Source organism: Oncorhynchus kisutch, linkage group LG1 (assembly GCF_002021735.2).
Source record: "Oncorhynchus kisutch isolate 150728-3 linkage group LG1, Okis_V2, whole genome shotgun sequence".
Classification (NCBI taxonomy): domain Eukaryota; kingdom Metazoa; phylum Chordata; class Actinopteri; order Salmoniformes; family Salmonidae; genus Oncorhynchus; species Oncorhynchus kisutch.
The window spans coordinates 63,543,286-63,655,026 of NC_034174.2; the positions used below are offsets into that span (position 1 = coordinate 63,543,286).

At 43.4% G+C, this 111,741-nt stretch overlaps 4 protein-coding genes across 11 annotated transcripts; all 4 read left to right on the top strand.

Annotated features, from left to right (window-relative positions):
- Positions 1-11,928: 11,928 nt before the first annotated feature.
- On the top strand, positions 11,929-12,843 carry LOC109889534 (myeloid-associated differentiation marker-like). The gene has a single exon (XM_031835627.1). The coding sequence runs from the start codon at positions 11,929-11,931 to the stop codon at positions 12,841-12,843; it is 915 nt and encodes a 304-aa protein (XP_031691487.1).
- Positions 12,844-16,456: 3,613 nt separating this feature from the next.
- On the top strand, positions 16,457-75,141 carry LOC109889527 (testis-expressed protein 2). Of its 6 annotated transcripts, none has more exons than XM_031829442.1 (13): positions 16,457-16,657; positions 17,433-17,525; positions 49,426-50,989; positions 55,066-55,266; positions 55,546-55,888; positions 56,147-56,385; positions 56,591-56,755; positions 57,490-57,589; positions 64,929-65,055; positions 69,707-69,820; positions 69,997-70,206; positions 71,640-71,760; positions 72,033-75,141. In XM_031829442.1, exons 3-13 carry the CDS (start codon positions 49,451-49,453, stop codon positions 72,192-72,194), a joined length of 3,321 nt encoding a protein of 1,106 aa, XP_031685302.1. In that variant the 5' UTR covers positions 16,457-16,657; positions 17,433-17,525; positions 49,426-49,450; the 3' UTR covers positions 72,195-75,141. The 6 variants fall into 6 exon arrangements, with proteins under 6 accessions (XP_031685302.1, XP_031685307.1, XP_031685322.1 ...); XM_031829447.1 differs by having other exon boundaries at positions 69,713-69,820; XM_031829462.1 differs by having other exon boundaries at positions 55,546-55,870; positions 69,713-69,820.
- Positions 75,142-75,794: 653 nt separating this feature from the next.
- On the top strand, positions 75,795-81,489 carry LOC109894717 (coiled-coil domain-containing protein 40-like). 2 transcript variants are annotated; one of them, XM_031829465.1, is made up of 9 exons: positions 75,795-76,284; positions 76,536-76,635; positions 76,787-76,927; positions 77,045-77,128; positions 77,503-77,612; positions 77,869-79,368; positions 79,629-79,824; positions 80,137-80,589; positions 80,892-81,489. In XM_031829465.1, exons 6-8 carry the CDS (start codon positions 79,228-79,230, stop codon positions 80,388-80,390), a joined length of 591 nt encoding a protein of 196 aa, XP_031685325.1. In that variant the 5' UTR covers positions 75,795-76,284; positions 76,536-76,635; positions 76,787-76,927; positions 77,045-77,128; positions 77,503-77,612; positions 77,869-79,227; the 3' UTR covers positions 80,391-80,589; positions 80,892-81,489. The 2 variants fall into 2 exon arrangements, with proteins under 2 accessions (XP_031685325.1, XP_031685327.1); XM_031829467.1 differs by lacking the exons at positions 75,795-76,284; positions 76,536-76,635; positions 76,787-76,927; positions 77,045-77,128; positions 77,503-77,612 and having other exon boundaries at positions 79,059-79,368; positions 80,137-80,306; positions 80,433-80,589.
- A 7,617-nt stretch (positions 81,490-89,106) lies between these two features.
- On the top strand, positions 89,107-100,863 carry LOC109888647 (caspase recruitment domain-containing protein 14-like). Of its 2 annotated transcripts, none has more exons than XM_031829472.1 (20): positions 89,107-89,427; positions 90,665-90,802; positions 91,155-91,438; positions 92,021-92,179; positions 92,366-92,485; positions 92,580-92,705; positions 93,555-93,635; positions 93,752-93,886; positions 94,001-94,104; positions 94,807-94,865; positions 95,210-95,273; positions 95,649-95,865; positions 96,022-96,148; positions 96,864-97,098; positions 97,397-97,460; positions 97,704-97,809; positions 98,223-98,387; positions 98,639-98,757; positions 98,987-99,105; positions 99,327-100,863. In XM_031829472.1, exons 1-20 carry the CDS (start codon positions 89,214-89,216, stop codon positions 99,532-99,534), a joined length of 2,844 nt encoding a protein of 947 aa, XP_031685332.1. In that variant the 5' UTR covers positions 89,107-89,213; the 3' UTR covers positions 99,535-100,863. The 2 variants fall into 2 exon arrangements, with proteins under 2 accessions (XP_031685332.1, XP_020335429.2); XM_020479840.2 differs by having other exon boundaries at positions 89,108-89,427; positions 91,113-91,438.
- The last annotated feature ends 10,878 nt before the right edge of the window (positions 100,864-111,741 follow it).

Below are 111,741 nucleotides of genomic sequence, written 5' to 3' on the forward strand. Positions count from 1 at the left end.
ACGCCGCCTTCTACTAATTGCTGATTGCTTAGGAGAGGAGAAACCACTCCCCTTCCAAAACTGTCACTGGTTATCAAAACAAGTTACAAAATGACCTTCCCCTTAATTCTGGTTGATATGTCAACAACCATCTGCAAATGACGAGCAGTCAACAGTTCACATACCAAGTAGGCTGAAGGGAAGACAGGCAACACTTAAAGCAGATGGCCCCATCGAGCAAAAAGACAGTACCAGACAACAGATAAAGACAAAAATGATACTGGAGATACCAGGAGTCCTCTAGCTATAGAATGAAGCACACGTTCTCCATCTCCTCGTCCACGTGGAGCTCAATACATTGCTGGTGATGACTTCACTAGTCAATGTGTCGGTCCCAAATGGCATCCCCTACATAGTTTTGACCAGTGCCCTGTGGGCCCTAGTTTGCCCTATAGTGATTAAATATCTAGTTTGTACAATAGTCACTCACGTCCCCTTACTTTTAATCCTGTCTGATATGACAGTTTCCTGTCTTTAGATGGGTTTAAAAAAACACACACACACACAGAGCTGTACATCAGTGCAGAGAAACACACTGTAACACACATGGCAGTGTTTGTCAGTGCAGGAGATTCTGAAATCCATGAGATTGAAACAAATCTTTCTGGGGAATGCATGTCAATATGAAGTCCAACACGAAAAAAAATATATACATTGTGGTCTAAAAATCTGGTAAGAGAGAAGATTGTACTGTCAACATTTCTGTATGTTAAGATTAAATATCCAATACACTGGTGTTGTGTTTTTTGTTGTTGTGAAGCACTCAGGTTAATCTGTATCCGGGAAACCAGGCAGTTTTTGAAGTCATTAACTGCAATCCAGCCATGTTCAGTGGTGCTGGGGCTGTGCCGCAAATGCCACACTATTCCTTATGTACTGCACTTCTTTTGACCAGAGCCCCAGGGAATCGGGTGACATTTGAGGCACAGGAGAGTAATGTGTAATGTGTGTGTGGTTCCTCAGGTCCTAGAGGTAGAAGACTCTACAGACTGGTGGCTCTCAGCTTTGGACTGCTGTGTGTTCTACAAGTCACTCTCGACACCTCCCTGCGAGTCTGACTTCTATGTGCAGTGTGGTTTTTGAATTATACATACTGTATCGCTAGGCAGCAAAATGAAGACAAATCTCTGGCACAATGAAGAAAAATGGTTAGTTAAAAGGGAAATAAACAAAGCAGAACGGCATTTGAACCTTGCCTTTTGGAGGTTGTTAAATGATAAGCATGTTCTTCTTTCTAGTGGTGAGATAACCGGCAAGGCTTTAGCCCCATTGGATAGCAGCACCAGGCCTATTGCAGTCGACAGGACAGTTTGCGAGTTTTTAAAATAGGTTTTCATCACCTTTCTCTCATTTCAGTCTTGCCACATTTCACCCAACGTAGGCAGCATTTGATCGTCATCGTTTAGGTATCGTCATGAGAAATCAGGTCATCGATGACAACTTTCTTCACAGTTGTTGTTGACGAACTTTCTCAACTGATCCACAGCTTCCTATCTTCTTCTGGGCTACATTTTTGACGTTCTCTACTGTTGTTTGTCTGTCTATCACTCCTCCGATATCAATGCAGTCAACGTCAGCTATTGCTGAATAATCAATGGCGTCAGCTTGTGCAAGTACCATTACTTTAGAAGCTTTGATACTTTGTGTTGCCCGGATTGAATTCAAATCCAATCAAATTGTATTTGTCACGTGCTCCGAGAACAACAGGTGTAGACCTTAGAGCTTACAAGCTCTTTCCCAACGATGCAGAGTTAAACAAGAAGATAAAATACAAGACAAATAAAACACACAAGAATGAAGCTGTATACAGGGATTACCAATACCATGTCAAATGAATTGAATATCTCAACCCAGGTAGTCTGGTCTCTTATAAGGCACTGACGAGAAGTGAGGTGAGCGAAGCCTCATAACCAGGTTTGTGTGGGTAACTCTATTGATGTCATAACCCAGGGTTGAGTGTGATGTTTGGGCCGTCTGATACAGCTACAGTGTCCTGTGTGTGTTGACCCCTGGAGCTCCTTCCATCTGGTCAGACAACCTAACAGCTGCTGACCCCTACAGTACCTGTGTGTGTGTGTGTGTGTGTGTGTGTGTGTGTGTGTGTGTGTGTGTGTGTGTGTGTGTGTGTGTGTGTGTGTGTGTGTGTGTGTGTGTGTGTGTGTGTGTGTGTGTGTGTGTGTGTGCTTGCCCCGTCCCAGAGCAAGGTGCTGATCTGGTGTGTCATCTGATCCCTGTAACACTGTAACAGAACTCTTCTGCGGAGCTTCACCATCCACCTTCACTGATCTCAGTCCAGTTGTTCTATGGAGTTGATCCATCCTGTTTTAAAATGCAGGGGAGATACAGATCTGTTCTGGTGTCAATCAATCAAACTTACTAATTTGGCCCTACCTATTATTCACCTTGGGCTACCTTGAGAACAGTGCCATTCAACCATTCCATAACCGCAACATGATGCCACATCACTGATACAGAACCAAAGACTTAACCTTTACAGTATGTTTCTATTACATAGAAACAGTATTCCCGCAACACGGCTATAGGAGCCTGCGGCCTAACTGACGATTGCTCAAATATCCCCTTTCAATCTTAAGCGAAAAAGGGGATGTCCCCTTTAAAGTCACAAAGGGTTATTTTAAGAAGATTTAAGTAACGTCTCAAGCAGATCAACTGCCATTATATCATCCTGAGGTGGTTACATGAAGCACACCTAGTATTGATTGTGGTTATTGTGTTGCCTTATTGTGTGAATATAACTATTTTTGTATTCCAACTGGCTAAACATATTATATCTAATGAGAGACAGAATAGTTGTATGTGTTTTTGGAATCATTACATAGTACCAGCAGCAAGAGCTGAATTACTTTATAAATTAACCATTTTCTGATTTAAAATACCATGTTAGTTGCTCTCTTCAGTTAGAGAGCGCCCTCTATAGACTGGAAGACTGTATGTGGAAGAATGCCCAATCCCATATCAACCCATCCCCTACCCCTCAGCATGTGTAGGTCATGATGGAGCATTTACCATATTCCTTATCCAATGCTCTCAGGTCTCCACAAGTGGATGAGAGTAGGGGTTAGGGATAGAAGCTAGTGGCTGTTTTGGGATGAGCACCACATCAATGTTCAGTTACAAGGACATCCCCCTATTATATTGTACTCCCAGCTATCCCTGTGTCTTAAAGCACTGTTTGTGTTGCAGTCCTTTCAGTCTGAAAGAGTATGACTATGAAATGCAAATGGGAACAGTGGAGCTTTTCATTAAGATACACTACTGGAAGCAAGGTGACATCAGACAGAACGAGGGCTTTACTGCTTACTCCATTACTCCATTACTCCATTACTCCATTACTATACCATGAACACATGCAAACACACACATACATTCACACACAACAAACACACACACCTACTGAAGACTTTGATTTGATGAAATGAAAGGTTCCTCACAAGACTAAAGGGGACGGCGTGTTTGTGTGTGTGTCACAGGAGGCTGCTGAGGGAGGACGGCTCATAATAATGGCCCCGAACGGAGTAAATGGAAAAGCATCAAATCATGTGTTTTATGTATTTGATACCATTCCACCTATTCCACTCCATCTATTACCATGAGCCCGTCCTCCCCAATTAAGGTGCCACTGACCTCCTGTGGTGTGTGTGTGTGTATGCGTGTGTGCGTGCCTGCCTGCACTCGTGTGTGTACGTGTGCATGTGTGTGTGTACGGGTGTTTGGGTTCATGTGTGCGTATGCATATGTGTGTCGTGTGTGCATGCGTGTGTGTGTGTGTGTATGTGCGCACCCGTGTGTGTGTGTGTGCGTTTACGTGTGTGCTTGCGTGCGAGTGTGTGTGTGTGTGGGAGGTTCTGACCAAACCTGATGCTACCCTGTGTTCTTATAAGGCAACTTCAATAGTGTTCTTCATGTCCGTATCGATCGAGGTAGACAGTGTGTTTGCGAGCCTGCCTGACACGCTCACTGTACACTGTGACAAAGCTTTGATGTCCCCTTCCAAAAACACATACACACACACACACGTGCCTGCTCCCAGCCCCAGCATGCAATACAATGTTGTTTGGTTTAAAGCGGAGAACAGAGGCGATTCTCTGCTTTTGAATGATTAGCTTCCTAAGTCGGCCGTAATGATATAGTTCGACTGAAGTGTGCTGTTTATTAACTGCATAAATACGATGATATTAGTGCTGGGGAGAAGGCAATCGGCGGGCTTCGCCTTTCAGCTTAGCAGCGGGAGTCTGTGGCTCTTTGATCTGAATCATTGCTAAATGTCTTTGTACGATAGTGTGAGCTGCTGGAACCAGCACCGGGACCGGGGCCACATCAATTATTCACTCTCCTCTGCTTTTCCTTCCCTTTCTTTCCCTCTCCCTCCCTTCTTTCCTTCCTTATTCTCTCTTTCCCCCTCTCTCTCTCCAAAATGAAAGAGTTGCTCATCTCTTTTTTGTGTGTTAGTTAGGCTAGTGGGCGACAACTCCTCCTCTTTCTGTGAGGCGGCTGTGTCCTTGTGGGTAGTCAGTGATGCCCTTGGTCGTTTCTGTGTTATATCATCCACGGCCAAAGATATAAACACTCAATAATAAGGGCCCCGAGTTCTTTTCCTGGTCAGATCACATAGTCCTGGCAATAGCAGATAGTTCATGATATAGATCAGTCAGTGTCTTTGACTCCTTATAATGCACAGCGGTAAAGGACACAGTGCACTGTAAACTGCAGTGCAGGGACTTGCACAGCATGAGAAAATAATTCTACCTGACTCATGTGAAAGCCACATAAAGGATACGGTCTACTCTCAGTCCTCTGGTTGCGTCTTACATTCGGTTGCAGAAAGCCGCAGTTCATCTTCACACATTTGTAAACCCAGTTTCTTCACTGTTGTCTAATGCCTATAGTCACTGTCTGCATTCATTGGTTACCTATTCCAATCGGTATTTTTTAATCGTAATTTTAAAACAGTTCCGTGATGCTATTCATATGATGTGTATGAAATATTGATTCAAATAGACTGAATAACAATGTTAAGTTGTACACAGAAACTATGGTTGGTTGTAATGAGTAAACTTGTATAGAGATTGTAAGGAGTGGGAGAGTTCACCTCATAGTGATTACATTGGGGGTCCCCTCCAGGCCTGCATTAGTACGAAGTCTGGCTGCGCTCGAGAGTCCATGTAATTCATCTATCTACCACATAGTGGCACTGTTACCCAAATTATCACCTTATACACAGATTGCAGGTAATATAGACCACTTTTAGCATTGTAGATATTGAAGACCAGTCATACAACAGATGCACCTTCTTTACAAAGCTGCCTTGACTGGCAGCTTTGGAAGAATGAATCCAAGCAGCCACCCAATTAAAACCAACTCACTCTGAGATATTTGACATCATCCTTTATTTAACTAGGCAAGTCAGTTAAGAACAAATTCTTATTTTCAGTGACATATCAATTATAAATTGAACTCATTGAAATCAATGGACAATTTCTACTTTAAAATTATATTCCAGTTCATCTGATTCATCAAATGTAATAAATTCATCCCCAACCTTGAAGTTCTAAAGTCTCATACATTACTTCCATACAGCGAACTACAATGCCAATCTACCTTGCATTGGCATTGGTTGGTGGTTCTGTTGTTTATCTGCTATTGTGTGGCTTTGTGGAATGTGTCTTCTCTTCTCACAAGGCCGTTTTTGAACTTGAGCAGTGTGACACATGGGAATTGAAGTATCCCGCGTCTATATATAACACAGAAAGCAGGTTCACAACTGAAGTGACTGTGTGGGATCATGACAAGACAAAGACACACACACACGCACATGAAAAAACAGACACACACGCGCACACACACACACACACATCATAAACAGAACACACCAGAGGTGGGACCAATTCACTATTATTCGAGTCACAAGAAAATCTCAAGTCACAAGGTCTCGACTCAAGTCCAAGTCACGCATTCTAAGAGCAAGTCAAGTCAAGTCAAGTCACAAGTTTTTCCAAGTCAAGTCAAGTTAAAAAAATAAATCTATACATGCAACGACTTGTTCAACTACAAATCGAGAGCTTGGGACTATACGGTTCCGTTTGATATGTCTGTCTGAAATGAGTTAGTCACATTTCATAGATCTTTAGAAGGTTCTTCATGTGTCAGTGAAGTTAGATTTTAAGTGGGGGAAAAAATGAAAAACTACAAAGATCTGCATATAGCTACTTAAACTTGGCACTATAAGGTTCTATCTGCAGTCCAATCACAAGCCTGAACCATTAGAGATCGCCCAATCAGGACACGTCTTTACCATCTCCCTCAAAGTATGGTTTAGGCTAGTCTAGACAGCAATAATGGCACCCAAGCAAAAAAAAGTCAATGATATCACGTCTTTGTTCAGTGATAACAGTAATTCGTCTGATGATCATAATACATTTCTTAATGTATTTGATGATGTGTTCTGTCTCTATTTTGGTAAAATGCTGTTGTTCTATCATTTATGTCATCAAATAGCTACTCTTCTTAAAAACTGAACGTGTCTAATACGCACGCATACATCATGAACAGAATTCACGGACGCATACACGCACACACAGACAGACAAATAAACCAATGTATACACACACTAACAAACGCATACACATAAACTTACAAACACACTCAGACCCACTTACTCACAAACACCCAAATAAACACATGCATATGCAGAAAAACACATTGTATACCGTTTGTACACACACACACACACCAACACACACACACACACACACATTTATCTGCACACCTCAAGCACACATACAAGTGTTGTCAAATGAAAGAGCAACTGAGAAATTCTTCTCCACCTCCGGTACTACTCCCCCGAGGACTGTGTAGAATCAAATGTTCCACATATAGCTCCTCTGAAAAGCACTTCAGTCAAAATGATCTACGACACCCTCCAATTGTCAATGGGCCTTGGCTTGCATTAGGAGTACCCAGCTGTAAATCCAGACCTGATATGTAATACATAGACTCAAACACCATGTAAACAACATTCAGTCCACACTGACCACATGTATGCCTCCATAAACGGGACCAAAGGGATTGTGTGTGTGTGTGTGTGTTTGCGTGCATGTGTGCATATGTGTGTATTAGTAACACATTATTTACAGTAACCAGAAATGAATTGTTCGGAATAATACTTGAAAAGGGAACAGCATGTCATGCGAACTGTGTCAGGGAAAACGATAGTGATGTTTGCGACTGTGTTATTGCGGTCACCTGCAGCCACCTACACCATGAGACAGAGAGTGCTGCAACCATAACAGGAAGTGGAGCCAGTGGAGTGAAGAAGTGGGTGGATTTAGCAGGGTAGGGTGGAGGAGAGAGGTGTGGGTATTCAGCCTGGTCTCAGAGAATTTCGTATTATTCTCTATGTAAATCCAAGAACCTCCATTTAAAATCAAATTTTATTTGTCACATTTGCCCGAATACAACAAGTGTAGACCTTACAGCGAAATGCTCACATTCAAGCCCTAACCAACAATGCAGTTTTGAGAAAAATACGTGTTAAGTAAAAAATAGGTAAATAAATACAGTGGGGAGAACAAGTATTTGATACACTGCCGATTTTGCAGGTTTTCCTACTTACAAAGCATGTAGAGGTCTGTAATTTTTATCATAGGTACACTTCAACTGTGAGAGACGGAATCTAAAACAAAAATCCAGAAAATTACATTGTATGATTTTTAAGTAATTAATTTGCATTTTATTGCAGGATATAAGTATTTTATACATCAGAAAAGCAGAACTTAATATTTGGTACAGAAACCTTTGTTTGCAATTACAGAGATCATACGTTTCCTGTAGTTCTTGACCAGGTTTGCACACACTGCAGCACACACTGCACACTCCTCCATACAGACCTTCTCCAGATCCTTCAGGTTTCAGGGCTGTCGCTGGGCAATACGAACTTTCAGCTCCCACCAAAGATTTTCTATTGGGTTCAGGTCTGGAGACTGGCTAGGCCACTCCAGGACCTTGAGATGCTTCTTACGGAGCCACTCCTTAGTTGCCCTGGCTGTGTGTTTTAGGTCGTTGTTATGCTGGAAGACCCAGCCACAACCCATCTTCAATGCTCTTCCTGAGGGAAGGAGGTTGTTGACCAAGATCTCGCGATACATGGCCCCATCCATCCTCCCCTCAATACGGTGCAGTCATCCTGTCCCCTTTGCAGAAAAGCATCCCCAAAGAATTATGTTTTCACCTCCATGCTTCACGGTTGGGATGGTGTTCTTGGGGTTGTAGTCATCCTTCTTCATCCTCCAAACAGAGTGAGTGGAGTTTAGACCAAAAAGCTCTATTTCTGTCTCATCAGACCACATGACCTTCTCCCATTCCTCCTCTGGATCATCCAGATGGTCATTGGCAAACTTCAGGCGGGCCTGGACATGTGCTGGCTTGAGCAGGGGGACCTTGCGTGTGCTGCAGGATTTTAATCCATGACGGCGTAGTGTGTTACTAATGGTTTTCTTTGAGACTGTGGTCCCAGCTCTCTTCAGGTCATCGACCAGGTCCTGCCGTGTAGTTCTGGGCTGATCCCTCACCTTCCTCATGATCATTGATGCCCCACGAGGTGAGATCTTGTATGGAGCCCCAGACCGAGGGTGATTGACCGTCATCTTGAACTTCTTCCATTTTCTAATAATTGTGCCAACAGTTGTTGCCTTCTCACCAAGCTGCTTTCCTATTGTCCTGTAGCCCATCCCAGACTTGTGCAGGTCTCCAATTTTATCCCTGATGTCCTTACACAGCTCTCTGGTCTTGGCCATTGTGGAGAGGTTGGAGTCTGTTTGATTGAGTGTGTGGACAGGTGTCTTTTATACAGGTAACAAGTTCAAACAGGTGCAGTTAATACAGGTAATGAGTGGAGAACAGGAGGGCTTCTTAAAGAAAAACTAACAGGTCTGTGAGAGCCGGAATTCTTACTGGTTGGTAGGTGATCAAATACTTATGTCATGCAATAAAATGCAAATTAATTACTTAAAAATCATACAATGTAATTTTCTGGATTTTTGTTTTAGATTCCGTCTCTCACAGTTGAAGTGTACCTATGATAAAAATTACAGACCTCTACATGCTTTGTAAGTAGGAAAACCTGCAAAATCGGCAGTGTATATATTTTTAACATTTAAGAGCAGCAGTAAAATAACAATAGTGAGGCCATATACAGGTGGTACTGGTACAGAGACAATGTGCGGCGGCACCGGTTAGTCGGGGTAATTGAGGTAATATGTAGGTAGAGTTAAAGTGACTATGCTTAGATAATAAACAGAGAGTAGCAGCAGCGTAAAAGGGGGGAGGGGACCGACAATGCAAATAGTCTGGGTAGCCATATGATTAGCTGTTCTGGAGTCTTATATGGCTTGGGGGTAGAAGCTGTTAAGAAGCCTTTTGGGCCGAGACTTGGCATTCTGGTACCGCTTGTCGTGCGGTAGCAGAGAGAACAGTTTATGACAAGGGTGGCTGGAGTCTTTGACAATTTCTTTCGGCATTCCTCTGACACCGCCTGGTATAGAGGTCCTGGATGGCAGGAAGCTTGGCCCCAGTGATGTACTGGGCCGTACACACTACCCTGTGTAGTGCCTTGTGGTCAGAGGCCGAGCAGTTGCCATACCAGACAGTGATGCAGCCAGTCAGGATGCTCTCGATAGTGCAGCTGTATAACTTTTTGAGGATCTGAGAACCCATGCCACATTTTTCAGTCTCCTGAGGGGGAATAGGTTTTGTCGTTCCCTCTCCACTACTGTCTTGTTGTGCTTGGACCATGATAGTTTGTTGATGATGTGGACACCAAGGATCTTGAAGCTCTCAACCTGCTCCACTACAGCCCTGTCGATGAGAATGGGGGCGTGCTCGGTCCTCCTTTTCCTGTAGTTCATAATCATCTCCTTTGTCATGGCATGATGACTCCTTGCTGTCCCCAGTCCACCTGGCCGTGCTGCTGCTCCATTTTCAACTGTTCTGCCTGAGGCTATGGAATCCTGACCTGTTCACCGGACGTGCTACCTGTCCCAGACCTGCTGTTTTCAACTCTCTAGAGACAGCAGGAGTGGTAGAGATACTCTTAATGATCGGCTATGAAAAGCCAACTGACATTTACTCCTGAGGTGCTGACTTGCTGCACCCTCGACAACTACTGTGATTATTATTATTTGACCATGCGGGTCATTTATGAACATTTGAACATCTTGGCCATGTTCTGTTATAATCTCCACCCGGCAAAGCCAGAAGAGGACTGGCCACCCCTCATAGCCTGGTTCCTCTCTATGTTTCTTCCTAGGTTTTGGCCTTTCTAGGGAGTTTTTCCAAGCCACCGTGCTTCTACACCTGCACTGCTTGCTTTTTGGGGTTTTATGCTGGGTTTCTGTACAGCACTTTGAGACATCAGCTGATGAACAAAGGGCTATATAAATACATTTTATTTGATTTGTCTTGATCACATTGAGGGAGAGGTTGTTGTCCTGGCACCACACGGCCAGGTCTCTGACCTCCTCCCTATAGGCTGTCTCATCGTTGTCAGTGATCAGGTCTACCCTTATTGTGTCATCAGCAAACTTAATGATGATGTTGGAGTCGTGCCCGGCCATGCAGTCATGAGTGAACAGGGAGTACAGGAGGGGACATAGCACGCACCCCTGAGGGGCCCCCTTGTTGAGGATCAGTGTGGCGTATGTGGCGTTACCTACCCTTACCACCTTGTGGCGGCCCATCAGGAAGTCCAGGGTTTAGTATGATATGTTATGTTTCGTATGGTATGTATTAATTTGTGGATGTCCTTCAACCATTTCGTATGATATGTCACGAATTTCAATTTGTATTATAAGTTACTCATTTGCAAAACGTACAATATGTTACGAATTTGCAAAACTTATGATATGTTACGAATTCTAGTTATGTGGCTAGTTGCTCGGCTAGGGGTTAGGGTTAGGGATTAGGGTTAAGTATAGGAGTTAGGTTAAAAGGTTAGGGAAAGGGTTAGCTAAAAGGGTTAAGGTTAGGGTTAGGCTTAGGGGAAGGGTTAGCTAACACGATAAGTAGTTGCAAAGTAGCTAAAAAAGTAATAAGTAGTTGAAAAGTTGCTAATTAGCTGACATGCTAAAACAGTCCATGATGAGATTTGAACTCAATAACCTTTTGGTTGCTTGACGTTCGCATTATATGCCCACCCACCCTACTTTTGTTTTTTTGCCTTATGTAACCTTACAAAACGTAATATATTATAATAATTTGAGTGTCCCTGCTTTATGTATACTATATTACGTCTAGTCTATGAGACCAGGCTGGGGTATAGGAAGCAAGGGATAGAAAAGTGGGGGTTTTAATCAGGTTTGCATTGTCAAAGTAATTGGTGGTATGGAACAGAGTGGAGATGACCGCTGGCTCATGCGCTAAACTGTCGGTTTATTAGATTTTTGGGGCCTTTCATTTTGGGCTTACCATATTCTAGTTCTGGAGGGTTCTTTCCTGGATTTGGAGTTAGCAGAAATGAGAAATGTACAAAGGGGTTTGTCATCTGACTAAAAGAGCTCAACACGACAGCGTTCTTAGATTTTTTTCTCAGTTGGTGCGAAATCTTTTTGTGAGTTGACTCTATCCTGGTGTAGTACATTGTCCTGGTTAAGGTTGTTGACACCCTTTTCGGAAGGTGGAAGCAAATTTCTGTTTTAACCTAAATAGACGTTACAACTAGAATTTGAGCTTGTCCAAACTGAGGTTTGGATATTTATTAAAGGAAGCAAGACACCTCTTTGTTGCTCTACAGACAAGCCCGTTACAACATTATAAACCTCTGTCTACAGCCTTTTTGGACTTTCTGGTTTTGGACTTTGTTTGGGAACCACCACCATGCCTGTAATTGTACTGGAGGCCAGTGATCTGACCAGCCCTCTGTCTCTGGTGCGCATGTGGGCTCTCCTGTCCGGTTGCCTTACCTTCAGCCTGGTAGCCTCCCTGGTTCCCTCGGACCTGACCTCTGACACCCACCAGCCCTCCTTCAGGATCCTCTGCATGTTCACCTGGTGCCTCTTCTTCATCCTCACCCTCCTAATCCACGTGGTCAACATCATCCAGTTCCACAGCCTGGTCCCCATCTCCTGGAAGAACCTGACCGTGACTGTGGCGGCTCTCGCCACCCTCATGACCCTCAGCGCCACAGTCACCTTCCCCTGGGCGGTCATGTGTCATGAAGGTGCCTGGCCCCGTCCTATTGCCGCCTCCTTGGCGTCGTGTCTTACCTTCCTGGCCTATGCAACCGAGGCCTATCTCATCCGCAACCAGACCCAGGACCAGAAGGGCTACATGGCCAGCGTGCCCGGCCTGCTCAAGGTGCTCCAGCTCTGGGGAGGATGTGAGATGATCGTCCTGGTGGTGGAGCAGGTCCGTGGAGCTTTGGTAAAAGTAGGGTTGGCAGCTGTGGGTTGGCAGCTATGGGTGTCTGGGGCGTGGTATGCCCTCTGTCTCCTAATGTCCCTGGGTACAGTGATGGTGGTTCTAGGGGACTGTGCTGGGCGATGCCCCCTGCCCTTTGACCGCCTGCTGGCTGGCTTCAGTCTGACAGGGGTGCTTCTCTATGTGGTCGCCACCATACTGTGTTTTACCAGAGTCCTGGAGCTACGGAAACGCGACCAAGACCTCACCGACAGGAAAACTGGGCCCACCCTTGTTGTCATGGAAGCGGTGATGGCCAGCATTACTCTGCTAGCTTACACAGTGGACCTGGCCTTCTCTATCAAACTGCTGCGGGATAGAAGTCATGCCTGAAGAAGACACACCTGGATAGTTGACCTTCAGAACACATAGCATGTACATTATGGATATTAACTTAGTCATAGTGTATTATAGGAGAAGGGGACACATTGCCAAAGTCCATGAAATATTAACTTCTGTTGATGTCAATTTTATATTGATTCTAATCAGGGGTACTGGAGCCCTGAAAAATGAAAAACAAATGTCATAGATATTTTCATGTACATTATCATGTGCACAGTGTTGGGAAGTAGTTTCCGGACATATAATTCCACTAGCAATCCAACTACATTTTCAGTAGCATGGTGGTAGTTGAACTAAATTCTTTGTCGTGTTTTCAGTAGTCAGTGACCTGTTTGCCATGTAGTGGTGTAGCTATTAGTACAACTTGGTGGTTCCACCTATTCGGTGCCTTTTGAGATGGTTTAACTTGGTGGAAAAAAAACATGTTTGATTTCAACTAATTTGAACATTCTGTTATAAAGGGCACATGTTCAACTTAATAAAAAACAAGTTTTCCTATGTGAAAAGGTTAAATAAATAAGAATGATTATAGTAAGTGCCTATTAAGTACCAAATGAAGTAACAGGGTTCACAGTAACGATTTCATCTTAAATCAGCCATGAATCCCCTTGTGACAGGTGGAATAGAAGCTTGTTGTGTGCAACAAGTAGGGGCAATTGAACGCAAGCGTCACTCAAACAATGTAAGTGTTTAAACATTTCTAGCCTATCTATGAGTAACTGGGTTGACGTGTTATGCTCGACCCACTCAGTTTTCCACCACAAAAAAACAGAAATTACTAAAAAAGAGTAGAGCCAGCCCACCTACGTTCACAGAGGATTGAATAGGTTACTTTCTAAATGTAATCCGTTAGTTACTAGTTACCTGTCCAAAACTCTAATCAGTAACGTAACTTTTGGATTACTTTAACTCAGTAACATAATTGTATTACTTTCCGTTACTTTTGGATTACTTTCCCCTTAAGAGGCATTAGAAGAAGACAAAATGAATCCATCAAATGTATTTTGTGTGTCATCATAGTGGTCTCAGACTTGTGGTCAGACTCAGGTGGAACGAAGATATGCTGCATTTGCAAACAAGTGGGAAGTGCGAATTTACCACATACGACTGGGAAAACCCCCACTTTAACGACCCCCAAACTGGTCGTTACTAGTGGGAAACTCGTCCATCATCCTGAGCTGCAACTTCTTTCACATGCTGACTTCTGACGACACCTACTAAAGACATTACCTTGATAGCAGCATTTCCTGCAGTTAAATGCAACAAAACATTATTCATAAAAAGCAATCTATTGATATGATTTTGAACACTATAATTACTAGCTGTACTTTTAGTGTATTCGTATACGCAGCTTGTTGACCTTTGGTCAATCAGCCATTCTCAACGAGTTCAGAGTACATGAATGCATCCAACTGGTAGTTATGACTTCACAACTGGTAAATTCATACCTCCCATTTGGTTAGAAAACAAGCATGAAACTTGCACCTTTTATCAATGCTGAATTGAATGTCATTGAAAAAACATAAAGGTGTCATAATGTATTTTTTTCTGTAAACACCCAAAAATGTGTCGTTCTGCCCCTGAACAGGCAGTTAACCCACTGTTCCTAGGCCGTCATTGTAAATAAGAATTTGTTCTTAACTGACTTGCCTAGTTAAATAAAGGTAAAAAAATATATTTAAAAAATTTAAAAAATGTAACAGGGTTGACCTTAAAATGAGGCACAGATTTCTTAAAACGAATCACTACTAACATGAAACAAATAATCATCTTTAGAAATAACAAAATAACTAAGGCTTTACAATGATGGTGAATAAATACTTGGATATATTTTGGGGTTAAGTGGGTTACAATCACCCACAGTGGGTGCATGGAGTGTTATTTGAAAATGCTGGATTTTGGCACTTTAGCAAATCTTTATTCAAATAAAAATATCGGATTTACTGAATTCTTCATGTGGCCTATATTAAAGGGCACTTTATTGAAAATACGTTTTCTTTCAAATATAATATTGGTGCACAATTTCTTCTTAAAATATCAAAAGGGATTCATTTCGTGGAACAACCTAACTACCAACTGCATTTCCTACATTCAAAAAATGTTCTTAGATTTGTAAAATGAAGTTGAAATAATCAATCATTTTCATCTATTGAAACAGACATAATACAAATACATTTGACTGATCCTGAGACATACACATATACATAAGAAGACTTCAGTCGAAGAGTAAAGTCATATTTCACTAACAGTGAGTGGGGCTTGACGGACTTGAGAGGCAGCGAGGACTTATTAAGGGAATAAATAAAAACAAGACAAACATTACATTTATTCTGTGTCACAACTCATTACCATAACCCCACCGGGGGAGTTGGTAGGCAGACGAACATCATCACACTGCAGATTTCAGATACTGTGCCAACTGCAAGGCTTCTTTCTGGGCAGAATGCTCTTTCAGCTTGTCTGCATGCAAGGGGCTTAGTGATTTAATTTAGAATACTTTGAGTTTGTAACGTATCTTGCTTGTGGTTCTGTATTTGAGAGATGAAAGATACAGAGTTAGGAAGGGAGTGATTGAATTGATTAAAGACATTAAGTACAAGCAAGGTATGGTGCGGAGTTCTTTCTTAATTCTCTTTGTTTATTTTTGGTATTGCCTAGGATTCTATAAGAGTTCGACTAGAGTCTGTGACTAATCCAAACATAGTCTAAATGTCATTTGTATAGAGTAAAAATGTGCATTAAATGTAATGTAGTAGTAATGTAATGTAGCTGTAATGTAGATTCCTGAGATGATTTTCTGTGGTGGATACAAAACATGTCCCAAATGTATTGGGAGAGTAGCAACAGTTATAAGTTATTAACACTAGATGGCGATGCCTTCATTACCATTCAAGCCTTTAATCCAATCAGTGAAGTCCATTTAAATTGCACTTTTCTCAACCAAGGACAATCTCAAGCTGTGTGAAAGTCATAAAATGGGCACAGCTTTCAGGAGGTGATGAAAAAACAACAACTGTGATTTAAATTACGTCATGATCTTGATTGTATTCAATACCGCATCAATGTCATGGTCATCAACAAGTAAAAAAAATATATATATATATCAAGATAGAATCCCATTATATTATATGAGAACAAGCAATTCCCACAAAAGTTATGTTTATTTTTCCAATGGATTCAATGACACAATAATATTCTACTCTTTGAAATCAAGAGACGGACTGATGCATCATTTCAAGTGAATGCTGTGCATTTAGTGTGCGTGTTAGTGTATTTGATGGCTAGATAGTCAAGTACAATTATTTCTTATTTTTGGTAGTATTATGAGACAATCCACAGTGGAAAGATCTAGAGACCAAAGTTACAAAGTGTATCTGTGTGCTCTAACTGTGCTCCATTTATAACCTACAAAGGTCAATATCATTTTCATGTAAAAAAATTCGTAACCTTTTTATCTGTGACATGTTTTTCAAGTCCATTTTATAGTCCTAAAATAAAAAATAATGGGAAACAATCCCAAAACTTCTGTATAATCAATCCCTGAACGGGTTCGGGTTGATGATCCTTCTTATCGACTTTGATTACTCTAGCCTTGGGAGACGTTAATGGGGTTTTTTCACTCAGGAACTCTGTGCTTCCAGCAGTTAGCTGTCAACAGGCTGGGCATGAAATGAGGCTCAGACAACGACGCAGTACTTGGAAGTGATAACAATACAACGTTTTGTTATTGTCCGGTAAACTGTTCATATTCATTCAGTGAATTTTGTAATCCTGCTCGCTCGAGAGATGATGAACTCGGGACACGGTAAGCTCGCGCTTGGTTAGGCAAAACACACCTCTTTATCGCAGTTTCAGTTTTGACACATTTGGCTTTGTTGTCGTGAAATGTCACGTAGACAGCGGTTTACATAGATTGTTTTTCACAAACGACTTAGTTGTTATTTCGTAAAACAAACCATTTCAATCAGGGGTTTCACAAGAGTGAATGTTGAAATGTAAAAGCGAGAGTTGTTTTGAGATTGACGTTTGCTAGCTACTAGTAACTAGCTAAGTTAGCTAGTCATTAGGTTTAGCTGCATTCAAAACTAAACTAGGGAGTTTGCTAGGGCTTTGTTTCACCCATGGCTAAACGCTAGCGAGCTGCTGTCAAAGCTAGCAGTGTATGCATAGTTTATTGAACATAAGCTTACTAACCGATTAAACATTGCCCGTGTTTCCTTATAGTTAATAACATAAGCAGGAAGTTGCTTTCATATGTTTTAAACTGTGCTTTGAAGCAACTGAAAAGCCAGATGGGTAACGTTAGTCATTTCATACGTACAGTAGCTAGTTATACTGTTGTGGCCAACATTTTCTCTCAAATGCAGACTATGGGCAAATTGGATTACATCTTTGGAAACATTTCTCACCTGAGCAAATGTTTGAGTGATGCCATGATGAAAACCACATAGTTACACAAATTTTGACGAAAGTATTTGTGTGGCAAGTCCAACGTGAAATTGAGTGTGTGTGTGTTGTGCAATTTTACACGTTTTGATGTACAAATATCTATATGACCATTGTTGAATTGTTCTCTTTAGCAGGTCATTGAACACTATGGACATGTGAGAGTCGACTCTACATGAATGCAGACGCCGAGACAATGCTGGATTGAATGGCACTGAGGATACGAGGTAAGCACTTTGCCAGTAAATTTCAACTGATCAGTGATCCATTCTCTGTGACACAACTGACCTTTGAGAGAGAGAGAGGAAAGAAAAGAAAACAGAAGGAGAAAGAGAGACACTGATTTATGTAACACACATCCTTTATTCTATTGGAAACGATGGAGATTGCAGCATCAGTCAAGGACAGGTTCTAGGTGAACCATAGTAAGACACACAGGGTGTGTGGTAATGGCTGGAGCAGAGTGAGTGCAATGGTATCAAATATGTGTTTTGATGCCATTCCATTCGCTCCTTTCCAGCCATTACTATGAGCCGTTCTCCCCTCAGCAGCCTCCGCAGATCAGCATGTCTCTTTTCAGCCCAAACAAATGCAAGGAAATAAACGTCATCACTGACATTCTCTGCTGCTGAGGCGAGGGCCAAATGCCCTCTGCTGTTTATTCTTTTTGAGCAGACCTGAGGTATTTGTCAGGTACCTTGAAATGGATTTGACCAATTGGCCAAGTGAAAAGTAAATGGCTGTCTGTGGCTGCCATTCAGCACTGTGATAAAATAAACACGTCAAATAAACAAGTCCTGTGAAATGATTATTCAACCGTTTTCCTTAAACAAATGTATCCCAAGAAAGACTCAACAGTTTGGGTTTTGCAACCTTTTGCACTTGTTGTTGGCCTAGGCTTGTTTATTTCATATTCAACAAGTTTTTTCCCCCCAGGGTGTTTCCCATTGGCCTATATATAAGGGCTTATCTGTTTGTGCTATTGACAATTATGCGATGTCCTGATAGTGTGTGCGAAACCTGCTTAATGATCCACTGTTGGTTGCACCCTTTTTACACTGCCCTCTAGCATGAGTCATTTCAAGGGGCCTCCTCGTGTGTACTCAATACGATATTGTATGTGCTAGGCAAGCTACCGTTAGGCAAATTCTGAAATCAAATTCTACTAATTCCGACTCTACATCCTTTACTTCACTCTCGCAACACATCACCTAGCCTAACACTAAGGCTATTAATAGAATTGCTGTGTGTTTTAGTCAAAAACACTTTTCCCACATCTGAAAACGTCATCCACACAAGAGACATGGCCTTGAGCAGTGTGAAATCCTCTGGATTTGTGTGTCGGGTTAGAGTTAGAACGTGTGAAAGCGAGAGAATGGATAGGGTGCCTTTAGCACCTGTTTTAAGACTCACTAAGCTTAGCCTAATTTGTGTAGCAGGTGCATCAGAAAGAGAAGTCACACCTGTCCATCAACAGCAAAACCGGAGGCATCGTGAAATAGATGTCTGTTATACAGTAGAAAGGGAAATCAAAGCAAGCCTTCAGTTCCTGTCAAGCAAAAGCTGCCGTGAAACAAATCTGTTTGATTTTCCTTTGGTAGTCATGGCGACTGTTCATTTTGACCACATTGGCACATATGGTCGTGAGGTCGAAGTCTTAGAAGGTCTCATGTTACTTTTAGGCCAGATAGTGAGCCCCTACATAAGAAGTTAGCAGAACGCTAACTGATTTGAGTACAGGCTGAAATGTTATGTGTTTTTTTTTTCAAGCCGAACACCCCATGCTTGTTGTTTAACTTTGGCAAATGATGACGGATCTCCATCTATCCTGTTTTGCAATGTCATAGAACAGGTGTGTGTAGGCTGTTCTCTTCACAGTGCAGAGGCCTCCCTGTAGATTGCTGGTAATACCACACTGCGTTATTGTGCGCGAGAGTGTCGTTAGACTGGGAAAATGTGCTGCTTATCACAGTTTTATGCTGGGCCTACGGATTACACTGTTGACTCGGCACCTGTTCATGGCTTTGCCCCTGACTCACTACTTGGCCATCTGGCCGCCTAAATATTTCCAAGATGTTGGTCTATTTTTATACTCAGGCTCATTTCTCCTCCATCAGTCATCAAATTCACACTATTTTGTAATGGCTCTTTATAGAGCAGAGCACTGAGTTGTTGACTCAACTGTACTGTTGTCTTGTTGCGTCATGGTCCACGTCACACGTTAGCCGTTCAGAGGCTGTAACAGGTGTGGCAGAAAGCTGAGCAATTGTGGAGGAACTTTCCCTTTACGCTAAGGCACAGAGGAGAAACTCAACACATTGCCCTGCCACAGCTGATCAAGTCCAACAGGCTCTTCCTATCAACCCGAGCATGTCTATGCAAATACAGGTCAACGCTGGTGACGTTTAACTCCATGGAATGGCATTGTTGTTGGTTCTGATCTCAACAGGTTTGACTGGGATTAAGGCAGGAGGGCACAATGGTTCAATAAACAGGCATTTCTTTTGGCCTTGTTACCCATTTCCCTAGTAGTCATGAAATGCACTCTCTTATCAGATCAGACAGACATTTGTAGCATTAGGTGCTTAGGCTAACTGAACCTTCATCTGAAGTGCAACCCAAAACAAATTATGCAAACCAATCCCCCTTATCAGTTTGTCTCTTAAAATACTTATCGATGTTTCTCAATGACTCATCGTTGTTGTGATTTGTGCTCTATGGAATGTGCTCATATGGAATGTGCTCTATGCAGAGCCTCATGTGAGAAATAGAGGAAGAAGTGCCAGTGCTTGAGTAATCTGTTTTGAAATATGCTTGATGTTAGTTGTCGGCCGTTTATATCACCATTATTCTCCTCTTGGCAACACCGACATTCTTTCCGGAAGGTGTTGAGAGCAATGCGGCGGAGGCAGCAGCAAAGTTAGGAGACGAGCAAACAGCCCTTGCCTTATTTGTCTAAGAAAAGTGAGGAGAGAGGAAAATGTTCTCCCATCTAGTGGAACGCCTTCCCAGAAGAGTGGAAGCTGTTATAGCAGCAAAGTGGGACCAACTCCATATTAATGTCCATGATTTTGTTTGATGAGCAGGTATCACCTACTTTTATCATGTAGTGCATGTCTAGCTACAGAAATAGAACCGATCCTGCTTGTGTTGCCTGTGAGTTTTTGTTTAATAGCCTACTGATTCCGTGAGCACCAAGCCTCACGCAACCACATGTCAGATAAACAATTTCACAAATGTGGCTGTTTTTAATATTTGCTGTAATAAAAAGGCTTTACACTTGTTTTCCGTTAGAACAGCCTCTGTGGTGTTTACACTGTTCGAAATTGTCAGAGAAATTATATTTATTATAATAATAATTGCCTAATAACCCTCCTTTTTCTTGATCTCCTTTGTATTGTTATTATTGCTATTATGATCATTATAGTAAGTAGGCTAATGTCATTATCATTAGTATAGCAGCCTTGTATAGCCACCAACCATTGAACTTTAGTTCTTTATTTCAATACTTACAGTGCATTTGGAAAGTAATTCAGAGCCCTTGGCTTTTCCCACGGTTTGTTACGTTACAGCCTTATTCTAAAATTGATTCATTTGTTTTTCCCCCTCATCAATCTACACAATAATCCATAATGAAAAATTAAGAACTGTTTTTTTAAAAGACATTTTTCCAAATGTATTAAACATTTTAAAAGGATCACGTTTGCATAAGTATTCAGACCCTTTTCTTTGAGATGCAAAATTGAGCTCAGGTGCATCCTGTTTCCATTGATCATCCTTGATGTTGCCACAACTTGATTGGAGTCCACCTGTGGTAAATTCAATTGATTGGACATGATTTGGAAAGACACACACTCTTTCGTCTATGTAAGGTCCCACAGTTTGTTATAACGAATTTATTCATGTGATTGTGATACACTATATGTCAGGCCCTATTGGTCACGTGCATGCGATGCATTCATGTGTCATAAAGAGAGCAAGGGTTGAGTGAATAGGGAATGTTTTTACTAAACAAATGACGTATTTCAGTAACAGTCAAAAATGTCTGTAATTATGTTGCAGCTTTAGCATCATGGACAGCGAGATTAACACTGATGTTCTGCGGTGGTCGCTGCAGCAGTGAGGAGAGAGAGAGACAATGGGTGTTAGTCACTTGCTTTCATTTTTATTTTTATTACACAACGCAGCAAGTCTGAGCCTGACCTAGCACAATCAAATCAATTGCGATCGGACTCCCTTTGGCCTTCTGTGTGTCTTCATTTTTAAAATCAAACCGTGTGCTTAAAGCATCAGACAATCTCAGTGGATATAGTTGATTTGATTAAAACACGTCTATATACATCAACTGAAGACACCTGGCTGAGACTTCCAATCACAGCGGATCACATTGTCCATTCTGTTAACAGGCCCCTCCAACACCAATGAAGATTATTTCAATATGGCAGCTATTCATTTTGTCTTCATAGCTCAGTGATTCCTTGTACTCCTGAGAGCGCTCTTGTCTTTTCCCCAGGTCTCTGAAGACAGTTGTTTGTGCAGATGGGGTCAATGCCCTCTGAGTTCCCTCAGAAATAATGACCATTACAGAAACATGTCAACCTGTTAGCTATGAGCGATAACAGAGGTGGGTCAGGCATAGTCTCTGTACCTAGCAACAGGCCGTCCATCATCTCCTACCCCTAGGATACAATTACTTGTTTACCAGGAGAAACAGCGCTGATACAAGGAGGGTGGGAGGGAAATAAATATAGACAGAGTATAAATGCTACTTCCCAAGCCAATGTCTGTCGCTTTTTAAAAAATGGAGATGGCGAGGCAAGCCGTGATTAGTTGCTTTCGTTCCGAGACGAAAGCAGACAGAAATAGAGATGTCTCATCCCAGAAAGCCGAACACAGACAGATGAACTGTCATTTTGGACCCGAGCTGTGTCATTCCAGATCCTTCAGTACACGAGGCCACTACCTAAGTGATTAGTCATGGATATTTCTTGGCAGCTCAGTCCATTTCAGAACACATTAGTCACTTTCACTATTGATCAAAGTACCAGAGTTCATCATTAACAGTCAGCTTAGAAATGCCTAGCCCCTTTGGTTTCTGCTATATACAGTGTTATTAGCAGTGCAGTATCACAAACTATTGATTGTTCTTCCATGTTGGTTTGTTCCTCATTTCCTAGTCTGTCTAGCTAGGTATCAATTCTTCAGCACTGTTTTGTGCTGTAGCGTACGGTTGCCTTGGAAGTTGGCTGTTGTGGAACTGTGTCGATGTGTCAGGAAAACCAAATGACTCCAGACAGATAGGCTTTCACTCTCTTAGGTGTGTGTCCGTGTTTGCACACTTTCACTTGTATGCGACTGTGCGTTCATGTGCTTGTGTATCTGGATGACTGAGTGTGTCGATTAGCCAAGGGGGAGACAAAGTTGGAAGGATTAGAGTCAGTGTTGGTGAACACTGCAGCAGTAGACGGCTGGACAGAAAGGCCAAGAAGATCAAGGCCTGCAGCCTCCCGAGCCACGGCATGTTCACTCCGCTACCATCTAGAAGGCGGAGATGGTACAGGTGCATCAAAGCTGGGACTGAGAGACTGATAGAAGCTGTTTATCTCCAGGCCATCAGACTGTTAAACAGTCAACACTAGCCCGGCATCTGCCCAGTACCCTAACCTGAACCTTTTTCTGTCACTAGTCGGCTACTACAAGGTACTTTACCCTGCACCTTAGAGACAGCTGCCCTAATACATAATCATTGAACACTGGTCACTTTAATAATGTTTACATACTGTTTTACCCTCTTCATATGTATATATACTGTATTCTAGTCAAAGCTCATTATATATAACTACTGCTGTATACATATTTTCTATACAGATAATGTCCATACTCGGAGGATCCATGCTGACTTAAAAAAAAAAAAAAAAAAAAATCACAAATCACGTATGCCTCTAAGTTTAATAACTTAGGAGCGCAATTCAAAATATTTGCGCTAACAAGTCGTTTTCTTTGTAGTAATGGTGCAAGCATGACAGTCATGAATCTGCTCTGTGTATTCTCCATGGTACTCGGGCTGGGGTTACAGTTAAGTAATCATTGTAACAATTATCATCTGGTGTTTTTTTGGTCACACTGGTGCTCCTAAATTAAAATATTTTGCACAGCAAAATATTTTTAGGTGCAAAAGTGAGTAAAATTGTTGCACTTTAGAGCCCTGATACTGTGTATACACAAAATTTGGTAAAAGACCAAGTCCATATTGTGGCAAGAACAGCTCAAATAAGCAAAAAGAAACGACAGTCCTTCATTACTTTAAAACATGAAGGTCAGTCAATGCGGAAAATTTCAAGAACTTTTGCAGTCGCAAAAACCATCAAGCGCTATGATGAAACTGTCTCTCATGAGGACCGCCACAGGAAAGGAAGACCCAGAGTTAGCTCTGCTGCAGAGGATAAGTTCATTAGAGTTAACCGCACCTCAGATTGCAACCCAAATAAATCCTACACAGAGTTAAAGTAACAAACATCTTAACATCAACTGTTCAGAGGAGACTGCGTGAATCAGACCTTCACGCTTGAATTGCTGCAAAGAGACACCTACTGAAGGACAACAATAAGAAGAGACTTGCTTGAGCCAAGAAGCACGCGCAATGGACATTAGACCAGTGAACATCTGTCCTTTGGTCTGATGAGTCCAAATTTGAGATTTTTGGTTTCAACTGCTGTGTTTGTGAGACGCAGAGTAGGTGAATGGATGATATCTGCATGTGTGGTTCCCACCGTGAAGCATGGAGGTGTGATGGTGTGGGGGTGCTTTGCTGGTGACACAGTCTGGGATTGATTTAGAATTCAAGGCACACTTAACCAGCATGGCTACCACAGCATTCTGCAGCAATACACCATCCCATCTGGTTTGGGCTTAATGGGACTATCATTTGTTTTTGAACAGGACAAGGACCCAAAACACACATCCAGGCTTTGTAAGGGCTATTTGACCAAGGAGAGTGATGGAGTGCTGCATCAAATGACCAACTGGTTTGGGTTGAGTTGGACCGCAGAGTGAAGGAAGAGTAGCCAACAAGTGCTCAGCATATGTGGGAACTCTTTCAAGACTGTTGGAAAGTTATACTTCATGAAGCTGGTTGAGAGAATGCCAAGAGTGTGCAAAGCTGTCATCAAGGCAAGGGGTGGCTACTTTGAGGAATCTAAAATATATTTTGATTTGTTTAACACTTGTTTGGTTACTACATGATTCCATATGTGTTATTTAATAGTTTTGATGTCTTCACTATTATTCTACAATGTAGAAAGTTTGGGTGTGTCCACAATTTTGACTGGTACGGTATATATATTTATATTTCGGACTCTGGTCCAGAAGCTAATTTCCTGCAATTCTATCCATTTTGCAATGGGCTTTTGTACTGTGCAATTAAATACTGTAATGATATTTATGACTGTTCATTGCATTTTAGTTACACTGTTTATATGTACTGAGTTTTTATCTATATACTGGATTCTTGACATAGCTCACTCTAATATATCTACAACTGTACATATCATTCTTAGCACATCTTGTGTGTTTGCATACAGTTGAAGTCGAAGTTTACATACAACTTAGTTGTTCACTATTCTTGACATTTAATCCTAGTAAAAATTCCCTGTCTTAGGTCAGTTATTATCACCACTTTATTTTAAGAATGTGAAATGTCAGAATAATAGTGTAGAATTATTTATTTCAGCTTTAATTTCTTTCATCACATTCCCAGTGGGTCAGAAGTTTATACACACCCAATTAGTATTTAGTAGCATTGCCTTTAAATTGTTTAACTTGGGTCAAATGTTTTGGGTAGCCTTCCGCAAGCTTCCCACAATAAGCTGGGTGAATTTTGGCCCCTTCCTCCTGACAGAGCTGGTGTAACTGAGTCAGGTTTGTAGGCCTCCTTGCTCGCACATGCTTTTTCAGTTCTGCCCACAAATTTTCTATAGGTTTGAGGTCAGGGCTTTGTGATGGCCACTCCAATACCTTGACTTTGTTGCCCTTAAGCCATTTTGCCAGAACTTTGGAAGTGTGCTTGGGGTCATTGGTCGCAAATGGGTCTTCCAAATGGACAATCTTTAACTTCCTGACTGATGTCTTGAGATGTTGCTTCAATATATCCACATATTTTTCCTGCCTCATGATGCCATTTATTTTGTCAAGTGCACCAGCCCCTCCTGCAGCAAAGCACCCCCCCATTATGACCAAACAGTTCTATTTTTGTTTCATCAGACCAGAGGACATTTCTCCAAAAAGTACAATCTTTGTTCCCATGTGCAGTTGCAAACTCCTGCACCCGCTATAGCATCTGCTAAACTGTTTACATGACCAATGAACTTTGGTTTGATTTGAGATGGATACCCACAAATCTTAGACAGGAGGACTACTGCCGGAGCTGCTCATTTAACTCCCCTAAACATAACAAGGCTTCTTATCACAGCCAGAAAGCTAGAAAACTCCTAGGTTTGCTTGAAGTAGACTAGTTGATAATGATCAACTTGAGTAGTTTTTTCTATGTAATACCTGGTGTGACATCTGGTGTCTGCATCCACAGCCAATTAGACACCTCATCAGAATCGAGTTGTTTTGGAATCAATTTCAATTAGTATTTGAATAACAGACGTATCAATATGTGTTTTATAACACCCGGAGTGAGTCATCCAAGAGTTGTAAAATACATTGTTTTAGCGTGCCAAAACTAGTAAATCCAGTCAGTTTTTTTTATAAGAATGTCTGATGAAGTTCATATTGTTCCACTTGGTTTTTATATAGTTGGATATGAAACATGTCCAACTTAATTTATTGCCTTTGTCAACAGTGTCAGAAAAACGTTGTACCCCATAAACTGTTGTACAGTACCACTTTTCAGTGCGTAGTTTCCACCCTGGTACAGCAATTAAAACTAGAGGCCGACCGATTGTGATTTTTCAACGCCGACACCGGTTATTGGAGGACCAAAAAAGCCGATACAGATTAATCGGCCGATAAAATAAAATATTTTTTTAAATTTGTTTTATTATTTTTTATCGGCCGATTTAATCTGTATCGGCTTTTTTGGTCCTCCAATAACCGGTATCGGCGTTGAAAAATCACAATCGGTCGGCCTCTAGTTTTAATTGCTGTGTGACAGCAATTAATATATATATATATATATATATATATATATATATATATATATATATATATATATATATATATATATATATATATATATATATATATATATATATATTTTATTTATTTATTTATTTATATTTATTTATTTATTGCAACCTTCCGGTTACTAGTCCAACGCTCTAACCACTAGGCTACCCTGCGGGGCGGCAGGGTAGCCTAGTGGTTAGAGCTTCTTACCTGGGAATATTGAAGACTCATTAAAAGGAACCACCAGCTTTTCAAATTTTCTTTTACCTTTATTTAACTAGGCAAGTCAGTTAAGAACAAATTCTTATTTTCAATGACGGCCTAGGAACAGTGGGTTAACTGCCTGTTCAGGGGCAGAACGACAGATTTGTACCCTGTCAGCTCGGGGGTTTGAACTTGCAACCTTCCGGTTACTAGTCCAACGCTCTATATGGGGTGGCAGGGTAGCCTAGTGGTTAGAGCTACCAGAAATACCGATTGTTATGAAAACTTGAAATCGGCCCTAATTAATCGGCCATTCTGAAAATTCGGTCGACCTCTAATTAAAACTGCTCCAAGTTTCTAAGTGGAAACGAAGCTCCCATATCACAATAATTAGCCTAGACTATGTAGACCATGCCCCCTCAAACGAGAACTGCAATTGTTATGTCTGGCTTTAGTATAGCTTTAGTTCAAAGGAGCTCACCTGTGAGTAGCCTTTGTTTTAATAACAACAGCGTGAACTCTTGAACCCTTGGTTCAACTTGGTAGTCAGTTGCAGACCCAAATGGCTCTGGGTGTCGTCTCAGCCATAGGGAGAAGAAAATAACATTGTAGCCTACCTGTAGCCGTAATGGTTGACTGTGCCAACAGCCAAGGTTGTCTAGGTGCGTCGCCCATGTAACCAGAGCAGTGGAACAAGATCCCTGTGTGTCGGCAGCGTAGCAGTTCTGTCGCTGTCAAGGCCGTGTAGCTCATTCAAAGATAATGAGGGCCTGTTTAGGAAGTTGAGTGGTGGTTAAGTGAGGAGTGCATTATTTAACATGGATGACATGAGGGGTCAATGAACCAATATAGCTCACATTGATTCAGCCTAAAGTGTGCATGTTAAATCCTTTCCACTGGAGCCATGAAATTCTGTAAGTGACTTTGACAATCAGGGTTCCCATTCTTTCTCTTTAATCAAATACATTTTTATTTGTCACATAATCACTCCAACCTAAGTGTATGTAAACTTCTGACTTCAACTGTAGGTATTACAGACTCTGTCAGGGAGAGGTTGAAAATGTCAGTGAAGACACTTGCCAGTTGGTCCGCGCATGCTCTGAGTACACGTCCTGGTAATTCGTCTGGCCCCGGGGCCTTGTGAATGTTGACCTGTTTCAAGGTCTTGCTCACATTGGCTATGGAGAGCGTGATCACACTGTCATCCGGAACAGCTGGTGCTCTCATGCATGCTTCAGAATTGCTTGCCTCGAAGCGAGCATAAAAGGCATTTAGGCCGTCTGGTAGGCTTTGTTACTTACATATTGAAACCAATACCCTTGGCTTGCTATAGAAATGTAGTGCCCTATAAAATCTGTTTTTATGCCCTATAAAATGCCCTATAAAATCCTCATTCCGTTTTGTTTTTCCAGGTTTAAGTTTTTCACTTTCAAAATAGAACAACTATTTTATTTTATTTTATGGTTTTGGTACAAAACAGTACTTAAACCACATCATTAGACCAGTTTTGAGTTCTGGGAAAAAATCTATGAAAGTGATATCATTCTGCTAGGTAGGCATAGGCTTCTTCGTAGTTAGCATTTCTTTGAATTTTTTTGGGGGAAAGCCTTTCCATCTACCAGCAGATGGTTTTAGTTATTTTACTAAAAAGAAAAATTTACACCAAAGAAAACAAGTGAAAGACAAAACAGTACAGATAAAAAAAACAGGTTATCATTAGCATTATCTCTAACGGCTACACAAAGTGTAGGCTAGACACCCACAACACACACTAACGGGCATTCCTGTGCCGTTGCTGGAAAATACGAAGCTTATGCATTTTGTTCAAGTCCTGTGATTAACTTAGGCAAATTCAATGAATTGTCTAATAAGTTCAATACATTTAAGGCTCTGTTCAATCAGATCCACTTCAGGCAATGTCTGCATAGCGGATGTTTTGGCAGTGTCGAGGTGGAACTGCATCAGAGCTGTCAAATCTACAAGCGGCTCCTGTCATTAGAGGACATTTGTCTTTGGCTGCACGTAGTTGCATTATGTGAAATCCCATGCAGCCTTATTTACACGTTAGAACACAATTTTTTTCAATTAGAGCGTAATTATTTCTATATAGGCTACATTTTCGCGATTGGGTGATCACTGATTTTGACAGCTACCATACAGTTCCGACACCGCCAAAACATCTGCTATGTGGGTTGGTCTCTGCTATCGCCATGTAATGCTTGCCTACTAAGTTCAATAAAAAATATTAAATTGTTGAATTCCCTTTTAATGTCTGGATTCTGTGAATCAGTCTGCGTTTTCCACAATGTGGATTTTTATAGGGCCCTAAAAATGGTCTGATGAATTCACCTGCAATCTATATCTTTAGCTTGAGACTCAGACTTCAGATCTATGTTGTGTTCGTACATATCCAACATTACTAGATGCACTGTGGACTTGGGATGTCAGCGATATGGATGTTTTGGAAAATACATGTGGAGGGACAAGCCAAGAGCATGTTTTTGGGGTTGTTAACCTCGAGTGACAGCTTGTTTTATATTGGCATATGGTCACCCTCCAGCTCTCTCTCTCTGTCGCTCTGCCTCTGTGTCTCTCTCTCTCTCTCTGTGTCTCTGTCTCGCTGATGGGCACGTCATGAGCACTCTCTCTTTGCCTCTCATAACTTCTCACATCTAGCGTCCTGCACTAAGTGTCCCTTGTCTTAGTGGGCACTGGGCATGGCGTCACATACTGTACCCATGCCAGCCAGCCCCTTTCTCACTGAAAAGAACAACTGAACCACAACAATACCAGAAATGTTTTTTGGAATGTATTGGGCATCTATTGAACCTTTTTATCTGTGTAATAATGTAGCCATTTGGAAAGAAATAGGCTACTGTTATGTAATTAGCTGCTCAAACATGCGATAGGTTACCGTTAGGCCTGCAGCATGTTTGTTAATGCTGTTGGGCTTTTGTATAGACCAGTGGGTAGTGTGCACAGTAGTGAATGTACGGTACAGTATCAGGCCTGGGGGAGAAGTATCAGGCCCTCACCCGGACCTTTCCTGTTTAAAGAGAGCAAGAGAGAACTTCTCTAAACATCAGGTCCGTTTACGTAATTTTTTCTACAGACTTCTAACTATTCTGGGTAACTGAGCACGCTCCCCATTCAAGCCCTGGCCCAGAGCATTGCCCCTGGCAGCAGTGACGCTTTTCCCTGGAAGATGCCTCAGGAAAACAGTTGGCTCCTTGTTTACAAGTGTCTCTTTGAATTGGTAGTTAGTGAGGCTTGAATAAACGTCCTGCACGACTGCTATACCCTCACCCCACCACCACTACTACATCCTCATTCCAAAAATACTGTTTAAAGCCTGTGCACATTCACTCTTGAAGTGGTATTTTCAGATGAGGGAGTTCTGACTGCATTGACAGGCTGCCCTGTGGTCATCCTGTCTCATTGACTGGGGTATTTTTACCCAGCCTGTTAGCACTGGCCGGTGCATCAGAAAACATGCACACTGGTTTTAAACTGGCTTGTGTGTCAACACGCTTTCTCTCTCACACACACACACAGACACACACACACACACACACACACACACACACACACACACACACACACACACTCTCTCTCTTTCTCGCTTTCACTGTCTCCCAAACATGTTTATTCATGCACACTAGTACACACTTACTGGTAAATACAACATATGTGGACAGTCAGGCCTCCAGCTCTCTGATCCTCTCATCTAGTGTTTTCTGTGGAGAGACACACACACACACACACACACACACAGGCAGGCCTAAAGCAGGCAGCCAATGGCAGGTGTTTTAGCATCTGTGTGGGAGTGTGTGTGGGAACTGTCAGGTGGTCTCCAAGTTTTCTAAAAGTGTCAAACAACAATGTCCTTAGCATGTGGGTGGTAGAGCAGCTTGTCTTCTGTCCCCTGTATTTACTGGCCGACGCTGTCATCAGTTTTTTTTTTTAGCTAGCTGTGCTCAAGCATTAGTCAATGAAGCGTTCACTTTTAGAGAAGTGCAATCCAGAGAAATGGAGTTGGAACACCTCTCTGAGTGTCTTCTTCCCTTGCCAATTAACACTGGCACACAGGTTGTACTCTCACAATCAAACACTTCGTATAAGGCAATGAATGTCAAATCAAATTGTATTTGTCACATGCCCCGAATACAACTTACAGTGAAATGCTTACTTATACAAGCCCTTAACCAACAATGCAGTTTTAAGAAAATCCCTAGAAAAGTAAGAGATAATAATAACATAATTAAAGAGCAGCAGTAAATAACAATAGCGGGGCTATAAACAGGGGGTACCGGTACAATGTGTCAATGTGCGGGGGGGGCGGCATCGGTGTCAAGGTTAATTATGTTAATGTAGGTAGAGTTATTAAAGTGACTATGCTTTTACAATTTCTTTGGGCCTTCCTCTGACGCCTGGTATAGAGGTCCTGGATGGCAGGAAGCTTGGCCCCAGTGATGTACTGGGCCGTACACACTACCTTCTGTAGTGCCTTGTGGTTGGAGGCCGAGCAGTTGCCATACCAGGCAGTGATGCAACCCGTCAAGGTGCTCTCGATGGTGCAGCTGTAAAACCTTTTGAGGACCCATGCCTAATCTTTTCAGTCTCCTGAGGGGGAATAGGTTTTGTCGTGCCCTCTTCACGACTTGGTGTGCTTGGACCATGTTAGTTTGTTGGTGATGAGGACGCCAAGGAACTTGAAGCTCTCGACATTCTCCACTACAGCCTCGTCGATTAGAATGGGGGCATAAACGGTCCTCCTTTTCCTGTAGTCCACAATCATCTCCTTTGTCTTGATTCCATTGAGGGAGAAGTTGTTGTCCTTGCACCACAGGTCAGGTCTCTGACCTCCTCCCTATAGGCTGTCTCATCGTTGTCGGTGATCAGACCTACCCCTGTTGTGTCATCAACTAACTTAATGATGGTGTTGGAGTCATGCCTGGCCGTGCAGTACAGTAGAACAAAAGAAAACGAAAAGTCTATATACAGTGAGTGCTAATGAGGTAAGTTAAGGAAATAAATAGGCCATGGTGGCGAAGTAATTACAATATAGCAATTAAACACGGGAATGGTAGATCGGCAGAAGATGAATGTGCAAGTAGAGATACTGTGGTGCAAAGGAGCAAGATAAATAAATAAATACATTATGGGGATGAGGTAGATGGATGGGCTGTTTTACAGATGGGCTATGTACAGGTGCAGTGATCTGTGAGCTGCTCTGACAGCTGGTGCTTAAAGCTAGTGAGGGAGATGTGAGTCTCCAGCTTCAGAGATTTTTGCAGTTCGTTCCAGTCATTGGCAGCAGAGAACTGGAAGGAAATATGACCAAAGGAGGAATTGGCTTTGGGGGTGACCAGTGAGATATACCTGCTGGAGCTCGTGCTATGAGTGGGTGCTGCTACGGTGACCAGTGAGCTGAGATAAGGCGGGGCTTTACCTAGCAGAGACTTGAAGATAACCTGTAGTCAGGGGGTTTGACAACGAGTATGAAGCGAGGGCCAACCAACGAGAGCGTACAGGTCGCAATGGTGGGTAGTGTATGGGGCTTTGGTGACAAAACAGATGGCACTGTGATAGACTACATCCAGTTTGTTGAGTAGAGTGTTGGAGGCTATTTTATAGATGACATCACCGAAGTCCAGGATCGGTAGGATGGTCAGTTTTACGAGGGTATGTTTGGCAGCATGAGTGAAGGAGGCTTTGTTGCGATATAGGAAGCCGATTCTAGATATAATTTTGGATTGGTTGGTTGGTGCGATATGCAAATTGAGTGGGTCTAGGGTTTCTGGGATAATGGTGTTGATGTGAGCCATGACCAGGCTTTCAAAGCATTTCATGGCTACATTTAGGCAGGTTATTTTGGGCACAGGGACTATGGTGGTCTGCTTGAAACATGTTGGTATTACAGACTCGGACAGGGAGACGTTGAAAATGTTACTTTTAGCACTAAAGAAGTAGCCTATCAGGAGTAGGGTGAAGGGGAGTGTAAGTTGATCCTATATCTGTGCCAACTGCCAACTTCTAACCAGAGCATAGAACGTTTCTATACTCCCCTTACTATATTAAAAGACACAATTGATAGCCATGATCTCATTTCACTGCCCGGCATTTCTCTCTATCCTTGCCCCGCTAGTTTGACCACAGGAAGTCTGTTGGGTGAGGGAGGCTTGCTCGACTAAGATTGTCCTGACTCCAGACAGTGGTCAGGTGTAAGCACACTCACAGGCCTTTCTATCTTCCTTTACCTCACCTGTCTAGTCCCCCTCTTCTTTCTCTCCTCTCTCTCCCTTTAACACCCTCCTTCACTATGCGTTCTTTCTCTCTTCGTTTCCCTACCTCCAATCCCGTCCTCCCTCTCTCTCTCCCAGGTCCTGACCTTGTACTTCAAGAAGACACACGCAATGCTATCATCTCAGTCAGTGTTAGCTAAGCTCCAGCATACTGTGCTGCTTACACCTATTCAGCCGACCGCCCCTCTCTCCCATAATCCCCTCTTTCTTATCCCCTGCCTGTGCTCTGTGTCAATGGCATTAGCACAAAGGCATTTTCATACCCAGCAGACTCGCACCCACCATTTCAATATAATTGGAAAAATTATTACGCCGTATGCTTTTATTCTACATTCTATCTCCACCCTGGTTGTAGAGGCCCGTCTTGCAGTTTATTGCGAATTTTCTGTGTATTACATCATGTAAGAGCACAAAAGCATCACTGAGAGAGAGCAACAAACATGTTTTTACTTCCCATTTCCTCCTTTCAACACCTTTCGGTAGTGTTATCTTAAATACCCTGGTAAATTGCCTTTTCAAAGGCGGCAGCAACAGGAATTGTTCACGACACATGGGGAGAGGATGCTTTCACCAATAACCAGAGGCTTTGGCTTTGTGTTGGGTTGTGTGGGTTGTCATTGCTTTGGGGGTTTCAGTAAGTGACTCAGCAGGTAGTTGCTGTATTAGCAAAGAGAGGTTGAATAAGTAAAGAGGGATAGTAGTGTGGGGGGATTATTGCTAAACCCTGCCTAGGAAACATGGGCTGGGATTACACAATCTCTCCAACAGGCCCTGGAAGGAATGAAAGTTAACATATGTAGGCTTTATCGTTTTATGTTTGTCTCAAGCAAGTTTGCTTGGTGAGCTACGGTATCCGTCGGTCCCTTTGGGATTGGTAATGGAAGGTAGGTTTTACTCAAAGAACACTGAAACGCTTTGCTTTGGCCAATAGTGTTTTTCTCTGAGTTGCATATAGATTTAGATTCATTTTAATACATTTCTCAACATATCCTTGAGCCCTAGGATCTTGAGGACAACCACCAAGCTCCTGTCAAGCCTCTGCAAAACAATGGCGGTGCTGCACATTCTGACTTCATCTTGACTCATCCCCCCCACCCCCTTCAGACTTTTTCTCTCACCACTTTTTCCTAATGTCCCCTGAATGCTAGCTGCCAGAATTATCATGTTTATTCTGGATTGCCATTTGGAAAAACAGCGTTTGACATTTGAGAAGGCCTCAGAGGGGGCTGGTGACGTGAGGCTATTGTGCCATCCCTCCCTCTAGCAGCCTGTTATTTCTGTCACATGGCAGACATAAGATGACTTGCACAAATACCCCTCTCCTGAGGGTAAGACAAGCTACCATGGAAACAACATTATTTCAGAAGTTTATGGCTGTCAGACCCAAGGCAACATGCTATTAACGCTCAGAAAGGATGAGACTAACTCCTTGTCCATTGCCAGGGCGAATGTTCTATATTTACCCAAAGAGCAGTATCAATAGCCCTGGGCTGTTTTTTAACCCAGGATAATACTACTATCAACATGCAGCGTGAGCCTATAATGCTGTCCCTAGTGGTTGAACCACAGGAAAGAACATCAAAATAATGGTGGTATTCCCTGCTCAGTCCCTCCTATGCCATCAAACCAAGTGAACCTTTTTTCCCACTAGATACCAGCTCAGAATGGTTTGATGTGGTTCAGTTTCAAGTGTGAACTGAGAGCAGGGCTGTTGAAAGAATGTCTGGTATTGGATATCCTTACTGACATGAAATCATGTCTTTTTTTCTTTCTTTTTTTGCATGGTGAATTTTTAGCACCAGCTCCCACACGTTGACAGTCTTGTCTTATTGTCTAGCCCTATTTCTTTCTGACTGCAGCTAGCATGACCAGCGAAGACCTCAAACTCAGCAGGGCCCATTTATCTTGCTGCTGGGCGAGCTAGCCACTAAATTGATGTGAAAGCTAAGCAGATGCTAACATGCTAATTGGATTAAGGTTAACAAATGAGATATGATGGTTTTCCTAATTTTCAAGTTAAAGCAAAGACATGTTTTTTTTCTCTCCTCTGAATCCTAGTGTTGTCGTGTTAGAAAACAACAACGTGTCACCTTACCAACAAGGTAATTCATTCCAGGAAAGATTTGTTGGTAGTGGGAGTTGTTAGTTGGCATGACGACTAGATATGTGGTTTTTTTTTTTTTTAAGTAGCTTGATGCTTAAACTGCTGGTTGCGCATTTCTGCATTAAGGAATATAGGATTATCCGTTGTTCTTGCTCCTTCGACACAGCCTTTCCTGTTGTGCATTATTTTAAGAAAGCATACGAAAGTTGCTATTGTACAGGTTATCACCTATGCTGGCGAGAGGATGAATAATATTGATACTATGGACATTACCTTGTATAATTCTGATGGTTTGAAGAGATGGGTCGTTTTGTTGTGTCAAGGCCAGAGAGAGACTGGATAGAGGTCAGAGGTCACTGGTCCTGGAAAGCTTACCAAGGAGGAAATTAGCTGCAGCAGGAGAGGTCGGTGCACCAGGCAGCTCATTGCCAAGCCTGTTCTGTGAAGTCGGACTAAATCCTCTTGTTTTCTCTCCCTATTGTTGTTTTTCTTAACAGGGGCAAGTTTACATTGTTAGGAAATGTTTTTTTAGTACTGTTATCTTGAAAAGAATTGTCTTTACCTAGGCCTATTTATGTTTTCCTAGTTTGTGCGTGTGTCTGTGCATGTGGTCCATTCTTAGTAGTGCGTGCGCCCCTGTTAGCAATTCGCTGAGCTTACAGCCTCTTCAGAGAATTATAGTAGGTTGTATAGTTTGTCACTTGTTTGCATTACATTTAATAAGACCATATGGCCCCAACTTGTTATAACAATGAACACCATCCTAGGTCGACCGATTATGATTTTTCAACACCGAGACGATTAATCGTCCGATTTAAAAAAAAAAAAATAAACATTAAATCAAATAAACTTTTTTTATTTTTTATATCTATTTGTAATAATGAAAATTACAAGAATACTGAATGAACACTTATTTTAACTTAATATAATACATCAATATAATCAATTTAGCCTCAAATAAATAATGCAAAAACAAAGTGTTGGAGAAGAAAGTGAAAGTGCAATATGTGCCATGTAAGAAAGCTAACGATTAAGTTCCTTGCTCAGAACATGAGAACATATGAAAGCTGGTGGTTCCTTTTAACATGAGTCTTCAATATTCCCAGGTAAGAAGTTTTAGGTTGAAGTTATTATAGGAATTATAGGACAATTTCTCTCTCTGATTTCTATTTCATATACCTTTGACTATTGGATGTTCTTATAGGCACTTTAGTATTGCCAGTGTAACAGTATAGCTTCCATCCCTCTCCTCGCTCCTCCCTGGGCTCGAACCAGGAACACAACGACAACAGCCACCCTTGAAGCAGCGTTACCCATGCAGAGCAAGGGGAACAACCACTCCAAGTCTCAGAGCGAGTGACGTTTGAAACGCTATTAGCGCGCACCTCGCTAACTAGCTAGCCATTTCACATCGGTTACACAAGCCTAATCTCGGGAGTTGATAGCCTTGAAGTAATAAACGGCATGCTTGAAGCATTGCGAAGAGCTGCTGGCAAAACGCACGAAAGTGCTGTTTGAATAAATGCTTACGAGCCTGTTAGTGCCTCCATCGCTCAGTCAGACTGCTCAATCAAATCATAGACTTAATTATAACATAATAACACACAGAAATACGAGCCTTAGGTCATTAATATGGTAGAATCCGGAAACTATCATCTCGAAAACAAAACGTTTATTCTTTCAGTGAAATACGGAACTGTTCCGTATTTTATCAAACGGGTGGCATCCATGAATCTAAATATTCCTGTGACATTTTGCACAACCTTCAATGTTATGTCATAATTACGTAAAATTCTGGCAAATTAGTTCGCAATGATCCAGGCGGCCCAAACTGTTGCATATACCATGACTCTGCGTGCAATGAACGCAAGAGAAGTGACACAATTTCACCTGGTTAATATTGCATGCTAACCTGGATTTCTTTTAGCTAAATATGCAGGTTTAAAAATATACACTTCTGTGTATTGATTTTAAGAAAGGCATTGATGTTCGTGGTTAGGTACACATTGGAGCAACGACAGTCCTTTTTCGCGAATGCGCAACGCATCGATTATATGCAACGCAGGACACGCTAGATAAACTAGTAGTATCATCAACCATGTGTAGTTAACTAGTAATTATGATTGTTTTTTATAAGATAAGTTTAATTCTAGCTAGCAACTTACCTTGGCTTCTTACTGCATTCTCGTAACAGGCGAGCTCCTCGTGAGGCAGGTGGTCAGAGCGTTGGACTAGTTAACCATAAGGTTGCAAGATTGATTCCCTGAGTTGACAAGGTAAAAATCTGTCGTTTTGCCCCTGAACAAGGCAGTTAACCCACCGTTCCTAGGCCGTCATTAAAAATAAGAATGTGTTCTTAACTGACTTGCCTAGTTAAATAAAGGCATCCAAAAATACAGATTTCCGATTGTTTTAACTTGAAATCGGCCCTAATTTATCGGCGATCTCTAATTTGGATAGAATTTCAAGTGTCCTTTGATTCTGAGAACTCAACTGACATGACTCGGCATCACCCCACTATGGTCATGCTATCCCATGAAGTCAATCACATTGATGTTATCATTACTCACCCATACACCTTCCTCACTCATTGTAGCGGTATGATAACTCTGTATTAGGGTCTGTCATTACTAGTGTGTGTGTGTTTATCTGGTGAGACTATGAACACCTAAGCCATTCATCCCACTCATCACCTTTCCAGATGTCTCTTTAGGCCTGTATGACATATATGATGAGTCTCCTGTCATTCCCACTAGTGTTGTCACGATACCAGACTTATGCCTTCGATACCAGGTTTAGTATCACAATACTCGATACCAAAACGATACTCGATTACCAAAACTATACCACAGCAAAAGAAAACTGGGAAGACTCTGTATTCTCAGGTTTTTCGGGCCTTTAAATCACACTCTTTACTAGAAATACAACATTATTGGATGTTCAATATCTACAAAAAATGCTTAAAACACATCAGGGGATCACCTGTCTTGGAAAAATTATAGAAATGTAGATTATTTTGTGTTGTCACCCTTTAATTCAAGTGTGCATGCGCTCAGCACTGCAGTTTGGTTAGCTGTCTTTCTGTAGCGCACATTTTAGGGAGTTTGTAAAACAAATGGCTATTGGATTGATGCAAATATGTATGATTCCTCTAGGTAGGCATAGGCTTCTTAGTTTGTTTTTTGGAAAGCCTTTCCATCATTTATTTATGTTATTTATCCTTTTATTTAACTAGGCAAGTCCGTTAAGAATTCTTATTTACAATGACGGCCTACACCGGCGGCATACCCCTACGCTGGTGCCAATTGTGCGCCGCCCCTGTGGGACTCCAAATCACATCCGGTTGTGATACAGCCTAGATTCGAACCAGGGTGTCTATAGTGACGCCTCTAGCACTGAGATGCAGTGCTTTAGACTGCTGCGCTACTCGGGAGCCCGAAGGCGGGTATTCATTAGCATCGTTAACGGCTAGACAAAGTGGTAGATGTATGCGCACTGTACACACCAAACGGGCCGTATCCTCTTCAGGAAGTTACAGGGAATACGAATCACTGATGCCTTCTGTTCATGTCTTATCATTGGGCAAATGTAATACATTTAGAATAATTTGCAAACATTTCATTGATTTCCAAACGTGAGCCACATTTGATAGAAGAACCGAAAGTAACACAATTCTAGTACCAAACCATTTTTCATGTTATAGTTTTCAGTGTAGCGTACAAACACTACTGCACTGCGTGACTCATCTGGTGGGAGTGAACCTGCGTGAACAGCTGTCTGAGCTCAGAGCCCAGTATCTATTGAGGTCCTGTCACTGCAGTAATTAGCTTCTCCCATTGCCTTGCATCTGATGACTCCATTTCAGTCCTACAGGCCTCCACTGGAACATCAGGGGAGGAGGGATTACTTCAGTGCTTGTATACATATTCACATTAGCACGTGTACAGTACACACACTTGTCACATGTAACCACACAACTATAGGAGGGACTACTTCAGTTCACACACACACACCAACACACTACACACACACAGCCACTTGTTGTTTTATGTTGTCTAGTCATGATGATTTATGTCAGTAATATGGAACAAAGTAGTGCAGTTCTGTATTCGGTGAGAGAGAAATGGGGACAATTGAGGAAGAGACTGAGGACAAGTAACCCGTACAAGTGTGTGTGGTGTGAAATGGAAATGTTTTTTGTTTGTTGTATATGCCACTCCCCCTGAGACACCCCTGTGATTTCAAGAGAATAAGAGCTAGTGGTGGAGAAGGAGAAAGGAAAGTGGATTAAGGGCAGGTATTTAATCCGGCGTAAGTCTGATTTCTATGTCCCTATTCTTTATTTTTTTTAAATATATATATTTGAACCTTTTTTATTTAACTAGGCAAGTCAGTTATGAACAAAGTCTTATTTTCAATGACAGCCGTCACTGCCTTGTTCAGTGGCAGAATGACAGATTTTTACCCTGTCAGCTCGGGGATTCGATCTAGCAACCTTTTGGTTACTGGCCCAACTCTATAACCACTAGGCTAACTGCCGCCCCATATATAGTGCACTAGTGTTGACCAGAGCCATGTGGACACTATATAGGGATTAGGGTGCCTTTGGGATGCAACCCATGTGTTATAATTAAGCAATAAAGCAGAGGTGTGGTATATGGCCAATATACCACGGCTTAGGGCTGTTCTTAAGCACGACGCAATGCAGAATACCACGATATAGCCATTAGCCGTAGTATATTGGCCATATATCACACAACTCAGAGGTGCCGTATTGCTATTATAAACTGGTTACCAACATAATTGCAACAGCAAAAAGTATTTTTTTTTGTCATACCCGTGGTATACTTTCTGATATACTATGTCTTTTAGCCAATAAGCATTCATGGCTCGAACCATGCGATTTATAATGAGAGCTATTACTTTGGTTTACAGCACACGGCTGTTGAATGGCCTCATTGTGCTGCTGCCTGCTGCTGACCCCGAGACCAGGCAGGGACAGGGGTGGTAAATGACTTGGCTTGGCTGGCTCACCCCTAACATGTGACTGTTGTCCAGTCTGAGTCCGCCCTGCTATGTCTAGGTGAACCGGCTGGGGACTGACATCACTTCATTGTCCCCATGTCAAAGAAAGTATTTTTGGCATCTCTTATTATTAGCAATTTTTTATGAATTGGTTATTATTTATCACGCTAACAAAAGTCAGTGGTCCACTTTAGATTGCAAATATTTTTGGGGTGGTTTGATTTTGACCAACTTTTTCTATAGAAAACATCCACATTTTACATGTTGGTCATTTAGCAGACACTCATATCCAGAGCCACTTACAGTAGTGAGTACATACATTTTTTCTTTCAACTTTTTTCCTACATTCCCCCTGTGGACATCGAACCCAGCACCCTGGCGCTTGTGCCATGCTCTACCAACTGAGCTACATCTCCATGAAATAAAATGCAGTAGCCTCCATGGACAGACACGACACTGATTTACCACTGTGCACTGACATAATGCAGCTGTTTCCTGATAAATGCAATGGCTTGGAAAAACTGTTTAAAAAAAAAAAAAAAGATAACCCCTTTTGAAATGTCACAGCAGTAGGTGCCACACATTGTCATTACCTAGGCTAGGGGACAACTTGGGGTCAGTACGGAGTCGAGGAATAGAAGTAGTCGGACATTCCTCCATTCTTTTCCATCATTAAACCACATTCTCCTGTAGAGGCACAGAGAGCAGCTTTTAGCAGCCGAGACCAATCCATAGCAATCTGGCAGTCTGCTGAAATCATGCATTATTTATTGAGGGAAGGAAGCTGATCTCAGATCAGCAGCTCTCTGTCTGTAACTGTGAGCTGGGGAACAACAGGGTAGAAATGATACTGACCAAAGAGCAGCACTTTGACCACACCTTGTGTGTAACCGTCAGGTATGTGTATGTTTGCCTGTGTCTGTACTTGTATGTGTATTGTTAACTTGTGGGCATACAGTTGAAGTGAGAAGTTTGCATACACTTAGGATGTAGTCATTAAAACTCGTTTATCAACCACTCCACAAATTTCTTGTTAACAAACTGTAGTTTTGGCAAGTCGGTTAGGACATCTACTTTTTGCATGACAAGTCTTTTTTCCAGTAATTGTTTACAGACAGATTATTTCACTTATATTTCATTGTATCACATTTCCAGTGGGTCAGAAGTTTACATACACAAAGTTGACTGTGCCTTTTAAACAGCTTGGAAAATTCCAGTAAATTGTGTAATGGCTTTAGGAGCTTCTGATAATTGGCTAATTGACATAATTTTAGTCAATTGGGTGTGTACCTGTGGATGTATTTCAAGGCCTACCTTCAAAAATCTAGCCGAAGAACATCATCCCAACCATGAAGCACGGGGGTGACAGCATCATGTCGTGGCGGGACTTTGCTGCAGGAGGAACTGGTACACTTCACACAATAGATGGCATCATAAGGAGGGAACAATATGTGGATATATTGAAGCAACATCTCAAGACATCAGTTAGGAAGTTAAAGCTTGGTCGCAAATGGATCTTCCAAATGGACAATGACCCAAGCATCCTTCCAAATTTGTGGCAAAATGGCTTAAGGACAACAAAGTCAAGGTATTGGAGTGGCCGTCACAAAGCCCTGACCTCAATCCTATAGAAATTGTGTGGGCAGAACTGAAAAAGCGTGTGCGAGCAAGGAGGCCTTACAAACCTGACTCAGTTACACCAGCTCTGTCAGGAGGAATGGGCCAAAATTCACCCAACTTATTGTGGGAAGCTTGTGGAAGACTACCCAAAACGTTTGACCCAAGTTAAAGAATGTAAAGGCAATGCTACCAAATACTAATTGAGTGTATGTAAACTTCTGACCCACTGGGAATCTGATGAAAGAAATAAAACCTGAAATAAATCATTCTCTCTACTATTATTCTGACATTTCACATTCTTAAAATAAAGTGGTGATTCTAACTGGTCTCAGACAGGGCATTTTTACTAGGAGAAATGTCAGGAATTGTGAAGCTGAGTTTAAATGCATTTGGCTATGGTGTATGTCAACTTCTGACTTCAACTGTATATGTGCATGGTAGTGCTGCACAATATGGGAAAATAATCCAAATGCAATGTTTTTGTTATCCAAATATTGAGATTTGTGATTTTAGTGAACTGTTGGAATCATAGAAATAAAAATAGTTTTCTGGTTCTATGGTTGGTGTTTGGCATGACAACTAATGAAAATAAAACAAGTATGGTAAAAGTTGTGACAGGGTAGTAACCAAAGTGTTTATCAGTTTCTCAGAGGACCCTTACTACATTTGAATGTTTAAATTAATGGCGTAATAAAATATTGTCAATATTGCAATTTTTTAAATGATTAGATGAATTGTGCAGCCGTAGTGCACGGTATGCATGCAAAGGTTAAACTGTGCTTGTGTGTGCACACTGGAGGGTCAAGGTGTAGGTGTCCATTTCAACTGCGGAAGACTTGCTGTCTCAAATCATTGCTCGATGTCTGGAGGTGTCTAAATATGGCGCTTGCTCTGCACTCAACACTCTATCATCATATCACTTCTCTACTTCTCTATTTCTGAAACATTCATTTTTAAATGTAAATCCAAATTTGCATTGATCCTAATGTCATGGCTTTCCACCATCGTTGAAAAATGTTAATCAAGCGTTACACGAGAACAGATCCTTTATGTAGCCTAGGCTACTGTCAGACAACCCCTTTTGTAGTCAATTACAGTCTTAATGTAATAACCGTCACACGGGTTGGAAGTGGTAATGGCTTTCACTGTCATGTTGTAAAGGTCATGTCTCAATCGTGTCACTGTCTTAAATGGGTGAGGGGGTTAGGGTTGGTTGCAGTTCTAGACTATCTCTTATACAGAATAAGTTCAACTGTGTTTTTGTCCTAGGCTCTGAGATAGGCCTATATCTTTAGCCTAATACCCTTCTTCCCATACTTTAGGCCTACTACATCATCATTGTGCGACGTGTGGTTGAGCTGCCCCTGCTCATCGACCCACTGGCTTCGTTGGAGTAGGACCATTTGCCCCGAGGCCTACAATATATGCTGACATGACGTCCGTTTTGCTTTCTCCCTCCTAAATGGTTAAGGCAATGAATAGAGGAGGGTAGACTGATTTTTAGATCTGTGTTTACATGTGACTTCTACTTTATTTATTTTTTAATTTTTTTCACCTTTATTTAACCAGGTAGGCTAGTTGAGAACAAGTTCTCATATGCAACTGCGACCTGGCCAAGATAAGGCATAGCAATTCGACACATACAACAACACAGAGGTACACATGGAATAAACAAAACATGCAGTCAATAATACAGTAGGAAAAAAAAGTATATTTACAGTGAGTGCAAATGAGGTAAGATAAGGGAGTTAAGGCAATATTTTTTTAACTAGGCAAGTCAGTTAAGAACAAATTCTTATTTTCAATGACGGCCGAGGAACAGTGGGTTAACTGAAGCTATACTGTTACACTGGCAATACTAAAGTGCCTATAAGAACATCCAATAGTCAAAAGTTAATGAAATACAAATGGTATAGAGGGAAATAGTCCTATAATAACTACAACCTAAAACTTCTTACCTGGGAATATTGAAGACTCATGTTAAAAGGAACCACCAGCTTTCATATGTTCTCATTTATTTATTTGTAATTTTTTTAACCTTTTATTTAACTAGACAAGTCAGTTAAGAACAAATTCTTATTTTCAATGACAGCCTAGGAACAGTGGGTTAACTGCCTGTTCAGGGGCAGAACGACAGATTTTTACCTTGTCAGCTCGGGGGTTTGAACTTGCAACCTTCCGGTTACTAGTCGAACACTCTAACCACTAGGCTACCCTGCCGCCCCTGATAGGCCATGGTGGCGAAGTAATTACAATATAGCAATTAAACACTGGAATGTTAGATGTGCAGAAGATGAATGTGCAAGTAGAGATACTGTGGTGCAAAGGACCAAGATAAATAAATAAATAAATACAGTATGGGGATGAGGTAGATGGATGGGCTGTTTTACAGATGGGCTATGTACAGGTGCAGTGATCTGTGAGCTGCTCTGACAGAAGGTGCTTAAAGCTAGTGAGGGAGATATGAGTCTCCAGCTTCAGTGATAAAAAAAAAAAAATGTGCCGTTCGTTCCAGTCATTGGCAGCAGAGAACTGGAAGGAGAGGCGACCAAAGTAGGAATTGGCTTTGGGGGTGACCAGTGAGATATATCTGCAGGAGCGCGTGCTACAAGTGGGTGCTGCCATGGTGACCAGTGAGCTGAGATAAGGCGGGGCTTTACCTAGCAGAGACTTGTAGATAACCTGTAGCCAGTGGGTTTTGGCGACGAGTATGAAGCGAGGGCCAACCAACGAGAGCGTACAGGTGGTGGGTAGTGTATGGGGCTTTGGTGACAAAACGGATGGCACTGTGATAGACTGCATCCAATTTGTTGAGTAGAGTGTTGGAGGCTATTTTATAGATGACATTGCCGAAGTCGAGGATCGGTAGGATGGTCAGTTTTTACGAGGGTAGCATGAGTGAAGGATGCTTTGTAGCGATATAGGAAGCCTATTCTAGATTTAATTTTGGATTGGAGATGCTTAATGTGAGTCTGGAAGGAGAGTTTACAGTCTAACCAGACACCTAGGTATTTGTAGTTGTCCACGTATTCTAAGTCAGAGCCATCCAGAGAAGTGATGCTGGGCAGGTGTGGGCAGTGATCGATTGAATAGCATGCATTTAGTTTTACTTGCATTTAAGAGCAGTTGAAGGAGAGTTGTATGGCATTGAAGCTCGTCTGGAGGTTAGTTAACACAGTTTCCAAAGAGGGGCCAGAAGTATACAGAATGGTGTCGTCTGCGTATAGGTGGATCAGAGAATCACCAGCAGCAAGAGCGACATCATTGATGTTCCGTTGGTCACTTCCAGTCTCTCTAGTGAAACCAGAGATATCACCTGACAACTAGGGCAAATAAGTGCAAGTGTCTCGAAATGATACCTTGTTAATTAATATCTCAATCCGTTTACTTTTTACCATAGACAAAACCCAGTCTCGTCTTATTAATTGGGATGAGCAGTCTCTCTGACTTCTCTTCCACGCAGTCTTAGCCCAGTGCAAACATCACCATTCGCCTTGTTGCATCACTCGGAGACCATTGCCTAGGGTCTATTGCTATAATAATGGTTAAATGATCATTGAACCACAAAGGTATACAGTTAAATGATAAAGCCTAGGAAGATATGAGATAAGGACGGACTATATTTGTTAAAGGATGGCATAAACAGCAGTTATGTTTGTATGCCAAAGGTATGGTTCTCATTCCAGTATGGCTATCCTACCTGTAGGCAAAAGTATCCTGTGTTTGGTCCATTCTACACAGTTGAGTACCCAGTATGCCTACCCCATCCATTGCTTGCCATTATTTCCTGAACAAAGTCTCTTGTTTATGGTCAATGACACAAGCAGTCATAAGACAAGCCTGTATTGTGCGTTGTCATGTGTGGGCTGGATGATGACCTCACTGTTTGCTCTCTATCGCCATCCAGACCAAGGGTCATATGATGAAACCAACAAGACATCAGTCCCAAATGTCATTCTGTCCCACACTGTTCAATCCATTCCTAGAATTACAGCTAGGGAATTAGGCCTAGATGGGACAATCTCATTATGTGGATATTTTGGTCCCTCATAGCTTGTTGTGAAGGTGTTTGTTCCCATTCTATGGCAATCACAGAGAGTACAATCCATCCCACTTTGTTTCTATTTCCGTCCCCACGTCAACAAGCTTCAAACAAGCTCCACTTTCTCCTTTTATAAAGGATTTATCTTCAAATAATTAGTCTGGCATTTTATGTATTGCTCTGAGGGGTGTGTGAGTGCATGTGAGAGAAAGACACAGAAAAGGAGGGAGAATGTCAGACACACAGTTTTAATGCTTGAATATGATGTGTGTACGTGTACGTATGTGTGTGCGTGCGCTCCTGCGTGTGTGCTAGTTGGGTGTTTGTCTGTATCTCACCTGGTGGTGTCACAGTGGGGTTATAATCACTAGGTGTGGGTGGGGTGATCGGCCTGCTGGGAAGGCTGACGCAGAACAAGCACTGAGACTCAGCATGGCATTCTGTCAGCCTCTACCCACTCAACCCTTTCTCTCCTTCTCACTCTGTCTGGGAATGGGAAACAGTGGTTCATATTCAGATAACCATGCAGTCATCTATTCATCCATATAACCGTGCATTCATGTGTACTTGGTAACTTCCAGGAAAGCCTGCATTGATTTTGACGAATCTACCATTCCCCGTCTTTGTTCATTAGGCTACCTTCTAACCTCAAATGTTATTAGTCACGTGCCAAATGCAAATAGTCTGGGTAGCCATTTGATTAGATGTTCAGGAGTCTTATGGCTTGGGGGTAGAAGCTGTTTAGAAGCCTCTTGGACCTAGACTTGACGGTCTGGTACCGCTTGCCGTGCGGTAGCAGAGAGAACAGTCTATGACAAGGGTGGCTGGAGTCTGACAATTTTTTGTGCCTTCCTCTGACACCGCCTGGTATAGAGATCCTGGATGGCAGGAAGCTTTGCCCCAGTGATGTACTGAGCCATACGCACTACCCTCTGGTGCCTTGCGTTCGGAGGCCAAGCAGTTGCCATACCAGGCAGTGATGCAACCAGTCAAGATGCTCTCAACCTGCTCCACTACAGCCACGTTGATGAGAATGGGGGCGTGCTCAGTCCTCTTCCTGTAGTCCACAATCATCTCCTTTTTGTCTTGCTCATGTTGAGGGAGAGGTTGCTATCCTGGCACCACTCGGCTGTCTCATTGTTGTCAGTGATCAGCCCTACCACTGTTGTCATCGGCAAACTTAATGACGGTGTTGGAGTCGTGCCTGGCCGTGCAGTCATGAGTGAACAGGGAGTATAGGTATAGTAGGGGACTGAGCACGCACCCAATGGGCCCCTGTGTTGAGGATCAGCGTGGCGGATGTGTTGTTACCTACCCTTACCACATGGGGGCTGCCCGTCAGGAAGTCCAGTATCCAGTTGTAGAGGGAGGTGTTTAGTCCCAGGGTCCTTAGCTTAGTGATGAGCATCGAGGGCAATATGTTATTGAACGCTGAGCTGTAGTCAATGAATAGCATTCTCACATAGGTGTTCCTTTTGTCGAGGTGGGAAAGGGCAGTGTGGAGTGCAATAGAGATGGCATCATCTGTGGATCCGCTATACACATTGGAATGGGTCTAGGGCACAGGCAGTATGGTGGTCTGCTTGAAACATGTTGGTATTACAGACACAGACAGGGAGCGGTTGAAAATGTCAGTGAAGACACTTGCCAGTTGGTCAGCGCATACTCGGAGTACACGTCCTGGTAATCCGTCTGGCCTGCGGCTCACCTGTTTAAAGGGCTTACTCACATTGGCTGCGGAGAGCGTGATCACACAGTCATCTGGAACAGCTGTTGCTCTCATGGATGTTTCAGTGTTATTTGCCTCAAAGCGAGCATAGAAGTAGTTTAGCTCGTCTGGAAGGCTCGTGTCACTGGGCAGCTCTCGGCTGTGCTTCCCTTTTGTAGTCTAATGGTTTGCAAATCCGACGAGCGTCAGAGCCGGTGTAGTACGGTTCGATCTTAGTCCTGTATTGAAGCTTTGCCTGTTTGTTGGTTCGTCTGAGTGCATAGCGGGATTTCTTCTAAGCTTCCGGGTTAGAGTCCCGCTCCTTGAAATGAGCAGCTGGCTTCTGGTTGGGGTATGTACGTACGGTTACTGTGGGGAAGACGTCATCGATGCACTTATTGATGAAACCAGTCACTGATGTGGTGTACTCCTCAATGCTGTCTGAGGAATCCCGGAACATATTCCAGTCTCTGCTGGCAAAACAATCCTGTAGCTTAGAATCTGCTTCATCTGACCACTTTTTTATTGATCGAGTCACTAGTGCTTCCTGCTTTAGTTTTTGCTTGTAAGCAGGAATCAGGAGGATAGAAATATGGTGAAATTTGCCAAATGGGGGGTGAGGGAGAGCTTTGTATGCGTCTCTGTATGGAGTAAAGGTGGTGTTTTTTTTCCATCTGGTTGCACATTTAACATGCTGATAGAAATTAGGTCAAACATATTTAAGTTTTCCTGCATTAAAGTCCCCGACCACTAGGAGCGCCGCCTCTGGCTGAGCGTTTTCCTGTTTGCTTATGGCGGAATAGTTCATTGAGTGCAGTCTTAGTGCCGGCCTCAGTCTGTGGTGGTGTCTAGACAGCTACAAAAAATACAGATGAAAATTCTCTAGGTAGATAGTGTGGTCTACAGCTTATCATGAGATACTATACCTCAGGCGAGCAAAACCTTGAGACTTCCTTAGATATCGTGCACCAGCTGTTATTTACAAAAAATATTCGCAGTTCTGATGTCCAGAAGTTATTTTCGGTTAGAAGAGACGGTAGCCGCAACATTAGGTACTAAATAAATGACAAAATAAGTTACAAACAACGCAAAGAAACGAATGAAAAAACAATTGGATAGGAACACGTAAAACGTCCGCCGCCTTCTCCGGCCCCATCTTAGGACCATCAACCTTCCTTGTTGCTTTAGCTTCTTGCTTTCTTGTGATATCGTAGACTGTCTCTCTTACGATCGATTCAGTGCTATTTACAGGGATTGCCTTTGTGATTGCTCCCATTAATCATTGCTATAGTAGCTGTGATTTCAGTGTCAGCCACTCACAAACTAGGAAATAGTATTGGCCTCCAGGGTGGTATTTTAGGTTTCTTTCACCAGCCCTGCAAGCCAGCTGGTCCCTCAGTGTGGTGGCCATGCTTGTCAGAAGACTGTGGGTTTCCTGTAAGAGCTGTGTTGGACTCCATCCCCTATCAAAGGAAAGGGCTCAGCCAGGGGAAGTCTTTAAGGGCTTAATTACATTTCCCCTCATTGATTTGGCCCTGCTTTCAAGAAGGATATTATAGGGGCATCTCATAGGATATGGCTACTGTAACTCGGCTTGATTAACTTTTGTTAATTGCTAAGAAATACGCCTTCTAGCCCTGCTATTAGAGTAGGTTCCTCCCCCAAACCTCGATTTAACAGTCTAATGCCCGTTGTTGAAACCGTTCTTTGTTCTGGCTGAGTTGAGGTTGTTTGATAATGACACATGGGGACGTCATGTACTATATAGCCTACATGCCTGACATTGCCCTCCTGTTTATGTAGGTTCATGTGTGTATTTGCATAGGTGTGTGTGGTCAATATTAATACCCATTTAACACCATATACTTTGTAGTATGAGTTTGTTTGGTAATGATACAGTATGGGGACATGTGTGTAACCTTTGCCCTCTCCCTGTCTATCTCCCTAGACTGTGACCCAGCAGGAGCACTGCGATGGCCAGCTGCCACAGTAGCCATGCAGACAACGCCAAAGCTCCTCCTCCCTCAGCCTCACGGCCGCCACCTGTGCCCAAGCTCCACGTCCAGGGCTCGCTGTCCCGGAAGTCCATCACCATCCACTTCTCGCCCCTGGGCGAGGAGGAGGAGGAAGAGGAGCTCTATGGGGCAGTTGCGTCCTCTCCTCATCCCCCTGCTGCACCCAAGGAGGACCCAGGCATTGTGAAGGCCCTGGAGGCCAGCGCGGATCTGATCCTTGAAGGAGCCGGGTTGAACTCTGAGGCTCAGGCTGCAGTTCTGCCTATGTCATCCTCAACTGGTCCTCAAAGCTCCATTACCTCCACATTACCCTCTGAACCGAAGAGCTCCTCTCCTTCCCCTGCCTCCAACTGTAAATCCACTTCCTCTCCCTCCAAGTCTAGCGGCAAACTTTTCTTCAGCCTGGTCAAGTCTCTATCCTCTGACATCGTCGAGCCTTCTGAGATTGTCTCCATCTCCCCCGCTGCCCCCACTTCCGTGCGCCACCGCCACCCGATGAAAACCCTGGTCAAGTCGCTCTCCTCTGACACCTCCCAGGAATCCTCCTCCTCCTCCTCCTCGCCCTACCGCCTCTCGGACTCCCGCCTCCACCTGCAACTCTTCAAGCAGTTCACCCAATCCCGTGCCCCGGTGGGTGTTGTTGCCGGGGGTGACTCCAAGACTGCACCCTCCTCGACGCTCACCTCCCCAGACAGCCGCAACTTCTTTAAGGCGTCTGTGGAGGCGAGCATCGAGGACACTAAGCGCCGTTTCTCAGAGGCCATCTACGAGCCTCTCCAGATGTTAAATAAGATCATGGAGGACAAGAGCGGAGGCATTGGCAGCAGTGCCTTCCGGTCCAAAGCGCTCTCGTCCAGTGCTTCGGAGCTCACCTGCCTGGCCTCCCTCAACAACGGCCAACCGGAGAGCAACAACAACTACAGCATCAAGGAGGAGGAAACCGGGGATGACTGGGAGTCCGAGGGAACCGGAAACAGAGCCAGCTTGCCAAATCCCACCGCTGAAACCAGTCACACCAGAAGTCCTAAGATGTCCTCCTCCGTTTCCGCCTCTCTCGGCCTGGACAAGTGCTCCATGTCGGCCCTGGCCAAGCTGGAGGATGAGGACTTCTGTGTCCTGTCTAGTGAGGACTTTGAGGATACCGACGGGGATTATGTTGACAGAACGAACAATACATGCAGCCAAGTGAGACTTCCCCCTAGTGGCAGTCCGGAACTATGCAGTGACGACAAGTCAGAGGGAGAAGATCCACCACCCAGCATTCCACACTACACCCTGATCATCATCACAGCGCTGGTCTACGGGTACTTCGTGTTGCCCCTGCCCACCTACGTTGGGGGTATGCTGCTCGGAGTGGGACTAGGGTTCATGCTAGCTATCGCTGTGGTGTGGTTGGCCGGACCCAAGCCTTCTGGCAATCGCTCCAGACATCCCAGACACCAGGGGAGGCTGTGGAACATGGCCCAGATGGGCATCAAAGAGCCAAACATCTTCAAGGTGAGGAACTCCATGGTCTTCTAACCTATTGGTTTTCTAACCCCTCCTCAGGGACCCCCAGATGTTTCACAATTGAGTTGTACCCCGGAACTACCACTCCGGATTCACTAAGCAAGGGCTTAATGATTAGTCGCGAAGTGGGATCAGTAGTGCTAGCTCTGGAATAGAGCAAATTCATTGGGCAGTCTGGGGATCCCAGAGGAGAGGTTTGAAATCACTGTAAAAACCAATTAACTGAAGATATGCCGAAATCCATGGTCACACGAATAGGCAGTGGTGCTGAACACAGCCCCAGAAATGAAAGATTCATAACACCATATTATTATTACCTAGCTAATGGCCGGATTTCTATTTGTTAACAATGAGAGACCTGCTGTGGTAAGGTATCACGTTGATCTTTCCCAATACTTGTGTTCTATCAGAGCAAGGTTGACCTGTAATTCACTAGCCTTGATCTCATTAGTGTTCATTGTAAATTTAAGAAGAAGCTGGATGACCGTCTTGTAGCCTGGTCTTAATAGCTGCAAATTATTATTTTAGCTCCTGCTGTTGTCAATGTAATACTGTTTTTATAAAATAACCTTTAAAATACTTTCACATGAATCTTCTAATGTTCCCAGATTTTTCAGAAATCCTAGTTGGAGGATTTCCTCCCTGCTTATTCTCTCCTAATTCCAGGAATCCTCCAACTGGTGACTTCTTAAAGAACCTGGGAATTTGGGAATTGTGCAAACCTTGTAAAGAATTAATTGTAAGAGCACTGTGAAGTAGGTCTAGATCAGGTCTCTTTTTAGACTGACTGATCACCTACATGTAACTGACAAAATAAAGGCAACACCAACAAAAGTGTCTTAACAGGGCGTTGGGCCAACGTGAGTTGCCAGAACAGCTTCAATGCACCTTGGCATAGATCCTAAAAGTGTCTGGAACTCTATTGGAGGGATGCGACACTATTCTGACATGGGAAATTCCTTAATTTGGTGTTATTTTGTTGATGCTGGTTGAAAATGTCTCAGGTGCTGCTCCAGAATCTCCCATAAGTGTTCAATTGGTTTGAGATCTGGTGACTGAGACGCACACAGACACCCTACCCTTTGAGACCCCACTTTCAAAGTCACTGAGATCTCTTCTAGACATTGTAGCCAAAATAATGGCACTAAGCATGATGGGATGATAATTTCTTAATTAACTCAGGAACCTTACCTGTGTGGCACCACCTGCTTTCAATATACTTTGTATCCCTCATTTACACAAGTGTCCTTTTATTTTGGCAGTTACCTGTACAATGTTTCAGCACCCACCTTGACTGGCTTAAAGGCATACTTCGGGACTTTAGCAATGAGCCGATTTATCTACTCCCCCAGAGTCAGATGAACTAGTGGATACCATTTCTGTGTCTCGGTGTCCAGTATGAAAAGTTCCAGGTAGTTTTGCAAACCAATGCTAACTAACGTTAGCGCAATGACTGGAAGTCTATGGGTATCTGCTAGCATCCTCTCACAGCCTCTTCTATTATCCTCCTCTAGACTACTGACTAGTCTCTAGACAAATGCAGATGCCTGTTGTGACAGACCACATAAAGTGCCATTCAGAGAAGAAATGCGCCTATTTGAGCATCAAATGAGATCGTCTCGCTCACCACTTTGATGTCAGAGGGAACAAAAGAGTGAGGCTCAGAGGCAAATATACCTCATCCTCCATTGTTAGCGCTAATAGACAATAAATTACCTGAGGGAAGTTGTTTTAGCGCTAGCCAGCTGCCTCATTCAGCAGCATTAGCACTCAAATGGATCAGACAGACCATACCCACTGTGGCTATATATCATACTCAAAGCCTGTTAGCCTACTTCTCTTCACTGCTAATGCCCTCCATAGCTTGCCAGACAGTAATAGACTCTGTGGTAGAGTGGTCACCCCACGTCCCGTGGCCCTCTTCCAAATGATGTCACCTCTGGACTGGCTGTGAAGGCCAGTCGGTCAGTCGCATAATATAATGGAGAGGGTTCACTGTCTTGTTTGACCCCCACATATTGGAAAGCTGATGATAACATCACCGGCAGACAGCACACAAGCACATTAACTGGCAGGCTTTACTGTCCTGGGCTTGGCCTTGTCAGTCAAAGGGACAGTGAATGGTGGTGTTTGGGTCACAAAAGGGATAGGCTTTGTTCATGACTATAATATGAGAATTTGGTGACAACGGTGTCTTCTCTCTTTCTGTGTCTCGCTCTCTTTCTCTCATTCTCTCACATTCCCACTCTGTCTCCTCTCTTTTTTTCTGTCTCTCTCTCTCTCTCCCTCCTCCCTCTCTTCATGTCGAGCTGTAGGAGCAATAGAACCAGCACATCTAGGCCTATATCAAGTTTCCTGCTGGAGACTTGTGTGTCTGTGATGGCAAAGCTCTAGGGGCCGTCTTGATCTCTGCGAAGAGGAAGGGACGAGATGCGACTGGAAGGTTGCATCCTAAATGGCACCCTATTCCCAATATAGTGCACTACTTCAGACTCAGCTGACGAGGAGAAGAGGCAGCGAGTTACTAGATGACTGCTGTCGCGATTTTAATATCCTCTTCAATCTACTGCCGTTGGATGAGGATTGTGTTAGTGGTTCAAGGCCAAACCGGCGGTGAAATATTTCACATGGTGGAATGAAATAACGTGAACAATATGCACTGGTTGTAACAGTGATGATAGCCACTAGGAGCAACTAGGAGCACTATACCTAACAGTGCAGACCATCGGGGTTGAGGTGAAGTCGTGGATAGTTGTGTGTTCGAGTCTGATGGCATCACCGTTGTTTGAAGGTTAAGCATTTTAGAAGTTACTGTTCCCGTCTGTGGCATAGGGCATGTCCAGGGATTTAGACTGACTTCATTTCCACCCCTTAGATTTGATTACGCCTAGTAGTTTAATGAAGCTGTTGGTAGCAGTGACATTAGAACACACACACACACACACACACACACACACACACACACACACACACACACACACACACAGTGTGCAGTCTAAGCCAGCAGGAGTGATTTCTGAGGGGAAAACATCTAGATAAATCAATACAGTTCATTTTCTACCATAAAGTTTTATAATTGACCTCCACACCAAATATGTTTGGAAGCTATTTTTCAAAAACAAATCATGACCTTTTTACCCACCAAACTACATCATTTTGGTCTAACTACACACATGGTGCGCCCTAGCTCCCTAGGACTAGCTTTTCATTTGAATACTTATTGCATGTTCATAAATTGAAATGACAATGCAAACAAACCCAGGAAAGGAGCCGAAAGGCTATCTGCTAAGCCAAAGAGACTCAGGCTCAGGTCCATTGACAAGACATGCACCATATTTCTCAGCAGCCTACTTTGAGCATTACCAAAGCCATCTTATCTGTTCCAGACCATTTCTACACACACACCGGAGTTGTGATCTCAATTTTGACACAATGATTGTGATTTAGTTTCTATACGTAGACTGAATCGGATGTTCATGCATTTAACATTAATTTGCTTTGTCAGGTGCCTAAAATCATTGTAGTGTCTTTCCGGAAGGGTTCAGCACTACTGGAGGTTCATACAGTGCATTCGGAAAGTCTTCAGACCCCTTTACCTTTTTGTTGCTTCACGGCCTTATTCTAAAATGGATGCAATTATTTATTTGTCTCATCAGTCTACACACAATACTCCATATTGACAAAGTGAAAACAGGTTTTTATACATTTTGTAAATGTATTTAAAAAAAAAATATATATATATATATATATAAGTATTCAGACCCTTTGCTATGAGACTCGAAATTGAGATCAGCTGCATCCTGTTTCCATTGATCATCCTTGAGATGTTTCTACAACTTGATTGGAGTCCACCTGTGGTAAATTCAATTGATTGGACATGATTTGGAAAGGCACACACCTGTCTATATATGGTACCACAGTTGACAGTGCATGTCAGAGCAAAAACCAAGCCATGAGATCGAAGGAATTGTCCTTAGAGCTCCAAGACAAGATTGTGTCGATGCACAGATCTGGGGAAGGGTACCAAAAAATTCCCTGACTAATTTCTCCATCTCACCCTGCAGGGATGGATGAACGAGATAGTGAACTACGACCCAGAGACATACCACGCCACTCTGACCCACTCTGTGTATGTGAGACTGGAGGGCTCCATCCTGCGCCTGTCCAAACCCAACCGCAACATCGCCCGGCGGGCCACGCATAACGAATCCAAGCCCGATGTCAGCTACATCAGCCAGAAGATCTACGACCTCACTGACAGCAAGGTGGGTGCATTTCCGCCTAGGTACAGATCTTGGATCAGCTTCACCTACCCCAATCCTAACCTTAACCATTTTAAAGTGGAAAATGCAGATTGACCCACGATCAGCTACGGGCGGGGGTGAAGAGGGGTTGTGGGTGTGGGTGTATGTGTCACCATCTGCTATATATTACATATAGTATATGTGGTGTGTGTACTTGGCCTTTGGTCTTGGAGTCCATTTCAGTTTTAAGTTCCCATTAGGTCACACCCAACTCAATCAATCCTTGTATTCTATCTCTAGATCTTTCTGGTGCCCCAGAATCTGGCCAGGAAGCGCGTGTGGAACAAGAAGTACCCTATCTGCATCGAGCTGGCCAAGCAGGACGACTTCATGTCCAAGGCAGAGGGCGACAGCAGCGAAACCACACACGAGAGAACCACGACCACAGGAGAGGCCACCGCGGGGACGGAGGAGGCCAAAAGGTCCTGTGGTCCAGAGCTGACCCTGTACCTGTTTGGTCGGACAGGGAGGGAGAAGGAGGAGTGGCACCGGAGGATCCTGCTGGCCTCCAAGCCCCCCAAGACGGGGATGAAGAGAGCCACCAGTCTGCAGGGGATTAAGACCGGTCAGTGGATTGATCTAGGTGACACACACACACACACGGACCAACTTACACGCACATTCTTCCATACTAGTTATTTACAGGAAGTTGTTACTTGTTGAGTCTCTTAATTCAACAATCATGTCTGGCGCTAGCATGCTTGCACATATATAGTGTGACAATGTGAATGCACCTGAGGAAAGTGCAAGACTACATTTGTATTTCATAATGCACATTCAATATTTTGATCTAGCTGCTTCTTTCTAATATCTTGTTCACCTTTGACCCCCCCACCGTCAGCCTTGAACTCTCACAGCCGCAGCAGCAGCCGCAGCAGTCTGGACGAGGTGCTAGCGTCTCAGCCAAGGACCAAGGACTCAACAGCAGGCATAACAGCCAAGACTAAGTCCCTACTGGACTACAGTGTATACATGGCCACCCTGGTGCCCCCCGAGACTGGCACTGCCACTGCCACCCCCGTCGCTGCCACTAGTCCCGTAGTCCAGAGTCCACAGAGTAGCCCTGGGTTGGGCAAGAAGGTACACCATCAACACTCCCTTATTTCTTTCTCTTTTTGTGTCTTTAAAAAAAAGAAAATACTTTACTGTACTATACTCTATTATTAAATTAATCATTTGTTTTTATTATACATAATTTCAGTAAATTAATCAAATTACAGTGCTAAGTTAAAGTTTATCATGCTTCCTTTTTTTTTCTCCTCTTGTGTCCCCGCCTCCCTACTAGTTGCTTAGCAGCAGCAGCTTTGGCCCTGTCTTGGTGCTGGGGGAGGAGGAGCCTGTTGCCTGGGTGAACTCTCTGATTGGCCGGGTGGCATGGGACTTCCTGGGCGAGCCCTACTGGGCCGACGTGGTCTCGAAGAAGATCCAGATGAAACTCAGCAAGATCCGGGTGAGTGGCCTTTGACCTCTTGCCTCTCACCTATGGCCCTGTTGTGAAAAAGGGCTTGTGTGCTTAAGAGCATTCTTACACTGTTGTATCTGTACTGTATTCTGTTACCACTGAGCTCCAGAAGGGATGAAGAAGAGGGAGAGTGCAAGGTTTATTTGGCTCGGAAGAAGAGTAGAGAGTGAGAATGGGCCATGCATGACTAATAATGAAAAAACTAAATAAAAATTGACCAAGGGACTTAATGCCTCACAGTGGATCCTTCCGACTCTGCAGGGACACACACCACACACACACACACACACACACACACTCTAAATGTCAGCCACTTCCGCTGTGCAGCCCCGCCACAGGACTCAGAGACTCCTCACTGGGCTCAGAGAGAGACCCTTATTCCTCTCTCTCTTCATCCCTGTTTTGTATCCTGGTCCTTCGATTAACCCCATTGTTTCATCTTTGGGGTTGTTACTAGCCCCACGATAGCCCTTCGTCTGGTCATATTCCCAATGTCATGTGGTGATGTTGGCTGTTAGTCTTGTTGTCTCAGCTAGCCGGCGTGAGGGAGTCGATAGGGGCCTTTGTGGCAGAAGAGAATGACTAGTAGAATGTGGGAAGATGTCGAAGGAGCGAGTGAGTGGCCTGTTACCATCAACCTCTAACTTGCACTTACTATACCCCTGCAGCTGCAGACTGTGTGTGTGTAAAGAGATCTGCTTGACTGTTTCTTTCTCCCCCAGCTCCCCTACTTCATGAACGAGCTGACCCTGACAGAGCTGGACATGGGCGTGGCCACTCCCAGAATCCTTGGCGCCTCCAAACCCTCAGTGGACCATCAAGGCAAGAACCCTGGATGTGTGCTACTGTACTGTCCATCAACCAAATCCTGACCAATGAAGAAAATTGCAATGCATTGTGTTTATACACACACTCAAACACACATACTCTGCCACTAACACACTCGCTCAGCCAGGCTCCCACTGTGCAATGTGGTTTGAATTCCACTTCACACCGCCCCTGCGTTGCAATTGATCCCCTCCGCTGCGTGGTGACATTGTGGCAGATGCAGGGCTGTCATTTAGTGCCGTGCTGTGCAATCTGTTTATTAGAATCACTGTTTCATTCAGGAAGGCCCTTTACGAGAAGGCATGAACTGTAGATTCAGGCCAGCATGGCTCTCTATAAACATACGGGCAGTTTTGTGGGTGTTTGTATGTCGTGTCGTGGAATTATTGCAATCAAAAGGAGAGACCTTTCACATTTCTTCAAAACACATCAACTTTATTATTTCATTTCAGCAGTAATGGAGCTTGTCAACGAGCAGCCCCCCCCCCCCCCCCTCCCCGTAGTTGATTCATTGAGAGCCCAACCAGCAGGACTATGCCACAGCATTTTATAGTAACGTCCATCCTCCTGGATGTTCAGGACAAATCACAGATGAGAGAATTTATTCAAAGGCACATTTTGCTCTCATGCAACAGACGTCAAGATTTACTGCTCGCTTGTACAAAAATACTAACGCAACCTAGAATACAAAATATTTTATTTTTAAAGAAACTGGAGATTAGTTCTCCCTGTTACCGACAGACAAACACAGACACTAATCATGAAATGGAATGTTGTCTAATCACCAATCCATTGTAAATCCACTGTCAGTGTTAAAGAAGCCTGCTTTCAGCCCACACACACACAGAGTGTTCTAGAAATCCCCTATTCTGTTGCATAAAACAACCATTTTATGCAATAACAGTATTATAACAATCTTGTCATTTCTGTTCTGACAGGCGCAGTGTTGATTTACATCCTCTGATTTATTCACACACGTCGCTACTGTTTAACACATGTACATTTTCTCTCTTTGCTCTGTCCTAGTACGGACGTGTCGGTGTGTTTTGACTCCCCACCGCTCCCTTATCCAGCCCCTTACTCTGATTAATACGATTGTAATATTAGGGCTCTGTGTTGAGTTCATCGGCTCTGTCATAACCCCTGGACCAGGGGACAGCAACACCACTGAGAGACACTGTGTAATGCTAGCTAACAGTGCTAACAACGACCAAGCGACCACAATGACACAGTAGGTTATTCATTGAACGAGACGCCAGACTGGTCCGTGTCGGTGATGACTTTATGCTTCCATTCTATATTGTAAGACTAAGAATTGTAACATTTACGTTCATCAACAGGAGAAGCATTTCCAATCCCAGTAGGGGCAATACCTCAACTCAATGAATATATCTATTAAGAAGAATTTGATCATTATGTTCCACAGGAGTCTATCCAATCCTGATAGGCGTTTACTCACTCAATATCACCCATTGACAACATTATCGACGAGTACCGTGCTCTGTTAATCAAGCTCTTGTTTAGAATATTATGCTACTGTGATGGAATGTGTTTTGCGGGAAAATGCCTTGCTAAGTACAATGTAATCAAGTCCTGAGCTGTTGAGTGGGTCACATGGTTATCTGTTAGACTGAGTAAATAAAGGCTGAGGTACACTAGAGGGGCCATAGACTTGGCTGTTAGTTGCACAACCAGCTTCTCAGTACAAACACACTGCAGTTTGTAGAGTACAGTTGAGCAGAAGTTTGGACGGTACATAATATGAATCAGCTCATAATATGAATATGCCTCAACTTTAGTGGAGTGACTGTCGGTTGGTTGCTTTCTAGCAGAAGTTAAGTGTCTCTCGTAACATCTAACCGTCAAGCACCTTACCTTCCGTATTTGCACAGTAGGTAATCATTATTGGGTGCATACACAGCACATGGGTACATACACCCTTAATGAAGTTATGCCCCACAGTGTAGATTTTCTTGCATCTTATTAGTGTGTGAATATTAAGAGAGATGGTTTCATGTGACATATAGATCAGGTACTTTACATTCTAGCAATGGCCAAAGATGACTGGCCCACTGAATGCCCTACTCCATTGGGGCATGGCCTCTATCCTATGGCCTCCATCTTATGGCCTCCATCCTATGGCCTCGAATTTTAATTGATTATGCCCTCTCTTTTAAATTGCATATTCAATAACTTACAAAAAAAATTGAGGCTGAAATGGGGAATTTTATTTTAGGAATAAGGCCTGTTTTTCTTTTGAAGCCGGAAGGAGGCTAGTATCAGCTACATTTTTGCCTTTACTATACTATGTGGATATTTTATATATGAATGCTTCCGCTCAGTGTTTGAGATCAATTGACACCCTTTACCATGGCACTTTGAGATTTATTTTAAACTGCAAAACCCTTATGCACCACTGCACTCTGTATACCAGGGTTGGCTGGTCTTCTCTAGTCACTCGTAGGCTCAATCACTGGTGTACTTTTATTTATGCCAGCAGCATACCACCCTGCATACCACTGCTGGCTTGCTTCTGAAGCTAAGCAGGGTTGGTCCTGGTCAGTTCCTGGATGGGAGACCAGATGCTGCTGGAAGTGGTGTTGGAGGGTCAGTAGAAGGCACTCTTTCCTCTGGTCTAAAAAAAAAATATCCCAATGCCCCAGGGCAGTGATTGGGGACACTGCCTTGTGTAGGGTGCCGTCTTTCGGATGGGACGTTAAACGGGTGTCTTGACTCTCTGAGGTCCATTAAAGATCCCATGGCACTTATTGTAAGAGTAGGGGTGTTAACCCCGGTGTCCTGGCTAAATTCCCAATCTGGCCCTCAAACCATCACGGTCACCAAATAATCCCCAGTTTACAATTGGCTCATTCATCCCCCTCCTCTCCCCTGTAACTATTCCCTCGTTGCTGCAAATGAGAATGTGTTCTCAGTCAACTTACCTGGTAAAATAATGGATAAATTAAAAAAATTACAAAGCCATTTTGGGTTTACTACCTTTTTATTTTGGGCATTTTTATTGTTCAGAAATGTGGTGGGTACTCTCTTCGTTCGCTGGACTTTATCCTGCTAACTGTTCCAAATGTCCGAACTGGATTTGGTAAAAGGGCTTTTATGTACTCTGCGCCATAGTCTTGGAACGCCTTACAAAATACTTTTAAACTGGAAGAACTTGTCCCGATTGGTATTTTTAAATCACTGATGAATGATCTTGAGACTGATTCCCTGACCTGTCAATGTTTTTAATTTGCTGTTTTATACTCTTGTGAATTCTATGATTTTTACTAGATTACTTGTAGGTTTTCATGTTTGTCTGTAATTTTTGTAATGACTTGGTGCTGCCTATCTTGGCCAGGACGCTCTTGAAAAAGAGATTTTAAATCTCAATGAGCCCTTCCTGGTTAAATATAGGTGAAATTAATAAATTAGCTAGGGCCCAGTCTTGAATATGCTTCCCCCATGGGGCTGAGTTACAGACAAGAAGAGTTGAACACTAGTGAAAGAATGTGCGTTTCTATGTCTGGCAGTTGGATTGTCGCTTCTCTACACTACCCATCTTTCTTTCATTCTACCAGTTTCTCTGTTCCCTCTCTCTGTTCCTCTCATACCATTTTCTTCCTCTTTTTGCCAAACACTCTCTGTCTCTGTCTCTCGGTATCTACCTGCTGTTCCTCTGTGAGTCACTGCCTCCAGTGTTTTGTCATTTCTATTACCCGGCGCTCTGAGACTTAATGGGAGAGGAAATGGATTCCACCACAGGCTGAGGGCAACAGATTCTGTTGGATCGGAGTTGGAGGAATGCACTTCCACTACACTCAGGGGGACTGGGTTATGTTCATTAGTCACCAAACAGTAAAGTATTGAGTGAAATGGGGAGGGGCTACTTACTCTTTTCCAATAAGAATGAGCATCAACCCAGGCTTCCACAGACAACCATTTTTTTGTGGGTTGTTAATTGTGTTTTTGTGTGAGTTGTTATGGGTTTAAAGAGTAATCAGCTTTCTGGGAAAATACTGTGTTATTGCCTGATGTTTTGCAGTGTAAGATGTTGTCAATGATATAGTGGTTCGATCCAACTAGGTTAGAGTCCCACTATCTCGCAACCTAATGTTACTTGGTAATGATCATATGCTGCAACCGTTTCGAAATAGGTCCCCAAGTAAGTAGGGATTAGTTCAATATTGAACTCTCACGAACAGTAGAATTTGCTGATGAATCTAGCTGGAAAACATTCATTTTACATCAACAAATAACCTTCAATTCATTACATTTTCATCTCTGAAACATGTTTATTTTATTTTTATTTTGGCAACCCCACTGCAGTGCCAATCCCCCACCCCCACCACTGAATACCACTGTTCTAGACTGAGGCTAACACACAGCTGAACTGGCAATGTGCAGGTTAACAGACACATATTTGCTAGAGTTCACCAACGTTTCAATCATTTGCATTGGAACAAGAGTATGCAACTATAATGTTTCTTAAGGAAAAGATTCCTCTAGCTTACATTCTAAAGAAACGTTTATATAATCCAGGACTGTTAGAGAGGCCCAGTCTGTCCTCCAGGCAGCTCAAGGTCTCTGCCTTCTGCCTTACTGGAAACTGCTGGGCAACCACGATCAATAAAACTCACTGGCAGTGGAATAGACTGTGGACCTAAGGACCCACATCTTTCTCTCGGTCTGTCTGTCTGGTCCTGCTCTGCTTGTCTGTCTCGTCACCATTCCAGCTCACCCCAATTAGGACAGAGTTGGTCGTTCAATACATCTCTCGCAGCTAGCGATTTGGTGCTCCTCCCCCCACGCTACCAGCCCTGCCCTCCCTTAACCCCTAACGCTGTCGGGCACAGCCTTATTATCACCAGGGCCACACAGGGTTTGGCAAGGGCCACAAGTCCCCTGGCTTTCTCTCTCTCTCTCACACACCATGGGGATGTGGTCTGAGTGGACAGGGCTGGGGTGCGTTTGTGTACGTTTTGCGTTGTCTTGTGGCCACTTAGCACAGCTAGCGTTCAGGCTTGGCGAGGACGGTGTGGAGAAAGAAGCGCAGCTTCTCCAATTCTCTGGGAGTGTTCACCCTGTAGGTGAATGGTGTCACTAGTTGGTTTTCATGCATAGTTCCTCGTTTTCTCAACCTGCTGTGTTTCTGTGAAATCAACACGAACAGTGAGGCTACAGGTCAACTCAAATGTTACTGTTTATGATTTTCCTCTCTTAAGCTTAAAGTCCTAGGTAAATTACCTTGGATGAAAGCCCACTAAAAAGACTGGCCAACAATACTTGAAAATGTATATAATACTCTATGCTAATTACGTTTGTACCAAAACTTTCTCTGTCTAGCTATCAAGTCTCTTCTAGCTGTAAGTAAACCTAACATCTTTCATTTCAAAGCAGTGTAGTGCCGTACAGGAGACATACAGTTGTCTTTCTCTACACAGTGTTCTAAAACACGCCATGATAAAGACCCTGTGATATAGAGGATGTGTGTTATTCAATTACAGACTCATACAGAGCTTCACTGTTCATTTAAGGATCTCTTTACTTTGCTCCCTTCGTCTTTCCCTCGATCCTAGTCTCCCAGTCCCTGCCGCTGAAAAACATCTCCACAGCATGAATCTGCCACCACCATGCTTCACTATAGGGATGGTATTGGCCAGGTGATGAGCGGTGCCTGGTTTCCTCCAGACTTGAGGCTTGGCATCAGGCCAAGGAGTTCAATCTTGGTTTCATCAGACTAGAGAATCTTGTTTCTCATGATCTGAGAGGCCTTTATAGGTGCCTTTTGGCAGACTCCAAGCAGGCTGTCATGTGCCTTTTTACTGTGGCTTACGTCTGGCCACTCTACCATAAAGGCCTGATTGGTGGAGTGCTGCAGAGATGGTTGTCCTTCTGGAAGGTTCTCCGATCTCCACAGAGGAACTCTGGAGCTCTGTCAGTGACCATCAGGTTCTTGTTCACCTCCCTGTTCTTCTCCTGCGATTGCTCAGTTTGGCCGGGCGGCCAGCTCTAGGAAGTATTGGTGGTTCAAATCTTTGTCCATTTAAGAACGATGGAGGCCACTGTGTTCTTGGGGACCTTCAATGCTGCAGACATTTTTTGGTACCCTTCCCCTGATCTGTGCCTCGACACAATCCTGTGTCGGAGCTCTACGGACAATTCCTTCGACCTCATGGCTTGGTTTTTGAATTTGAATTGAAATGACCACAGGTGGACTCCAATCAAGTTGTAGAAATATCTCAAGGATGATTAATGGAAACAGGATGCACCTGAGCTCAATCTCTCATAGCAAAGGGTCTGAATTCTTATCTAAATAAGGTATTTCTGTTTTCACTTTGTCTTTATGGGTTATCGAGTGTAGATTGATGAGGAAAGAAATTAATTTAATACATTTTAGAGTACGGCTTTAACTTAACAGAATGTTGAAAAAGTAAAGGGGTCTGAATACTTTCCGAATGCACCGTATGTGTCTGTGTGTCATCTATTGATCGACTGTCACATTAAGTGTGTTAGTGTGAAGTCTTACTGTGTTGCTAAGAGAGAGTGTATGGTCTCTCACTAACGCACATACACGCCTGCATCATCTATCAACCCAGGAGTGCCCCCTAGTGGTGTAAAGTGGCTCTCTCCCAAAGTACAGTTCCATGATGTGCGTGTGTGTGTTACCGTGTATGTGCTAGTGTGTGTCTGTATTCCCGTGCTGCTGTGTAATAGTGTGTGTGATGGTCCCCCTGTTCGGAGAACCCAGGTCTGCCCCATGTGAGGGAGGCTTTGGGCCGGGGCCTTGATAGGGTATTTCTCTAACCCAGATTAACAGAGCTGGGGCTTTCAGAAGAGATGCATGTTTATGCAGCGAGCAGCACCCCGCTGACATCAAACGAGCCCTGTGAGGGGTATCGCACGGTGTCCAACTGTTTCCCCTCTGTTCAAAGGGTCCTGTGATCTCTCTCTTTTTGTATCCCTCACTTCGGTTCTCTTCCACTGTCTGGCAATAGTGTCCTGGAGCATTCGCCACAGATGGAGAACCTTTAGCCAGATCTACTCAACTTTAGGCTCTGCAGATCTGGAAAGTTCATCACTTACTGTAGTTTCCAATGACTTTACCTGAAGCGCTGCTATTTGTCTTCATGCTACGGTCAATGGGGGTAGGTTACTGTTCAATGCTGGGTCAAGTAGTTTGGTTTGTCAACGTGATCATCTAATATGTGTTCCTCCACTCCATTGGCATTCTTCCAAACAGAGATGTGTAATTTCGAATACACACACAGGGACACACGCACGCAGACTTGTCATCGCCTGCCCTACACACACACCAACCTCTGTCTGTCTCCCCCAGGTCTGTGGTTTGACTTGGAGATTTCGTACAGCGGCTCCTTCCTGATGACCCTGGAGACTAAGATGAACCTGATCAGACTGGGGAAGGACGGAGATGGCGTGCGCATCAGAGACGTCAGCAAGGATGGGTAAGGGGAAGGAACGGTCCTCACTAAACACAACACTGACTGGTGTGTGAACTACTCTAATAATGATTATAAACGTTCATTCTAGGTCTACAGTGTAGGGTTAACAGTATTTTAACTATGAAACATTGAATTAACATAATTACTCTCGAAGGTGGTTGCACAGGGTGGAATAACCTTCATTTCCCACAGTAAACATTTGTGTAGCCATATGGGAAGTATGAGACATTCTGTTCACTATCCAGTGGGATATTAACCTTATTAATAGCTGCTTTGTTGACAAATTTTCACTGACGTTCTTGAAACAACTGTTAAAGGTTTACACCGTTTTCCGCCTCTGAACACATAATGAGAGAATTAGCTTTCAGGATCAGGGGTTTAGTGACCTGTTCTCTTAACTGGTCTTCTGTACACTCTCCCTTTTTCTCTGTCCTTCCTTCCTTCCATTCCTGGACGCACCCTTACATGGATATTTCCTTCACCTGGTGAGTGCTGAGTTTCTCTGGGGCCTTCTCGTTTCCATTTTCTTTTCATTTCAATCTGTTTTTGTGGTCATTTCATTACAGATGGCTTCCATCCCATCTAACTGACATTGTGAATGGGTTCGTTTTGTCAGTGTTCAGGCTAATGTGAACGCTAAAACAAAGGGGATCTCAAGAGGACGCATCAATCCATACTCAGTGTTTTCCATTAGCACCGGCTGATGCTGTCGGCTAATCAGACAGTTAGACTCATTTGTAGCTTGCTACATTTTCCACTTCATATTAACTAGGTTACTTTTCATTTTAAAAGTTTCAATTCGCTAGTCCGTCGAGCCCTGTCCCGCTCGAATGAACGATATGATTATTTTACAGGTCTATTGATAGGATAGGCGACTGTCACAAAGCGAGCGATGACAGGAAACGCAGCAGAGAGGAAGAGTCGAAGCGAGAGGTTTCACTCTCTCCAAAATCTTTCCAAAATAAACCCAATGCGTTTCTATGGGATTATTTTAGACCTAAGCTTGTCGCCTGTCTTCCCTTGTTTGGGATGACTCCCCCCATTGGTAGGGAGCATCTTGTCATTATATACAGATCTCTGGTTGCAGTTAAATTCCTTTACACGGAGTAGGTAGAGAGAGTGATGCTTGTGAAATCCACGACTTAGCCTATTTTAATTTCTGACACACATTTATTTTCTTTTGGGTGTTTCCACATAGCCAGCCACGCAGAGTCGTGGAACGTTGTAGACTATTTACTGTGCATTGATTAATAACTGAACAGCAAGTGTTTACTAGTTTATCATAGGTGTCGAACTGACTGAATATAGTCCTTCTCCTATATACCTTTGCCATTCATAAATCACACAACGTGGTTATATGTACATGGTATCACATGGAGACAAGTAAACCAAAGGATTTCCTAGGATGTTGTGTCTTGCCAGACAGTGACGCTGAAGTGAGTGACTCTCGTCTGTCAGTTGTAGCCTACCGAATCGCATCAGTGAGAGAGTCGTTCACTTGTCTCCCTAATTTTCATAGGCTACTGGTAGGCCGAGGCTTTTTGGCGCTTATATGCAGACAAATTATGAAAACATTCGATGAAGATGGCGATTCATCATTTCAGAAACAATAGGTAGTGGAGAGCCTCATTCTGGTCCAAATATGATAATTAGGGCCCTCACAAAATGCAGGCATTAAAATGGAATTCAACCATATTTAAAAAACTAAATGTATTGAACTGTAATTACTTTTCCCAAGTTTATCATAAGACATGAACTAGAGGTGGACCGATTATGATTTTTCAACGCCGATGCCGATTATTGGAGGACCAAAAAGCCGATACCGATTTAATCGGACAATTAAAAAAATATATATTTGTAATAATGACAATTACAACAATACTGAATGAACACTTATTTTAACTTAATATAATACATCAATAAAATCAATTTAGCCTAAAATAAAATGAAACATGTTCAATTTGGTTTAAATAATGCAAATACAAAGTGTTGGAGAAGAAAGTAAAAGTGCAATATAGTCTTCAATATATTCAATATATTCCCAGTTAAGAAGTTTTAGGTTGTAGTTATTATAGGAATTATAGGACAATTTCTCTCTATACGATTTGTATTTCATATACCTTTGACTATTGGATGTTCTTATAGGCACTTTAGTATTGCCAGTGTAACAGTATAGCTTCCGTCCTTCTCCTCACCCTTACCTGGGCTCGAACCAGGAACACATCGACAACAGCCACCCTCGAAGCAGCGTTACCCATCACTCCACAAATGCCGAACAACTACTCCAAGTCTCAGAGCGAGTGATGTTTGAAACGCTATTAGCGTGCACCCCGCTAATTAGCTAGCCATTTCACATCGGTTACACCAGCCTAATCTCGGGAGTTGATAGGCTTGAAGTCAAACAGCTCAATGCTTGAAGCACAGCGACGACCTGCTGGCAAAACGCACTAAAGTGCTGTTTGAATGAATGCTTACGAGCCTGCTGGTGCCTACCATCTCTGTCAGACTGCTCTATCAAATCATAGACTTAATTATAACATCATAACACACAGAAATACGAGCCTTAGGTCATTAATATGGTCGAATCCGGAAACTATCATCTCGAAAACAAAACGTTTATTCTTTCAGTGAAATACGGAACTGTTCCGTATTTTATCTAACAGGTGGCATCCATAAGTCTAAATATTCCTGTTACATTGCACAACCTTAAATGTTATGTGATAATTACGTAAATGTCTGGCAAATTAGGCGGCCCAAACTGTTGCATATACCCTGACTCTGCGTGCAATGAACGCAAGAGAAGTGACACAATTTCACCTGGTTAATATCGCCTGCTAACCTGGATTTCTTTTAGCAAAATATGCAGGTTTAAAAATGTACACTTCTGTGTATTGATTTTAAGAAAGACATTGATGTTTATGGTTAGGTACAGTCGCGCAGCGATTGTGCTTTTTTCGCAAATGCGCTTTTGTTAAATCATCCCCCGTTTGGCGAACTTGGCTGTCTTTGTTAGGAAAAAATAGTCTTCACAGAGTTCGCAACGAGTCAGGTTAGCAGGCAATATTAACTAAATATGCAGGTTTAAAAAATATATACTTGTGTATTGATTTTAAGAAAGGCATTGATGTTTATGGTTAGGTACACATTGGAGCAACGACAGTCCTTTTTCGCGAATACGCACCACATCGATTATATGCAACGGTAGATAAATATGCACGCTAGATAAACTAGTAATATCATCAACCATGTGTAATTAACTAGTGATTATGATTGATTGTTTTTATAAGGTAAGTTTAATGCTAGCTAGCAACTTACCTTGGCTTCTTACTGCATTCGCATAACAGGCAGTCTCCTTGTGTAGTGCAATGTAATCAGGTGGTTAGAGAGTTGGACTAGTTAACTGTAAGGTTGCAAGATTGAATCCCCGAGCTGACAAGGTAAAAATCTGTCTTTCTGCCCCTGAACAAGGCAGTTAACCCACCGTTCCTAGGCCTTCATTGAAAATAAGAATGTGTTCTTAACTGACTTGCCTAGATAAATAAAGGTGTAAAAAATGTCCAAATCGGTGTCCAAAAATACCGATTTCCGATTGTTATGAAAACTTGAAATCGGCCCTAATTAATCGGCCATTCCGATTAATCGGTCGACCTCTAACATGAACAGAATCCATCAATGCAACTTTATGAAAATGCCCGTCTGTATGCGTGTTGATTTGATTTGTGTAAGTCATTAACAATTATGCTAAAGAAAAGTCTTCTTTTAGATGGCTTTCCCAACAACCTGCACAGTTAAATGTTAACTACAAACGTAAGTGATGATACTCTGCCCTTGTGCTTCTTACCATACAAATCTAATAAAAACCAACCTGGGCTCATAAAAGACACCTTTATAGAGTGAGAGTGTTATGAAAGTACTACGGTGGTACCCTTAATTATAGCTGTCCAATAATGTTGGATGTTTACCTGGAAAGATTATATCATGAGTGGGCATTTGTTTTGCAAACTCTAACATCACACTACTTGCTTGCTTGTGCACATGAAACTACACACAATTTTATTTTTTTTCAGACCTGAAGTGGTCTCTTGATGTGGTTTAAGCGTTATTGTGGACTCACATTTGTTGTTTTTCTTTTAAATTGTGAATTTGAAACAAAAAACCTGAAACAAATGGAATCCTCTTAAAAACAAAACCTTTTAATACATTTTTCTAGATAATGTGGGCTATTTCATATTTCTATTTTCATTAACAACATAATTTGAAGAACAAACATCATTGTGGGAATTCATATCTTGCAGTTAAACTGAAAATAAGACTTTAATCTCAAAGGTTTAATGTTCTCTTACTCTTAGTCCCGATCATGTAACCCTAGACTGAGACACTGTCCAAAACAACTAACAATACACTGAACTCATGCATTTTCAGTAACTTAAATTGTCATGTCTTTCTACACAATACCACAACAAATGTTTCAAATCTGTGAGAAACTCAAAGTATTCAATAATTCAATGTGCTCGGGGGGGGGGGGGGGGGGACTACAAAGGGTCGAAATAACACTGAAAAACACTTGTATTTCCTCGTGTGAACAGGCTTTGTAGTTCATCTCCCTCTGATGAATCCATACTGAATCGTGTGTGTGTGTGTGTGTGTGTGCCAGGTACAGACCACGGACGTACTGCCTGGCGGACAGTGATGAGGAATCATCCAGTGCAGGGTCCTCCGACGAAGAGGATAGTTCAGAGGTCACCAATGATGTCCCTGGAGCAGAGGGGTGAGACTAATTACAGTGTATTTACTTTTACCCTGATTATTTACCTTGTTTACCTTTTTAAAGTACCTTTCTGTACTACTTGTATGTAATCCAGACTAACTTAATTCAGACTTTTACATAAATCAAAGTAGATTTGTGCGACAAAGTAACACCCCTAAATCTCTCCTCTCCATTAGATACATGGGGGGCCGCCAGCCCAGTAAGATCATGCGCTTCGTGGACAAGATCGCCAAGTCCAAGTACTTCCAGAAGGCCACCGAGACGGAGTTCATCAAGAAGAAGATGGAGGAGGTGTCCAACACGCCCCTGCTGCTCACCGTGGAAGTACAGGCGCTCCGAGGAACGCTGGCCGTTAACATCCCACCCCCGCCCACTGACAGGATATGGTATGTTCTTAACAGCTTCATATAGTTATACATCATACCTCCGCCCACCAACAGGATATGCTACACCCCCAACACATTCATACCACCTCAATACATAATGAATACACTTTAATATAGTATTATAGGGGTGCCAATCAAACACTTGGCATACTGTTGTGCATTAGTTAATGCTGTTCTTCAATGCACTTGAGCCCTCTGCTGGTGACTGATCACATCCCTGGAAAACTGACATTTTATATACCTTATTATTCTGAGTAACCTTTACCATTAACTTCTTGATGCACCCATCCCGTTACTGGGATAATTTTCGTCAACATCCGCTGAATTGCAGAGCGCCAAATTGAAATTAAATTATTAAAAATATTTAATTTTTATGAAATCACAAGTGCAATATAGCAAAACACAGCTTAGCTTGTTGTTAATCCACCTGGCGTGTCAGATTTCAAAAAAGCTTTTCGTCGAAAGCATACCAAGCGTTTATGTAAGGACATCTCTCTCAGCAGACAAAACGTTACAAACAGCTAGCAGCCAAATAGATTTGTCACGTAGTCAGAAAAGCAATAAAATGAATCGCTTACCTTTGATGATCTTCGGATGTTGGCACTCACGAGACTCCCAGTTACACAATAAATGTTCCTTTTGTTCAATAAAGATTATTTTTATATCCAAAATACCTCCATTTGGTTGGCGCGTTATGTTCAGAAATCCACAGGCTCGAGCGGTCATGACCGGGCAGACGAAAATTCCAAATAGTATCCGTAAAGTTCGTAGAAACATGTCAATTTTTTTTTTAAATCAATCCTCGGGTTGTTTTTACAATATATAATCAATAATATTTCAAGCAGGACTGTAGCTTCTTCAATAGGAGAGAGAGAGAAAATGTCTGCTCCAAGCTATTGCACATGCAAAACTCTGCTGGCACCCAGCCATACAATGACGCAATGTGATCTTTCTCGCTCATTTTTCAAAATAAAAGTCTGAAACTATGTCTAAAGACTGTTCACACCATGGGGAAGCCATAGGAAAAGGAATCTGGTTGATATACCTTTAAATGGAGCGAAGGCAGGCAATGGAACAGAGAGCTTTCAGGAAATACAGCACACCCGGGTTGGATTTTCCTCTGGTTTCCACCTGCAATATCAGTTCTGTTATACTCACAGACAATATTTTGACAGTTTTCGGAAACTTTAGTGTTTTCTATCGTAATCTGACAATTATATGCATATTCTAGATTCTGGGCCTGAGAAATAGGCAGTTTCATTTGGGTACGTTTTTCACCCAAACATCAAAATACTGCCCCCTACACTCAAGAGGTTAACTTGCCCACACAGTACAATAACCAATGACCCAATGAGTGCTGTGTGATCTGTTATAGTTGAAATTTACACCCTGGTGTTTCTCTAGTGTGTTTGTTGACTCTGTTTTAATCGCAGGTATGGCTTCAGGAGTCCACCCCACCTGGAGTTAAAGGCTCGGCCCAAACTGGGAGAGCGAGAGGTCACACTGGCCCACGTCACCGACTGGATCGAGAAGAAACTGGACCAGGAGTTTCAGGTATGTGTGTGTGTGTGTCTGCATGCCTGTGTCTGCATGCCTGTGTCTGCATGCCTGTGTCTGCATGCCTGTGTCTGCATGCCTGTGTCTGCATGCCTGTGTCTGCATGCCTGTGTCTGCATGCCTGTGTCTGCATGCCTGTGTCTGCATGCCTGTGTCTGCATGCCTGTGTCTGCATGCCTGTGTCTGCGTACTTTGTCCAAACTGTATGTCCGCATACTACATCCAAATGCTATCACCTCTGAATCTCTCCCATCTTCTCTCCGACGTAGAAAATCTTTGTCATGCCAAACATGGACGACTTGTGGCTGACCATCATGCACTCTGCCATGGACCCCCGCTCTTTTGGAATGCCCTCCACCTCCACAGCCGATACGACCCAGGGGGAAACAGAGCCCTCCGAAACAGAGGGGGGCGCCACTAACGGCATATGAAGGATTGTTTACAGTATTTGCCTGAAACGTGTGAATTAGAATGGGAGCCAAGGGGCCTTGTAGTAGTATAAGGCTCGTCGGTGTATAAGGACATACAAAAAGACATCCGTTACCACAGACATTCCAATAGCTCCATACCCAAGGGTCTTTTTTTGTCACTGGCAGAACAGGATGACCTCATCAGATGAACCCTTTTGACCCTTTAACAAGCTCACTGACAGAACGAGACAGAGGTCAGTCAACCAACCAGGAAGGACAAACACAAAAAATAAAAACTGTCACTGCTGTTTTTTGTTGTTGTTTTTTTAAATCTGTGTAGGATGAACAGACTTAGAAAATTACATTTTTTAAATAATGTCACATTTAACAGTGATACAACCTTTGACAGGGGCAGGTTAGAGGCTAGTGGTATAGATGGAACGGAGTGGAGAGTTTCTGTGGGTTATAAGGTTACACAGTGTCCTATGAACACATGGTTATTTCGCATTCACCGTTCACCTTACGTCCTAGATAGGAAACAACTTTTGTTTGGGGACCCGAATCAAGAGAATAGCGTGAAAATAAATAGTTGAATGAGACATATAACCGCTAGATTCTACTTTTGTTATTGTACAGGTGTGTCTGCATTTGAGTGAGCATTTGTGTGTGAAGCCTGACACTAAAAGCAGGAGTGGCTACTCTTGACAATGTCACATTGTATTATTTGCCATATGATTTGAGGCATCAATGCTACCCTATGCTTTGTGTCCTAATGCTCATGGTCTGTGTCCAGGTGAACACTAACAGTATGTGCACTTGCTGTGACCCCACATATCTTACTGCTCGGGGTCGAAGTTCCCCTTTACTACAGGTCTAGAATCAGATTACTCCACCCCAAATTCCAACTGTTTTGGGGATGAGAATATGTCTGACCCTACTGTATATCAGTGGCAAGGGGGAAAGTTCTACCTATTCCCCTCTTTAACTGTACACCACACCTCTTTATATGCAAATGATCACTGTGTCCATATCTATATGGAAGCAGCTATATGAAGCCCCTCCCCTCGTTTGTCTCTGGAAGCCAATGCTATAGGGTTAGCCGTCATTACCTAGGCAACACGTGTCTTTAATTCACTAATGCCTATGCAAATTCCTTGCTAACTATGGACATGAGGTGAGCAATGAGAAAGTAGTATATATGTAATCTTCTGAAGATATATCTCATAGAAATGTATTTCTGAAGAGGTGTACATAAGGGGCCTAACACTTTTGTTGAATGTATGTATGGCTATATTGACAGATTGTTGGACTGTTTTATTGTTTGTTATATGGAAACTATTCCTAGCCAATCACATGGATTATTTTGATTGGGGTATGCCAAGTATTGCACAACTTAAACAGAAGTTTTGATTTATTTTGTCCTTGTAAACACTAATGCAATTGTATCTACAGACATTTGCAGTGCTATTGTGTTATACTCTCTCTAGCATGTACAATACCCATGGCACGTTGAGACCATTCCTGCCTATAAAACCACATAGGTTTTCATTTATTCTTTCAAATGATGTAGGAAGTGTTGTGTGTTTTTTTTTTTAAATGTTTTTTTGTTTGTCGTTTATTTTCAAATGGCCATCATCAACAGTTGCCAATGCTTGGAAATGAGCCACCTTGCCAGATGTGCTCCATGACACTTGGTAGAGTTAAACTAAATGATGTAGTGTACCCTTTGCCAAAACTATCATTAATACTGGGAAAATAAACTGTTAACTCCAAAAGTCATTTAAATCTCAAAAATCATCACTATTGAAGTCTGAATCATTTTCTATACTGTACTGTTATGTTTTCTTAATTTTGCAGTTAAGTTTTAAATGCACAGTATTGGATTTGTTTACATGAATTCCTATTTGTTTTCATTCCTTTTATTTGTCAGGACACTAAAGCACTGTTGTAGAATGTCATTGATGAAGGAATATCTCGTTTTCACTTTCCTTTAACAGTACTTCTAATTCGTTTCTTTCTTCATTTTCGTTTTATTGATTATTTGGTTGGTAATATTATTATTATTGGAACCCTTGATAAAGATTAGCCAAAAAGACTATCAAATAAATTATACAAATACTGCACTATATTGCATGCATTTTTGTTTGTTTGAAATTGTGATTTATTGTATATTAACACAATTGCTCAGAGAAAGAGATTTAGTTTAAAAAGTATTAAATCGATTATCAAAACGGTAGGCGTCAAAGTAATTGGCACCCCTGTTTTCAGTACCCCAGCACCGTACCTTTGTGAGAATAATGACACTGAGCCTTTAAAGAATTTTTAAAAGATTGGAGAACACAGTGGGAGGGATCTGGGGAGCGTGCTAAAAGTATTGAAAACAGGGGTGGCAATCATTTTGACCCCTCATTTAAAAAATGAGCAATTGTATTAGTATAAAATAATTACATTTTCAAATGTTTTGGCGTATACAATATATATATTGTATATATAGCTCAGTATTTGTGTTATTTATTTTACACAGTCTCTTTGCTCATCTTTATCAAGGGTGCCAATAATTATGGACCTGAATGTAGGCATAGTACCAGGTTGGAATTAGAACATTTTGTAAAGCTTTGTCTGTTTTTCTGAAAGACAATGTACAATGACAGAATGATATGAATATCACATCAGATTTATATGATAAGAGTTGATGATTCTGCAAATGGATGGATTATTTGGATTTTTAAGGACAGATTTGTTGAGCCTCATCCATGTCTCCTGCTTGGCTGGAACATGTCTCTTAGTTGGGAGAGACAAAGTTTCCCTAAAGAAGTTCTCTAAAATGATGCCTTTTTATTTTTACAAAATAATGTTATTTGTTGATTTAGCAGGCTTTGTTCTTTTCTGTTATCGATTTTGTACGACTATGAATTGCAATGGTATTGTGGTACAAATTATTAAAAAATATCAGCTGGCTTTGTAATTATTCGCTCTTGATTGAAATTGTTTTTTTTTCAAATTATTATAACTGCCACACTCACATACCCATGCATCAACATTTAAAATGTTCAAATTCATTCATCTCTGAAAACCCATGTACTGCAAAGCTTGAATTGTCCACAAATTTCAAACATGAATATTCATGAGGGCCGGCTCTATTCAATTATTAGGCTCTAACCCCCTTATCCCTTCACGGAAGTGTATCGTTTCCTAGCAACGCCTGACCGGCTGACAAACAGTGGTGAGCGCCTGTTTTAAGTTTGCAAATTCAATTTCGTACTACTAGCTACAGGATTATTTGTTGCTGAAGAGGTGATAAAGCAACCGTAAGGTTTAGTAACTTATGCATTCGAGAATGTTTCAAACATTCTGGTATTTTAAGCTGTTAGCTGTCAAATGAAAAATATGCTATTTAGTTAGCGTTAACAGCATATAACCGATAAGCACGCCAACTTCAAGACAAGTGGATAGCAGCATGCAATGAGAAACATTATGCGTGTAGTAGGCATAGCCATCATATCTATCTTATTTCATTTTGAAGCAAAGGTATGAGGGCCTAATAGATTATTATGTCGTCAATTTCATAACGTTAGTGAATAAAATTATTTGTGTCTGTTCTGTCATGTCTTCCCAGGTGATGACAGGAGGCTTTGTCAGCCAACTTTTACATTTTCATTATTGTTTCAATACATTATTTTCATTCTCTGACCTTTCTTTTGCCTTAATAACTCAAGAAGCAGGTAAGGCTTTCAATGAAAGGGTGTTAAAAGAGCAGGTGACATTATTTAGCAGACACTCTTATCCAGAGCAATTATGGTTAAGTGCCTTGCTCAAGGGCACATCAACTGATTTTTCACCTGGTCGGCTGGGGGATTCAAACCAGCGACCTTTTCGGTTACTGGCACCAAAGCTCTTAATCGGTTGACTACCTGCCTATATGACTGCAATCAAATCCAATGTTGTTGTGACTTGGGTGTCACAAAGACAACCTTCTTGGTCCCCACCGCATCCAATGGAGGGTGAGGGAGGAGAGGAGGGGAACCCGGCCACAGGAGGAGGAGATGAACAGCCAGGTGGTGCTGACGAGGCAGCAGAGGACTCTGGCGTTACTGTGGTACCTGTGCAGGAGGTTTGTGAAAGAGAGTACTCTACAGCACAGAATACGTATTTTCTCACCTTTCTCAAGTTAGGATTTGTGAGTCTCATGATATTGTATCATCTGCATTTTATTTGTAATCATTCAAAATCATGAAATTATTTCCAAAAGACGATTTAGACATGATTTAGCCGATGGTCAATGCACAAAATAAAAAATAAGACTTTATTATTAGTATTATATTGTGTCTCTATGGATCAAAAAAGTGACTGTCCTCCATGCAGGGTGGATCAGCAGAGCAGGCTGAGGCGGGGACTGATCACCCAGTGTCACAGTCAGGAGACAGTGGTACAGGTGCAGCCTTCAACCCCACCAGCAACTCAGGTCAGCTGGGTTTCAATAAGAGGGAGGGATAGAACAATGGTGGACATTTTAACTGATTTCTTTCATCTTTGAAATTGTGTTGAGCACTGTGACTTGTCAAGCACGGTATTTGTTGAGGTTTGATCACGAAACATATTTTTGGGGGTTCCAGATAACGAAACGATGCCCTTTCCACCTCACCCCTCATTGCACCTCTCAGTCCCCCTCTCTGACAGTGATGGGGACGAGTTACGCAGGGCGGCGGAAGAGGATGATGGTGCAGATGAGCTAATCGTGCTGGACCCCTGAACACGTAAGCAGTTTCCCCGCTTAACATCACTGATAACATTGTTTTAATTACCTTAAGGTTTAAACCCTGTTATGCTTATCAGATGAACGTCTTAGTATGGCTTCTCCTATCTGCCTGCAGCCGCTGATGAGAAGGTTCCAGACTGCACTGAAGAACCACCTCCATAAGCAACTGGGGAGACTCAACGTGGAGTTGCGGGAGAAGGTGCAGTAGGTCTCTTCTTCTGAAGCAAAGACTCTAAATCCTTTCCAATGGTTTACAATCAAATCAACATGGACATCCATGTACACATGCAGTACGATTCATACCATTTATGGGTCCCCGTTTTGAATTCACTCTTTTCCCAGGAGAGGGCGCCATTGACTTGTTTTGGCTCAATCTCGAAACATGACTGTGCTTTCATTTCAAAATACAAAATAAACTAATCTGCAACTAGAAATGATCTATAAGCAACAACAATTGATTTACGATTCATCGCTATTGTTATATCATTAAGAAATATCCATAGTGCATTTGCCATAATGCATTTGCCATATGTAATCCTCTCTTTCCTTCCCCTCCTCCACGCATCTCCCTAGATGGCTATTTAGACCGCAGGCGGCCACCCAGCGCCAACAGGCCCAGGATCAGCTACAGGGGGTCTGAAGCCAGTACCGCACCAGCCAGGCCGGCAAGCAGAGGTCACACGGTGAGACCCATAGAGATATAACCACCGATCAAGCAACATTATGCACTTATTTTGCTGTGATAATATAGGTCAAATTAAGATCCTATATCTGTACTATGGCTTGGGCCAGGAGTTTTTCTTGACCTAATCAAGGAAAAAATCTGTACCCTAACCTAGTTATAATAGTCCATAACGGTCACCTAAAGGTTTTCCTGGTCAGGTGACATAGTCAGGAAAAACTCCTGTCCCTAACTACGTCTATCACCTCCTTCCTCAGTGTCCCAGCTGCAGAGTGAGGTAGAGAACCTGGCACTGCATCTGTTCTACATGCAGGTGGTTAACGCCGACCTGCACTCTGACATCACAGCCATGAAGAACACCTCGCGCAAGCCCCACTCCGAGAAGCCCCAGGCAGAAACACACCTGATTCAAGATCAGCCAAATGGCATGTTAGTTCTAATGTTAACCTTTCTGAGCCAAACATCAAAACTGGTCCTGGACCAGTTGCTAAGGGTCTAGAAATAGAATTTAAAATCATTCTTATTACTATGGCTGAATCTTCTCTCTCTCACTCTACCCCCCTCTCAATTCAATTTCAATTCAATTTAAGGGCTTTTTTTGGCATGGGAAACATGTTAACATTGCCAAAGCAAGTGAAAAATCAATGAACAAAAGTTGAATAAACAACAACAATTTTCAGTAAACATTACACTCACAGAAGTTCCAAAAGAATAAAGACATGTCAAATGTCATTATGTCTATATACTGTACAGTGTTGTAATGTTGTAAAGTACGAAAGGGAAAATAAATAAACATAAATATGGGTTGTATTTACAATGGTGCTTGTTCTATACTGGTTGCCCTTTTCTTATGGCAACAAGTCACAAATCTTGCTGTTGTGATGGCACACTGTGATATTTCACCCAGTAGATATGGGATTTTTGTGTATCTGTGTAATCTGAGGGAAATATGTGTCTCTAATATGGGTCATATATTTGTCAGGAGGTCAGGAAGTGCAACTCAGTTTCCCACCTCATTTTGTGGGCGGTGTGCACCATAGCCTGTCTTCTTTTGAGAGCCAGGTCTGCCTACGACAGCCTTTCTCAATAGCAAGGCTATGTTCACTGAGTCTGTACATAGTCAAAGCTTTCCTTAAGTTTGGGTCAGTCACAGTGGTCAGGTATTCTGCCACTGTGTACTCTCTGTTTAGGGCCATGGAGCATTCTAGTTTGCTCAGTTTTTTTGTTAATTATTTGACACATTGGAAATAATTATCTTTTTGTTTTCTCATGATTTGATTGGGTCTAATTGTGTTGCTGTCCTGGAGCTCTGTGGGGTCTGTTTGTGAACAGAGCCCCGGGACCAGCTTGCTTAGGGGACTCTTCTCCAGGTACATCTGAAGGTGATGGCTTTGTAATGGAAGGTTTGAGAATCGCTTCCTTTTAGGTGGTTGTAGAATTGAACTGCTCTTTTCTGGATTTGATCATTAGAGGGTATCAGCCTAATTCTCCTCTGCATATGCATTATTTGGTGTTTGACGTTGAACACATAGGATATTTTTCCAGAATTCAGCACGCAGAGTCTCAATTTGGTGTTTGTCCCATTTTGTGAGTTCTTGGTTGGTGAGTGGAGGGCTATGGCTTCTATAACTGATTCTCCCTCTCTCTACCCCCCTCTCTCTACCCGGATCACCAAGCACGTCACCGTCATCGAGCGCAAGCAGGCCACCATCAACGTTTACAACAAGAAGATTGAGCAGCTCGTCGCCAGCACTGGGGTGAGAGTTAACTTACAACCAAGCACTGACCAGTAACCAGCTGAATATTTTGGGGTTATTGTCTAATAATAAAGGACTATAGGTACTGAATCTAAAATAGGTGGCACCTACATATCTAGAATGATATTCTATTTTTATGGTAGCACCATCCTCTACAATAAGACTGGAGCTAGAATGGATTTGAAACGTTTCAGCTTTGAAAAATGCAATTTTCCTGACTTTCTATGTTGTCTTGATCACGTCCCTACGTACGTCAACAGCACGAGGACCTGGGCCCGTTGGAGATCCAGGCCAGTACTCTGACCAAGCAGCTGGAGGGGGGAGGAGAGATCAAGGAGCAGCAGCAGCTCTGGCTGCTAGTGAGACTGAGCCAGGAGAAACAGGCCCGGATCGCTGCCCTGCTCACACTGCGGGCCCAATTCACCATCCTACAGCAGAGGAAAGTCTGCACCGAGAGTACGTAAACACCCGCGGACCCGCACACACACTGACCCAGGAGAAACGGGCTCAGAGCACCACCCTGCTCACACTACGGATGCAACTCTCCATCCGCAACAAGAGTAAAACAAACGCACAGTGGTTATAGAGAGAAATATGATTTATTTAAGTGTCATACACCTACCAGTACCCAGCCCACAGGTGGTTCTTTGTGACCCTGACCAAACAAACACACTCCCGTCCTCAATACACACACCCTAACCCATGGTCTCCCCCAACACACACACCCTAAGCCATGGTCTCCCCACCTCTCCGCTGTCTCCCGTCCAGGTGAGATGCAACAGGAGCAGCGTGAGCAGGCCGAGCTGGAGAGACACATGAAGGAGCTAATGGCGGACATGTTGAAGCTCAACTTCCTGCTGATTGAGAACAGGCATCTCCACCAGGCCCTGAAGCAGGGCAATGTCCTGATGGAGACTGACTTCCTGCACAGACTCAAGGTCAAACTGGTGACGGGGGGGGGGGGTTCTGGTGTTCATCAGTCCCCCAGTCAAATACATACAGTACACATACTGTATGCTTAATATGTGTGTCTATGTTGCGTGTGTGTGTCCCCACCCTAACAGCAAAGTGGAGGAGTGTGATGGCCTCAGAGAGCTGCAGCACGGCCAGGCCAGTCTGAGCAGCAGTCTGCGGGACAAACAGCTGCAGCTGGGAGAGCTCCACAGAGTCAGAACTGTCCTCACCTCAGACTTCCACTGTCTGCAGGACACCAAGGAGAGGGTACGCGATGTAGACACATTCACTCTCAACATTATTCCTGCCAAGCTTATTGTTATCCATAGTTGAGAAGTGGTTTTCACTGTGCATAGCTGTTTGAATATCTCTTCATCTCATGCCATGTCTTTTTTAATCTCTTATCCATCCTTCTTTGCCTTTCTCGGGTCTGGTTCTCTCGCTCTGTCTCTCTTTCTCTCTCACACCTAATCTCAATCTATCCTCCCTTTCTCCCTCTCTTTCTGTCTCTCTCTCCTCCCTCCCCCGCTCTTCCGTCGCCTTCATCTCTCCTCTTTCCATTCCTCTAGAAACTGGCCCATCTGGTCTCCCTCCAGGGCCGGGCCAAGCAGCTCCAAGCGGTGCATGAGGGTCGCTACAGCGCCCTGTCCACCGGCAAAGCCTTGGAGCCTGCGTTGCAGGAGGAGCGTCTGCACGCTGTGGCCACCATCCTGCACCGTGTCCAGCAGGAGTTCCCCCAGCACCAAGGGGCGCTACGACGCCTCTCCCTAGCCCTGGCCACGTGCTTGCTGACACCGCTTGGTCAGGAGACCCACTGACTATTACATGACTGAAAGCTCCCATCATAGGATCACCCACGGAGTAGATTGGAGATAGAGATCCATTATAGTTGTAGGATTTTACTATTCTATGGTGTTCTATGTTACTCTGAAATGTTAGGATTTGGGAGCTGGACTTGGGGTGGAAGCTCTCCTCCTGGCCTTGATTGGGCAATTTAGGTTTTCAGAATATTTCTGTTTATTTTGTTTCAGTCCATTTTCAGTTGATAAAATGAAGAGTTGATTTAATATATACACGGATACATCCTGCCAGCGTGTGAAAATAATATTGTCCATGGATAAACTGAAGATACACATACAGCATATAAACATTAAAGGTAACATTTGATATTCTTTCTTGACTTAATATCTGCAAACTAGCTAAATCTTAAATATGGAATCACTAAAGCCAGCCTGTGAATGATCATATGTCAAATCAAAGTTTATTTGTCACGTGTGCGGAATACAACAGCTGTAGGCTTTACAGTGAACTGCTTACTTGCAGGTTCTAACCAACAGTGCAAAAAAGGTATTAGGTGAAAATAGGTAAGTAAAGAAATAAAGCAACAGTGAAAAATAACAGTAACGAGGCTATATACAGTAGCAAGGCTATAGCAGTAGTGAGGCTACATACATGCACCGGTTAGTTGGGCTGATTTGAGGTAGTATGTACATGTAGATATGGTTAAAGTGACTGCATATATGATAAACAGAGAGTAGCAGCAGTGTAAACGAGGGGCATGGGGGAGGCACACAATGCAAATAGTCCAGAAAGCCATTTGATTACCTGTTCAGGAATCTTATGGCTTGGGGGTAAAAACTGTTGAGAAGCCTTTTTGTCCTAGACTTGGCACTCCGGTACCGCTTGCCATGCATTAGTAGAGAGAACAGTCTATGACTGGGGTCTTTGACAATTTTCTGGGCCTTCCTCTGACACCGCCTGGTGTAGAGGTCCTGGATGGCAGGCAGCTTAGCCCCAGTGATGTACTGGGCCGTATGCTCTACCCTCTGTACTGCCTTGCGGTCAGAGGCCGAGCAATTGCCGTACCAGGCAGTGATTCAACCAGCTCCCGATGTTGCAGCTGTAGAACCTTTTGAGGATCTCAGGATCCATGCCAAATCTTTTTAGTTTCCTGAGGGGGAATAGGCTTTGTCGTGCCCTCTTCACGACTGTCTTGGTGTGTTTGGACCATTCTAGTTGGTTGGTGATGTGGACACCAAGGAACTTGACGCCCAACCTGCTCCACTACAGCCCCGTCGATGAGAATGGGGGCGTGCTCAGTCCTCCTTTTCCTGTAGTCCACAATCATCTCCTTAGTCTTGGTTATGTTGAGGGATAGGTTGTTATTCTGGCACCACCCGGACAGGTCTCTGAACTCCTCCCTTTAGGCTATCTAGTCATTGTCGGTGATCAGGCCTACCACTGTTGTGTTGTCTGCAAACTTAATGATGGTGTTAGAGTCGTGCCTGGCCATGCAGTCGTGGGTGAACAAGGAGTACAGGAGAGGACTGAGCATGCACCCCTGGGGGGCTCCAGTGTTGAGGATCAGCGTGGAAGATGTGTTGCTACCTACCCTCACCACCTGGGGGCGGCCCCTCAGGAAGTCCAGCATCTAATTGCAGAGGGAGGTGTTTAGTCCCAGGATCCTTAAAAATGTCTTAGGGATCAAATCCCGTCAAATGGCAGAGCGCCAAATTCAAATAAATGGCAGAGCGCCAAATTAAAATACAATTATTAGAAATATTTAACTTTCATACAATCACAAGTGCAATACACCAAATTAAAGCTTTACTTCTTGTTAATCCAGCCACCATGTTGGATTTCAAAAAGGCTTTATGGTGAAAGCAAACCATGCTATTATCTGAGGACAGCACCCCATCATAAAAACACATGACAATCATATTTCAACCCGCCAGGCACGACACAAAAGTCAGAAATAACAATATAATTCATGCCTTACCTTTGAAGAGCTTCTTCTGTTGGCACTCCAATATGTCCCATAAACATCACAAAGGATCCTTTTGTTCAATGAATTCCGTCATTATATCTCCAAAATGTCCATTTATTTGGCGTGTTTGATCCCGAAAAACACTGGTTCCAACTCGCCCGACATGACTACACATTATCGAATAAGTTACCTGTAAACTTTGTGCAAACATTTCAAACAACTTTCCTAATCTAACTTTAGGTCTTTTTTAATGTAAATAATCAATTAAATTTAAGACGGGGTAAATTGCGTTCAATAGCGGATAAAAACAAAGTGGAGCGAGCTTTCAGGTCGTGCGCCCCAACCACAACAGTACACTTGGCTATCCACCCAGATAGGAAATGGCTACTTCTTCATTACTCAAAGGAAAAACATTAACCAATTTCTAAAGACTGTTGACATCTAGTGGAAGCGATAGGAACTGGAAGCATATTTCTATTAAAAGGGGCTTGCCATAGAAAACAAATAGAAAACAGATTGACCTAAAAAAAAACGCCCTGGATGGATTGGGCTCGGGGTTTCACCTGCCAAATCAGTTCTGTTATACTCACAGACATTATTCAAACCGTTTTAGAATCTTCAGAGTGTTTCCTATCCAAATCTACTAATACTAGCTTCTGGGCCTGAGTAGCAGGCAGTTTACTTTGGGCACACTTTTCATCCGGACGTGAAAATACTATGGTGTTGAACGCTGAGCTGTAGTCAATGAATAGCATTCTCACATAGATGTTCCTTTTGTCCAGGTGGGAAAGGGCAGTGTGAGGTGCAATAGAGAGTGCATAATCTGTGGATCCGTTTGGGCGGTATGCAAATTGGAGTGGTTTTGGGTCTGTCGTAATTTAGGCAGGTTGCCTTCGTGTTCCTGGGCACATGGACTATGGTGGTCTGCTTGAAACATGTTGGTATTACAGACTCAATCAGGGACATGTTGAAAATGTCAGTGAAGACACCTGCCAGTTGGTCAGCACATGCCCGGAGCACACATTCTGGTAATGCGTCTGGCCCCGCAGCCTTGTGAATGTTGACCTGTTTAAAGGTTTTACTGATGTCGGCTGCGGAGAGTGTGATCACACAGTCGTCCGGAACAGCTGATGCTCTCATGTATGCCTCAGTGTTGCTTGCCTCGAAGCGAGCATAGAAGTGATTTAGCTTGTCTGGTAGGCTCGTGTCACTGGGAAGCTCGCGGCTGTGCTTCCCTTTGTAGTCTGTAATAGTTTACAAGCCCTGCCACATAAGATGAGCATCGGAGCCGGTGTAGTACGATTCAATCTTAGCCCTGTATTGACGCTTTGCCTGTTTGATGGTTCGTCGGAGGGAGTAGCAGTATTTCTTATAAGTTTCCGGGTTAGAGTTCCGCACCTTGGATGCGGCAGCTCTACCCTTTAGCTCGGTGCGAATGTTGCCTGTAATCCATTGCTTGTGGTTTGGGTATGTACGTACAGTCACTGTGGGGGGGACATCCTCGATGCACTTATTGATAAAGCCAGTGACTGATGTGGTGTACTCCTCAATGCCATCGGAAGAATCCTGGAACATGTTCCAGTCTGTGATAGCAAAACAGTCCTGTAGTTTAGCATCTGCTTCATCTCACCACTTTTTTATAGATCGAGTCACTGGTGCTTCCTGCTTTAATTTTTGCTTGTAAGCAGGAATCAGGAGGATAGAATTGTGGTCAGATTTACCAAATGGAGGGCGAGGGAGAGCTTTATATGTGTCTCTGTGTGTGGAGTAAAGGTGATCTAGAATTTATGTTCTCTCTGGTTGCACATTTAACAGAAATTAGGTAGAACTGATTTAAGTTTCCCAGCATTAAAGTCTCCGGCCACTAGGAGCGCTGCCTCTGGGTGAGCGGTTTCCTGTTTGCTTATTTCCTTATACAGCTGACTGAGTACGGTCTTAGTGCCAGCATCTGTCTGTGGTGGTAAATAAACAGCCACGAAAAGTATAGCTGAAAGCTCTCTAGGCAAGTAGTGTGGTCTGCAATTTATCACAAGATACTCTACTTCAGGCGAGCAAAATCTAGAGACTTCCTTAGATAATAACAAACAGAGAAACAACATAATTCAATGCCTTTAAGCGTCACTTAACATAAATTAAAGGATATGTCCATCAAAGTCAAATATCAGATAATATTGGATAATTGTCTGGTTCCACCATCCAATAAGCAGTCGCTGACACCATAGTCAGGAAGTTTTTCCCAAATGGTCCCCTCTCTCCAGGGGTTTCTTTGTGAATCAACACCGGGCCCCTTTGGAATTTATTCTCTATTCAACTCTGGATATCTAATCCATTTATATAACTAGATTATCACCCTAATCTCATGCGTTCCTGAAGTGCCTTTTGTCACAGTTTGGGGCTCCAGCAAGAGAAGGGAGCTCCCAAACTGTTTATTTAAAAAAATTTAAAAAACGTTTATTTAGCTAGGCAGGTCAGTTAAGAACAAAATCTTATTTACTGTGACGGCCTAGGAACAGTGGGTTTAACTGCCTTGTTCAGGGGCAGAACGACAGATTTTTACCTTGTCAGCTCGGTGATTCGATCTAGAAACCTTTCGGTTACTGGCCCAAAGTTCTAACCACTAGGCTACCTGCCGCTCAAAAACTGTCCCTAAATCAGTGATGATCCGGAACCAGGCCAGTCACAAATGACATTCCCCCTCTTTTCAACAACTTTTGCTGTTATATATGTTTCACTGATGGATCAAGAAGTAGTTTGTGTACTTACTGTCAGAGAAACCTTTGTTATAGGAATCCTTATTGTCAGTGATGGCTGTTATTTAGAGGCTTGGCCTCAATCTCTCACATAGCTTTGCCAGTGGCTTTTTTTGCCTGTTACATGACCGGTTAGGTGCTATTATAATACACACAATGAATTGAATTGGAAGGGTGAGAAGGCCAGGTTACACATTAGTGAGGCCACAGCCCTTCAGTTGGCACAGATCGATATCAGCCGGTGGACCACCCACTAACCTGTTATGTTTCGTCCTAGGATGCGTCTCGATAGTCTATGAAGGCTTCCTTTCCTCGCATCCTCTCGCTCATCTGCTCTGATCTAAGGGTGCATGATAGGTGAAAGCATATAGTTGATGCCTACCAGGAAGTTGCTTTCAAATCAGTGAATTACAATTTTACAGCACAGGAACAGGAAATGTATCATTTTTCCATACTTTGGGGTTTGATTGAATTTCTTTCAGTAACACTTTACTTAAATCATCCAGGTATAATTCTTCATATCTTGTTATAAGTATGTTTAACAATTTATTATGTAAGAAGGCTTGTAATGTGTTTGTGTATGACCTGTATTCCAAGGCCTATATAGCTGCACTTGCCGTCTGGTCTATTGTCAACATAAGTGTACATTAAGGTGTACATTAAGTCAGTCCAATTCTGATCTTTTTTTCCTCTAGGTGGTCTTTTGACCAATCCCATCGGATCTTTTCACATCCAATCTTTTTCAGAGTTGATCTGATTGGTCAAAAGACCAATTAGGGAAGAAAAAAATCTGAATTTGGCTGCCTGTGTAAACGCAGCCTTGGTGTCCGTGTCGACGGATGAAGGGACACATACCGAAGTGACAATATATATTTTAAAATAAGTAGTTAGTATGTTCTGCACTTTTCCACTGTGACACCAAATTAATTTATACCAGTCTAGTCAGTCTCATATATGGGCATCTGTCAGTGTTGATTGAGAAATCAGTCACAGTGGGGTGGATTCATATTGTTTCTCATACCTTAAACTTGTTGTTGATGGTTTCATTGGTTGTCACAAAAACAACATCCTAGTTCCATTGGTATTGCACACACAGTGTCTAGGCTACATTACATAAAGACCTTTTATAAGACAGGCTATGATTCACAGAAGCTCCAAGTAAATAGTCTACATGCAGTAGGCCGTAGGGAAGTAACTCAATGGAATGAATATGGTTTTGAAGGTGCAACTACTGATGTGTCATCTCAATGACCATTTGATTTTCCAGTAAAGTTATGACGCCATTGCAATTGTAATATATTTAAATAGCAACCAGGATTCCACATTATTCAAATGCATTTTCCATGTGACATCTCATGATCCAAAAATTGACACAACATATATACAAAAGTATGTGGACACCCCTTCAAATTAGTGGATTTGGTTATTTCAGCCACACCCGATGCTGAGAGGCGTATAAAATCGAGCACGCAGCCATGCCATCTCCATAGACAAACATTGGCCGTAGAATGGCCTTATTGAAGAGCACAGTGGTTTTCAACGTGGCACCGTCATAGGATGCCACTTTTACAACAAATCAGTTCGTCAAATTTCTGCCCTGGTCAACTGTAAGTGCTGTAATTGTGAAGTGGAAGTGGAAACGTCTAGGAGCAACAATGGCTCAGCCGCGAAGTGGTAGGCCACACAGACTCACAGAACGGGACCGCAGAGTGCTGAAGTGCATAGTGTGTAAAAATCGTCTGTCCTCGGTTGCAACACTCACTACCGAGTTCCAAACTGCCTCTGGAAGCAACATCAGAAAGCTTCATGAAATGGGTTTCCTTGGCCGAGCAGCCATTTTTCATGGTTCGGGCTCGGCCCCTTAGCTCCAGTGAAGGGGAATGTTAACGCTACAGCATACATGACATTCTAAATGATTCTGTGCTTCCAACTTTGTGGCAATAGTTTGGGGAAGGCCCTTTCCTGTTTCAGCATGACAATGCCCACGTGCACAAAGCGAGGTTCATACAGAAATGGTTTGTCGAGATCGGTGTGGAAAAACTTGACTGGCCTGCGCATAGCCCTGACCTCAACCCCATCGAACACCTTTGGGATGTACCCAGGCCTAATTGCACAACATCAGTGCTCCACCACACTATTGCTTTTGTGGCTGAATGGAAGCAAGTCCCTGCAGCAATGTTCCAACATCTAGTGGAAAGCCTTCCCAGAAGAGTGGAGGCTGTTATAGCAGCAAAGGGGCGACCAACTCCATATTAATGGCCATGATTTCGGAATGAGATGGTCGACGAGCAGGTGTCCACCTACCTTTGGTCATGTAGTGTAAGTTCCAACCTCAGCCTTTTTATATTCACTTTCCCAAGGAATAACCCAATGGCCCTAGAAATGTTACCAGGAACAAGCTTCATGTTTTTTGTTTGTTTATTTTTTAGGCTGTGGTCCATCAGTAATAATCCAAATGAGTTATTTTTTGATTGGTTGGTTAGTAACTTTGTACGATTAGTCATGACGGGAGGAGCGCTGCTCGCCCGAGTTGGGTAGATCATGGTGATTATACATAGGCTACACCTGCAACTCCAAAGAAATGGTAAATGGTTTTGTACATGTTATAAGAAGTCATTTTACACTTTAAGTAGGCCTGTGTGTATTTAACTTTAAATATTTGCGTGTGAATTGTATTCAATTCCTGAAATCCCTCATGGTTATTCAGTAATATCTCTGTATTCCTGTTTCTCAGTATTTCCTCCATGCATTTGCCAGTTTTGTAGCCTACTTGAATACATGCTATCGTGTACAGACCAAAGTCAAATAAGATGTAGCCTACCCTTTGTATCTAGGGTGTTGTTATTATAGACACACTTTGGCATAGTATTAGTTTACTAGGCAACATGTGGTAATAACAGTCACATATGGTAACAACACAATACCAAACATATTGCTTGTGGTGCATTTCCAGTGAATATCCCCTCTCTTGATCTATTGTTGATCTTGTCCCCCAAGATGAAATCTTGTCAGTTTGTTTAGTCACACACAATATCTCATGGCACTGAAGAAGATACTATGCTAGAGATGCGGCATTTACAAAATGAGTTCAGTAATAAAGGGCATGCATGGGTTGGCGTGGGCACTGATTCACTGGGGTGTATGTTTCTTGTCTTTCAGGTTATCTCTCACACACACACCCTTGCATGCATTGACGCCTACACCAGCCGGGCGTGGAGTCCCTGTGTCTCTGACAGTTAGCTTTTTCCCCCAGCATTGGACAGTGATAATACTAGGTGTGTGTGTGTGATTAAGTGTGTGTGTCTTCAGTGACTGCGTCTGCCTGCGACACTCACTCGAAGTGACTCGCCTCACACACACGCCGGGTATTCACCATGGCAGCGGAATGTGTTCCGGAGGGGCCCGACCTCAAGGAGATGGGTGAGGAAGATGTGTGGGAGCTGATCAACGACAACCGTCATCGTATCTCCCTGGGTGTGAAACCATGTATGTTGATCCCCTACCTGCGCCAGGCCAGGGTCCTCACAGAGATGGATGAAGATGAGATCCTCTCCTGCCTCAAGCTCAACAACAGCTCCATGAGGACCAGTAAGACTTCTATTCTATTCGTTTCTATGATTTCCTATTGTATTACTTTCGATGTTCTTCTGTTGTATGCTTTCTGTATTTTTTCTGTTCTGTTTAATTCTATCACTGTTTATTTTTTTCCACTTGGTTTTGTTTATACATTTAGTTGGAGGAGTAAGTAGAGCCAGAACGGCCCATATGGGCAGGAGCCTATGTCCTGTTTCTGTAGCATGAGGGAGCCTGATGTACAAGTACACCCCCTGGGCAGGACACTAGTGGCACAGCAATCCATCTCCTTAATGCTGAGTCCCAAGTAGAGAGGCATCAGGTCCCATTTGTAGAGTCTTGGGTAGGAATCAACCAGGAACCTGCCATTCAACCTTCCAATCTCAAGGTGGACACTTAACCACAAGGCCACTGTATAGGGTGTCCACCTACTCTGCCCAGCTTTGGTGATGAAATGTCACTTTCTTATGTTATAAAATACATTTTACCAAGACAAATATGATTATTTATGTTCTGAATCATTCTTTCTCTACCATGTCATTAGCATAACATTTTTTTTTATTTTTAAGTTGGATTTCGTAACCTAATACATCCGTTGGTAAGCACCGAGCTCTGTTGACATAGCGGTGCAGGTTTGTAACAACCTTTGAGGATTCTACATTTTGCGGTCGTCATCTTCAATGTTGTTTCCGCGGGTCGGGAAAAAGTAAAATTAGCATAACACACGCTGAATTAAATGTAAAAGGATTTGAAAATAAAAATCGTTGTATACACTCAGTTGTTAGGTGCCTCCTAAGAAGAGGTAGGTGCAGGAGTCAGGAGCAGGAGAGCATAGGGATTTCCAGTGGCACTGTCGTTCATTATGACGTCCCAACCCAACAACAACAGGTGGGGAAACACGCCCCAACGGAGTCTCCTGTCGAACACTTTTGACACCTTCTAGAGTCCATGCCCTGACAAATTGAGGCAAAAGAAGGTGCAACTCAATATTGTGTGTTCCTAATGTTTTGTACACTCAGTGTATATCTACATACTTGAGCATGTCTTATAACTGGTGATGAAGATGAGTTATGCGATTCATAAATGTTTATAACTCAACATGTCCATAGTTTAATAGTCTGTCCCTATAAAACTACTAAATTAATGAGGAAATACAACAGCACATTTTTATGAATAAGTCCATAAAACAGTCCATCTTCGTCTTTGATTTACGTTGTGCACTTCGTCCTATTTAACCCTTTGTCTTCTTTAGGTCACATGCTGGACCTGCTGCGTATCCAGGGGAGGAACGGTGCAATGGCCCTGCTGGAGAGCCTGATGATCCACTACCCCACCATCTACACCCAGGTCACAGGCCGCAAGCCCAGCACCGAGCCCTCTGGCTTCAGTGGTGAGTAACACACAACACATGACCTGTTTCCCATCTGGCTCATTTAGGCCATGTGTTAAGGAGAGGGCTTGGTTACCTTGTGTGAAGAATGATGGTTCTTTTTCAATTTGTCCTGTCTGCTTAAAAACCAGTGCAATGTGTTCATTCTATTCATCAGTAAACAGTATTCTAAATATAAAGTATTCATATAATCCCCATTGGAGTAAATCATTTGGTAAAAATATTTGGTGGGAAATTATACATAGTCCAATCAGTAGTCCTGGGTTAGCAGTAGCTGTAGTGTGTCCATCCTCATCTGATTTCCTCCCAGGCCTGATTAAGTACTCGGACTTGACGGAGTATCTGGTCAAAGCCTTGACAGGGATGCAGAAGGAGCTGAAGGAGGCTCGGCAGGAGGCCAGTCGGCTGGGGTCACGTTGCACCTCCCTGGAGGCGCAGCTAGGTCAGACTCTGGAGCGGCAGGAGGAGTCTCGCCGTTTTAAGGCCGACCACGGCCGCATGAGGAAGAACTTGGCTGCCGCGCACCACGACATCTTGAAGCTGAAGGACGAGAAGTGTGGCCTGTATGCGCGGTACACCGCCGTCATCGAGGAGAGGTCGGCCGCCAACATCCACTGCAGCGACCTCAACCTGCAGGTCAGGGTAAAAGGGCTAGCTGTGTGATATTCCGGAGTGGTGAAGACTGCACTGCGTTACATGAAGTGATAAATTACGGTATTTACAGGGTTGACCAAAAGTATGGTAAAGTTAATTGAACTAATAACAGTATTATTTTTGGTGTAGAAACGTGTTAAAGCTTCGGCATCCCTGTCCACATTGTACATTTGTTGTATATGTCTGTTACTGAAAAGAAATTCAATTCAAAGAGCTGGAATCCTTAATGGTGAAACTGCCACGTCCGTTTGCGATATTACAACAACAAAGATATTACTGCAAACAACAAACACAGTTTTTTCCCCCCTCGGACATCATTGCATATGTACCACACTTCTTTAAAAAATGTACACGATGCTCCCCAGCTCTGTTTCGTCAACAAAACAATTACAACAGCCATGGGGCGGACAGTGACGCTGTTTCCCCTAATGCGGATTCCATCTTTAAGTGATACATTTCATTTACTGTAAGAAACAACAAGGGACAACAGAAAACATGTTGAAGCAACTGTGGTTAAATACTGCGGTCACAGAATTTGTGACAGTGTTTTTCGATGATGGGCAGGTATATCAGCTTCAGTTTGAGCTGCGCAAAGCCCAGACAGAGACGGACTTTGAGAGGCAGCGCACGCTCAAGTGCCCTGCCCCCAGCCAGACGCAGCGACTGCAGGAAGAGATTAGCACTCTGCGCAGGCAGCTACTGGTGGCCGAGAAATTCACCCCGGTGAGTGAGGAGGAAACAAGCTCAGACTTCTACAAATAAACTAGAATTTCTCAGACACACACTGTGGTTCTGACTGTCACGTCCTCTTGTCCTTCTGTTTCTCTCACTATCACTCTACCCTTTATTTGTCTCCTATGTTCTATCCCCCATTCTCTGTATCCCTACACCCCCCCCCTCTCTCTCCAGGCGCTGGAGAATATCCTGGGCCAAGACCTGGTTGAGGCGAGGGATGTCCATATAGAGCTTGCTGAGCAGCTCAGGTGCTACAGAGAGGAGAATGAGCAGCTGACCCGCGAGAGGCAGGGGGTGTGTGTGTGTGTGTCTAGGAGATTGCGAACAACCCTTTTGATTTTTGAGTGACCAAACTTTAAACACCGCCTGGTGTGTGTTTGCTCTTAAGATGGTGGAAGATAAAGAGTGTCTGGCGCTGCAGGTTCAGAAGCTGACTCTGGACTGTGAGATGTACCAGCAGAAGGGTACTGTCATACAGAGCCAACTGAGGGAGCTGCAGGCAGAGAGAGACCACGTGAGGAGGAGCGATTACCTTATGGCATCATTGCTCATCCTGAAATCAATTATTGGAATGCCGTACCTTTCTGTGTGTCCGCCTGCCTGTCTGTCTGTCTGCCTATATCCACCTATTTGCATACTGACCTGCCTGCCTGTCAGTCTGTCTGCCTATATCCACCTATTTGCATACTGACCTGCCTGCATGTCTGTCTTTGCTCGTCACGCCACATACACTGAGCGTACAAAACATTAGGAACACCTGCTCTTTCCATGACGTACACTGAGCAAGTGAATCCAGGTAAACGCTATCCCTTGTTGAGGTCACTTGTTAAATCCACCTTCATCAGTGTAGATGAAGGGGAGGAGACCGGTTAAAGAAGGTTTTACAAAAGATTTCAGCGCCTTTGAACAGAGCATGGTAGTAGGTGTTCAACATAGCTGTTGCACAGCTACTACCATGTGCGCAGGCAGGTCAAAAACCTTCTTTAACCGGTCTCCTCCCCTTCATCTACACTGATGAAGGTGGATTTAACAAGTGACCTCAACAAGGGGTAGCGTTTACCTGGATTCACTTGCTCAGTGTACGTCATGGAAAGAGCAGGTGTTCCTAATGTTTTGTACGCTCAGTGTATGTGGGGGGACGAGCAAAGACAGACATGCAGGCAGGTCAGTATGCAAATAGGTGGATATAGGCAGACAGACTGACAGGCAGGCAGGTCATGCGCACCGGTTTGTGCCAAGAACTGCAACACTGCTGGGCGGGTTGCAACTCAATATCAGGAAGGTGTCCTTAATGTTTTGAACACTCATTGTATGTATGTCTGTCTTATTGCCGCCCTATCTGTCTGTCTGTCCATCCCTCCAGGTGTGCCTGTCCAGGGACGAGGCCCAGGCCCAGATAGCCAGGAGCCTGGCTGAGAAGGACACGCTGCGCAGCGCGCACACTGTATACATACAAATGCACATTGTGTACAAACCCACGCACACTCCATCCACACATTAACATGCAGAGCAGATTCTAAACGAGATACTAACGACTAATGTGTGTCTGTCTGTCTCCAGGAATGGAAGTTTAGCTGGGAGAGCCAGGGCTCCAGCAGTGACAGCCTCCCCTCCAGCCCCTCCCCTCGTCCCCGCCTCCGCCGCATGCATGCAATTTGCCCCGATTCCGATTCCGTGAGGGGATGCAATATAAAGGTGTGTGTGCATGCAGGATTTATATCAGTCATGTCAGCTGTTTATATCATCTGATTTGTCTTTTATGATTTGCATCATAAACGTGACTTCTGGTAATTGTGTGTGTGTGTGTAGAGTGGCAATATCACTCCAAGTAGTGTCCGGTCCCAAAATGTGGAGCCTCCATGCCCAGAGTCACTGCGGACACAAGAAAAGACCCTATGGTACAATCGAGACAGGTAAGGTGTGTGTGTGTGTGTGTGTGTTTTAGACTCTGTGTATGTTTAAGACACAGTCTGACTCCTCATTCAGAACCAGTTGGACACTTACACAGTAGTACAGTTGGCATGCTTCCTTCTATATTCTGAGTGATGTGATGTCGCTGTCCAAAGTCTGCTTTTTAACCAGGAAGGCCATGTGTTTACTCTGTGTTGCCGGGAAGAGCTTCATTTCAAGGCTTTTTCCCCCCAGGGTCCCTAGCCCTTCTTTCTGTTCTAGTAACATGAGATCATTTCATTATAAAGGTAGATTTGATCTTCCTGTAAACTATGTGGGTTCTCTGGCTGTGTTCCAAATCTCTATATAGTAGTGCACTAAATAGGGATTAGGGTGCCATTGGAAACGCACCGTTTGTGGTCATATTTGATCGAGGATTCAGGTGTTATTTTTGGAACTAATCATAGGTTGTTTTCACAGGTGAACGGCTGCTCATGTTTGTTGTCGTGGTTTTGTGTTTACAGTGAAGACAGTCCGTCCAAGTGCCTTGATGGCAATTCTGTATTTCTGCAGTCCAACTCACTCAGCCAGTTTACATGTCGCAGCATACATGATACCTAGAGAGGGAGGGAAGGAGTGGTTAGAGAGAGAGAGAGAGAAAATAAGGACGAAATAAGAACACAGCATTTTTGTAAACAAGTGTTATCCCCTCTTCTTGCCCCTAGCTCGGAGACGGCTGAATGTGACGTCTTACTTGACAATGACTTTGTGTTCATCCCCGGTGGTACGTAACTGAATGAACTCCAACCTTTAACAACCTCTCACCTTACTGGGACTTAGCAGCTTCTGTGTGTGCGTGTGTACTTTCGAGTGTGTTTGTGCATTTGTGTGCTTACATACATGGATATAAGCGTGTGCTTGCGTGTTTGTCTTTGAGGGGAACACCCAGATGAGACTTCCTGGAAACAAATATAAATGTTTTGGTTGGCCACTCTCCGAGCAGAGACTAAATTAGCCTTGGGTGAAGTTTGGATCCTGGCCTGGTAGGCTAGGTAACACATTCACTGTCGGGCGTTCTCTCTGTGTACACATTCTTGAACAGTCTCTCTTGTTTTATTCAATTTACAGGCAATGAGGTTGAGCAATCTGTTATGTCAAACATGCCTTCCTGCCAAAGCAACAACAGTGATGGGTGAGGAACTTGAATTTACCGTGATGTACTGAAATCTGTGGGATGAGCTCACATTCCCTACCTTGAATTGTTGCTGGAGGGAAGGCTGAAGCAAGCAGAGGAACAGAGGAAGAAAGCCATTTAGCCTGTATATTGCAAGGAGATGGTATTATGATGATGACACATGAAAATGATTTGCTCCTATAGGGCGCCATTACCAAACTCAAAGTACCTTACGTACATCGTATGCATTTAACAATAATCTTGGTTAACCCGAAGCTAAAATCACAAGCATGTTGGTCAGATGCTCGATTGTTTATGAACTTTCCGTAGTCTCTCCAGGATAGATTAATGTGACAATGAAATACTCTCATCTCCTCTCCATCTCAACCCCAGTCTCTCCAGGGCATCAGCCCCCCCGTTCCTGCTGCGCTCCCGGCCCCGGGCCATGCGCATCACTGGCCGAGTCCTGACCATCTCCTTCCAGGGGGAGGCGCTGCTGAGCCAGCTGCAGGTGGTGGGGGGTAACAAGACGGGAGTGTTCGTCCACCAGGTCACTGAGGGCTCCGCCGCCAACACAGTGGGCATTAGTTCGGGGGCACAAATTCTGGAGGTGTGTGTGTTTGTGTCTGTCTCCACAACTCCAGTCTCCTATCTACCTGACAGATCGATTCATGGCAGCCATTTTGTGTCATAACTCCCCGCTGTTCTTTATAGTTTCTGTGAAGGCACTATAATTCTAATGGGTGTTTGTGCTACTGGGTTCCAGGTGAAGTATGAGCAGGCTCAGCAGGCTCTAAGGATGGTTCTGGAGGACACCACCCTGGAAGAGGCCATGTGGGCTCTGGGGCAGGTCCGAGGCTTCTGCCACCTCTCCCTGAGGCCCAACCAAGATGGTGAGACCCTGGCCCTATGTTCAAAACAGTCTGGTTAAAATAATTTTCTGTTATCACATTCAAATACCCTCCCCAGTGCAAATACTTGTAAAATGCATCCTTTCTTTCTCCCTTGCTTGACATTATCCTTCTGATGTGACAGAATTGTATAAGCAAGGAGGTTCTTCAAAATGTTAACGTGACTTTAGTGTCAAATCGCCCAGATCAGCCACTAGAGAGAGAAAAATGTTTTGTTTGACTAGTGTGTGTCTCTGGATCTCGTCACAAGTGCCTCATTCTCATGATTTAGGTTGAAAGTCGAGGCTTATCCGTTTCATGTTTCATAGGTATTTAGGCTGACTGTTTGTTTTGAGGTAACATAGCAACATAGGGGTGAAAAACAGAGTGACATACTGGGGACACTTAACCCATGATAACTTCAAAGTAGTCCATTTCAGCACCTGGCTAATATTCACATCAGCAACACAGAGAGTGTTCTCTTTTTTTCTCGCTGGAAAGCTATTGGCATGCTACGATACCATTGCATAAGTACCGTTCTCTGTGTAATATAAAATATGCTATTTTAATGTTTCTGTATTCATGTTGGTTGGTCGCGTGTGTGTGTGTATATATCACACCTGTAACATTGGTGCCGTGACCCAGACCTGTCACAGTCATAATCCTCCATGGTCCCTCCCCTTTTCTCTCTCTCTCTCTCTCTCTCTCTCTCTCTCAGCCTATGAGAAGCTCCTGCTGCAGAGTGGCGAGGCCATGTCAGGTGACTCCTTCTACGTGCGCGTCAACATGACGTTACCCGGGGGCTCGCAGGACGCTCTGTCCGTTTCCTGTAACGACATCCTCCACGTCACATGCACCCTCCCAGCGGGCGCTGACCGCTCCTGGAGGGCCAGCCACGTCCACCCTTGCCAACTGCTGGATCTCAAGACTGGCAACTTGCCCAACTACTACAGGTACTAGGCCCAGTACCCACCATGTGGGATTGGATTGTTGACATGGATTCTTTCTAGTCTAGCCTGGTTCCAGATCTGTTTGTGCGATCTGACCAACTCCTATGAGCACTATAGTACAGACAGATCTGGGACTAGGCTATATCTGTCCCCCTCTGGAGAACTAACATCTACTACATCTAATCTATGTTTGATTCAATGACGTACTGATAATGATTACTACAGGATTTTGAATTGGCCAATACATAAATGACATCATGTATAAATGATATTAGTGAAGATGTGTTCCTTCTCATTGCAGGGCCCAACGCCTGCTGATCAGCGCTATCGAGGACATGAGCATCCAACCCATGGCACTTAGAAAGGTAACATCCTTCACTCGTTTCATAGTTTGCAGAACCTCTCGGACCAAAATCCAACTCGCTTTAGGGTTTCTGAGTTAGTCAGGTGACACTCCTTTCCCGCGAATGTGTTCCAAAAATGTTTGTTTTTGACGTCTCTAGAACGTGTTAACCGAACATTCATGAAGAAAACGTTGTAGTCGTGTGTATGTCCCTCCGAACCGCTGTCAAACGTTCGGGTTAACACGTTGTTTGCTGGGTCCTCAGGCCCGGGACAAGCAGAAGACTGTGAGGATCGTCAGTACGGGGAGACAGGGGAGGAATCCTCTGTGGGTCTGTGTAGAAGACAGCAAGGACAAGAGCACTGGGCCAGGTATATATCAGATACAGTCAAGACTGGATAGGAAGTCATTTTTGTACACAAGAATATACAAAACATAACAGAGCCAGAACCATAGAGGTCGTATCATAAGACTGTCCTCCATGTTGGAGCCAAACACTCCATTGAATTGTCAACATGGCACCCATTGAAGTTCTGCATCAAACCAAGTTTGCTAAACTGTGCATAAACATTGCTAAAGCAGGTTGGATTAACTCCAGCCCTATGATATTACCATACCTATTAGGGCTGGGACGATACGGGTATCGTGGCATGTATCGTGTTTTCATTTTTGCCAAGGTAAAAATATTGCGTTCCTGGTATCGTCACAGCTCTTATACCTGTAATAATGTCGCCTTGGTTATTGACCTGAACCCGGCGTGTCCTAATATTGTCCTCTGCTCTAGGGGATGGCTCTGCACCCAGAGGCTGTTTGACCCTCATGCCCTACACCCTGGTCACGCCCCATTACCCACCCGTCTGTCGTCCGGTCCTCCTGCTACCCACAATCCTCGGCCGTGTCCTGGATCAGAAGCTGGCCGAGTGGCAGGGCTTTCAGTTGTGTGAGCCAGGTTAGGGAGGAGTCTTTCTTTCCTTCCTTTTTCTGGTGTTCTTTCTCTCTCCTCTCTCTTTTTTTCTTCTTTCATCCATCACCTGCCCGATGCCCAGAGCGGAATTCCAATGAGATGATCTACTATTTGCCCAGTAGCGGAAGGTGATGTTAATGAAGATGCAAATGTTTGTTTTCCTCGTACCTGCTGTCTCACCTTATCCTATACCCATCTCTCCCCCTCTCTCTCTCCCTCCCTCCCCCTATCCCCAGAGTTATTGAGTTCCAGCGAGCACGCTGCCAGGCTGCAGAGGTCTGAGGTGCTGGAGGAGTGTGAACAGGGGGGTCAGCGGTGTTACACCTTGCAGAGTGTTGAGAGGGTCATGAAGCAGGTGGGATAGTCGAAATGACAACACCGTATTTGACATACTGGCATTGGGGAAGAAAGAAAAAATGGTTTATGACTTACTTGAACCGTTTTCCACAAACGTCACAAAAATAACCGACAATACCTCCCTTATTTTCAGTGGTCCTGTTATTTGATGTACCCTGTGTTCCAGAAGAATCTATGCAGCTGCAGTATTGAGCGTACCGAAACTCCTCTCCTGTCTCTTCTCTCAGGGTACCCACTGTGTGCTGCCTCTAGGTCTGGACTGTGTACGCCGCCTCCACAGGGCAGAGATCTTCCCCATCATCATCTTCATCGCCCAGTCCAAGTCCAGAGCAGCACGCAAACTCAAGTAGGCCATTGTGTGACTTTTGATACGAAATATGAATGGTAGCAATATTGTTCCATTGCCCCTCCTACATGGTGTGTCTTTGTGTTTATTTCTCTTGTTCTCTCTCCCTCCATCTCGCCTTCTACCCTATTTGTCTTTATCTTCGCTCTCTCGCTATCGCCCCCCCCCCCCCCCCCCCCCCCCCCTCCCCCTCCCCCCTACCTCCTCCCCCTCTCGCCTAGGTCTAAGGTGCAGCGTCAGGGCTGGTCCGAGGAGCAGCTGCTGGAGTGTTCTCGCAGCGAGGAGTCCCTGCTGGACAAGCTGCCCTGCCTCTACCGCATCGTCAGCCCTGACTCATGGGACGACAAAACCACTCTGCTCACCACCCTGCACTCCATCATCTTGGAGGAGCAGAAGAAGATTGTGTGGGTGGAGCCTGATTTGTGGTGATTTTTAAGGCATCAGAGGCACCAATGTGAAGTTTGTTGATGAGGTACTCGTGGCCAAATTGGATGTCTTTGAATTACAAATTTGTAAAATAAATGATTTGAATGATTTGTAAACGGATAAGACGGAGAAGAGTTCCAATAGGCATTACATATCTGACCATTATGGGACAAGGGAAATGGATTGTGTACCTATGATAGCTACCTATACATATGAATTCTGTAATCCAGGTAGTATGAGGAGATGTACCTGCACTTTGGTTTAGCTTCATTAAGTTCTTGTTTTTTCCAACCTATATTTACTTGTATTGTTTTTGGGAATAGTTTTTCAATTATCTTTATCATAAAGATACGATAGTGTTAAATACTGTGTATTGTATTATACACCGGATTTCAACAAACCTGTGAAACCTTGGTCATACCCAAGTCACACCTGAAATGTAATGTAGGAATTCCAGTCAGACTATGTTGACTAACTGTCGGACACAGTTAAAGTTTCCATACAATGAGGGATTTAATGACCTATTCGGAAGTGTGCAACTCAAGATAGGGTTGAAGTGTAATGATTGTAGGCATTATATGGATTTATGTTGGAACATGTTTTTAAAGCAGTGGTATTCAAAGTCTGGGTTAAGGACAAACGTTTCTGAGAAAGATAATTAGAAAAATCTTATGGACTAAATGTATTTATTGATTTATTTTCATTTTGATAAGAGATTTAATAAATAGACGGTTATTTGATTAACAGATTTGAAGGACAAATGGGGTCCTCAGAAATGTTTTGAGTGCTGTTTTTTAAAGGGTGACAAAGGAACTGATATTACATGACACGATAACTCATTGTATTTTACAATATACTATGACTGTACACAGAGCTCAGGTATCATTGACCCTTAGTCACTCACTCTAGGAATGAGAACAAAGCTCAACTTCCTGTGCAGCGCTTAGCCCCTCCCTCTCTCTTCCACCGACATCCTCTCTTTATGATCTTTCCCTGCCACCCTAAAGAACCACCAGGTACAGTATTAGTCACAGTCCCTGAGCCAGCTGTCTAAAGCCTGCTTATTGTGTTATGTCAGTTGTGCCATCATTTCTCATAAGAATGTTTATGATATTGGCTATGGAATGACTGAACAGATGGTGGTGGATTAGAGATATGGCAATACTTTTTTTATTTTGTGTAATTAAATATGTTTAAGATGTGTTTGTCTTGCCATCCGATTGTTACAACGTGTGTTTACAGGTGCATTGCAATCTTTTGGCCACTAAAAGGAAATAATACTATAAAATATGTAAATATTTTGTGTCTAAATACATTTCATCATATTCCTTTCGTATTTGCACATTTATGTCAAAGCAAAGTCCTCAAGAAGAATGTATTGTTTGGTTTCTACCAAATGTCATTCATTTTGTTAACACTTGCAATTAATTAGCATTTAAGCTTGAAGTGAGTCTGTGTTCAGGTACATTTTAACGTGTAATGCTCCAACGTAACCAGCAGAGGGGGCAAGGTTAAAAGGTAGGCAACCCGCAACATTTCTGTTTCTCCAATTTGTCAAACATACTCTATTTTGTAAATTATGTTATTCTGTTTCTCCAATTTGTCAAACATACTCTATTTTGTAAATTATGTTATAGCCTATTACTTATCCAACGTTTAGGGAAAGCAACAAGTACGCTTAACGTAGGAGCATAGGTAATTAGCGTCTTTAGGAATTGTTGACAACGTTACAATCCGTGCCTAAAAACACAGGTAAATTAACAAGAAAATTACTGTACCGTTATTTTAAACCTAGGTCATAGCAATAGACATCAACAACATGGACGTTCATAGCAAGATTTGTATCGAAATACTTTGAGTTTGGCTGAATAAAGTGTCTACAGTAGTATTTGCAATGCAAATACTTCCCAATAGGTTTAATTTGGGGTGTCTTTTATTTGCCAATATATCTATAGAGCAATGATGGAACAAGTGATATTTTTACAGACCTTTGCCTGCATTTAGACAGGCAGCCCAATTCTGATATTTTTTTCCACTAATTGGTCTTTCGACAAATCAGATGTTGAAAGATCTGATGTGATTGGCCAAAAGACCAATTAGTGAAAAAAATATCTGAATTGGGCTGCCTGTCTAAACGCAGCCTTGAGTGTAGGATCTTAATTGGATCACCCTGTTGCAGGGGAACCATCATGCAATGCAGGAAATGTCCAACGTGTAGTGTATTTGAGGTTTAAAAAGTTTGTAATTTGTTCTTCACTTCCAAAAAATGTAGAAACCACTACAAAAATGTACATAGATTATTATCCACATAATAATCCTTTCGCTGCAGGATTATTTTCCTGCTGTTGAAAACTCTCAAATTCAGCTCCGCCACCGGCAGCATAAAATTGGAGATGCTTGCAGATCCGCTCGTTCATTTTTCTACCCAAATATATTAGATGTGTGCTAAATGACTTTATAATGATATAAAATAGTCTATTTAAGTATTTTACAATTAACAGACCTCATGACCACAACCTCTGGCGTATCACTCACATTTTATGGGGTTTCTCACAAGATAAACATGTGATATGACATCATACTCTTAACTTTGGAGTTGGGAGGTATGAGTTTTCACCACGTTCAAATTCTGCCTCAAATTAAAAGTCAACTGTCAAATGTTGGTTTGGGTTTCGGGTGCAGTGACTGCATTCCTGCCTATAAATGTCAACGGCCACACGGGGGAGACAGAAAGAAATGAATAACAATTCGTGGGAGTGGTTGAAAGAGAAAAAAAAGATGGTGAGAGAGAGGGAAGATTAAGAGTGAGTGGGAAATAGATTTGGGGAATTTCACCACAATGTGAAAACAGCACGTCTTTCCTCTCTGACGTGCATGTGGCAGACTGGGCAGGCGTTTCTCTGGCCGTATGTCAGAGTTGACTTCTCTGATATCCGTCTACTGGCAGGAAAACAGAAGACTGAATCAACGTCCCCCTTTAGCTCTTGTGGTGGTTATTGACTTGGCTGTTTATCTGTGAAGACTTCCACTGAATCAAATTCCCCAGTGGAAGACGGTTTTGGCTCCAGCGGGGTCCAAAATCCCCTCCAGTTGCCGAGTAACCACTCCAGTGATTTGTGTGGTCAGAGTTTGTTAAAGACGGTGACATGCCTGCACTGTGAACGCAGCCAAGACCCTGCTATAGAGGGGAGAGGAGGAGGAGGAGGAGGAGGAGGAGGGGTTTGGCCACAGCCCACACACCCTATCCCCCATGCCTCTCACACACACACTCCCTCGCTCACACAGACACATACACACACCATGCCTCACACACAGACACACACACTGCTCCCCCCACACTCACGCACACATACTGTCTTCCCCCCCAACACCCCTGCACCATAGGGCTACTCTAACATGCTTTGATTGTTTTCTTTCTCCACGCTAGCTTGGGAACCGGGCTGGGTTTCAGCATTGAGGATTAAAGCAACGAAGAACGGGTTTGGCAGGGAGAACTATGGTGGAGGATCAGGATTTGATGTTTAATTGATCGAGCTTGGATGTCAGAGCTGCAGGCATGTCACTTGCAATCCCTCCAGATTTATTTCAGTGTGTCTAAACGCTCCCCCATGCTGCCTGTGCCTTTTCTATACTGGTTTCCTCTCATTTAGCAGTGCAGTCTATCAAAGTAAATGGTTTCACAGCCAAGCAAGGCATATTTAAACAAAGGAGGGAAACCGTGGCTCTAATTGAAAACAACAGCCCACTCATGACTGAACTAGAACTTAAAAATGTGCTCTTCACTTCAGTCATTACAAACTGAAATACATCGAAAACAAACGCTCTCTCATTTCAACTCTTGCCTTTCGTTTCCTTTGGTACTGTGCCACGGCTCCTGCTGCTATGTGCTGTACAAGAAATTAATGTTTGATCTTTCTCTCTCTCTCTGCCTCTCTCTCTCTCTGCCTCTCTCTCTCTCTCTGCTTCTAGTTCTCTCTCTGCTTCTCTCTCTCTGCTATTCGTTCTCTCTCTGTACAGCTACACTTCTTCACATTTTTTCTCTCTTATTTACACTCAGGGTTCTGTCATTCTCTCTCTGTCTCTATCTCTGTCTTCCTTGCTTAGTGCTGACCCACTGCTGACCTGGCATGGTGTGAAGCAAGTGACCAAGGAGTGGCAGCTCCCTCGTGTGAATCTGTCCAGAAACCTGTCATACACACACTTATTTCTCTCTCACACACACACACACACACACACACACACACACACACACACACACACACACACACACACACACACACACACACACACAGAGAGAAAGAACTCAGCCAGCTCCCGCCCCCTGTGTGTACCAGCATGGAGCTAGCCCTCATGTTCTGCTCCATCAATATTTTCTGTACACACAGTTATAGAATTGGTGGTGTTTTTTTCAAATCCATTACAGATCAGAGCATTGCACTGCTCCAGCAAGATTCTATCATTTGTAGCCACCGATTTCCATGGAGCACACTTTTGGTTCACTGTGCACACCTGTAGTAGGTTACAGTAAATAGTACAGTCTCTCCCTCTACCTCTCTCTCCCTCTGTTTCTCTCTCTCCCCCTCTCTCTCCCTCTGTTTCTCTCTCTCCCTCTCTCTCCCTCTGTTTCTCTGTCCCTCCCTCTCTCTCTTTATCTCACCCTCTCCCTGTGTTTCTCCAAGTGAATACCGAGGGTGCAGTGAGGCTGGTGACAGTGTGTGAAGCACCATTGTGTGAGGGGTCGAGGAGAGTCAGGGTCAGAGAACTCACGGGACAGAGCGGCCATCCACAGAGCAGTCAGTAGTGAGAGAGAGAGAGAGAGAGAGAGAGAGAGAGAGAGAGAGAGAGGAAAGAAAGAGACTGAAAAAGACCGGAGTGAAGTAACAGAGCGCAAATGGGGAAGAGAAAGAGGAAGGATAGATAGAATGGGGTAGAGAGAGAGAAATAATGAGAGAGAGAAAGAAAGGGGGATTTAGGAGCTTCCATAGGCTGTGTAGGAGGCCTGAAGGGCGTTGTGGTAACAAAAACAGACGGATGACAAAGAGAAGTAGTTGCTCAGCAGAGTGAACCAGCTTGGTCAGCAGAGTGAACCAGCTTGGTCAGCAGAGTGAACCAGCTTGGTCAGCAGAGTGAACCAGCTTGGTCAGCAGAGTGAACCAGCTTGGTCAGCAGAGTGAACCAGCTTGGTCTGCAGAGCGAACCAGCTTGGTCAGCAGAGTGAACCAGCTTGGTCAGCAGAGTGAACCAGCTTGGACAGTAGAGTGAACCAGCTTGGTCTGCAGAGCGAACCAGCTTTGCCAGCAGAGTGAATCAGCTTGGTCAGCATAGCGAACCAGCTTGGTCTGCAGAGCAAACCAGCTTGGTCAGCAGAGCGAACCAGCTTAGTCAGCAGAGCGAACCAGCTTGGTCTGCAGAGCGAACCAGCTTGGTCTGCAGAGCGAACCAGCTTGGTCTGCAGAGCGAACCAGCTTGGTCTGCAGAGCGAACCAGCTTGGTCTGCAGAGTGAACCAGCTTGGTCAGTAGAGTGAACCAGGTGGACTAGTAAGGCCCAGGCAGTCAGTCTCACTACTATCCTTTCTCACTACTGAGCCAAGCTGAACTGGTCTTGCCTGGTTACTCATCCACTTTGGTGGCTGCTTATATTTGTCCTATTTCACACATGTACAATTGTGTGTGAATACAGATGTGAATTGGAAATGTGTTTATCCCACTCTCCCTAAGACGCCCTGGGAGAGTGGGGTCACAGCCAGGGTCAGCCATTATTAACGGGAGACCCTGGAGCAATTAGGGTTAAGTGCCTTGCTCAAGGGCACATCGATGGATCGTTCACCTTGGAGATTCAAACTAGCGACCTTTCGGTTACTATCCCAACACCCTCAGCACTAGGCTACCTGCTGCCCTATAAAGCTGTTGGAAGCATGCTGGTACAGGGTGAGCATACTATACCAGCGCTAGCAGTCTGTGGTTGGGGTCGGCACGATAGAGTGAAAATGGTATATGAGTGGACAGGTCACCGTGGAGATAGATACTCTGACCAGCACGGTCCTCGTGGCTCTACGATGACCATGTATTAGCTGACCTGCTGAGCACTGCTGAGACCCTGAGAGAAAATACCAATACCTTTTAATTATGACATCATTTCCTCTCAAGCAATCCCTGGATAGCGATGAGCTTCGGTCTGTTGATACTGCTTCTTTTGGTGTGTATTACTTAGGTCGGTCACAGTATTTGGGATATTTGGTTATGCAATTGATTGCAATTTTTGTAAATGTATGTAGGTTATTCAAATGAATCTAAATTGCCTCCTTTAAATTGCTTTCAGTGGTATTTGTTTCATGCATGGTTGTTACATGAAAGAAAATGTTATTTTGAAAGAAAGAGTATTGGTCAGTCTATCCTTGAAGAAGTGTGTGTGTGTGTGTGTGTGTGTGTGTGTGTGTGTGTACGCGTGTTGACTTGAGGGGAGCCTTCATCCCTTGGTTGATCTGTGCTCCATCTGACACGGAACAAGGGGCGATTCTGAATATCTGCCCACAGCTAACTGACCCCCCTCCCACCACACACACACAGGCACACGCACTCACAGACACACCCAGACACACACACATCCCTCCTCCTCAGGTTACCACCACAGCCCACCCCCTCCTCCAGCAGTCTGAATTGGATGTCAGAGGGAATTAGATGAAGACAATTTGATTTCTCTGTCTACCCTGCTTCCTTCTTTCCTCTCCTCCACAGAGATGGAGAGCGAGAGAGAGGCAGGAAGGCAGGCAGGCATCAGTGTCAGCCGAGGAGTTGATGCTCGCAGACAGCAGACAGTTACTGAGAGAGAGAGAGACTGGCAGAGAGAGGGAGAGAGATGGAGTTAAAAAGAGACAGAGGAGGGGGAGGAGACAGACAGAAAGAGAGGGAAACAGACAGACTGAGAAGTAGGAAGCAGCAGCCCATCCAGTCATTTAATAGTCCTCCCACTCTGAGTCCAAATGGAGAGATTGACACGTGCTAGCAGGAGCTTTAATAGCCATTGTAATGGTCCGCAGTGCAGGTGGGCGGAGAGACCAGGCCTGAACCATCTTACCCACCCAAAGTAACTCAATTCTCCCACTCACACCCATTTTAGAAACCCTTTAGGAAATGGCAAGAGTGTCGAGTTAGTTACCTTCCAATTCCATGTTGCTGGTGCTCTTAACCACTCTAGGAAAGTGAACACATTGACTGCGTACCAAATGGCACCATACTCCCTATACAGTGCACTAGCTTTGACCAGGGCCCATAGAGCATTAAACAGGGAATAGGGTACCATTTGAGACACAGCAATAGATTTCCTACAAACCACTGAGAAGGAGGCAGGGGAGGGGGATTAGGGTGAGAGTGGCCACTCTGTGGTAATGTGTTGGGGGGTTTGGAGGGTTGGGGGTTGGTGTCCCTGGTGGGTTGTGGGAAAAAAGCTGTGGTAAGGCAGGTGGTAGTGGGGCTGGATGGAGCCTTCTAGGACTAGGACAAGGGGAGTAAAATGGTTAGCCTCGATTAGCCATGCCAACCAAATACCTCCCACACACACTGGAAAAAAGGTTATCCGGTTGTTTTAGTGTTTATATAGCAGTGTGGTGACTGTTGAGTTGTTGCACTTGTATTTCACCATAGCTGCGAGTTGCCAGATCCCAGCAGTGCGCTGCAGATCCCGCTCTCTAGGTCCCTAACACCCTTCGGCTATGGGGCTTCCTGCAGGGGGTGCAATCTCTACCGCAGACCTCCGAGGTTGCCAGATCCTTGAAACTCTCCATCCGAAGGTTGCCAGACCCAAGTAACCCCTTATTGCGGTCCCTCACTGCTCCCCAACCCTGCGTCTATGGGGCTGACTGCCAGTAGTGCATGAGTTGCTATCCTCCTCAGCCTCAGGTTGCCAGATCTTCTCCCAGTAAGCCGAAGCACGGCAGAGAGGAGGGAGGCGTAGCGCTGGCTGTGGTCTGGTGCCACGCTGGGCCTGGTTATTATCTCCAGATGACATCAGCATGAGCAGCAGATGCCTTTTTGGCCACAGGGGCTGGAGTGAGTGAGAGAGAGAGAAAGGGGAGAGAGAGAGAAAAGGCTGTTCACGCCTGGATTGGGCTATTTATTACCTCTACTTATCAGGCCATCTCTCCCTCTGCAGGGAAACACTGCCTGGTTCATCCCAGAATGGCCTTGCTAACTCGTAATAATGTCATCAAGATAAATGTGTATTTAGAAAATATGTATACATTTACAGTATATGAGCAACTCTACGTACAACAATATCTTTTAGTAATACATTTGAAGTCGGAAGTTTACACACACCTTAGCCAAATACATTTAAACTCAGTTTTTCACAATTCCTGACATTAAATCCAAGTAAAAATTCCCTGTCTTAGGTCGGTTAGGATCACCACTTTATTTTAAGAAAGTGAAATGTCAGAATAATAGTAGAGATAATGATTTATTTCAGCTTCTATTTCTTTCATCACATTCCCAGTGGGTCAGAGGTTAACATACACTCAATTAGTATTTGGTAGCATTGCCTTTAAATTGTTTCACTTGGGTCAAACGTGTTGGGTACCCTTCCACAAGATTTCCACAATAAGTTGGGTTAATTTTGGCCCAGTCCACCTGACAGAGCTGGTGTAACTGAGTCAGGTTTGTAGGCCTCCTTGCTCGCAAAAGCTTTTTCAGTTCTGCCAACAAATTCTCTATGGGATTGAGGTCAGGACTTTGTCATGGCCACTCCAATACCTTGACTTTGTTGTCCTTAAGCCACTTTGCCACAACTTTGGAAGTATGCTTGGGGTTATTGTCCATTTGGAACACCCATTTGCGACCAAGCTTTAACTTCCTGACTGATGTCTTGAGATGTTGCTTCAATATATCCACATACTTTTCCTACCTCATGTTGCCATCTATTTTGTGAAGTGCACCAGTTCCTCCTGCAGCAAGCATCCCCACAACATGATGCTGCCACCCCTGTGCTTCACGGTTAGGATGGTGGTCTTCGGCTTGCAAGCCTCCCCCTTTTTCCTCCAAACATAACGATGGTCATTATGGCCGAAGTTATATTTTTGTTTCCCTAACCCTAGTCTGGCTTTTATATGGCGGTTTTGGAGCAGTGGCTTCTTCCTTGCTGAGCGGCCTTTCAGGTTATGTCGATATAGGACTGTGGATATAGATACTTTTGTACCTGTTTCCTCCAGCATCTTCACAAGGTCCTTTGCTGTTGTTCTGGGATTTATTTACACTTTTCACACCAAAATACGTTCATCTCTAGGAGACAGAACGCGTCTCCTTCTGTAGTGGTATGACAGCTGCGTGGTCCCATGGTGTTTATACTTGCGTGCTATTGTTTGTACAGATGAACATGGTACCTTCAGGCGTTTGGAAATTGCTCCCAAGGATGAACCAGACTTGAATAATTTATTTGGATATTCCCCTGATGTCAAGCAAAGAGGCACTGAGTTTGAAGGTAGGCCTTGAAATACATCCACAGGTACACTCGAATGATGTCAATTAGCCTATCAGAAGCTTTTAAAGCCATTACATAATTATCAGGAATTTTCCAAGCTGTTTAAAGGCACAGTCAACTTAGTGTATGTAAACTTCTGACCCACTGGAATTGTGATACAGTGAATTATAAGTGAAATCATCTGTCTGTAAACAATTGTTGGAAAAATGACTTGTGTCATGCACAAAGTAGACGTCCTAACCGACTTGCCAAAACTATAGGTTGTTAACAAGAAACGTGTGGAGTGGTTGAAAAACGAGTTTTAATGACTCCAGCCTAAGTGTATGTAAACTTCCAGACTTCAACTGGACATTTGTAGTAGTGATATCTAACACTAACATTAATATTATTATCAAATGCTATTAAGACAAATTAATAATTATGCGGACTGTTAATAATAGTAATTAGTTATGCCAATAATTATGTAATATACCAGTTAATTACTGCATGGGTGTGTAGGCCTGACAGCAGTGGTAGAATCTTTAAAAGAAATAGGTCACAACCATGGCGTTAGAAAATAGAGTGGGTGTTCGTGTGCCTGGCTGGTCTCACAGTAAAGCTGCTGGTTTATTTATGCCTGGGTTTTATTTGAGGGACAGAAGAGGCAGGCGAGATTAAACTACCGTGGAAACAAATCACAGAGGCGAGGGCAGAATTAGATTTAAGCGCCTGCGCCACGTGCCCGCCATCAGGTTTTAGCTAGCGTTTTGTCACTGTGCGTGTGTGTGTGTGTCTGTCAAATCAAATCATGTATGTGTATGTGTGTGTGTGTGTGTGTGTGTGTGTGTGCATATGCAAGGAACTCTGTTCATGTGCATGTGCATGTACATGGATGAGTGTGTGTGTGTGCGTGTGATTGAGTGAGTGAGAATTCACTCTCTGTCTATCACCCCTCTGTTATTGTATACCCCTCTCCAGGTTATTATATATATCCCAGGCCTACATCGCCCAATTTAATGAGAGAAAAAAAGCAAGAGTCAGGAAATTATATTTCTAATCAATCTCCTGCAAAAGGCCTCTTTTATTAACGCAGAGATGCTGCTCTCTCGCTTCTTCTCCCTCTCCTCCCCTCCCTCTCTCTCTCTCTCTCTCTCAGCTTGTTCTCCCTCCCCTCCCTCTCTCGCTTCTTCTCCCTCTCCTCCCCTCTCTCTCAGCTTGTTCTCCCTCTCCTCTCCTCCCCTCCCTCTCTCTCTCTCTCTCTCTCGCTTGTTCTCCCTCTCCTCTCCTCTCCTCCCCTCTCTCTCTCTCTCTCTCTCGCTTGTTCTCCCTCTCCTCTCCTCCCCTCTCTCTCTCTCTCTCTCTCTTTCTCTCTCAGCTTGTTCTCCCTCTCCTCCTCTCTCTCTCTCTCTCTCTCTCTCGCTTCTTCTCCCTCTCCTCCCCTCTCTCTCTCTCCTTCTCCATCTCCCCCCTCTCTCTCTCTCTCTCTCTCTCTCTCTCTCTCTCTCTCTCTCTCTCTCTCTCTGTTAATGGCCTAGTAGCCAGCTAGACTACTCATCCTATTAAAGCTCTGAGCTCTGAAATACACACTCCTTCCACTCTCTCTCTCTCTCTGTTTCTCACCTTCCCTTCCTTTCTCTCTCTCTGACCCACCTGCTCCACCTCTCCTACAATAATTAGTACTGAAAGAAAATGTTATTTAATTGAAAGAAAAACCCCAGCATACATACTGGTGATCTCAAAGCTTCAAAAAATTGTAATGGATTTTATTTCACTAATGTTTCGTTCTCAATAGAAGTGCGCCATTGTGAAAAAAGTGCCAATATGTTATTTCTTCGGGGAAATACTACAGTAGACAGATTTTGCACCACGGCCGAGGTTTGCATCAGAGCTCTAAAAGGCCTCGTGAATTGTATAGCAATAACGTTAGCCTGAGCCCACAGCATGGGCAGTAGATGATAGAGCGCAAACACTGTGCATGAACCACCAACTTGTCTTACCGTTACGCAGATCAGTTAATCCGAATGTGATGGATATGATGATATTACGTCTTTTGTCGTTTCATTTCAATTGAAGAGACAAGAACAGGCTAGTTTGACCTCGTTAGAAGTAAAGACAATAGAATTGCTATACTCATCTTGACTTCTAATGTATTTTCTTTACTCTATTTGAAAATTACAGTTATTTCTGCCACTGTGTGTGTGTGTGTGTGTGTGTGTGTGTGTGTGTGTGTGTGTGTGTGTGTGTGTGTGTGTGTGTGTGTGTGTGTGTGTGTGTGTGTGTGTGTGAGAGAGAGAGAGAGAGAGAATTTTAGATCTTGGACACTGTCTCATTGGCCTAACGTTATATCCTAATTTGACTTTGGTGCAGGTCATGTTCTTCACATTACTGTCTCTGGTAAACACATACTATATCAAATAAAATCTAAGTTTATTTGTCACATCCACAGGATACAGAAAGTGTAGTGAAATTGTTACTTACATAGTTACTTGTCTTTTGTTTAGTCATGTAGCTAGCTAGCTAAACAATGAACCATAAACCCAACTCATAATGTTACTACCCCGCATGAATCTGCAGGTAGCTAACCAATCTGGTTCAATGCTAGCTAGCTAACATTAGGCTAACTAGCAATGCAAATGGCTCTGAGATACAAATAATATTACTACACAGATCATACACGTAACGTTAGCTAGCGAGCCAGCCAGCTAACATTAGCTAGCTAGCTAACAGTACACCTTAACTTGAAATGAAAATGACTTTCTGA

Excerpts from the sequence above, each read along its gene's own strand:
- LOC109889534 (XM_031835627.1), top strand. The coding sequence starts at position 11,929 with ATGCCTGTAATTGTACTGGAGGCCAGTGATCTGACCAGCCCTCTGTCT.
- LOC109889527 (XM_031829442.1), top strand. The coding sequence starts at position 49,451 with ATGGCCAGCTGCCACAGTAGCCATGCAGACAACGCCAAAGCTCCTCCT. Across the intron at positions 57,590-64,928 it reads ACCCTCAGTGGACCATCAAG|GTCTGTGGTTTGACTTGGAG; the intron begins GCAAGAACCCTG and ends TGTCTCCCCCAG. Across the intron at positions 71,761-72,032 it reads AACTGGACCAGGAGTTTCAG|AAAATCTTTGTCATGCCAAA; the intron begins GTATGTGTGTGT and ends TCTCCGACGTAG.
- LOC109894717 (XM_031829465.1), top strand. The coding sequence starts at position 79,228 with ATGGCTTCTATAACTGATTCTCCCTCTCTCTACCCCCCTCTCTCTACC. Across the intron at positions 79,369-79,628 it reads AGCTCGTCGCCAGCACTGGG|CACGAGGACCTGGGCCCGTT; the intron begins GTGAGAGTTAAC and ends GTACGTCAACAG. Across the intron at positions 79,825-80,136 it reads GAGGAAAGTCTGCACCGAGA|GTGAGATGCAACAGGAGCAG; the intron begins GTACGTAAACAC and ends TCTCCCGTCCAG.
- LOC109888647 (XM_020479840.2), top strand. The coding sequence starts at position 89,214 with ATGGCAGCGGAATGTGTTCCGGAGGGGCCCGACCTCAAGGAGATGGGT. Across the intron at positions 95,866-96,021 it reads CGGGGGCACAAATTCTGGAG|GTGAAGTATGAGCAGGCTCA; the intron begins GTGTGTGTGTTT and ends ACTGGGTTCCAG. Across the intron at positions 99,106-99,326 it reads AGAGCAGCACGCAAACTCAA|GTCTAAGGTGCAGCGTCAGG; the intron begins GTAGGCCATTGT and ends CCTCTCGCCTAG.